This window comes from Lytechinus pictus, chromosome 2 (assembly GCF_037042905.1).
Source record: "Lytechinus pictus isolate F3 Inbred chromosome 2, Lp3.0, whole genome shotgun sequence".
Classification (NCBI taxonomy): Eukaryota; Metazoa; Echinodermata; class Echinoidea; order Temnopleuroida; family Toxopneustidae; genus Lytechinus; species Lytechinus pictus.
In genome coordinates this window covers 55,997,833-56,142,011 of record NC_087246.1, presented here as the reverse complement: position 1 = coordinate 56,142,011, position 144,179 = coordinate 55,997,833, and the positions used below count along the sequence as shown (strand labels likewise).

The 144,179-nt window shown below is 35.9% G+C and overlaps 3 protein-coding genes and 7 non-coding genes across 13 annotated transcripts; 1 reads left to right on the top strand and 9 right to left on the bottom strand.

Annotated features, from left to right (window-relative positions):
* Window positions 1-9,179: 9,179 nt before the first annotated feature.
* Window positions 9,180-20,117, bottom strand: LOC135153319 (C-type mannose receptor 2-like). The gene is made up of 6 exons (XM_064095864.1): window positions 19,558-20,117; window positions 18,507-18,573; window positions 16,753-17,148; window positions 16,413-16,577; window positions 14,424-14,654; window positions 9,180-10,024 (listed from the first exon to the last, which is right to left on the bottom strand). The coding sequence occupies exons 1-6, from the start codon at window positions 19,579-19,581 to the stop codon at window positions 9,771-9,773; spliced, it is 1,137 nt and encodes a 378-aa protein (XP_063951934.1). The 5' UTR covers window positions 19,582-20,117; the 3' UTR covers window positions 9,180-9,770.
* Window positions 20,118-22,603: 2,486 nt separating this feature from the next.
* TRNAM-CAU (transfer RNA methionine (anticodon CAU)) lies at window positions 22,604-22,676 on the bottom strand. The gene has a single exon. It is a non-coding gene; the product is annotated as a tRNA-Met (tRNA).
* An 18,421-nt stretch (window positions 22,677-41,097) lies between these two features.
* LOC135153245 (lithostathine-1-beta-like) lies at window positions 41,098-50,402 on the bottom strand. The gene is made up of 4 exons (XM_064095699.1): window positions 50,389-50,402; window positions 49,786-49,801; window positions 42,935-42,998; window positions 41,098-41,576 (listed from the first exon to the last, which is right to left on the bottom strand). Exons 1-4 carry the CDS (start codon window positions 50,400-50,402, stop codon window positions 41,098-41,100), a joined length of 573 nt encoding a protein of 190 aa, XP_063951769.1.
* TRNAM-CAU (transfer RNA methionine (anticodon CAU)) lies at window positions 48,018-48,090 on the bottom strand. The gene has a single exon. It is a non-coding gene; the product is annotated as a tRNA-Met (tRNA).
* TRNAM-CAU (transfer RNA methionine (anticodon CAU)) lies at window positions 49,727-49,799 on the bottom strand. The gene has a single exon. It is a non-coding gene; the product is annotated as a tRNA-Met (tRNA).
* A 7,788-nt stretch (window positions 50,403-58,190) lies between the features above and the next one.
* TRNAM-CAU (transfer RNA methionine (anticodon CAU)) lies at window positions 58,191-58,263 on the bottom strand. Its single transcript has one exon. It is a non-coding gene; the product is annotated as a tRNA-Met (tRNA).
* A 1,571-nt stretch (window positions 58,264-59,834) lies between these two features.
* TRNAM-CAU (transfer RNA methionine (anticodon CAU)) lies at window positions 59,835-59,907 on the bottom strand. The gene has a single exon. It is a non-coding gene; the product is annotated as a tRNA-Met (tRNA).
* A 2,235-nt stretch (window positions 59,908-62,142) lies between these two features.
* TRNAM-CAU (transfer RNA methionine (anticodon CAU)) lies at window positions 62,143-62,215 on the bottom strand. Its single transcript has one exon. It is a non-coding gene; the product is annotated as a tRNA-Met (tRNA).
* Window positions 62,216-62,625: 410 nt separating this feature from the next.
* On the bottom strand, window positions 62,626-62,698 carry TRNAM-CAU (transfer RNA methionine (anticodon CAU)). Its single transcript has one exon. It is a non-coding gene; the product is annotated as a tRNA-Met (tRNA).
* A 9,977-nt stretch (window positions 62,699-72,675) lies between these two features.
* On the top strand, window positions 72,676-114,206 carry LOC129277395 (carbonic anhydrase-related protein-like). Of its 4 annotated transcripts, XM_064095218.1 has the most exons (10): window positions 74,881-74,921; window positions 75,198-75,629; window positions 81,837-82,031; window positions 82,521-82,574; window positions 83,671-83,795; window positions 92,537-92,632; window positions 97,998-98,060; window positions 105,905-105,956; window positions 111,277-111,389; window positions 111,808-114,050. In XM_064095218.1, the coding sequence occupies exons 2-10, from the start codon at window positions 75,590-75,592 to the stop codon at window positions 111,940-111,942; spliced, it is 873 nt and encodes a 290-aa protein (XP_063951288.1). In that variant the 5' UTR covers window positions 74,881-74,921; window positions 75,198-75,589; the 3' UTR covers window positions 111,943-114,050. The 4 variants fall into 4 exon arrangements, with proteins under 4 accessions (XP_063951285.1, XP_063951288.1, XP_063951289.1 ...); XM_064095215.1 differs by lacking the exons at window positions 74,881-74,921; window positions 75,198-75,629 and adding an exon at window positions 72,676-73,039 and having other exon boundaries at window positions 111,808-114,206; XM_064095219.1 differs by lacking the exon at window positions 74,881-74,921 and having other exon boundaries at window positions 75,005-75,629.
* Window positions 114,207-144,179: the final 29,973 nt, after the last annotated feature.

Genomic DNA, 144,179 nt, shown 5'->3' with positions numbered 1-144,179 from the left:
CTTGAATGATGAATATGAAATACATGACGCATTAAGTTCTTATTCTTTTCATATTTCTCAAATTTCACTTTTTATTCTTCGTGATAACAACGTGCATGTATTCAAATGCTCTCTAAAAGCTAAAATGTTAAATCAGCAAATGAAAGATTAGAGTGTCAAATTTTGCTAAATGTTGCACGTACCTTTTTAAATGGTTCAACCAAACACTTGAATTGTTGGATTCAGTTTTTGTTGGATATAACATTTGAAAAAGGTTTTCATTAGCTCCTCCAACCTTTTTATTCCTGATTTAACCTTTCATTTGCTAGTGTGAGGGGGAAATGGTATAAACGTTCAAATGAAGAGCTACAAGAGAAAACATACCACTTCCTACTACAATAGATAGATGATACATATGTCTATGATAACCTTACTTTTATATGAGTATAATTACGTATATATGCTATTGTGCAGATAATGTATTCATTATACATGTATAGAATAGAATATTAAAATATTAATGGTTTATTGGCAATCCATGATTGGCAGCCAGTGCGGGCTGAAATCATAAGAACATACAAAGATATTATACAATGAGTAGATAAATAGATAAATGGTTTATTAATAAAAATCAAGACATTTGATCGCGACTAAGGCCGAATTGCGATGTATTTATGTAAGAACACACAAAGATATTATACTATGAGTTGATAGATAGATAGATAAGTAGATGGGTAGATGGACAGATAGGTAGAAAGATAGATAGATAGATTTGATCGCGGCTAAGGCAGAATTGCGATGTATTTAACAAGGTAATAATGACACGAAACTGTTCAAACAATAACACAGATAATTACAAAATGAATAAAACGGATAAAGTATGGTATTAAAACTACTTGTGTTGTGGAATTCTAGAAAGGAATATTAAATGATAGTAAATTGTTTGTCTGGGAAATAAGTAGATAAATATAAAAAATTGATAAGCTTTCAATACATACATTTCACAACATGATTTACACAAAGATGGTAGGGGTGGTGGAGTGATGTTTTACGTTCAGGACTCTCTATCCTTCAAAACTAGGAACGACCTCTCATTAACGAGAGGAGCTGGTGAAAGTTTATGCATAGAGGTTGATCTTCCTGATGGAAAGAAATGTGTAGTTTGTCTAATATATAGACCACCAACCACAGATGTGACTAACTTTCTTGCTGATCTTGAATGCCTCATGTCAACTGTTAACTCATCTGGTAAATCTGTCTGTGTGATGGGTGATTTCAATATTGATCTATTATCCAAATCCAATCACTCCCTTAGCTTCCAAAGTATCGTTGATTCAAATGCATTCAATATCATGATTGATAAGCCAACCAGGATTAGCAATCATTCATCCTCATTAATAGATAATATCCTTGTAAAGGCGTCTCAATGTCATTATGAGTCTGGATTGTTTTATTCTGAAATATCTGATCATCTTCCTGTGTTCTGTATAATGTATAGTATTAAAATTGGCAATTTACCGAAAATATGAGATGTACATACATGTAAAGGGAGGAGAAGGATCACTAATGAAGGGATCAATGATCTTAACACAGATTTTCTGTCAATAGATTGGGAGGACGTTCTCACCACTAGTGATGTTAATAGAGCTTATGACAATTTCTGGACCAGGTTCCACTTCTTTTTCAATAAACACTTTCCATATGAAAAATCAATCAATAAGAAAAGAGGATATCACCCATGGATAACCAGGGGCATTATGCAGTCAATAAAGAGGAGAAATGTTCTTTATAAGCGTAGTATTAAGGATAAAACGGATGAAAATATAAATAAATACAAGAAATATAGGAACAAATTGACAACAGTCATACGTTGCTCTCGTAAGTCACATTATTCCTCACAGTTTGAACGAGCAAGGGGTAGTATTTCCTCTACTTGGAAAACTGTGAAAGATATATTAGGTAAGCGAAATAATACAAATACCCCAAACAAGTTTATTCATGATGGAAAGGAATTTACCTCAGCAGATGCAATTGCGAATACCTTTAACAACTATTTTGCAAATGTTGGTCCAAATCAAGCTAAGACAATAGATACACATGATACCAATTTTAGGAAATACCTGCATAACTCGTCACAATCTTCCATCTTCTTTAAGCCAACTGATTATCTTGAAATTCTGAATATAGTACGTACTTTTAAGAATAGTTACTCTTGTGGTTATGATGAATTAAGCACGTCCTTGCTAAAGCAGATTATCGGTTCAATTATAACCCCAGTGGTACACATCTGTAACCTATCTTTGTCAACAGGAGTATTTCCCTCTAGTTTCAAACTTGCCAAAGTGGTTCCAATTCACAAAAAAGACAATACAGCGACTGTATCTAATTATAGACCAATCTCAATACTACCCAGTTTATCCAAAGCTTTAGAGAGATTTGTCTATAACAGGCTTTATAAATTTATGGATGATCATAAGTATTTGAATTCTGAACAATATGGATTTAGACGATCCAATTCCACTGACCTTGCACTATTGAAGTTTTATGATCGTGTTTCAACTGCCTTAGCAGCTCGCGAGCACGTTGTTGGTGTATTCATGTATCTCAGCAAAGCTTTTGATACACTTGATCATTCGATTCTACTTTGTAAATTGGACCACTATGGAATACGAGGTGTCGCACAACAATGGTTTTCAAGTTATTTATCTCTTAGAAGACAATATACTCATTACAAGGGTACTGACTCAGATGTTTCTTCTCTAACATGTGGTGTCCCACAGGGGTCTATTCTAGGCCCACTACTATTTCTCATATACATTAATGATATTTGTGATGTTTCAGCTGCTTTGCATTACACTTTATTTGCAGATGATACTAATGTTTTCATTTCACATCGTGATGTAAATGTTCTAGAGCGCAAACTGAATTCTGAACTTCCGAAGCTGACATTATGGTTCAGGAGTAACCTATTATCCCTGAATTTAGGGAAAACAAATTTTGTTCATTTTCAGGGGAGGAAATCTACTGGTAACAAACAAATAAGCATTAAAGTAGATGGAGTTGAAATAGAACAAAGGCAGTGTACACAGTTTCTAGGTGTGTATGTTAATCAGAATCTAGACAGGAGTGATCATGTCACTCATATTGTTACCAAAATGTCTAGAAATATTGGTGTATTATATAGGGTAAAAACATTTGTTAATGATAGGATATTATTTATGATATACAATACTCTTGTACTGCCACATATTTCATATTGCAATGTTCTTTGGGCTACATCAAAAGTGTCAACTACCAATATATTTCTCCTGCAAAAGAAAGCAGTTCGCATATGTACTGGGTCTGGTTACAGAGACCATACAAATCCCTTATTTGTAAAGCTGAAGTGTTTGAAGGTAGAAGATATAATTTTTTTGCAAACTGCCTTATTTATGTTCCGTTTTAATGCCAATATGCTGCCTGACTCATTTTCTTCAATGTTTCAGCCTAACAGCACTGTCCATTCATATAGCACAAGACAGTCATCGAACATACATTTGGTTAATCCCCGCACCGCATTAGCTCATAAATCGATCAGACACCGTGGTTCAGATGTTTGGAATTCTCTTTCACATAATATTCGAAATTTGAAAACCTCACATTCTTTTAAATTGGCTGTAAAGCACAATCTCCTTTCAAAATTACAGAATGTGTAAACTGCTAGTAACGTATACATGTAAGTAATTAAATCTTCTTTCTTTCTCTTATTCGTAACTGAAGATTAAGAATTTAACTTTGTTGAATTACTCTACCATATATTCATAACAATTTGAAACTTAATTGTTATATCTCGGCAGTCTATCACTTTTACATTCTTCTCTTTCTTTCCTCTCTTCCTTATTCTTACATTTTTATTTTGTTTTCTTGGATGCAAAACCAGTTTAAAGGTGCTTAAACCAATCAAGCTTTTAGCTTATGTTGCAACACCTTTGTATGTTCATTATTTACTTGTGTTTTCATATATTTATACATTATCTGTGTATTCTTTTACATTGTATATTGTGAACATGCATGAATAAATAAATAAATAAATAAAAGAACTTCATTGTAACGGATCAAATTACATGAAGGATTTCTGAGTGTAAGTGAATTATAAATCGCATTAAATCAAATATTGCATAAACAGAAAGGAATAATGCATAATGAAATCAACTGGCGAAACAAAGGAAAATCATATTCAGGAGGTCAAAATAATTTTAATTACAGATCAAGTAGTGGTGTTGCTCTGCTCACGTGTAACGAAGTTACGACTTACGAATTCATAACTCTAGTTTTGTGGATTTCGCCAAATAGGCCTACCCAAGAATCACCTCTCATTTTTCTGTCTTGATAAAAATCATTTTGACATTCGGAAGTACTCCTTTGGTCGCGCCGCTTTTTTAAGATGTAGATGTGTTCTTATTGACTGTTTATTGAGAGCCAATTATTGTGCGAATCACTTTAAGCCTTTTATACAAACAGTATCAAGTCTTTAAATGTATCGATTTGCAACAGATTGCAAATCAGGTTTCTTGCAACTCCTCCTTTTAGTTGTTATAGGTAAACCCAATCAACAACCGAGGTTGTCAACTTTATATATTATGTATTTAACGCTCATTTCACACAGACGAAACCGACTCGAGACCGACAAAATCTACTATTGACAGCTAGACTGTCGGTCGGACCGGCTCGGTTTGGAGAGGGTTTTGTCGGTATAACTGTGCAGCCAATTGCTAGATTTGCAACTGCCGAACTGAACAGCTCCATCAAACCCGGTCCAGAAATTATCCGATCGGTCAGTTTGTCCTCGCTCGGCATGGTCAGGTGATCTATTATAACTTGATCGATATCAACGCTCTGGTTCGCCACTCCGATACTTAAGACATTTCTCAGTATATTCGAAAAGATAACCTGCTAGACATCTCTTTTTACTACTGAAAAGCACATTTCCATGAACTTGGACTACAAATAAATGAACTTATGAACATTTTTCATCCGACAAGATGTCAGATCTGACAATTTTGCTTACTTAGTTCGATTGCCCGAGAAGCACATAGTCCTACATGTATGGTAACTCTAGGATGAACCCAGGGGGCGGATCCAGGATTTTCCAAAAAGGGGGGGGGCAAATTTTTCGTTGGAAAATTTTGACACGCAAAAAAACATTCAACCACAAATTAAGAATATTTCGTACCCGAAAAAATTTGACAAGCAAAAAATAAATCAAAAGAGGGTGCACACCTCAGTTTTACTGGCATTTTCACATTACACATTTTAATTTTTCTTTTCAAAGGGGGGGGGGGGGGGCACGTGCCCGATGTGCCCCCCTGGATCCGCCAGTGGATGAATCGTATAGGCCTACTTTCTATTTTTTTAAACTTTTTTTTCTTGTGTGTCCTTTAATGAAACACTCTCCTGAGCGATGTGGATCTAGCAAAGTGATCAAGGCAGACTAAAGTCTGCCTGTTTGCATGTCTTTACCAAAATTAGCAACAGCGACAATTTTATCTATTTTCAATTGTACGTGGCAAAAAATTATTGCCGCCTCTTTTCATGTTTTGTTTTCATGTCCACAATATGGATTTTGCTTATATCGATATGCTTGATCTTGTTATTTGCCCACCTGTATGGAGTATCGTTATTTTTCATCATTTGCATTTCTTATTATATTTATTTTTCTTTGGGCATCTCTTTCTCCAGTAATTATCTAAGATGTATTTTTACTGTCTTTGCTCTCTGACGCGTTCGTCCGCTCTGCCTACGAAGATTTCTGCTAAATGCTGCCCTCTCTCGAACCTTTTTGAATTCGTTATTTTTTTTATGTGTTTTTGTTTCTCTGTATCACTGTTACTTATTTGTTCCCACAAAGGACCTTTTATTTTAATTACTCTTTTGTTACTAACTCAATGCCGAAAGTAGTAGTGAATGTTGAGACGCTAACTGTACTTCCGTGAATACTTTAACTGATATGCCGTTTTATTCTTTGAGTAATGATGACCTCTCCATTAATTTAAATACACATAATTCAAATGGCAACCCTCAGGTTAATTTGGCGTACAACCACTTTGTAGCAAACAACATTAACGCATCATCAGAACTTCTTGATTTTCACTCTGATCATGACTTAATTCGCAATCCATCATCAGAATACATCACTGAACTTCAATTAAAAACACTAGTAAACAATTCTCCAAAGATATTTTTTCTTTATTACATTTAAACATAAGAAGCATAAATAAACATTTCGAAGAGTTTCAACTGCTATCAGACAATAATTCATCTATAGACATTCGTTTTCCATTATTGGACTTACAGAAACTTGGTTAACTGATGAATCCAATATTCTATTTGCATTAGATCAATAGGATTTCGTTTTCAATAATAGGAAAGATAGACATGGCGGTGGTGTTGCGTTATATGTTTCCCACAATTACGAATACAAAATTCATGACGAAATCACTAATATGAATGAATATATAGAGTCACTTTTTATCGAAATCAATGTCCCAAATTCCAAAAATATAATTGTAGGTGTTATATATAGACCACAACATTCTAACCATAATGATTTTTTACTTTAGGCCTACCTTTCTAACTTAGTTAGAAATCCATTGTTGATGAACAAAGATGTTTTTATATTAGGAGATTTTAATATTGATATATTGAAGCATGATAGCAACAATACTGCCCATGAATTTCTTGAAACATTTTTGACTTCTTCATATTTGCCATTAATATCAAAACCCACTCGCATTGCAGATCGCTCTGCAACCCTTATTGATAACATATTTTGTAACATCATGCCGTCTCCTGATTCTGAAATAATATTATCCGATCTGACAGATCATTTTCCCATTATGTCACATTTTCCCCTCAAACACTCGTGTATTAATCCTTCCAAGCCATCAAGGCGGAGACCTACTCCCGAGAATCTTGCAAGACTGGGTGTTTCGTTAGAGTCTGTTGACTGGTCGCCTATTTATAACAATAATGATGCAAACATATGCTTCAATAACTTTCTGAATATTTTAACAGTGAATTAGATAAACATATTCCAAAAGTAAAAGATAGACAAACTAACTACAAAAAATCACCAAGACTTCCTTGGATATCTAAAGCACTTTTGCGTTAAATTTACAGAAAAAATAATTCATATTATAATTCAAAACTTGGAGGTACTCTTCAGGCAAAAACTAAATACACCACATATAAGAATACTCTAACTAGGACAATACGTTTGGCAAAGAAAAGATATTTCACTGATCAAATAATTCTGTATAAGCACGACATTCAAAATACATGGAAAGTTCTTAAACAAGCAATGAATTTATCCAATAATAAGTCCGATATAACTGAAATTAGGTCTAACGGTGATATCATTGGAGATCCTGAAAATATAGCTGTTTTTAATGATTAGTTTTCATCTATAGGAATTAACCTAGCTAGAGACATCCCCCTTCGACAAAACATTTTTATGATTATCTAGGTACACCTAATTCTAGTTAATATTTTTCACTCCCGTAGTCAAAAAAGATATTACTGAAATTGTATCTAATTTGAAAAATAAAAAAAGTCCTGGTTATGATGATGTCAATAACTTTATTTCAAAAGGCATAATATCTGAAATTGTCGATCCTTTGACATATATTTTTAACCTTTCTCTAACCTCTGGTCAAGTCCCTGATCACATGAAAATTGCCAAGGTCATTCCATTGTACAAAAAGGGTGACAAGCTAAGTATCAGTAACTATTGCCCAATTTCTTTATTATCGTCCTTGTCCAAAATTTTAGAAAAAGTGGTTTATAGCAAAACAATTGATTTTTTAAAATATCACAACATTTTTTCTAACTTTCAATTTGGATTTAGAGAAAAAACATAACACAGAACATGCATTATTGAATTTCGTTGATAAAGTGGCCCACGCTTTTGATAATTGCTCACATCTAGTCGGCATTTTTCTGGACTTCTCCAAGGCCTTCGAAACCATTAACCGTGATATTTTATTACATAAACTTTCTCATTATGGGGTGCGCGGGAAGGCCTTGGAGTGGTTCAGAAACTACTTGTCTGATAAACGTCAATTTGTATCTTTGGATGGTCATGCATCCAACATGCAATCTATTAATTGTGGAGTCCCGCAAGGCAGTTTGTTAGGGCCGTTATTATTTATCATCTATATTAATTTTGTAAATCATCTGATGTCCTTTCGTTTATACTCTTTGCAGACGATTCCAATATATTTTATTCCCATAAAAATCCATATACCTTAGTAAATACTATTAATAATGAACTTTTAAAAGTCACAGAATGGATAAGATCCAACAAATTGTCTCTTAATCTACTTAAAACTAAATATATGCTATTTAGCAATTCCATCGATACACTTCCGATGGACATTGTTTTAGATAACACTAATTTAGAAAGTGTCACATTCATTAAATTTCTCGGTGTTACCGTGGATAATAAGCTTTCCTGGAAATACCACATAGATTGTACTTGTAAGATTATTTCGCGAAATATTGGCATTATCAATAAATTGAATTTTTCGTCGTCATCACTTTTAATGCTATTTTCTTCTTTGATCCTACCATGGACCTGTGTAGTAGGTCCATGCTTTAATTATGGGATACTTGCCTGGGGCAGCACCCATCAAACCACTTTAGATAGACTGTTATTGCTGCAAAAGAAGTCCCTTCGTATTATTCATAATTCAGCTTTTCGTTCACACACTGACCCACTATTTTTTGACAACAAATTGCTGAAGATAAACGACCTATACTTATTTCATTTCGGGCAATTTATGTTTAAATATAACGAAAATATTCTTCCACGTGTATTTGATTCTCTGTTTCCTCTTAATCGGTTTTTTCATAATTACCCTACAAGGCAATCTAACGAATTTCATTTACCCCGTTTTAGAACTTTATTGGCAAAGAGTACATTGATGTTCGATGGCCCTAGTTTTTGGAACTAACATAAAAACAGCCCTTCCATACATTCTTTTAAAAGAAAACTGAAAAACTTCTTACTTAAATCCTACCGAGGTCTTCATTACTAATTCCCGCTCGTTATCATCTCCTCTCAGACATCAAGTTATTTTTATTAGTCTTTATCATCTTGTTTTATTCTCTAATTTCGGTCGCAATTCGTCCTGTTTCTATTTATGTTTATTTCTCCTTTTGTCATGTTTGTCGTCCTGTTCTTGTTTTTTTTTTCTTCGTGGTATTTTACTCTTTATTAGTTTTGTCTTGTTCTGTGGGTTATCTTGTTCTTTTTAATCTATTCAGTAAGTCTCCGTAGGCAAATAGCAACCATTGCGTCTCTCCCCCCCCCCCTCTTTCTTTCTCTCTCTCTCTCTCATCTTTTCTCTTCCTTGAGGGAGTTTCACATTATACAAGCTTTGCTTTAGAGTGAATCTCCCATTTCCACAGATACCTTTTTTTTCTATTTAAATTATATATTATAATTTGTCTACGAAAGGCACCACATTTTGTATATATCTTTATATGTTAATTATCATGGATGTTTTTTTAATATGATTATAATGACAATGATTTGTATCGCAAATATTTGTTACAATGTATGAAAATGATTTGTATCAATATTTATGTTATTTCTGTTGGAAATAAATCTGAATCTGAATCTGAATCTAAAGTGCATTCCCGATATCCTTGCTGAGCGATCTGGCCGAAAATATATATTGATCGGGTTTGATCGGGTCTGGGTGGGATAAGTTCGGCAATGGGGACAAAGAGCATGGGAATATTAATGTTCAAACAGAGGTGTACTGGTAGAATTCTTGCCCTCCAGAACTAGTCCCAGTTGCTTTATTAGATACGATGCATCTCCTATTCATATGATTGTAGGCAAATGATACACACTCTTGATGATATGTACATAGAGATGCACATCCTATGGTACTTGCTGTTGTGACGTCAGCGATGATAGATTCCGAAATTGGTACGCTGTTTCCTCGTTTCATCGTGAACCGTTTTTCACGTTTTTGGTGCCGATGTCTCGAAAGCTCTGCAAATGTGTAAAATTGTGTTAGATTCATATTATTTATAGCATTACTATTATAACATTATCGTTATTTTTTCAATAGGCCTATCTGTAGGAGCAGAAGTAAAAGTAGTAGTAGAAGTAGTAGTAGAAGTAGTAGTAGTAGTAGTAGTAGTAGTAGTGGTGGTGGTAGTAGTAGTAGTAGTAGTAGTAGTAGGAGTAGTAGGAGTAATAATAGTAGTAGTTGTAGTAGTGGTGGTAGTAGTAGTAGTAATAGTAGTAGAAGTAGTAGTAGTGGTAGTAGTAGTAGTAGTAGTAGTAGTATTAGTAGTAGGAGTAATAGTAGTAGTAGTTGTTATTGTAGTTTCCCCATGATTGGAGCACACTGCTGATGAGTTTAGCTCACCACATCAGCTCTAGACATTTGTGCTTTGTATTATGGTTCGGTCTTGTTTGGTTGTTCAGGATGTTGATAAATTGATTTTTTGAGACATGAGGAACCCGCAGGACTAGTTTTGTGAGTTTTCTACATTTCTCCAGTAAGGTCACTTTTTTGGCCACGGAAGGACTATCTTGTACAGGAGAGAAGCCATGATACAGCAACCTCTACAAACCATTGCCTTTTGATGTCCACCAATCCGTGAACTTGAGTGCTGAATAGCTTTTGAGCTACCCGAAGGGAGTATTGAATACTTACAATGATGTTCTATAAAACACTTTCTCTACTGTGTCTGCTATAATTCTATGCAGTTTTTGGACTGTATATATAACGATTTAAACAATGATGGCACCTCTTTTCCCCAACTTGAATCTGGTAAATCTCACAAATATTCTGGGAAAGACTGAGTTTTTACCCGAACTTCATCACAACATTCCATGCAATATCTTTTACTGCAAGCTGCAGATGTCAGCTCAAATCCAATCCCAAATAACAGTACTGAAGAGCAAAGAAATGCTTTGGACGAGCTCCGAACCCAATCGACACCAGAGGGCGCACCTTATGTATACAATAGTGCATCCCTGTTGGCACTATAAACACGGTCCATTTACAACAACAGCGACTTGACCCCAGGTATCACAGGCCTAATTCAATCCTTATAGACTCGTGTGTTAAAGTGGTACCTAAAAAGAATTCCTTAAAAATAAGGAGGAAATTCGAGGGTTGAATGTTTACTATCAGTGGATAGGATAAATGTCTGACATTCCATATCTGACCAGAAAAGGGTACCTCGACCGGCTCATTTTGAAAATAAATCAGCATTTATGAAGACTACACCTGACGGGATCAAATTCATCACTTGAGAGAGTCAAATGGCCCTAATTCTTCCGCCCGTAAAAATTTAGTTCCATAGTGGTGATATATCATTCCAATTTGGAAAAAAGAAGTTCAGTAGGTGCCCTCCCTAGAATCAGTGTTAGATTGTCAATCATATTCATTCATTTTTGTCAATCAGCAATATCAAATTAAAAAATTTAGAATGGGTTGGGTCGAATGAATATTTTTTGACTGCCAGTTGTAATTAGGCCCGTGTGACCTTTATTGTATGACACATGGAGGCTTCTTTTTAATTTACCTTCCTGGCTTTTCTTCAACATCTGTACACTCACCTTATAGCAAAGAAATGCATGAAATATACATATGTGTTATGTAATGACAAGTTTAATGTTACTCCTATATGTCTAGTGCCCTATGGATATACACACATCCTATCTGCTTATATGTAGTTTAACAATGGATGCAATGTAGGGCCCAAAGTCCTATAATGATATGAATAGTGTGCATATCTGGATTCAAGAACTGCCCACAATATAAATACCAGATTCACATGAGTTAAATGAGATAACAATAAAAAGAAATGAGAATTAACATACAAGCATACTATACGTTCACATCTTCCTATGACAAGGGGTGTACTGTAAGAGAGAGAGAGGAGGGGCTAGATGGCTTGTATTCTAAATGGGATGGGGCTAGTCTGGCTAGAAGTAAGTAAAAGTTAGAACAATATAGCAGTAGCACTCATTCTCAGCCACCCCCCCCCCCCACATACTTACTATGCCTTTCTCTACCCCCCCCCCCCTCTTGAATCCACCACTCTTCAGCCAAATTCTAAAGTTCTCATGAACCAATTTCACAATTGCAATTGATCAAGGCCTATCTAATGTTTAGTGTTCCTTGGGTGCTATACACGAATACAGATTTATTACAGGATACTGATTTATTTTTAAAATGAGCCGGTCGAGGTACCCTTTTCTGGTCAGATATGGAATGTCAGATATTTATCCTATCCACTGATAGTAAACATTCAACCCTCGAATTTCCTCCTTATTTTTAAGGAATTCTTTTTAGGTACCACTTTAACACACGAGTCTATGGGGATTGAATTAGGCCTGTGATACCCCTTTATTATGGAGGAACCTATCTAAAGTCGGTATATCTCGGAGAAAGATAAGCAGACGAAGTAGATGACCTGTGTTAAGAAATACTTACCATCACATCTCACCATCTTTACTCAGTTCTTTTAAGTCTGCATCAATCCGAGGCTGAAGTCAATATTCCAGATAGTGACAGTGCATCACCGGACAGTACTTACCCAATCAATGTGACAACCAGAGGGCTTCGGGTCGCTCACCTGAACATCCACAGTCTTCTCGGAAAATACGATCACCTAAAGGGAAAACTGGGGAGGAAACCTCAGAAACATCGTTAGATCGCACAGTAACTGACGGAGAACTTGGACTGGATGGCTACTCACTTGAAAGGATGGATCGGCCCGTATAATTCTAAAAGTGGATTCCTCACCACCAATTGAAAATGCGCTCCACAGACCGAAATGGGTTTCGATTAAAGAAAGGTGGAAATACCTTAAATGCAAAACTATGCACACTATTCTTAGCGGGGAAGCACCAATGTATTTCTCTGAACTCGTTATAAGATCATGTAATCATGATAATGTTCACTCGTACAGAACCAGATACTCAGTGCAGAATGGTCGTAGCGTTACCGCATGTACGCACGCAGGCTGGAAAAGGAGGGCTTCTCTCATAGTGATGCCATTCTTTGAAATCAGCTGGATAGTGGTATCCGTATTGCAATTTCAAGACAATCCTTCGCTACATCCTACAGGAGATCGAGAAACCACTAAATTTAGACATCTAACCCTATTTGGCTGGATCCAGGGAGTAGCAAGTAAATATAAAATCATTTAATGAAGATATGGCAAAAGGAAATTTAGACTTGTATGTATTTGCATACGCACAATATATATATATATTAACTTTCGTTCTACATACATGTACATGTACACAGATAATACCCTGCATATTTTTTTCTTCTTTTGTTCTTTGTGCTCATTGTTTGTATGTATTTGTTACTTGTTTGCAGGACCCCCAAGAAAAACAGTGCTTAGCCCACTGACGGGGTAACCATGGGTAAACGAAACGAAATGAATAAAATAAATACATAACTACTAGTTGTAGTATTTTTATTTGAAACATTTTTTTAAATTTCAATTTTAATTTTTAAGCAGTGGTACTTTTAACAGTATTGGTGGTAGCGGTAGTAGTAATAGTAGATAGAAGTAGTAGTAGCAGTGGTGATGGTAGGAGTAGTAGTAGTAGATAGAAGTAGTAGTAGTAGTAGTAGTAGTAGTAGTAGTAGTAGTAGTAGTAGTAATAGTAGTAGTAGTAGTAGTAGTAGTAGTACTAGTAGTAGTAGTAGTAGTAGTAGTAGTAGTAGTAGTAGTATAGGTGGTGGTGGTAGTAGTAGTAGTATAGTAGTAATGGTAGTAGTAGTAGTAGTAGTAGCAGCAGCAGCAGCAGCAGTAGTGTAGTAGTAGTAGTAGCAACAGCGATAGTAGTACTAGTAGTAGTAGTAGTTACAGAAGGCCTAGTATTAGAAGTAGTAGTAGCAGCGATAGTAGTAGTAGTATTAGTAGTAGTAGTAGTAGTAGTAGTAGTAGTAGTAGTAGTAGTAGTAATAGTAGTAGTAGTAGTCGTAGTATTAGTATTAGTAGAAGTAGTAGTAGTAGTAGTAGTAGTAGTAGTAGTAGTAGTAGTAGTAGTAGTAGTAGTAGTAGTAGTAGTAGTCGTATTTGTATCCGGGAGTTGTATTTATTGTTTTTTTTTCAATTTGAAACATTTATTTAATGTTTCAATTTTAATTTTTGAACAGATTCTGTCGTTTCTTTTTAAAAACATCTAATAAGTGCTCTATTGATAATTAGCTATCTATTTAAATATGAATAGATTTTTTAAAGAGTTCTCCTTTCTTTGAAATTGAAAAGTCCACTTGGGTATGCCTATCAAAGCAAGTGAATTTGGAAAATTAAACAGAATGTCACAATTTGAAATTGTTTATGTTCGCAATATGTAAATACTTTGTGATCGCATTGATTAATAATATGTGGAGTTTTCTGCACTTTACCTTTCCTCTTGCATATATATCCATTGACAAGTTTGCACCTTGAAGCAATCCATGTGGTGTACTTAGTCTGCTTTATCTGAAGGCATCCACTACCGAAGCTTAGATCACCAAAATTAGAATATATCAGTGGCTCTCCACTCATCCAAGCGAGATTATCTTGGGCACTGCCGGCAAGACGCCTCGTCAAACCGATCCAGTAGAATTGGTTGAACCCGTAAATTGCTGTACGGTCTGCAGCGAAAATATTTCATATAATTGAAATCATTTTTGTTTAATTAAAGAAAAATGCATTCATTTGCACGTCATATGTGGTTTGTTCGTGATATGCGAGATAATTTGTCATTTCACTTTATACAGGTCTACTTTGATAAAGTTATTTATACATCTATGGAAAATACAATAGGCTTTTACAGTGGTGCTCAAAAGTTAGTGAATCCCACCAGAAAATGAACTTCTGTCAGGTTTTAGATATTGAATGGTGAAGTCTGGTGATAAAATATTTTATTTGTTTATCTGTAGTGTTGTAGTTTACATTCAGCACTCAGCATGAAGGAGCGCATTCTGATAAGGTGTTCACTAAATTTTGAGCACAAATGATAATTTTTGCCTTTCAAAATAAATTCCTTCTATGAAAAAAAAAGGAATCCGTATGTATCAGCAGAGGCACCTTTTTTTAGAACTGAAAGGAAGTCACCATATTTATTTTTAAATTAGAAAACTTGGTAGCTATTAAATTTTAACTCTTTTATGAAAATAATTTTCGATCCCTTTTTTCGCCTACACAACGCGTCTGAAAAATAACTTCAGATGGAATATAAACCCCTCAAAAAAAGTTTGGAAATCTGTGTTTGGCCTTTATTTCTCCCAATTCCCAGTTTTAAACAATGCATATTTTATATCATTCAAAAGATCATTTAATTCTCTTTAAAATGATACCATGCTTGTTATGATCATGCAATTGCGAAAAGGGGCAGGATTCAAAAGTGTTGGATGAGGTCTGAATTGAAAAGCTGAAAAAACGAGCAAAAAAAGTTTGGAAATCTGAGTTTGGCCATTAATTTCTCCCAACTCCAAATTTTACACAATACATATTTGATATCATTCAAAAGATCATTTAATTCTCTTTGAAACGATACCATGCTTGTTATGATCATGCTATCACGAAAAGAGCAAGATTCAAAAGTTTTGGATGAGGTCTGAATTGAAAAGCTGCAAAACGAGCAGAAATAGTCATGAAGGGTCAATACAGAACATGATTCTTTTGTCTGTGTCAATAGAGATGAAAATTTATTCAAGCCCCTGCTTCTGTCGCAATGGTCCTGTGAGATAACATGGTTTGAGTCGTGGTTTGAAATACCCATGCATGTTTGTTTGTTTGTTATGTGTTTGCTTGTGCAGAGGTGTGTTTGATTCCATGTAAATGTTGATGTTAAGGTGCATGAAAACAATTAAAACAAAACAGTGACTTTCTATATTATGTCATTTTGCAACTTTTGAATTTTGACCTTGCCCCACATTTCAAGGCACTGCACCTCCATGTGAACCATAATCATATCATGTAAAGTATAATATTAAAGAGAATTAAATGATCTATTCATTGATATTGATTACACATTGGTATTTACTAAAACTGAGGAGGAATCATCGATCAAAGCCAAAAGAAACCGATGAGAAACTCACTCATCACCACGGAAAAAAGAACAATATTGTGTCATTTTGCAACTTTTGAATTTTGACCCTGCCCCACATTTCAAGGCACTGCACCTCCATGTGAACCATAATCATATCATGTAGGGTATCATTTTAAATGAAATTAAATGATCTATTTAGTGATATTAATAACACATTGATATTCACTAAAACCGAGGAGGGATTATCGAACAAAGTCAGATTTCCAAACTTTTTTTGAGGAGTTTATATATATATATGTATTTTTATAAATCATTGTCGTTCGTGTCTCATGGAGCCATACAGCCATTATTAACTCACTCATGATAAAATCAAAAATATAATCATTCTCGTCTTCTGTCTCTATATAAGCCAGATGTGCTCCATCTCTTTGGCAATAAACCCGGGCTTGGTCTCGATGAAGATCGCTATCACTCACATAATAACAAGAAGAGTTAAACAAATCCAGATCGGAACAGACACTATCTGTAGATAAAGAGAAAACATGGTAATTTATACGAGATTAATTCATTTTACATTATAATCGGTACTTCTTATCCCTAAATTGCCAAATGAATCTTACTGTGATTGACTGTAAAAGAGGAGGAAAGGTTCAAAACAGAAATGGGAAGGGTGTGAGAAGGAACACGCCCATAGTTACCTGTTTCTCTCCCTTCACACAGAGCCAAATAATCACTATCGCATCTATTATCGTTCCAGCGATACCCTGATCCTGTAGGTTTCAATCGAATACAGTCTGCACCAACATTTTGGGGGCCATTTTCGACGAAATCCCAATTGGTAAAGGTCAAAGGTGATCCGTCCATCCAATGCCAGACCTTATTTTTATCTTCCAAGCCAATCCAATAAGGGATAGTTGTATTCTCAGCGAGCGCAAGTGATCGGATGAATTCACCTTCTTCGATTGATGTGATGTCGACCAATTGGGATTCGAGATTCGAGCACATGATCTGAGCATCATCACGTGTTTTCAGAGATGACGAATCTATGTAATAACATGATGAGTTCCAGTGATGGAAACCAGAAGGGCACAGTCCTGAAGATTAAGATAGAAATAAAAAGGATGTATGATGGGAACAACAATTAGGACAAGAGAAAGGAGAATAAAAAGGTGTTCATATTTGAATATCATCATTCATTTTAATCAATATTTTTTAAAGATCCATTTCCATTTAGTTTGATTTATGCTCTTTACACCTTAGGATTATATGGCATAGTTTCTGGTCATTGTGGTTGACGCAATATAGCACTCAATTATGCGCATTGGGCCTAACTGAGAGCTTGCAGGCAAACCTTAAATTCAATTGTTTACCGAGCAATGTTACCATGGCAATTACTCTTGATGGACCAAATAAGTAAATATGACAAATCATATACCAATCGAAAACTTATAAGCTACTAAACACATCATTGCAAGGCTTTGTGCATTTTCACCACTTACCGGCTGAGAATTTTGTTTAAGAGTAGCGCTAATCATCAACCTTCGAAAATAGGCCTTCTTGTGTATTTCACCGGGCTCAAGACAATGACGTCATGTTGTATTAGAACCATTGTGATTACATAGGTTTGTACATAGAAAAACCAAGTGATTTTTATGCTTTCCAGATTTACGTATTTTATTTTCTTCACTTCTATCACATAGAGAAATGTCTTTTCCCGCCAGCTTGTGATGAGGATATCTACAGCTTTGGACTAGTTTTTGCCATATTTTATTTCCCACTTGTTTTGGGCAGCTTTCCAAATCTATCTGCATTCAGATTATAATTATGTAACAACACTTCCTGACATAGCGATTTCGGACCAATAAGAGCCAAACAAAGAAATCACAAAAACCTAGTGAAGAGTTGAATGTTTCCATCAATATGAGTACCGGATAATTGTTAGCGACATTTTCCTCCGCAAATTGAAGAAAGAAACTCGAATTTATGGTATGGAATCGCAACCCTCTTGACAAAATGTGACGTCACATAATTCAGGCCCCGTTAACAAGCTGATAAAGCCTAGTGTCGAAACCTTACAATCCGTGGTTATCATCAAACTGCTCAGCGTTCAAGCTGAGAATATGCATAAAATTTACCTTGTAACTATGTAGCTTGTATATTTCCTATCCATTACTAGGACAGTACTTGAACTGAATGATGATCCTAAGCACTGTTTGAAGACATTGAAATTTGTGAGATATTTCCTATTTTTGAGCAAGCGCCATGAGCGCCCAGCTGAGGCGGATACCGGCGCTATACAAGAACCCATCATCATCATCATTTGTCAAATTCACTTCTAGCTCCATTCTGGGTCTTTAATGTTCTCCTTTTTATTTGTGTTAACATCAATAAATGAATTTATAGTAACGATAAACAAGCTGATACGATTCTGATAAATACCTACCATACTTACTCTTGCTTGGATTTTGATTGGTGTGGCCTGCAGCAGCAAATGCCGAAAACATAAGCAAGAGACCTACCTGAAGAAAAAAAAGCAAATAACATTTTTAACGGATATCGATAGTAATGCAGAGTTCGGTATACAATGTTCATGCTTGATGTTTTACAGAAATATTATAGTAATGATAATGTTAATTCTCGATTTCATTGGGTTTTTTTAAGGAAGGCAAATTAGATATTGCTCGCAGGAGATACAGACAAATTAAACTCCGGTATAGGGAAGGGGGGAGGGGGGCTGCAACCATACATAAATTTAATTTATCTTTAAGATTTATCAAAACACCTGTCTAGCTAAATTAGAATGAGATGACACCAGACGGTGGACTGCACTAACCAACAAGTAACGGAAACCCCAAGGTTCATTAAAATATGTGTAGGCCTATGTTTTGTTTGGTTGTTTTTCAAAAGGATTGCTTTCGTAAGTCAAATCTATGCAAAACTTAAGTGGCTTGTATTCAATAAGAATAAATGGAATATACGAGTAGTCGTTTAAATGTAAATTTGTCTTTTTTTACAATTTTATTTCATTTTGAAATATAATTTTCATCTAATAGCGCATTTAAAAAAAAATCAATAGTACATTTGGTCTATATAATTATCAAATAACCTAAATAATAAAAACCAGACATATCTCTCACAATCTAAGTAATAAAATATTAGATATCAAGAAAAACGAATATATACGAATTCATATTTAGAGAAAAAAATTGGTTGAGAAAAGTTTGTAAATATATTGAAAAACAATGTGAAGATGATTTGCATCATTTTTATAGGGCCATTAACAACAGGGTTAATTTTTTTTTTAATCGCAAACACTTCTTAAAAAAACTAAGAATTCGAATTCATGTATCTGGTAGAAATTATTACCAAATCGATGGTGATAAACAAGAAAGCTTATGATGTAGGCAAATCCTTATATTGAAAGACACGAGATATAAATAAGATAAAATGAATGCCAAATATGATATCACTGAAAAGGAAATAAGAAATATGAATATACTTACATATGTCATCCAAGTTACAGGCATCTTTCGGTTTAAATCCGATAGTTCCAAAGAAGAAAATCTTCCAGCGAAACACACAAAAGCATCCCGAGAGAATTAAATTGAGTATGAATATCACATCTCCAGGAAAATGATTTAAAGTGATGTAGGTTTATTGATCACCAATGATATTGATGCCGGCGCTAATGAAATACTCTCCCGGTCGCGGGATTTTAAACGCCTATTGGCGTAAGGCCTATAAAAATAGATATTTCAAGGGGACGTCATCACAAGTTGACAGTTCCTGAGAAAACACCAGCAAGACTCTAAGATTATCACTCTAGTCTTCTAACATGACAAAACGATATAATGTGTGATCTGTATATTCATTAAAGTGTCGTATTAATCCGGGTGACTCTGATATATAATGTCCTAGGGAGAAAAGCTTCAAGATTTGGGGGAAATGAGAAGTGAACCTCGAGTGCATTTTATGAATATTTGCTGTCTTTCCTTGATTGTGATTGGCTACAGAGCATAGTTCTTATAGAAACTTGTGGGTGGAAACGCTATCCAGGACTTCCTCCGACCCACCCCCTCCCCCATCTAATAAGTAGGCCTATAGACATGGATACGGTATATAAGCATAAATGATATGATTTTTCATCAAATTAATGTCTGACCCATTTTAATTATTGAATACGATAAACTTTTTCCCATTTTGATACAAGGCCGTGAATTTATTGTACTGACATTTTGCATTATTGGCAGATGATCAGATGATTCGGCAATTATAGGTTTTCAGGTGCGTGGTGCCGATTATTCTCCACAAAATCATCCATGCGTCCATTAAAATGGTAATATCATTTATCGCGAGAGAATGTATAATATATGGTGTCGAACATTGGTTTATTTGTAGGTACTCCAAGGTAAATTCTAATAAAGTTAATGGTTTGAGTACAATCCTCAATTTTAACTTCATTTGCCGCATCAATACTGTAGTTTAAATTTTAATGTAATTCTATAAATCAATTCCTTACTTGTATTATTAACTGAGTAATTCTGGTTTCAGTGCAATCCCATTTTTTAACTTCATTTGCCTCATGAATACTGTAGTTAAATTCTTAATGTACATGTATATCTATGAATTGAGACATAAATTGCAAATAATCTGATTAATAATGAGTTGCAATATTGTTCAAAGTGAAATTCGGAGCGATCATTATTCATGACAATGAAATGGGCATTTCTATAATCAGATGTGAGGAAAAAGTCCCGGGGACTTCTTAACCAATTTGTATGATTAGCATAAAGTAATTTTCATCAATGCAAAAGCATCAGTCATAATGCCATTTTATGTGAATATGTTCCAAAGGAGTCAAGCCCTATTGTAGGGTATATAATGCCTGTCATAGTCCCCTTACAAATAGTTCCATAAAATTAGAGTAATTGGAGTTTACTTGCATTTTTTTTTATATGAACAGCGTTTTATAATTCTATTCCTCTTTTTCCTTCTCCCCATTGCGTCTTCTCTCACATGAAGCAACTTTCAAGCCTTGCCGCGACTCTGATGGCCTCCACATATATTTTCTTTTTCAAATCAAAAGCATATTTCTATCTTTCAAAGTTTTTCAAGTTGACGATGATTTTGCTCCATTGCCATACTTGACAACACATGACCTGTATCATCAATGTTCGAAAGTAAATGAAATAATGTTGTTCAAAGTAATTATAAATTACAGCAAGAAAGACAGAAGGTAACGGGAAAGGGGGGGGGGGTAAGTACTAGGTCTAAAATGTAGACATATGTGATATATCAAAGTTATGTACAAAGCAATACATTTGCAGGAAATAGGTCAACTCCTAAAAATATATTGTTATGATTAATAATTATTTTTTTATTGGGGTAACAAAAATTATTAATTCAGCAGTCTAAAAATATTATTGGACCTACCAGCAGTGTACAGTTGGCTCAATTGGTAAAGCGTTCGTCTCACAACCGGGAGGTCGGGGGTTCAAACCCCGGCCGCGTCAGACCAAAAGACGTAAAAAGATGGGAGTTGCTGCTACCCTGTTTGGCGTTCAACGTTTGTTTAAGGGCTAGAGCCTTGTCGATCTGGCGCTGCACAGTGGCTGCCGGGCCAACGATCAACTGGGCGAAATGAAATTTCGGAATATTTCTATTCTCAGATTTCTATTTCGAACAATGAAATACGGATTTTCATTTTTTTTACATAACGAAATATACATGGAAAAAGAAACAATCAATACATTAACATCAAACAAAATAGAATGTGATACACATCAAATTGGATAGGGAATTGCAATTATCTCGTTAGTAATCAGAAAACAGTTTTCGATTCTCTATTTTAGGATTTGTATTGATAATTTCTTATTTGACGTGTTAAAGAAAGAGAATCGTTTGAGCAAATAATGAAATGGCCAATCAAACCGGCTCTGTTGGCGAGTGCAGTGAGGATCATTCGAATGTTTGTTACATATCATTAAGGGGCAAACACAGTTATTGGTTAGCGTTTAATAGCAGGCCCAATTCAAATTCAAACATTATTATTTGGGATAAAAACCGTTCGTGATCAGAACTCTGATATCAGCTAAGAATAAATATTCATTATTGATAAAGTTAATCGAATTTGTTGAATTTGGGGATTTGCTGAATTGCTGTTGAGGAAGATATGATATAGAATAAACAACATGACTTGACGAGGTCATAGAAAATGTGTATTGATTCCTCTCAACAATGACTTTTGCGTAAAATCGTCAATGTTCATCTTTCCAGATAATGGAGTGTACATGAATACCACTTAATAGCAACAATCATTAACATGTTGCAGTGTCCTGCTCCAAAGATGGTGCGGTACAATCTGGTATAAAGATGGTTAGTTTTGCATGTAATGAAAAAATAGTGACAATCTTTCAGAAAACCGAACAAAAAATCACATACATAATTCAAAGTTCATTCTGTGAATACACAATTCGATCATCTTTGCACCGAATCATGGCATTTTACAGAGTTGCTGACCAAAAATAATTTATAAAAATGTTGGCAGCCTGCCCCGTGTGAGGATCGAACTCACGACCTTCAGATTATGAGACTGACGCGCTGCCTACTGCGCTAACGAGGCCGCTGAATCTAGTAAAAACTTTCAGTCATTTGGAAATAAATAAGTTTATCTTCACTCGTCATATTTTACTATGAAATACATACACACTATAAGAAATATGGGTGGAGGAAAGGTGCAACTTTGCGGGGAAAAGGTGCAGAGCAACTAATCGAGCACTGTTGCAACTTTCACCCGCCACCGCGGCTGCCCAGGCCAGCGGATGGCGGCAGGGTGCAAGTTTGACTTCATCCTCATCAACATGATCGCAAAGTTCAACCTGCCTGGCAGTGAAAAAGACAAAAAAATTGTTTGCGTGTGCGTACCAATGTGCATCTTGTATACGTGTAATGACAGTAAAATTGTATTTTCAATTGCAAAATTGAGCCTAAATAATGTCGCAGAGACCTTATAGGGTCTGGGAACATAGAATACGTAGAAATCGTAAGTGTTCAGGGGCTAGTGAATTTAAAAAAAACACAATTCGCATGTTTTATGAACATGTTATGGTTGTCATGATTGTTTGGGGGAAATTAATTGCAAAAAAATGTTTAAATCGGGTTGCTGGCAAAGATTATAATTCGGTAACTGTTTTATAAAACTTTTTAGAAATCCTTAAATATGGAGAACCAGCCATTGAGCTTAGGTGTGCGTTTTAAGGCTTTAGTCTACCCCATTCACCAATGATCCACCATTTCCTATATCTGGGCCAATTGATCATTTTGGAATAAAAGGTTGACTTAGAAGTCATGAACTCGGATCATGTGCAGCACAGAAGAATTCTGTATAACCAACTTGGCCAAACGGACAATGCGGACGGCCAGCCACGGTGGCATCCTAAGCTGATAGGAAAACGTGTCAAAGTTGAATCCGTGGCAATCTTATAGGTTTAACTCTGCACCTTTAAAATTGCAGACTAGATGTCACAATGGGAGCACCTTTAATGTTTAATTGTGCACCTTTCTTGATGCAAATAAACACCTATGGGGTGACGTTCTGCACCTTATAGGTGCTCATTTGGGGACGAGTTTCAGATGTACCTCCCCCCACTAAAATTGAAAATAAATGTGGAGAAAGTTCAAATTATATATCTAGCCCTGAAATAGAACGTATACATGATGGGAGAATTGGAATAAATACCAAAATATGGCTTTATTCCGTCAAATTTCTCGAGCAGGATCGAGTGCGTGTAATTGTCCTTAGACATCGTTTTATTTAGTCAGTTAAGGGTCTGAAAGTCTAGACTAGTACATAATCGCAAAAAAAAATTTGGTACAGCGTTTCTTGCTATAGCATAGCGGGAAGAGGTCTTGACTGTCTTGACTACAGTTACAACGAGGTGAGTTTGAGTCCCAAGCAAGACAAGCAACACTTAAAAATCCATAGAAAATTTTGAAGTGAACAAACGGTAAGTCTCGACAATCTTTTGTTATTTTTGTGGGGTACATATGGAACTCTTTCCCTAATTTGCACCTTTCAGAGAGGTGCAAAGTTGCACCTTTCCAAAAAGGTACAAAGTTGCTCCTTAAAGGTGCGCCCAGTGTGACATCTGGTCTGCACCTATAAAGATACAAAGTTGAACCTATTTTCTTAGTGCGTACAGTATTTTACAAACAAATAATCTGAATTTGTTGGCTAATATTAACAGATTGTTGAATAAAATGAAAGAACATGCTCCTGAGCTTAAATGAGACCCTTTTTGTCGCCCTTATACCACGTATTTCTCAACCGAGTGGCGATTAATATGATTAAGGCAATGTTAACCAATCCCAATATTAAATTTTTTTTCAAATAGGGTTGATATGAAACTTTCGTTTCTCCCACTCTGTTGTGTAAGTAACTGGATATGGCTTTTCGAAAAGCTAATTTGTAGACTATTTTATACTCTGTATGACTGAATATATTTCTGTTTCCTGACTGATGACTTTTCACTACTACATAATGTTAAACAGAACTTTTATTGAATAGATAGTTGTCTTTCAGATTAATTTATTCATTTCAATCTGGTATCGGGGTACCAGTGATGACGTCATACTGGCGATGAGGAGGCAGATGGCGGGTTTGGGCACACACTGATATAAACTTGATAAAGCAGCAGTGCTGACTTTGAAAATGACTATAAATAATTATTCATACAAAACACTATTAATATAATTTTACGTTCATTGACCCTAATTGGCATTTAAGCCTTGATCAAGTGACCTAAGACTTGTGCAAGATGGGCAATGATACTGGATTACCCCTATGTCCACATTTCATTGACTATATCCATTGCATGACTACATCATTTTGCTTACTCACTCGCAAACTGGTCATGGTATGCATAGCACTGTTTCCTAAAGCAAGTAAAGTTTTAAAATGCCAAAACTTTTTAATTTACATCTGAATTTGATGAAATTTTCATATTAATTTTTTTAAAGTTTAATCTATTCAAATTACTTTGAGATCGGGATGGATGTCTTTCAACTATTTATTTTATTTATTTCATCCACCCAACACGATGATGCAATTGAGTAGGCCTATATGAATGTATTCTACCAAGAAGTATCCAAAAAGAATGAAAAAACTTCGGTGGATATTCACAATAATCATTTGTTTTTCTTAAAAACTGTGAATGAGCAAATCGAGCGTGCAAAATCTTGACCTTTTAAAAAAAATTGTATTTTGTGATCGTTTCTTCAACATAATATCCTGAAAAACAAAATCATATTTCCCCATTTTCCCTTCATATTATTATTTTTTCTTGGCTGTAAAACTTTGTGAGTGTATGTGAGGAACCCTCGTGTGAAAATTGCCCATGTAATTGTCAAAATACATTTCTCACTTGAAGGGGAGGGGCATTTCAGTTTAGCTATCAGCTCTGACAATTATCTATGAAATCCTTAATTTTGATCTATTAATGATAATAATAATGGTCTTTATTGATACTTTAGAACATTCCTTGTAGCTAAAGGTTGGAGAACATTATGCTTGTACAATGATTCACATAAGAATTAATTAAATTGCAAATGCACACAAAAAGATAGATTAAAATAAAATCAGTACGCGATAAAGGTTTAACTCCATTCGACCTTGCAAAGATAATCAGAACAAATGTAAATTCAGTGGCGGATCTACGGGGGGGGGGGTAAAAGAATGACCTACATTTTTTAGCCAATCCCTTTTTGTACTTTTCATTTTTTCGGGACCCAAATTAGCTTCAGTTGGTAGTAAAACCTTTTTTTTCTCTATTTTTTTGCTCGTCAGATTTCTTAGTCAAACCCCATCCTTGGAAAAAAAGGCTAAATCTGCCCCTGAAATTTGGACTTGAGTCATGGTAGTGCACATGGCAACAAAAAAGAAAGAACAGTAAATAAAAAATAAATAGGCAACTAAGGGCACCGGTATTGAGTGAAAAATTGTCGTGGGTGGTTGAATGTCACGTCTCAATGCTCTGCAGCTAACATAAAGGCTGATTTTTGTGAGAATTAGTTTTCCCCTATCATATTGTACATAATAAAGTGTACAGGAGCCTATATGGCGGCCATCAAGAAAATAAACATTTTGTCAAAAAATATTTTTTCAAAGAGTATTTCACTCCTGCCACACAATTTAATGCATTTTATAGCCAATTTGCGGGGAATTGTATGATTTTCATGGGTAATTTTCATATTTTGGCGGCCATATTGGATTTTGCCAATTTCCGGAAAATGCTGAAGGTTACACGAGTGTCATCATTCAGATTTGTAATCAGCACCTCGAATTGACAAGAAACCATCAAAAATATTGTATATATGAAAAAAAAACAAGATTTAGTCAATTTTCTATGGGGCCTATCCTGGACTAAGCTAACATTTTCATTCTAACGATATTTCTAGTGCCAACTATTATCCATCCCGTCTGAGATATCGATGCTTCCTTAATAACTAGACATGCATTACACCACCTCCAATGTTTACATTATATTGCCATGGATACGACTAAATCACTCCAGTAAAACAGCCCAGGATAAATGCACTCTCTTGACACTTTTCATGGCAGCGTGGAAATAATTGAACTCAGAGTCGACCGTAACTTGTTTGTCCTCATCAAACTAAAAGAAAGTTGATTGAATGTTCTTTGAAAGTTCGATGAAATTGAATCGAGGCTTGAAGAGCCACGTTTAGGCAGTACACCTAACATGTCATTGATAAACTTGAATGATGAATATGAAATACATGACGCATTAAGTTCTTATTCTTTTCATATTTCTCAAATTTCACTTTTTATTCTTCGTGATAACAACGTGCATGTATTCAAATGCTCTCTAAAAGCTAAAATGTTAAATCAGCAAATGAAAGATTAGAGGAGTGTCAAATTTTGCTAAATGTTGCACGTACCTTTTTAAATGGTTCAACCAAACACTTGAATTGTTGGATTCAGTTTTTGTTGGATATAACATTTGAAAAAGGTTTTCATTAGCTCCTCCAACCTTTTTATTCCTGATTTAACCTTTCATTTGCTAGTGTGAGGGGGAAATGGTATAAACGTTCAAATGAAGAGCTACAAGAGAAAACATACCACTTCCTACTACAATAGATAGATGATACATATGTCTATGATAACCTTACTTTTATATGAGTATAATTACGTATATATGCTATTGTGCAGATAATGTATTCATTATACATGTATAGAATAGAATATTAAAATATTAATGGTTTATTGGCAATCCATGATTGGCAGCCAGTGCGGGCTGAAATCATAAGAACATACAAAGATATTATACAATGAGTAGATAAATAGATAAATGGTTTATTAATAAAAATCAAGACATTTGATCGCGACTAAGGCCGAATTGCGATGTATTTATGTAAGAACACACAAAGATATTATACTATGAGTTGATAGATAGATAGATAAGTAGATGGGTAGATGGACAGATAGGTAGAAAGATAGATAGATTTGATCGCGGCTAAGGCAGAATTGCGATGTATTTAACAACGTAATAATGACACGAAACTGTTCAAACAATAACACAGATAATTACAAAATGAATAAAACGGATAAAGTATGGTATTAAAACTACTTGTGTTGTGGAATTCTAGAAAGGAATATTAAATGATAGTAAATTGTTTGTCTGGGAAATAAGTAGATAAATATAAAAAATTGATAAGCTTTCAATACATACATTTCACAACATGATTTACACAAAGATGGTAGGGGTGGTGGAGTGATGTTTTACGTTCAGGACTCTCTATCCTTCAAAACTAGGAACGACCTCTCATTAACGAGAGGAGCTGGTGAAAGTTTATGCATAGAGGTTGATCTTCCTGATGGAAAGAAATGTGTAGTTTGTCTAATATATAGACCACCAACCACAGATGTGACTAACTTTCTTGCTGATCTTGAATGCCTCATGTCAACTGTTAACTCATCTGGTAAATCTGTCTGTGTGATGGGTGATTTCAATATTGATCTATTATCCAAATCCAATCACTCCCTTAGCTTCCAAAGTATCGTTGATTCAAATGCATTCAATATCATGATTGATAAGCCAACCAGGATTAGCAATCATTCATCCTCATTAATAGATAATATCCTTGTAAAGGCGTCTCAATGTCATTATGAGTCTGGAATGTTTTATTCTGAAATATCTGATCATCTTCCTGTGTTCTGTATAATGTATAGTATTAAAATTGGCAATTTACCGAAAATACGAGATGTACATACATGTAAAGGGAGGAGAAGGATCACTAATGAAGGGATCAATGATCTTAACACAGATTTTCTGTCAATAGATTGGGAGGACGTTCTCACCACTAGTGATGTTAATAGAGCTTATGACAATTTCTGGACCAGGTTCCACTTCTTTTTCAATAAACACTTTCCATATGAAAAATCAATCAATAAGAAAAGAGGATATCACCCATGGATAACCAGGGGCATTATGCAGTCAATAAAGAGGAGAAATGTTCTTTATAAGCGTAGTATTAAGGATAAAACGGATGGAAATATAAATAAATACAAGAAATATAGGAACAAATTGACAACAGTCATACGTTGCTCTCGTAAGTCACATTATTCCTCACAGTTTGAACGAGCAAGGGGTAGTATTTCCTCTACTTGGAAAACTGTGAAAGATATATTAGGTAAGCGAAATAATACAAATACCCCAAACAAGTTTATTCATGATGGAAAGGAATTTACCTCAGCAGATGCAATTGCGAATACCTTTAACAACTATTTTGCAAATGTTGGTCCAAATCAAGCTAAGACAATAGATACACATGATACCAATTTTAGGAAATACCTGCATAACTCGTCACAATCTTCCATCTTCTTTAAGCCAACTGATTATCTTGAAATTCTGAATATAGTACGTACTTTTAAGAATAGTTACTCTTGTGGTTATGATGAATTAAGCACGTCCTTGCTAAAGCAGATTATCGGTTCAATTATAACCCCAGTGGTACACATCTGTAACCTATCTTTCAACAGGAGTATTTCCCTCTAGTTTCAAACTTGCCAAAGTGGTTCCAATTCACAAAAAAGACAATACAGCGACTGTATCTAATTATAGACCAATCTCAATACTACCCAGTTTATCCAAAGCTTTAGAGAGAATTGTCTATAACAGGCTTTATAAATTTATGGATGATCTTGATGATGTATTTGAATTCTGAACAATATGGATTTAGACGATCCAATTCCACTGACCTTGCACTATTGAAGTTTTATGATCGTGTTTCAACTGCCTTAGCAGCTCGCGAGCATGTTGTTGGTGTATTCATGGATCTCAGCAAAGCTTTTGATACACTTGATCATTCGATTCTACTTTGTAAATTGGACCACTATGGAATACGAGGTGTCGCACAACAATGGTTTTCAAGTTATTTATCTCTTAGAAGACAATATACTCATTACAAGGGTACTGACTCAGATGTTTCTTCTCTAACATGTGGTGTCCCACAGGGGTCTATTCTAGGCCCACTACTATTTCTCATATACATTAATGATATTTGTGATGTTTCAGCTGCTTTGCATTACACTTTATTTGCAGATGATACTAATGTTTTCATTTCACATCGTGATGTAAATGTTCTAGAGCGCAAACTGAATTCTGAACTTCCGAAGCTGACATTATGGTTCAGGAGTAACCTATTATCCCTGAATTTAGGGAAAACAAATTTTGTTCATTTTCAGGGGAGGAAATCTACTGGTAACAAACAAATAAGCATTAAAGTAGATGGAGTTGAAATAGAACAAAGGCAGTGTACACAGTTTCTAGGTGTGTATGTTAATCAGAATCTAGACTGGAGTGATCATGTCACTCATATTGTTACCAAAATTTCTAGAAATATTGGTGTATTATATAGGGTAAAAACATTTGTTAATGATAGGATATTATTTATGATATACAATACTCTTGTACTGCCACATATTTCATATTGCAATGTTCTTTGGGCTACATCAAAAGTGTCAACTACCAATATATTTCTCCTGCAAAAGAAAGCAGTTCGCATATGTACTGGGTCTGGTTACAGAGACCATACAAATCCCTTATTTGTAAAGCTGAAGTGTTTGAAGGTAGAAGATATAAATTTTTTGCAAACTGCCTTATTTATGTTCCGTTTTAATGCCAATATGCTGCCTGACTCATTTTCTTCAATGTTTCAGCCTAACAGCACTGTCCATTCATATAGCACAAGACAGTCATCGAACATACATTTGGTTAATCCCCGCACCGCATTAGCTCATAAATCGATCAGACACCGTGGTTCAGATGTTTGGAATTCTCTTCCACATAATATTCGAAATTTGAAAACCTCACATTCTTTTAAATTGGCTGTAAAGCACAATCTCCTTTCAAAATTACATAATGTGTAAACTGCTAGTAACGTATACATGTAAGTAATTAAATCTTCTTTCTTTCTCTTATTCGTAACTGAAGATTAAGAATTTAACTTTGTTGAATTACTCTACCATATATTCATAACAATTTGAAACTTAATTGTTATATCTCGGCAGTCTATCACTTTTACATTCTTCTCTTTCTTTCCTCTCTTCCTTATTCTTACATTTTTATTTTGTTTTCTTGGATGCAAAACCAGTTTAAAGGTGCTTAAACCAATCAAGCTTTTAGCTTATGTTGCAACACCTTTGTATGTTCATTATTTACTTGTGTTTTCATATATTTATACATTATCTGTGTATTCTTTTACATTGTATATTGTGAACATGCATGAATAAATAAATAAATAAATAAAAGAACTTCATTGTAACGGATCAAATTACATGAAGGATTTCTGAGTGTAAGTGAATTATAAATCGCATTAAATCAAATATTGCATAAACAGAAAGGAATAATGCATAATGAAATCAACTGGCGAAACAAAGGAAAATCATATTCAGGAGGTCAAAATAATTTTAATTACAGATCAAGTAGTGGTGTTGCTCTGCTCACGTGTAACGAAGTTACGACTTACGAATTCATAACTCTAGTTTTGTGGATTTCGCCAAATAGGCCTACCCAAGAATCACCTCTCATTTTTCTGTCTTGATAAAAATCATTTTGACATTCGGAAGTACTCCTTTGGTCGCGCCGCTTTTTAAAGATGTAGATGTGTTCTTATTGACTGTTTATTGAGAGCCAATTATTGTGCGAATCACTTTAAGCCTTTTATACAAACAGTATCAAGTCTTTAAATGTATCGATTTGCAACAGATTGCAAATCAGGTTTCTTGCAACTCCTCCTTTTAGTTGTTATAGGTAAACCCAATCAACAACCGAGGTTGTCAACTTTATATATTATGTATTTAACGCTCATTTCACACAGACGAAACCGACTCGAGACCGACAAAATCTACTATTGACAGCTAGACTGTCGGTCGGACCGGCTCGGTTTGGAGAGGGTTTTGTCGGTATAACTGTGCAGCCAATTGCTAGATTTGCAACTGCCGAACTGAACAGCTCCATCAAACCCGGTCCAGAAATTATCCGATCGGTCAGTTTGTCCTCGCTCGGCATGGTCAGGTGATCTATTATAACTTGATCGATATCAACGCTCTGGTTCGCCACTCCGATACTTAAGACATTTCTCAGTATATTCGAAAAGATAACCTGCTAGACATCTCTTTTTACTACTGAAAAGCACATTTCCATGAACTTGGACTACAAATAAATGAACTTATGAACATGGAAAATTTTGACACGCAAAAAAACATTCAACCACAAATTAAGAATATTTCGTACCCGAAAAAATTTGACAAGCAAAAAATAAATCAAAAGAGGGTGCACACCTCAGTTTTACTGGCATTTTCACATTACACATTTTAATTTTTCTTTTCAAAGGGGGGGGGGGGGGCACGTGCCCGATGTGCCCCCCTGGATCCGCCAGTGGATGAATCGTATAGGCCTACTTTCTATTTTTTTTAACTTTTTTTTCTTGTGTGTCCTTTAATGAAACACTCTCCTGAGCGATGTGGATCTAGCAAAGTGATCAAGGCAGACTAAAGTCTGCCTGTTTGCATGTCTTTACCAAAATTAGCAACAGCGACAATTTTATCTATTTTCAATTGTACGTGGCAAAAAATTATTGCCGCCTCTTTTCATGTTTTGTTTTCATGTCCACAATATGGATTTTGCTTATATCGATATGCTTGATCTTGTTATTTGCCCACCTGTATGGAGTATCGTTATTTTTCATCATTTGCATTTCTTATTATATTTATTTTTCTTTGGGCATCTCTTTCTCCAGTAATTATCTAAGATGTATTTTTACTGTCTTTGCTCTCTGACGCGTTCGTCCGCTCTGCCTACGAAGATTTCTGCTAAATGCTGCCCTCTCTCGAACCTTTTTGAATTCGTTATTTTTTTTATGTGTTTTTGTTTCTCTGTATCACTGTTACTTATTTGTTCCCACAAAGGACCTTTTATTTTAATTACTCTTTTGTTACTAACTCAATGCCGAAAGTAGTAGTGAATGTTGAGACGCTAACTGTACTTCCGTGAATACTTTAACTGATATGCCGTTTTATTCTTTGAGTAATGATGACCTCTCCATTAATTTAAATACACATAATTCAAATGGCAACCCTCAGGTTAATTTGGCGTACAACCACTTTGTAGCAAACAACATTAACGCATCATCAGAACTTCTTGATTTTCACTCTGATCATGACTTAATTCGCAATCCATCATCAGAATACATCACTGAACTTCAATTAAAAACACTAGTAAACAATTCTCCAAAGATATTTTTTCTTTATTACATTTAAACATAAGAAGCATAAATAAACATTTCGAAGAGTTTCAACTGCTATCAGACAATAATTCATCTATAGACATTCGTTTTCCATTATTGGACTTACAGAAACTTGGTTAACTGATGAATCCAATAATTTGCATTAGATCAATAGGATTTCGTTTTCAATAATAGGAAAGATAGACATGGCGGTGGTGTTGCGTTATATGTTTCCCACAATTACGAATACAAAATTCATGACGAAATCACTAATATGAATGAATATATAGAGTCACTTTTTATCGAAATGTCCCAAATTCCAAAAATATAATTGTAGGTGTTATATATAGACCACAACATTCTAACCATAATGATTTTTTACTTTAGGCCTACCTTTCTAACTTAGTTAGAAATCCATTGTTGATAAACAAAGATGTTTTTATATTAGGAGATTTTAATATTGATATATTGAAGCATGATAGCAACAATACTGCCCATGAATTTCTTGAAACATTTTTGACTTCTTCATATTTGCCATTAATATCAAAACCCACTCGCATTGCAGATCGCTCTGCAACCCTTATTGATAACATATTTTGTAACATCATGCCGTCTCCTGATTCTGAAATAATAGTATCCGATCTGACAGATCATTTTCCCATTATGTCACATTTTCCCCTCAAACACTCGTGTATTAATCCTTCCAAGCCATCAAGGCGGAGACCTACTCCCGAGAATCTTGCAAGACTGGGTGTTTCGTTAGAGTCTGTTGACTGGTCGCCTATTTATAACAATAATGATGCAAACATATGCTTCAATAACTTTCTGAATATTTTAACAGTGAATTAGATAAACATATTCCAAAAGTAAAAGATAGACAAACTAACTACAAAAAATCACCAAGACTTCCTTGGATATCTAAAGCACTTTTGCGTTCAATTTACAGAAAAAATAATTTATATTATAATTCAAAACTTGGAGGTACTCTTCAGGCAAAAACTAAATACACCACATATAAGAATACTCTAACTAGGACAATACGTTTGGCAAAGAAAAGATATTTCACTGATCAAATAATTCTGTATAAGCACGACATTCAAAATACATGGAAAGTTCTTAAACAAGCAATGAATTTATCCAATAATAAGTCCGATATAACTGAAATTAGGTCTAACGGTGATATCATTGGAGATCCTGAAAATATAGCTGTTTTTAATGATTAGTTTTCATCTATAGGAATTAACCTAGCTAGAGACATCCCCCTTCGACAAAACATTTTTATGATTATCTAGGTACACCTAATTCTAGTTAATATTTTTCACTCCCGTAGTCAAAAAAGATATTACTGAAATTGTATCTAATTTGAAAAATAAAAAAAGTCCTGGTTATGATGATGTCAATAACTTTATTTCAAAAGGCATAATATCTGAAATTGTCGATCCTTTGACATATATTTTTAACCTTTCTCTAACCTCTGGTCAAGTCCCTGATCACATGAAAATTGCCAAGGTCATTCCATTGTACAAAAAGGGTGACAAGCTAAGTATCAGTAACTATTGCCCAATTTCTTTATTATCGTCCTTGTCCAAAATTTTAGAAAAAGTGGTTTATAGCAAAACAATTGATTTTTTAAAATATCACAACATTTTTTTCTAACTTTCAATTTGGATTTAGAGAAAAAACATAACACAGAACATGCATTATTGAATTTCGTTGATAAAGTGGCCCACGCTTTTGATAATTGCTCACATCTAGTCGGCATTTTTCTGGACTTCTCCAAGGCCTTCGAAACCATTAACCGTGATATTTTATTACATAAACTTTCTCATTATGGGGTGCGCGGGAAGGCCTTGGAGTGGTTCAGAAACTACTTGTCTGATAAACGTCAATTTGTATCTTTGGATGGTCATGCATCCAACATGCAATCTATTAATTGTGGAGTCCCGCAAGGCAGTTTGTTAGGGCCGTTATTATTTATCATCTATATTAATGACTTTTGTAAATCATCTGATGTCCTTTCGTTTATACTCTTTGCAGACGATTCCAATATATTTTATTCCCATAAAAATCCATATACCTTAGTAAATACTATTAATAATGAACTTTTAAAAGTCACAGAATGGATAAGATCCAACAAATTGTCTCTTAATCTACTTAAAACTAAATATATGCTATTTAGCAATTCCATCGATACACTTCCGATGGACATTGTTTTAGATAACACTAATTTAGAAAGTGTCACATTCATTAAATTTCTCGGTGTTACCGTGGATAATAAGCTTTCCTGGAAATACCACATAGATTGTACTTGTAAGATTATTTCGCGAAATATTGGCATTATCAATAAATTGAATTTTTCGTCGTCATCACTTTTAATGCTATTTTCTTCTTTGATCCTACCATGGACCTGTGTAGTAGGTCCATGCTTTAATTATGGGATACTTGCCTGGGGCAGCACCCATCAAACCACTTTAGATAGACTGTTATTGCTGCAAAAGAAGTCCCTTCGTATTATTCATAATTCAGCTTTTCGTTCACACACTGACCCACTATTTTTTGACAACAAATTGCTGAAGATAAACGACCTATACTTATTTCATTTCGGGCAATTTATGTTTAAATATAACGAAAATATTCTTCCACGTGTATTTGATTCTCTGTTTCCTCTTAATCGGTTTTTTCATAATTACCCTACAAGGCAATCTAACGAATTTCATTTACCCCGTTTTAGAACTTTATTGGCAAAGAGTACATTGATGTTCGATGGCCCTAGTTTTTGGAACTAACATAAAAACAGCCCTTCCATACATTCTTTTAAAAGAAAACTGAAAAACTTCTTACTTAAATCCTACCGAGGTCTTCATTACTAATTCCCGCTCGTTATCATCTCCTCTCAGACATCAAGTTATTTTTATTAGTCTTTATCATCTTGTTTTATTCTCTAATTTCGGTCGCAATTCGTCCTGTTTCTATTTATGTTTATTTCTCCTTTTGTCATGTTTGTCGTCCTGTTCTTGTTTTTTTTTTCTTCGTGGTATTTTACTCTTTATTAGTTTTGTCTTGTTCTGTGGGTTATCTTGTTCTTTTTAATCTATTCAGTAAGTCTCCGTAGGCAAATAGCAACCATTGCGTCTCTCCCCCCCCCCCCTCTTTCTTTCTCTCTCTCTCATCTTTTCTCTTCCTTGAGGGAGTTTCACATTATACAAGCTTTGCTTTAGAGTGAATCTCCCATTTCCACAGATACCTTTTTTTTCTATTTAAATTATATATTATAATTTGTCTACGAAAGGCACCACATTTTGTATATATCTTTATATGTTAATTATCATGGATGTTTTTTTAATATGATTATAATGACAATGATTTGTATCGCAAATATTTGTTACAATGTATGAAAATGATTTGTATCAATATTTATGTTATTTCTGTTGGAAATAAATCTGAATCTGAATCTGAATCTAAAGTGCATTCCCGATCGGGTGTCATACAATAAAGGTCACACGGGCCTAATTACAACTGGCAGTCAAAAAATATTCATTCGACCCAACCCATTCTAAATTTTTTAATTTGATATTGCTGATTGACAAAAATGAATGAATATGATTGACAATCTAACACTGATTCTAGGGAGGGCACCTACTGAACTTCTTTTTTCCAAATTGGAAAGATATATCACCACTATGGAACTAAATTTTTACGGGCGGAAGAATTAGGGCCATTTGACTCTCTTAAGTGATGAATTTGATCCCGTCAGGTGTAGTCTTCATAAATGCTGATTTATTTTTAAAATGAGCCGGTCGAGGTACCCTTTTCTGGTCAGATATGGAATGTCAGACATTTATCCTATCCACTGATAGTAAACATTCAACCCTCGAATTTCCTCCTTATTTTTAAGGAATTCTTTTTAGGTACCACTTTAACACACGAGTCTATGGGGATTGAATTAGGCCTGTGATACCCCTATATTATGGAGGAATCTATCTAAAGTCGGTATATCTCGGAGAAAGATAAGCAGACGAAGTAGATGACCTGTGTTAAGAAATACTTACCATCACATCTCACCATCTTTACTCAGTTCTTTTAAGTCTGCATCAATCCGAGACTGAAGTCAATATTCCAGATAGTGACAGTGCATCACCGGACAGTACTTACCCAATCAATGTGACAACCAGAGGGCTTCGGGTCGCTCACCTGAACATCCACAGTCTTCTCGGAAAATACGATCACCTAAAGGGAAAACTGGGGAGGAAACCTCAGAAACATCGTTAGATCGCACAGTAACTGACGGAGAACTTGGACTGGATGGCTACTCACTTGAAAGGATGGATCGGCCCGTATAATTCTAAAAGTGGATTCCTCACCACCAATTGAAAATGCGCTCCACAGACCGAAATGGGTTTCGATTAAAGAAAGGTGGAAATACCTTAAATGCAAAACTATGCACACTATTCTTAGCGGGGAAGCACCAATGTATTTCTCTGAACTCGTTATAAGATCATGTAATCATGATAATGTTCACTCGTACAGAACCAGATACTCAGTGCAGAATGGTCGTAGCGTTACCGCATGTACGCACGCAGGCTGGAAAAGGAGGGCTTCTCTCATAGTGATGCCATTCTTTGAAATCAGCTGGATAGTGGTATCCGTATTGCAATTTCAAGACAATCCTTCGTTACATCCTACAGGAGATCGAGAAACCACTAAATTTAGACATCTAACCCTATTTGGCTGGATCCAGGGAGTAGCAAGTAAATATAAAATCATTTAATGAAGATATGGCAAAAGGAAATTTAGACTTGTATGTATTTGCATACGCACAATATATATATATATTAACTTTCGTTCTACATACATGTACATGTACACACATAATACCCTGCATATTTTTTTCTTCTTTTGTTCTTTGTGCTCATTGTTTGTATGTATTTGTTACTTGTTTGCAGGGCCCCCAAGAAAAACAGTGCTTAGCCCACTGACGGGGTAACCATGGGTAAACGAAACGAAATGAATAAAATAAATACATAACTACTAGTTGTAGTATTTTTATTTGAAACATTTTTTTAAATTTTAATTTTAATTTTTAAGCAGTGGTACTTTTAACAGTATTGGTGGTAGCGGTAGTAGTAATAGTAGATAGAAGTAGTAGTAGCAGTGGTGATGGTAGGAGTAGTAGTAGTAGTAGTAGTAGATAGAAGTAGTAGTAGTAGTAGTAGTAGTAGTAGTAGTAGTAGTAGTAGTAGTAGTAGTAATAGTAGTAGTAGTAGTAGTAGTAGTAGTACTAGTAGTAGTAGTAGTAGTAGTAGTAGTAGTATAGGTGGTGGTGGTAGTAGTAGTAGTATAGTAGTAATGGTAGTAGTAGTAGTAGTAGTAGCAGCAGCAGCAGCAGCAGCAGTAGTGTAGTAGTAGTAGTAGCAACAGCGATAGTAGTACTAGTAGTAGTAGTAGTAACAGAAGGCCTAGTATTAGAAGTAGTAGTAGCAGCGATAGTAGTAGTAGTATTAGTAGTAGTAGTAGTAGTAGTAGTAGTAGTAGTAGTAGTAATAGTAGTAGTAGTAGTCGTAGTATTAGTATTAGTAGTATTAGTAGAAGTAGTAGTAGTAGTAGTAGTAGTAGTAGTAGTAGTAGTAGTAGTAGTAGTAGTAGTAGTAGTAGTAGTAGTCGTATTTGTATCCGGGAGTTGTATTTATTGTTTTTTTCAATTTGAAACATTTATTTAATGTTTCAATTTTAATTTTTGAACAGATTCTGTCGTTTCTTTTTAAAAACATCTAATAAGTGCTCTATTGATAATTAGCTATCTATTTAAATATGAATAGATTTTTTTAAGAGTTCTCCTTTCTTTGAAATTGAAAAGTCCACTTGGGTATGCCTATCAAAGCAAGTGAATTTGGAAAATTAAACAGAATGTCACAATTTGAAATTGTTTATGTTCGCAATATGTAAATACTTTGTGATCGCATTGATTAATAATATGTGGAGTTTTCTGCACTTTACCTTTCCTCTTGCATATATATCCATTGACAAGTTTGCACCTTGAAGCAATCCATGTGGTGTACTTAGTCTGCTTTATCTGAAGGCATCCACTACCGAAGCTTAGATCACCAAAATTAGAATATATCAGTGGCTCTCCACTCATCCAAGCGAGATTATCTTGGGCACTGCCGGCAAGACGCCTCGTCAAACCGATCCAGTAGAATTGGTTGAACCCGTAAATTGCTGTACGGTCTGCAGCGAAAATATTTCATATAATTGAAATCATTTTTGTTTAATTAAAGAAAAAATGCATTCATTTGCACGTCATATGTGGTTTGTTCGTGATATGCGAGATAATTTGTCATTTCACTTTATACAGGTCTACTTTGATAAAGTTATTTATACATCTATGGAAAATACAATAGGCTTTTACAGTGGTGCTCAAAAGTTAGTGAATCCCACCAGAAAATGAACTTCTGTCAGGTTTTAGATATTGAATGGTGAAGTCTGGTGATAAAATATTTTATTTGTTTATCTGTAGTGTTGTAGTTTACATTCAGCACTCAGCATGAAGGAGCGCATTCTGAGAAGGTGTTCACTAAATTTTGAGCACAAATGATAATTTTTGCCTTTCAAAATAAATTCCTTCTATGAAAAAAAAAGGAATCCGTATGTATCAGCAGAGGCACCTTTTTTTAGAACTGAAAGGAAGTCACCATATTTATTTTTAAATTAGAAAACTTGGTAGCTATTAAATTTTAACTCTTATGAAAATAATTTTCGATCCCTTTTTTCGCCTACACAACGCGTCTGAAAAATAACTTCAGATGGAATATAAACCCCTCAAAAAAAGTTTGGAAATCTGTGTTTGGCCTTTATTTCTCCCAATTCCCAGTTTTAAACAATGCATATTTTATATCATTCAAAAGATCATTTAATTCTCTTTAAAATGATACCATGCTTGTTATGATCATGCAATTACGAAAAGGGGCAGGATTCAAAAGTGTTGGATGAGGTCTGAATTGAAAAGCTGAAAAAACGAGCAAAAAAAGTTTGGAAATCTGAGTTTGGCCATTAATTTCTCCCAACTCCAAATTTTACACAATACATATTTGATATCATTCAAAAGATCATTTAATTCTCTTTGAAACGATACCATGCTTGTTATGATCATGCTATCACGAAAAGAGCAAGATTCAAAAGTTTTGGATGAGGTCTGAATTGAAAAGCTGCAAAACGAGCAGAAATAGTCATGAAGGGTCAATACAGAACATGATTCTTTTGTCTGTGTCAATAGAGATGAAAATTTATTCAAGCCCCTGCTTCTGTCGCAATGGTCCTGTGAGATAACATGGTTTGAGTCGTGGTTTGAAATACCCATGCATGTTTGTTTGTTTGTTATGTGTTTGCTTGTGCAGAGGTGTGTTTGATTCCATGTAAATGTTGATGTTAAGGTGCATGAAAACAATTAAAACAAAACAGTGACTTTCTATATTATGTCATTTTGCAACTTTTGAATTTTGACCTTGCCCCACATTTCAAGGCACTGCACCTCCATGTGAACCATAATCATATCATGTAAAGTATAATATTAAAGAGAATTAAATGATCTATTCATTGATATTGATTACACATTGGTATTTACTAAAACTGAGGAGGAATCATCGATCAAAGCCAAAAGAAACCGCTGAGAAACTCACTCATCACCACGGAAAAAAGAACAATATTGTGTCATTTTGCAACTTTTGAATTTTGACCCTGCCCCACATTTCAAGGCACTGCACCTCCATGTGAACCATAATCATATCATGTAGGGTATCATTTTAAATGAAATTAAATGATCTATTTAGTGATATTAATAACACATTGATATTCACTAAAACCGAGGAGGGATTATCGAACAAAGTCAGATTTCCAAACTTTTTTTGAGGAGTTTATATATATATATGTATTTTTATAAATCATTGTCGTTCGTGTCTCATGGAGCCATACAGCCATTATTAACTCACTCATGATAAAATCAAAAATATAATCATTCTCGTCTTCTGTCTCTATATAAGCCAGATGTGCTCCATCTCTTTGGCAATAAACCCGGGCTTGGTCTCGATGAAGCTCGCTATCACTCACATAATAACAAGAAGAGTTAAACAAATCCAGATCGGAACAGACACTATCTGTAGATAAAGAGAAAACATGGTAATTTATACGAGATTAATTCATTTTACATTATAATCGGTACTTCTTATCCCTAAATTGCCAAATGAATCTTACTGTGATTGACTGTAAAAGAGGAGGAAAGGTTCAAAACAGAAAATGGGAAGGGTGTGAGAAGGAACACGCCCATAGTTACCTGTTTCTCTCCCTTCACACAGAGCCAAATAATCACTATCGCATCTATTATCGTTCCAGCGATACCCTGATCCTGTAGGTTTCAATCGAATACAGTCTGCACCAACATTTTGGGGACCATTTTCGACGAAATCCCAATTGGTAAAGGTCAAAGGTGATCCGTCCATCCAATGCCAGACCTTATTTTTATCTTCCAAGCCAATCCAATAAGGGATAGTTGTATTCTCAGCGAGCGCAAGTGATCGGATGAATTCACCTTCTTCGATTGATGTGATGTCGACCAATTGGGATTCGAGATTCGAGCACATGATCTGAGCATCATCACGTGTTTTCAGAGATGACGAATCTATGTAATAACATGATGAGTTCCAGTGATGGAAACCAGAAGGGCACAGTCCTGAAGATTAAGATAGAAATAAAAAGGATGTATGATGGGAACAACAATTAGGAAAAGAGTAAGGAGAATAAAAAGGTGTTCATATTTGAAAATCATCATTCATTTTAATCAATATTTTTTAAAGATCCATTTCCATTTAGTTTGATTTATGCTCTTTACACCTTAGGATTATATGGCATAGTTTCTGGTCATTGTGGTTGACGCAATATAGCACTCAATTATGCGCATTGGGCCTAACTGAGAGCTTGCAGGCAAACCTTAAATTCAATTGTTTACCGAGCAATGTTACCATGGCAATTACTCTTGATGGACCAAATAAGTAAATATGACAAATCATATACCAATCGAAAACTTATAAGCTACTAAACACATCATTGCAAGGCTTTGTGCATTTTCACCACTTACCGGCTGAGAATTTTGTTTAAGAGTAGCGCTAATCATCAACCTTCGAAAATAGGCCTTCTTGTGTATTTCACCGGGCTCAAGACAATGACGTCATGTTGTATTAGAACCATTGTGATTACATAGGTTTGTACATAGAAAAACCAAGTGATTTTTATGCTTTCCAGATTTACGTATTTTATTTTCTTCACTTCTATCACATAGAGAAATGTCTTTTCCCGCCAGCTTGTGATGAGGATATCTACAGCTTTGGACTAGTTTTTGCCATATTTTATTTCCCACTTGTTTTGGGCAGCTTTCCAAATCTATCTGCATTCAGATTATAATTATGTAACAACACTTCCTGACATAGCGATTTCGGACCAATAAGAGCCAAACAAAGAAATCACAAAAACCTAGTGAAGAGTTGAATGTTTCCATCAATATGAGTACCGGATAATTGTTAGCGACATTTTCCTCCGCAAATTGAAGAAAGAAACTCGAATTTATGGTATGGAATCGCAACCCTCTTGACAAAATGTGACGTCACATAATTCAGGCCCCGTTAACAAGCTGATAAAGCCTAGTGTCGAAACCTTACAATCCGTGGTTATCATCAAACTGCTCAGCGTTCAAGCTGAGAATATGCATAAAATTTACCTTGTAACTATGTAGCTTGTATATTTCCTATCCATTACTAGGACAGTACTTGAACTGAATGATGATCCTAAGCACTGTTTGAAGACATTGAAATTTGTGAGATATTTCCTATTTTTGAGCAAGCGCCATGAGCGCCCAGCTGAGGCGGATACCGGCGCTATACAAGAACCCATCATCATCATCATTTGTCAAATTCACTTCTAGCTCCATTCTGGGTCTTTAATGTTCTCCTTTTTATTTGTGTTAACATCAATAAATGAATTCATAGTAACGACAAACAAGCTGATACGATTCTGATAAATACCTACCATACTTACTCTTGCTTGGATTTTGATTGGTGTGGCCTGCAGCAAATGCCGAAAACATAAGCAAGAGACCTACCTGAAGAAAAAAAAGCAAATAACATTTTTAACGGATATCGATAGTAATGCAGAGTTCGGCATACAATGTTCATGCTTGATGTTTTACAGAAATATTATAGTAATGATAATGTTAATTCTCGATTTCAATTTTTTTCATTGGGTTTTTTAAGGAAGGCAAATTAGATATTGCTCGCAGGAGATACAGACAAATTAAACTCCGGTATAGGGAAGGGGGAGGGGGGCTGCAACCATACATAAATTTAATTTATCTTTAAGATTTATCAAAACACCTGTCTAGCTAAATTTGAATGAGATGACACCAGACGGTGGACTGCACTAACCAACAAGTAACGGAAACCCCAAGGTTCATTAAAATATGTGTAGGCCTATGTTTTGTTTGGTTGTTTTTCAAAAGGATTGCTTTCGTAAGTCAAATCTATGCAAAACTTAAGTGGCTTGTATTCTATAAGAATAAATGGAATATACGAGTAGTCGTTTAAATGTAAATTTGTCTTTTTTTACAATTTTATTTCATTTTGAAATATAATTTTCATCTAATAGCGTATTAAAAAAAAATCAATAGTACATTTGGTCTATATAATTATCAAATAACCTAAATAATAAAAAACAGACATATCTCCTACAATCTAAGTAATAAAATATTAGATATCAAGAAAAACGAATATATACGCATTCATATTTAGAGAAAAAAATTGATTGAGAAAAGTTTGTAAATATATTGAAAAACAATGTGAAGATGATTTGCATCATTTTTATAGGGCCATTAACAACAGGGTTATTTTTTTTTTAATCGCAAACACTTCTAAAAACAAGTGGAATGCCTCTGGCCGTCTCACCTGCATCACGCGATTCAATATAGCAGCAGTGCTGATTTTGAAAACTACTATAACTCGCACAAGATGTTCAGTGATACTCGGTTACTCTTATTTCCACGTTTTATGAACTAGACCAATACACTTATAGAGATATGATGGCAATTCAACAAATACCCCCAACGTGGCCAAAGTTCTTTGACCTTACATGACCTTTGACCTTGATCATGTGACCTGAAACTCGTACAGGATGTTCAGTGATACTTGATTACTATTATGTCCAAGTTTTATGAACTAGACCAACACACTTTCAAATTTATGGCTGTAATTCAACAAATACCCCAATTTGGCCAAAGTTCATTGACCCTAAATGACCTTTGACCTTGATCATGTGACCTGAAACTTGCACAGGATGTTCAGTAATACTTGATTACTATTATGTCCAAGTTTCATGAATCAGATCCATAAACTTTCAAAGTTATGATGGTAATTCAACAGATACCCCCAATTCGGCCAAAGTTCATTGACCCTAAATGACCTTTGACCTTGGTCATGTGACGTGAAACTCATGCAGGATGTTTAGTGATACTTGATTAACCTTATGTATAAGTTTCATGAACTAGGTCCATATATTTTCTAAGTTATGATGACATTTCAAAAACTTAACCTTAGGTTAAGATTTTGATGTTGATTCCCCCAACATGGTCTAAGTTCATTGACCCTAAATGACCTTTGACCTTGGTCATGTGACATGAAACTCAGGCAGGATGTTCAGTAATACTTGATTAACCTTATGGCCAAGTTTCATGAACTAGGTTCATACACTTTCTAAGTTATATGCTGTCATTTCAAAAACTTAACCTCAGGTTAAGATTTGGTGTTGACGCCGCCGCCGCCGCCGCCGTCGCCGCCGCCGTCGCCGTCGGAAAAGCGGCGCCTATAGTCTCACTCTGCTATGCAGGTGAGACAAAAACTAAGAATTCGAATTCATGTATCTGGTAGAAATTATTACCAAATCGATGGTGATAAACAAGAAAGCTTATGATGTAGGCAAATCCTTATATTGAAAGACACGAGATATAAATAAGATAAAATGAATGCCAAATATGATATCACTGAAAAGGAAATAAGAAATATGAATATACTTACATATGTCATCCAAGTTACAGGCATCTTTTGGTTTAAATCCGATAGTTCCAAAGAAGAAAATCTTCCAGCGAAACACACAAAAGCATCCCGAGAGAATTAAATTGAGTATGAATATCACATCTCCAGGAAAATGATTTAAAGTGATGTAGGTTTATTGATCACCAATGATATTGATGCCGGCGCTAATGAAATACTCTCCCGGTCGCGGGATTTTAAACGCCTATTGGCGTAAGGCCTATAAAAATAGATATTTCAAGGGGACGTCATCACAAGTTGACAGTTCCTGAGAAAACACCAGCAAGACTCTAAAATTATCACTCTAGTCTTCTAACATGACAAAACGATATAATGTGTGATCTGTATATTCATTAAAGTGTCGTATTAATCCGGGTGACTCTGATATATAATGTCCTAGGGAGAAAAGCTTCAGGATTTGGGGGAAATGAGAAGTGAACCTCGAGTGCATTTTATGAATAGTTGCTGTCTTTCCTTGATTGTGATTGGCTACAGAGCATAGTTCTTATAGAAACTTGTGGGTGGAAACGCTATCCAGGACTTCCTCCGACCCACCCCCTCCCCCATCTAATAAGTAGGCCTATAGACATGGATACGGTATATAAGCATAAATGATATGATTTTTCATCAAATTAATGTCTGACCCATTTTAATTATTGAATACGATAAACTTTTTCCCATTTTGATACAAGGCCGTGAATTTATTGTACTGACATTTTGCATTATTGGCAGATGAGATGATTCGGCAATTATAGGTTTTCAGGTGCGTGGTGCCGATTGTTCTCCACAAAATCATCCATGCGTCCATTAAAATGGTAATATCATTTATCGCGAGAGAATGTATAATATATGGTGTCGAACATTGGTTTATTTGTAGGTACTCCAAGGTAAATTCTAATAAAGTTAATGGTTTGAGTACAATCCTCAATTTTAACTTCATTTGCCGCATCAATACTGTAGTTTAAATTTTAATGTAATTCTATAAATCAATTCCTTACTTGTATTATTAACTGAGTAATTCTGGTTTCAGTACAATCCCATTTTTTAACTTCATTTGCCTCATGAATACTGTAGTTGAATTCCTAATGTATATCTATGAATTGAGACATAAATTGCAAATAAACTGATTAATAATGAGTTGCAATATTGTACCAGGTTTCAAAGTGAAATTCGGAGCGATCATTATTCATGACATTGAAATGGGCATTTCTATAATCATATGTGAGGAAAAAGTCCCGGGGACTTCTTAACCAATTTGTATGATTAGCATAAAGTAATTTTCATCAATGCAAAAGCATCAGTCATAATGCCATTTTATGTGAATATGTTCCAAAGGAGTCAAGCCCTATTGTAGGGTATATAATGCCTGTCATAGTCCCCTTACAAATAGTTCCATAAAATTAGAGTAATTGGAGTTTACTTGCATTTTTTTTTATATGAACAGCGTTTTATAATTCTATTCCTCTTTTTCCTTCTCCCCATTGCGTCTTCTCTCACATGAAGCAACTTTCAAGCCTTGCCGCTTACCCTGATGGCCTCCATAATCGTTTTCAAATCAAAAGCATATTTCCATCTTTTAAAGTTTTTTCAAGTTGACGATGATTTTGCTCCATTGCCATACTTTACAACACATTTGACCTGTATCATCAATGTTCGAAAGTGAATAAAATAATGTTGTTCAAAGTAATTATAAATTACAGCAAGAAAGACAGAAGGGAACGGGAAAGGGGGGGGGGGTAAGTACTAGGTCTATAATGTAGACACATGTGATATATCAAAGTTATGTACAAAGCAATACATTAGAAGGAAAAGGTCAAGTCCTAAAAATATATTGTTATGATTAATAATGATTTTTTTATTGGGGTAACAAAAATTATTAATTCAGCAGTCTAAAAATATTATTGGACCTACCAGCAGTGTACAGTTGGCTCAATTGGTAGAGCGTTCGTCTCACAACCGGGAGGTCGGGGGTTCAAACCCCGGCCGCGTCAGACCAAAAGACGTAAAAAGATGGGAGTTGCTGCTACCCTGTTTGGCGTTCAACGTTTGTTTAAGGGATAGAGCCTTGTCGATCTGGAGCTGCACAGTGGCTGCCAAACACACGATCAACTGGGCAAAATGAATGTCTATTCTCAGATTTCTATTTCGAACAATGAAATATGGATTTGCATTTTTTTTTTCATTTTTAAACACAACGAAATATACATGGAAAAAAGAAACAAGCAATACATTAACATCAAACAAAATGGTATGTGATACACATCAAATATGGATAGGGAATTGCAATTATCTCGTAAGTGATCAGGAAACAGTTTTCGATTCTGTCTTTTATGATTTGTATTGATAATTTCCAATTTGACCTGTTAAAGAAAGAGAATCGTTTGAGCAAATAATGAAATGGCCAATCAAACCGGCTCTGCTGGCGAGTGCAGTGAGGATCATTCGAATGTTTGTTACATAATTATCATTAAGGGGCAAACACAGTTATTGGTTAGCGTTTAATAGCAGGCCCAATTCAAATTCAAACATTATTATTCGGGATAAAAACCGTTCGTGATCAGAACTCTGATATCAGCTAAGAATAAATATTCATTATTGATAAAGTTAATCGAATTTGATGAATTTGGGGATTTGCTGAATTGCTGTTGAGGAAGATATGATATAGAATAAACAACATGACTTGACGAGGTCATAGAAAATGTGTAGTGATTCCTCTCAACAATGACTTTTGCGTAATATCGTCAATGTTCATCTTTTCAGATAATAGAGTATACATGAATACCACTTAATAGCAACAATCATTAACATGTTGCAGTGTCCTGCTCTAAAGATGGTGCGGTACAATCTGGTATAAAGATGGTTAGTTTTGCATGTAATGAAAAAATAGTGACAATCTTGCAGAAAACCGAACAAAAAATCACATACATTATTCAAAGTTCATTCTGTGAATACATATCATATAATTTTATCATCTCTGCAACGAATCGTGGCATTCTGCCAGAGTTGCTGACCAAAACAAATTTATAAAAATGTAAGCAGCCTGCCCCGTGTGAGGATCGAACTCACGACCTTCAGATTATGAGACTGACGCGCTACCTACTGCGCTAACGAGGCCGCTGAATGTAGTAAGAACTTTCAGTCATTTGGAAATAAATAAATTTATCTTCACTCGTCATATTTTACTATGAAATACATACACACTATAAGAAATATGGGTGGAGGAAAGGTGCAACTTTGCGGGGAAAAGTTGCAGAGCAACTAATCGAGCACTGTTGCAACTTTCACCCGCCACCGCGGCTGGCGGCAGGGTGCAAGTTTGACTTCATCCTCATCAACATGATCGCAAAGTTCAACCTGCCCGGCAGTGAAAAAGACCCCCAAAAAATTGCGTGTACGTACCAGTGTGCATCTTGTATACGTGTAATGGCATTAAAATTGCACTGCCAACGAAAAAAACAAAACAGCATTTTTACTAAAAAGCATTACCTTAATATATTCTTTATTAGCATTATTGTAAAAAACACTGCTCAAAACTTACCATGAAATTTCCTAAATAGTGAAAAATAAGGCTTAAATGCTCCATAAAATGTGTCTTGAAATGCATACAGCATTTTGGCCCATCTCCATAGGCTATACTGTGTGGACTAGTGGCTGAAAATGGGCATTGTTAAGTCTTCATGCTGACCTAGGCTGTTTGAGCCTCTGTGAGCTGCCATGGAAACATATCGCATTGATAGATACAAAACTTGGCTACCAGAAAATGTGAAGATGTAGCTACATTTCACTACATTGTGCACTCAAAATAGAGAATGAAAAATTGAGGCAAATTCACTTTTTTGACACATGTCTACAGCACAAATCTGGTGCCATTGCCCACCCTACCTTATAGGGTATGGGAACATATATAGAATACGTAGAAATCGTAAGTGTTGTCGTGAATTTAAAAAAAGACGCATAATTCGCATGTTTTATGAACATGTTATACGGTTATTATGATTGTTTTCGGAAAATTAATTTTAAGAACAAGTGGAACACCTCTGGCAGTCTCACCTGCATCATGCAATTCAATATAGCAGCAGTGCTGACTCTGAAAACTACTATAAAATGATTATTAAAAAAAACACAAATTAATGATACAATACTACGTTCATGTCTACGGCACAAATCTGGTGCCATTGCCCACCCTACCTTATAGAATACGTAGAAATCGTAAGTGTTCTTGTGAATTAAAAAAAAAGACGCATAATTCGCCTGCATCACGCAATTCAATATAGCAGCAGTGCTGACTTTGAAACCTACTATAAAATAATTATTAAAAAAAACAAATTAATGATACAATACTACGTTCATTGACAATGTAAGACATTTGACCTTGATCACGCGACCTAAGACTTGTCATTGATACTTGTTTAACCTTATATCCACATTTTAAAACTATATCTAAAATTGTTTACAGTTATGACAGCAATCTAATAATTACCTCCAAAATGGCCAAAGTTCAATGACCTTAAATGACCTTTGACTTTAGCCATGTGACCTGGAACTCGCACAAGATGTCCAGTGAAACTTGATTACTCCTATGTCCAAGTTTTACCAACAAGTTCCAAACACTTTCAGAGTTATGATGGTTATTCAACAAGTACTCTAAACATGGCCAAAGTCCATTGACCTTGGTCATGTGACCTGAAACTCTCACAGGACGCCTCTCGTTTTGCTTTGCTATGCAGGCGAGACAAAAATGTTAGTAGCCTGCCCCGTGTGAGGATCGAACTCACGACCTTCAGATTATGAGACTGACGCGCTACCTACTGCGCTAACGAGGCCGCTGAATGTAGTATGAACTTTCAGTCATTTGGAAATAAATAAGTTTATCTTCACTCGTCATTATTTATCATGAAATACATACACACTATAAGAAATATGGGTGGAGGAAAGGTGCGACTTTGCGGGAAAAGGTGCAGAGCAACTAATCGAGCACTGTTGCAACTTTAACTCGCCACTGCGGATGGCGGCAGGGTGCAAGTTTGAACTTATCCTCATCAACATGATCGCAAAGTTCAACCTGCCCGGCAGTGAAAAAGACCACAAAAAATTGTTTGCGTGTGCGTACCAGTGTGAATCTTGTATACGTGTAATGGCAGTAAAATTTATAGACTAGACACATTTTGGAAAAAGAGGCCTGTATAAACTTTAAGAAGCATTTTGAGGTAAAAGTTGGAAACCGGACTATTTCACACAATTCAATTATGCTGAATCTGATCAGATCGGTTCCCAAGCTAATTTCTCATGTTTTGACCACCTAATTTGCATAAACAAAATGGCTACCAAATTGACAATTTATAATCTTATTTCTACAATATTCTTTTATAATTTTCGCTTTTACCGATATGGATACTGCAAAATCCTGCATACTTAACATGTACCATTTGGGGAAATTTGTTATTTCTGTTTGCGGCTAATTAATTATGCAAATTTATGCATATTTTGCAATATTATGCTTTAATTTGATAATTTCAGCTCAAATGTTTATATTTTTGGTACAAATAGCATTTACATCATTATAAATAATTGTACGGCCCTTAGAATGTAATATCACAGTGAATAATAATGTATTTTATTATTTTTTTTTCTTATGTATTTCTTTGTATTTTGTACCTTTTGTTTTGTACATGTTTTGTTATGGGATCTGTCAAATTATTGATTATCAATGGCAGAAAATAATTAACTTCAATGATTTAATTATGTAATCACTTTTTTATTCGCATATATCCATGGGCATAAACAGATGCACCCACTCCCACATCTGCATACAAAGGTAAACTTCTGCACGGAGGGCCTTCCCATTTAAAAGCACACTGGTGGAGATCCAACGAATTTCATGAACCTATCTGTATTCAAGCGAATGTCACTATTAATTGCTTATATTTTTATTATAAAATGGTATCTTGAATTATGATATCAATCCATTCATATTTACAATTTTAGATGATGAATTATTAAATTTGAATCATAACAGTACTGTAATTCTCAACTCCTAATACTAGTCAATCAGTTGCATTTAATATCCATTGGAGTAGTTTTTTTTTTTTTTTTTTTTTTTTTTTTTTAAACCCTTCCAAAGGGGTCCTTTATTGAAATCACTATAATACATATTTTTTGACAATACATGATTAAATAATTAACACAGTATATGACACACAAGTTGAATATGTACAATACAATATTCCATGAAATTGTCGTAACATTTGTATACAAAAAGCAAAATCAAAGTGCAAAGGAAAGAAAAAATCCATACAAAATATATATATATATATATATATATATATATATATATATACATATATATATATATGTGTGTGTATTTTAGAATGATATCTGATATACTTAATGTAATAAAGTAAAAGATGACCACCTTTTTATGAATTTCTTCTCTTTCAGATTTGTTTTATATATATACTTTTCCATACCATAATAAGATTTTATTTCAGACAAAATATGGTCGAAAACTGGAAGACAGTGTTTGCATTTTGCTGCAAAAATTTCTTTTCTAACGATTATAAAAATATAATTAAGAGCACCATTGTTGTTTCCGTAAAAACCGAATAGTTTATTCTGGTTTGAAATTTTGATATTCAAATTGTTACGAGAAAACCAAATTTCGAGTTGAGACCATATTTCGTTTGTGTGGGCACAAGAACAAAAAATATGCATAATAGTTTCTTCATAATTATAACAAAAGGTACATAAGTTATCTGTAACAAATTTAAATCGTAACAAAGCATCTTTCATATAAATAATTCTATTCACTATTTTGAATTGAAACCATCTCATGTTGACATCTGCAGTTGAATAAAAAGGTATTTGATAGTAGAACCTCCATATCGTGTTGTCAAAGTCAAACGTCTGTTTCCATTTGATGAGACTTTTACAATCTTTCAACTTATACTTCAAAAAAATATTGTAAATGTGAGCACAACCTTTTTTTACTTTAATTATCAAAAATAATGCTTCTGGAATAATAGGTTCCATAGCTTTTGGTATTACATGTTTATTGAAACCATATCGAATGGCGCTGCACAGGCCATGATATTGAAGAAAATTGACGTGTACATTGTATTTGCGTTGAAAATCAAAATATGAAAGAAATTTTCCATCTGTTCCCAAAATATCATTAACAAAACGCACCCCATTAGCACACCAAGACCTGAAAAATATTACATTATTATTCATTTTAATTTTTGGATTATTCCAAAGGGCTTGACATGCAACGTCATCAACAATAAGGCGGGAAAGATCTGAAAAGGCCAACAATACCTGTGCCCAAAATGGGTTATTCATTGATATAGCAAGTGATTTATAATGCTCAGCCCCCATGAATAATTGAAAAGATGTATATGCTGCAGGCAAAAATGATTGAAACATGTGAAAAGTAAAATTTTCAGAACAAGAAAGGAACCTTCTTATCCATGAAATTTTTAATGATTTGGAATGGATAAAAATATCAGTCATCCTAACACCACCCTCACTATACGGTTGACACATTTGTTTCCTACTTATTTTATCAGGTTTGCCTTCCCATATAAAGTCGTAAAAACATCGGTGAATATCATTCATAATTTCTAATTTTGGTTCTGGAAAAGATAAAAACAAGTAATTCAATTTCGGTATAAATATAGATTTAACAATGGTTACCCTCCCTAAGGGAGTCAAAGATCTTTTTCGCCATACCGCCATCTGACGTTTTATTTCTTTAAACTTTTCTTGATAATTGTAATCGACCATTTTTGATAGTTCAACTGAAAAGTCTATACCTAGGTACCTAAAATATCCTTCCGAAATCCAGTTCAGTTTGTACTCGTGTAAAATCTCTTTTTTGAAAGTTCTATTCTTCCCAATCCATATCACCTGGGTTTTAGTTATGTTAATTTTGAGGTTGGATATTTTTTCAAATTCATCAAGTGTATCAAGAGCACATTTTAAATCTTGTTCTGAACCATTGAGTGTCAAAAGGGTATCATCTGCATATTGTAACACTTTAAGTGTTTTCCCATTAATATGCATTCCCTCTAGTTTGTCTGAGTGTCGAATTAAAATACCAAGAATCTCACTGACTAACAAAAAAAGATAGGGAGATAAAGGATCTCCTTGACGACACCCTCTTCCTATATTAAACCTATTTGTACAATGTCCGTTAACTAACACACAAGAGGTTGCGTCTGCATATAACAATTTTATCCAGCTTTTAATGGATGGACCGAAGCGAAAAAATTCCAGGACATTGAAAAGAAAATTATGTGATACAGAATCAAAAGCTTTTTCAAAATCAACAACCAAAAGCATGCCAGCTATATCATGTAATTCACTGTAAAGTAATGTGTCATACAATAAACGAATGTTTTCACCTATGAAGCGACCATTCAAAAAACCAGTTTGGTTTTGATGAATTAAAAAAGACAGAACACCTTTGAGTCTGTTTGCTATACAACTGGACGCTATTTTATAGACAACATTTAATAGGGAGATAGGTCGCCAATTTCTTAACAAGTGTCTGGGTTTGTTTCCTTTCGGAATTAAAGTAATTATTCCCATTTTTTGTGAATTAGACATATGTCCTGAAAAATACGCATAATTTAATGATCTAACCAAAAAATGTTTAATATCTTCCCAAAAATAACGATAAAATTCTACGGTAAAACCATCCTGTCCGGGCGATTTACTATTTTTCATGAGCTTTAAAACGGAAAGGACCTCATCAACATTTAAAGGACCCTCCAATAAGGAAGACATTTTAGGGGACAACTTAGGAATACCAGGAAAATTTAATAATAATTCCAAATTGCTTACGTTGGTTTATTTTTCCGCATAAAGATTAGAGTAAAAATTAAATATTTCATTGATTATGTCACTTTGCATTTCTAAATTATCACCATTTTCAGTGGATAACTGACGTATTTCTTTATTAATGCAATTTTGTTTTTCTAAATTTAAAAAGAATTTAGAAGGCTTTTCACCAAACTCCATCCACTTAATCCGAGATCGAATCGCAATTCCTTCATTTGTTTTTAAACGGAATGTTTCCAGTTCTGATTTTGCTTTATCAATTTGATCCAAAATAGATATTTTATCGTCGGTGATCACCAGTTTTCTTTCCAGCTCTTCAATTTTCTTTTCTAAGTCTTTTTCTCTGTTTATATTTTGTTTTTTTACAAAGGAGGCATGTGATATTGCTTCTCCTCGTATTATCATCATTAAAGTTTCGAAAAATAACTGATCGTTTATAGTGAATTCACAATCACCTACTATTCGATCATTTTCATCAAATTTTACTTCGTCTCTCGCATAAAATATAGTCGTATCTTTTATTACTTTTTTAATATTATGGAGTAGTTATGTTCCCGACCAACAGAATCTGATCACACATACATGTATATAAATTTAGTGTGTTTTTCTTCAGCAAAATGAAGTGAAAACCGTCTGCTGAAAATGAGATGTCCTGTGTTTTTCTCCATTACGCTCGTCAAATTGTTTGTCCCAATATTGAACAAAAATTCTCAGAACTGAACCCACATATAATCCATCAATTAGACAGTTTCCGTGTTTTAAAAGCCAGACTGTGATGTTCTAAAGTTCCACAACGAATAAGTCACTGCATATCCTTTTAATAACAATTTTTTATCATTGGACTTCATTGACGGATTACATGTGCATCTCCATAATATGTCTTTTCCAATGCAGTACTGCACCTGTCCTATCAAGGATTGCCGCTTCATCCAACTTAGAGGCGTCCAGCTTCCCCCAGCTTGATATACACTTTTACCTTCGGGGTGTGGAATGATCAATGTCAGTTATATCATCGAGCTGGTGTTCCATTGGATGGCTTGATTGATAGGGCAGCCTCATATTATAAAAGTGATCTCTAATTGTTGAAATCAAATCAATTTAGTACAAGTATTCTGCGGAGGCAGTTCGTATCGAAGTCATCGTGTTTGTGTTCTTGAGATATGTCCGATTCTCATGTCACAGTAGAGAAAACCTAAACTTTTGTCTTGATAGAGAATCTGCTGTCTAACCAACCAGATCTTGTTTCAGGTGTTAAAATGCTCGGAGTGCACCTTTTCAATACCGCAGTGAATTGTGTAATGTCTTCTAGGTCATTTATCGAACTTCTAATATTCACACATCTTCATATCTTCATAAGATAGACTATTTCAAATTGATAACGAAGATATCTTTCAGAGGAAGGTGGGTTCCTGGCATGTTTGGCGTTCCTGTAGGTGATTATTAATCCACTTATTTTGATCGGTATTAAACCCAACAGCATCCAATAGCTTATACCCAGCTCTGATAGGCTGCATGCGAGTCTGAGATATCACCATCAAAGTCTAGATCGAGAATTTCTTCGATTGTAGATCCAGGATGTCTCTTTCTATGAGGAAAGCAGTTGCCTAAGTTATGTTTGACTTGTCAACCGGTTTTGATACCAGTGAACATGTCATTCCTCTTGGGAGACTGACAGTCTGTTTTGGAATTGATGATTCTGCACTCCAATGGCAGGTTTCCTCTTACCTTGCCAACAGAGCTGTAAGAAGCTGTATTCATCACTGGCATGCAGTCTCCTGTGACTACCCTTTGATATGGAGTTCCTTGGGAGTCTGTCCTTGTCCCTTGTTCTTCAAACTGTACATCATTCCTCTTGGCTCTGTAAAGTGGCAACATGGTCTTGGTATACACTTATATGCTGATGACATTCAGCTGTATACCTCACTTTTGATCCAAAAGGTAAATATACAGAGGTTCGTGCAGCTGCTGTTGTTGGTGCTCCCATTGAGGATTCGATGTTGGATGAAGGTCAACTTCCTGGAGCTTAACAATAAAAAGCGAAGTATCTTGTTCTGTCATCTCCATATATGCGTAATTATTATGACTACAACTCCAGTCTTAATAGGTGAGGAAGCTATATATCTCCAGTATGCAAGGCTATATCTCTTGGCGTAGTCTTTGATAGAACAATGAGCATGAAGAAACACACATCACATGTCTGCCAATCTGCACATTACCTGCTCCACAGAATTGCTGAGATCAGACATTGTCTTACATGAGGTGGTGCAGAAAATATCATCCATGACCGGATAACCTCTAGACTGGACTTCTGCAATTGTCTCCATGCTGGTTTACCTTCAACAGGCATCTCTAGCACTTTTTAACCATAGGACACACTGTGAAAATTTGTTCTGCATTGGGCAGTGACTGGGCTGGAAACCTTGTTTTGCCCATGTTTTAACAATGGAGCTAATCTGTGTTTAGCACCATGTTTTTATCATTTCCTCTTCTGTATTCAGTATCGTTCGTCAAAGAATCTTCCAAGGCAAGGATTGGATAAAAGCTGTGGTTTTCAGTTATCACTTTGATGGTTGACTTGGGGAAAATATACCGTTGCCAAATAAATAAATAAATCGGTAATGACCAAAAAAACTAGTAAGTGATCCAGTAATACAGACCCTTTGTATTTATTACAAATTGTTCTTTGGTTAACTGCCATGATTGCAGTTCTGATGGAGCTGAATCAAAGATATAATTTTGCTACAAGGATAAAAACAATGTACTGATACTTATATCCGATTGATAAACTACACTGCGTAAATCATACGTTTAATTGATTATTTGATCTGTTTTAAAACATTTTAATATATCTATTTCAAGAAATTTAAGTTCAGCATGATTACAGGTTTTCCAACTTCTAAACTCTTCTTTTCTTACGGGTTCATTGTATTTGGTAATTGTCATGATTATAGGATCAGCATCAATGTTTTTATATTGGGCATGTCTACTACATATACCTTGAAAGTATATTACTTTCTATATACAGGTGTGGGTGTGGGAGCATGTGTGTGTATTTGTTCCTGAGTACAATTAACAGTTGTGGCAAAAGAAGTTTATCAAATGATTCAAATCATTGAAGCTTAGTATTTGTCAGCCATTGATATTAGTTTTTTAAAGATCTCATATCAAACATATACAAAGCAAATGGCAGAAAATACAAGAACACAAAAGAAATATCAAAGAACAATAAAATAAATATAAAAATTGACTTGAGTATTATATTTAAGGGCCAAACAATTATCATAATGATACAAATGCTGTTTGTACCCAAAATAATAAAAAATTTAGGTGTAATTATCAAATTATAGCATAATATTGCAAAATATGCATAAATTTGCATAATTAATTAGCCGCAAACAAAAATAACAAATTTTCCAAAATGGTACATGTTAAGTATGCAGGATTTTGCAGTATCCATATCGGTGAAAGCGAATATTATAAAAGAATATTGTAGAAATAAGATTATGAATTGTCAATTTGGCAGCCATTTTGTTTATGCAAATTAGGTGGTCAAAACATGAAAAATTGGCTTGGGAACCGGTCTTATCAGATTCGGCACATTCAAATTAGGTGAAATAGACCGGTTACCAACTTTTACCCCAAAATGCTCCTTGAACTCAAGTTCTCCCCATATTGGTCTTGTCTATTAGCCTAAATAATGTCGCATGCCATGCATGCAGAGACCTCATATAGGGTATGGGAACATATATAGAATACGTAGAAATCGTAAGTGTTGTTAGTGAATTTAAAAAAAGACGCATAATTCGCATGTTTTATGAACATGTTACGGTTATTATGATTGTTTTCGGAAATTTAATTTTAAGAACATGTGGAGCGCCTCTGGCAGCATCACCTGTATCACGCAATTCAATATAGCAGCAGTGCTGACTTTGAAAACTACTATAAAATAATAATAATTAAAAAAAACAATTCATATAATGATACAATTTTGACCTTGATCATGCGACCTAAGACTTGTCATTGATACTTGATTAACCTTATATCCACATTTTATAAACTGTATCTAAAATTGTTTACAATTATGACAGCAATCTAATAATTACCTCCAAAATGGCCAAAGTTCAATGACCTTAAATGACCTTTGACTTTAGCCATGTGACCTGGAACTCGCACAAGATGTCCAGTGAGACTTGATTACTCCTATGTCCAAGTTTTACCAACAAGTTCCAAACACTTTCAGAGTTATGATGGTTATTCAACAAGTACTCTCAACATGGCCAAAGTCCATTGACCTTGGTCATGTGACCTGAAACTCTCACAGGACGCCTCTCGTTTTGCTTTGCTATGCAGGCGAGACAAAAATGTTAGTAGCCTGCCCCGTGTGAGGATCGAACTCACGACCTTCAGATTATGAGACTGACGCGCTGCCTACTGCGCTAACGAGGCCGCTGAATGTAGTATGAACTTTCAGTCATTTGGAAATAAATAAATTTATCTTCACTCGTCATTATTTATCATGAAATACATACACACTATAAGAAATATGGGTGGAGGAAAGGTGCAACTTTGCGGGAAAAGGTGCAGAGCAACTAATCGAGCACTGTTGCAACTTTAACTCGCCACTGCGGATGGCGGCAGGGTGCAAGTTTGAACTTATCCTCATCAACATGATCGCAAAGTTCAACCTGCCCGGCAGTGAAAAAGACCACAAAAAATTGTTTGCGTGTGCGTACCAGTGTGAATCTTGTATACGTGTAATGGCAGTAAAATTTAGCTTAAATAATGTCGCATGCAGAGACCTCATAGGGTATGGGAACATATATAGAATACGTAGAAATCGTAAGTGTTGTTAGTGAATTTAAAAAAAGACGCATAATTCGCATGTTTTATGAACATGTTACGGTTATTATGATTGTTTTCGGAAAATTAATTTTAAGAACATGTGGAGCGCCTCTGGCAGCATCACCTGTATCACGCAATTCAATATAGCAGCAGTGCTGACTTTGAAAACTACTATAAAATAATGATAATAAAGAAAAAACAATTCATATAATGATACAATTTTGACCTTGATCATGCGACCTAAGACTTGTCATTGATACTTGATTAACCTTATATCCACATTTTATAAACTGTATCTAAAATTGTTTACAATTATGACAGCAATCTAATAATTACCTCCAAAATGGCCAAAGTTCAATGACCTTAAATGACCTTTGACTTTAGTCATGTGACCTGAACCTCGATTAACCTTATATCCACATTTTATAAACTATATCTAAAATTGTTTTCAGTTATGACAGCAATCTTTCATTTCATCTAATAATTACCATCAAAATGGCCAAGTTCAATTACCTTAAATGACCTCTGACTTTAGTCGTGTGACCTGGAACTCGCATGAGATGTTCAGTGATACTTGATTACTCTTATGTCCAAGTTCTACGAACAAGTTCTATACACTTTCAGAGTTATGATGGCTATTCAACAAGTACTCCCAACATGGCCAAAGTCCATTGACATTTGACCTTGGTCATGTGACCTGAAACTCTCACAGGATGTGCAATGATACTTGATTACTCTCATGTCTAAGTTTTATTAACTAGACTAATACGCTTACATAATTATGATGGTAATTCAACAAATACCCCCAACATTGCCAAAGTTCATTGACCCTAAATGACCTTTGACCTTAGTCATGTGACTAGAAATATATCTATATTCTTTATGGAAATTGATTTCATATGAATTCTTGTTAACAAAAATGAAGAAATTTTGTAAAATGGAGGAAAATAAATATTTATTTGAAATGAAAATGAAATGAAAATTCAGGCAGGATGTTCAGTAATACTAATGTCCAAGTTTCATGAACTAGGTTCATATATTTTATAAGTTATGATGACATTTCAAAAACTTCACCTTAGGTTAAGATTTGATGTTGACGCTACCACCGCCGTCGGAAAAGCGGCGCCTCTCGTTTTGCTTTGCTATATGCAGACGAGACAAAAATGTTAGCAGCCTGCCCCGTGTGAGGATCGAACTCACGACCTTCAGATTATGAGACTGACGCGCTGCCTACTGCGCTAACGAGGCCGCTGAATGTAGTAAAAACTTTCAATCATTTGGAAATAAATAAGTTTATATTCACTCGCCATTATTTATCATGAAATACATTCACACTAAGAAGTAGGGGTGCAAGAAAGGCAAATTACAACTTTCACTCGCCACGGCGGATGGCGGCAGGGTGCAAGTTTGAACTTATCCTCATCAACATGATTGCAAAGTTCAACCTGCCCGGCAGTAAAAAAGACCCCAAAAAATTGTTTGCGTGTGCGTACCAGTGTGAATCTTGTATACGTGTAATGGCAGTAAAATTGTACTTTTAATTGCAAAATTGAGCCTAAATAATGTCGCATGTAGAGACCTTATAGGGTCTGTGAACATAATATAGAATACGTAGAAATCGTAAGTTTTTGTTAGTGAATAAAAAAAAGAAGCATAATTCGCATGTTTTATGAACATGTTACGGTTATCATGATTGTTTTCGGAAAATTAAGTTTAAGAAAAAGTGGAGCACCTTTGGCAGTCTCACCTGCATCACGCAATTCAATATAGCAGCAGTGCTGACTTTGAAAACTACTATAAAATAATTATTTACACACAAAAAAACAATTCATATAATGATACAATACTATACGTTCATTGACAATGTAAGACATTTGACCTTGATGATGCGACCTAAGACTTGTCACTGATACTTGATCACTCTTATGTCCAAGTGTTATTAACTAGACTAATAAACTTACATAATTATGATGGTAATTCAACAAATACCCCCAACATGGCCAAAGTTCATTGACCTTAAACGACCTTTGACCTTGTTCATGTGACCTGAAATTCACACAGGATGTTCAGTGATACTTGATTACTCTTATGTCTAAGTTTCATGAACCAGGTCCATAAACTATCAAAATTATGATGGTAATTCGACATATACCCCCAACTTGGCCAAAGTTCATTGACCCTAAATGACCTTAGTCATGTGACTAGAAACTCAGGCAGGCTGTTCAGTAATACTTATGTCCAAGTTTCATGAACTAGGTTCATATACAGTGCGTTTCAGAAAAAGGTAATCCAAATCTAGAGGGCCGATAATCGGATCTTATTTAATTTTCTGAAATTATTCTGCATGGATATGAAGGAGAAACTCATCCGCTTTCCATTGATACCCTATTTGTACCATTTGCACCAGGTATGACCGAGTTAATTGATGTTGAAGACAACAGGTACAGGTACCGCTTTTTCCAAGTTTTGGTCAAGTGGGTAAAATGGTTGCTTGATAGAATAAAATGTAAAAAGTTATTTTTTGGAAAGAAGAGTCAAGTCATTCCTCTAAAAATGATGATTGAAATGTTGATATCTTATTCACCCACACCTTCAACATGTCCTCTTCTCCTTTGCACACAAAACCGGTAGCGTGGAGGAATTAAGGATATGTGTTAAAAGCTCCTTGCTTGGACAGCTCGTCTTACCATTGCCGGATCATTGCACAAGAAGCATCCACCTCATGTCGAATTCGGCCCTGCAAATCATCAAGACCTTGAGGAGGAATTACAAATACCTTATTATTTCTAAGTTTCCCCAAAGGAAATAATCTCAGGGCGCGATCGAGGTCAGGGGATCTTGATGGCCATTCTACGTCATGGTTGAGGGCAAGTCCAAAGAGTTCTTTGAGTCTATCTCGAACGATGTTGGATCGAAGGACAAGAGTGCTAGTCCTGAATCCACCAAAGATGCAGGTATACTCCTCGAACCTGCCTCTCAAAAGTTGGTCCAACGACTGTGGTACGATCTCCTGGTTAATCATTTGCAAGTACATTTACCCACTTACACTCCTTTGGAAGAAAAAGGTCCAATCAAGATTTTTTTGCCAGCTCAGGCATCGATGAAAGTATTCATATCGTCATCTGCCCTTTCATCAAGTTTTCGAAAACTTGGAAAAAGTGGTACCTGCACCTGTTGTCTTCAACATCACTTAATTCGGTCATGTGTGGCACAAATGGTACAAATAAGGTATCAATGGAAAGCGGATGAGTTTCTTTTTTACATCCATGAAGAATAATTTCACAGAATTAAATACAATTCGAATACCAACCCTCTAAATTTGGATTACCTTTTTTCTGAAACGCACTGTATTTTCTAAGTTATGATGACATTTCAAAAACTTCACCTTAGTTTAAGATTTGATGTTGACGCCACCGCCGCCGCGGAAAAGCGGCGCCTCTCGTTTTGCTTTGCTATGCAGGCGAGACAAAAATGTTAGCAGCCTGCCCCGTGTGAGGATCGAACTCACGACCTTCAGATTATGAGACTGACGCGCTGCATACTGCGCTAACGAGGCCGCTGAATCTAGTAAAAACTTTGTCATTTGGAAATAAATAAGTTTATCTTCACTCGTCATTATTTACCATACATTCACACTAAGAAGTAGGGCTGCAAGAAAGGTGCAACTTTGCGGGAAAAGGTTAAGATTTCGATATTGATTCCCCCAACATGGTCTAAGTTCATTGACCCTAAATGATCTTTGACCTTGGTCATGTGACCTGAAACCAAGGCAGCGTGTTACGTAATACTTGATTACCCTTATGTTCAAGTTTCATGAACTAGGTTCATATACTTTTTAAGTTATGATGACATTTCAAAAACATCACCTTTATGTTAAGATTTGATGTTGACGCCACCGCCGCCGTCGGAAAGCGGCGCCTCTCGTTTTGCTCTGCTATATGCAGGCGAGAAAAAATGTTAGCAGCCTGCCCCGTGTGAGGATCGAACTCACGACCTTCAGATTATGAGACTGACGCGCTGCCTACTGCGCTAACGAGGCCGCTGAATGTAGTAAAAACTTTCAGTCATTTGGAAATAAATAAGTTTATTTTCACTCGTCATTATTTACTATGAAATACATACACACTATAAGAAATATGGGTGGAGGAAAGGTGCAACTTTGCGAGAAAAGGTGCAGAGCAATTAATCGAGCACTGTTGCAACTTTAACTCGCCACCGCGCCTGCCCATACCCACGGCTGGCTGCAGGGTGCAAGTTTGAACCACATGTATAGTCATACTTCAGTTGCTGTCATGCTTCATCCTCATCCACATGTTTATCTTCACTCGTCATTATTTACCATGAAATACATACAGTATCTTTTATAAATCAATATGGGTTTTGCTGGCTACTATTAATAGATTAGTGAATACTGGTATAATGGAAGAGTATGCTCCTGAGCTTAATTGAGACTTTTCTTGTACATCTTAACACGCATTATTCAACCCATTGATTAACAAATCACAAATTTACTTTTTTTTCAAATAAGGCTGATATAAAACTTCGTTTCTCACCTGAATGAATTACTGGATAAATTATCGCTTCTCAAAAGTCATTTTGTAGACTATTTATTTATTTATGACTGAGTATATTGAAATAAGAGAGAGGGTATAAAAAAAAGACGAAGCTATAATAATACTTCGATTCAGTTGAGAAGGGCGTCACCTGGATTTTTCTTGCCCTCACCCCCATCAAAATACCCCATTACCCCTGGATACACGTAAAATATTAATAAAAAGATGACGAGTTTATCTTTCATGCATAATCCGGACATCTTCTCATTTCTATCTCGATATTCAGTAATCCTTGCAAACTTCCCCTCTAATTATTGGTTATCTGTATTTTCATGAGTGTCATTTATAACCACAAACCACAAGAGAAAAGAAGCAATACAAAACCCCAAAAAGACACGAAACAAGTAAACTAACCCAAACTAAACTAAACTGTATTACTTGTAGCACAAAGCAAAACAGTGGCGTACCTTGGGTCACCAGCAAAAATTTTGAGTCATTTAGTTGGCGCGCGCTAAATTGCCAGGTATACTGACCTAATAGAGACATTTTAAGGACTGTGCCATTATACGGATATGTATCTCACTGAACAAATACTGCGAGCGCGAAGCGCGAGTTGAAAATTGTTGATATTCAGATCAGAAAAGGGGACATGTTAATTGCTTTGCTGATTTTAGGAATTCATGAAAAGCAGAAGTATCTCACCCACTGGCGGATCCAAGGGGGGGGGGGGACGCAGCCGGCCCGTGCCACCCCCCCCCCTTTGAGAGGCACAATTAAAATTTGTAATGTATTAATGCCGTTAAAACAGAAGTGTGCCCCCCCCCCTTTTGAAGACCCCTTTTTTTTTGCTTGCCAAATTTTTTCGTGGACAAAATCCCCTTAATTTTGGGTTAAAACTTTTTTTTTTGCTTGTCAATTTTTTCCTCGGGAAAATGTGCCCCCCCCCCTTCGAGAATTCCTGGATCTGCCCCTGATCTCATCAACCCACTAATGCAAACGTAAGCACGGACTGGAAATGTTTTATATTCATACCTCAAAAGGGGGCAATTACTTTAAGTAATCATGAAAAAGAAGCATATGTCACTACATAAAACAATAACTCGAAGTGCGAGGAAATATATCTGGTGTACATTGACTTGAAAACGGGATGTTTTAGTACAACATGATTATATATCTCGTTTAACAGACGTTGCGAGCACCAGGAACGATAAACACTGTCTGTTCAAAAGTAAATAATTTCGTTAGGATTAGATATTGCAATTGTCATCTGCACTCGTATAAACATGTCTAACGCATTGGCAAACTGTTCGTGAACTCATCGGGACGATCAGGGAGGATGCGTGCCAGTACGTGGCAGTGCGCGCCATGCCACGACTTTCACGAAGTGCCACGAATGGTTCACGAAAAGCTTAGTTTTAATACGTCGAGTTCACGAGTAGGTCACGATATGTTCACGAATTGGTGCGCGTCGCAGCGTGACCGTGCCTTCCCACTGACACGGGCACGTGTACTTCACGCATTGATGCTCGAGCAATTCACGACTAGTTTACGCACTTCACGAATAGTTTGCGCATGGCACAAGCTGCAGTTCAGGACTACTGCTTGACAGTGGCGCTCGTGTCCGTCCAGAGGTACATATTCCCGACCTTTCGTTGGAGAATGCGAACGCTTATTTGCGACGGTAGTTGATTTTGGAAGAGACTTTTGGGCCCGTCGTCATCGTCGTAAAACTTTGTCCTGCAATGCAAATTGTGTGACATGAGATTTTTTTTCGTTTCGCATCTGGAACGGAAACATTCAATCTGCGTTTCGTGTGCAAAATTCTGGTTGCTACTATGGTAACAGCGATATATCCTATTTAGGACGACTTTCCAATGCCACATTTGGTTCCTCCCAGAGCTCGAGAGGCCGCCCGAGGGGCTCACTTCCATTGACGAGTGGATACCAGGCGCGACCACGCATAAAAAGGGAAAGAGTGGGCAAGTACGTTACGTATAGGCCTATGTAACGTTATAAGGGTGTCAAAAACGATGTTTAAAATACTGAAAGGAGGATATGTTTTCAATACTTGTAGGGTTTCACAAGCTAAAACTTGTTAAGAGATGCATTTTCATAATCTGGAAAAGCCTTGCTTCCCTTTAATAGGGTGCTTTTCGAAACCGCATGGTCGTGCCAGGTATCCACTCATCAATGGAAGTGGTCCCCCCGGGAATTCGAATCTAATCCCCCATTTCTGGGGAAAGTAAAACATAATGCCCATTACATTGTGTGCTAGAGGCATATCGTTTGTGTAGGAGTAAACAAAAGAAATTTCGGCTGGTACGTGTTCAGACCAAGGTAACTCCTTGTTCAGACGTATACATGCTGTGTACGTAATCAACGCATGCGAAATGGTTTCTGCTGGAGAGGTTGACCCATGGAATCAATTGCCAGAGATCCACCAATAATCCACATTAAATGCAATATCGATTCGATGGACTGTAATGATCTATATCTAAGCCTTAATCCAGTAACTTTTTCCTCACTCAATATGTACTCGATTTGTTTGAAAAACCACTTTCTTATCCATGTCATAATCTATTGTAGGTCATGCATTTCGAATATCTCCAGCCATCAGTCGTAATGTACATGCATGTATGGTGTGGGTGTCGCGGGAAAGAATTTTGCACAGGAAAAGCAGATCTGTAGGGCCTGTAACCCCCTGTAACACAAAGCTTAGCATTGATTGTAGAGCAGTTTTCTACGTTTGATTCTATTGACTATATTGTACAATCAATCTTAAAAATCAAGTGTATGATTAGGCGTTACCTTTTGTGTTAGGGGACCCTAATATTAGCGTCCGTGAAGTTAGCGAAAGGTCCCATATAGCTAGGGCTTCCTGGACACTGGTCGAAATTCCTGAAACGGAAAAATAAAGGACAACGAAAAACAAAATCCCTTCCCCCACCCCCCCCCCCCTCAAAAAAAAGAGAAAGAAAAAGGAAACAAAAAATAAACCGAAAATATTCGAGGTGATCGGTGAAAAAAAAACTGTTCAGAAAATGGTACAAGCATGAAAATTGGCACAAATGTAGAGTAAGTTATTCTAATCATTTTTAGAAGGGAGTGCCAACGTGAGTTTCCCAAATATAGCAACGGTTACTAGGTAACATATCTATTTTAGTAACTGAGCTTTATTGGGCTTTCAAAAGCAATATGTCACATAAATTTTAGTCTAAAGCATATTTCTTTGTATCACAACAGTTTTGATCAATTTATTCATAGCAACGGTTGTTAAGGGACCTTTTTCGATAGCAACAATTCTCTATCATAGTTCAGATCATTATAATTTACTCAGAAGAGCTCAGAAATTAATTTTGGCCCATAAATTCCTTATGTGATGAATGTTTCCATAGGTAGACCCAATGAGCACCAAAGCAACGGTTGCTAGGTAACATTTTTCATCAGTAACCAATACTTCTAGGGTGTTTTTATGATTATAATTTATATGAGCCACCACACCACAAGCACTAATACACTAATCACAACAACCCAGGAACATGACTGTATACCATGTATACCCGCCCATGATAAGTACCATTTGTTAAGTTACGTGTTTTCTGCAACTGATTGTTAAATGCCGTATGGTGTTTAAGAGGTACTAATACTAGCAGATGCTTAAAAAACGTAAAGCCTTGCCTTGCACAAATTAAACTACCGCATGATATGTTTTCTATTTCCCAAAACGATGTCTATGGATCCCATATCATTGACATAATCATACTTGTTGCATGTTAGAAAACTCACCTTAAAACCAACCTTTCTCCATTTGGAAACCATAATTATTAGGGATTAACCTAAACATAATTATGTAAAAGATCAATCATTGATTAAATTATTTGGTGTCTTTCATAGTAAACGGTACATACTTATCATTGAATGATAACAGACCTCATGATTACTTATCTGACAATAAAGGTAGAATTGATCGACACTTGTATCATCGAGAATTAAAAGTCTAGAAACTGTTGACATACTGGAAATTTGTGGCGAACTATTTTGCAAGGGGGCCCTATTAATCTCATTTAAGACCCTGTATACCTACAAATGCCCTTGGAAAGAATTCCACAAAATAATCATTTAACGAGAGGTCACTCTTGTAGAAGAACGGTGACAAGAGCTCACCAGGAGGTCATGGGTTCTTACAACCTAAACATCTCTGATCTTGGAGAGGTGAACGAATGACCGCCAAGAATTGATTTAGTCAACTAAGTTTAAAATCATTTCAAACACCAAAATCTCGCTAGAATGTAATTTCCAAATGAGTGCTTGCATGGATACCATTTTATCCCTTGCTAACAGTAAAGTCGGTCGCTTGAAAGGCCTTGGTTTTACCCCTCCCTTCCGTAGCCTGCAATGAAGATCATATTAGTTCTCCATGCTGTTCCCGGACCTAATGCCACGTGCAGGAGTTGATTTGGACTTGTCAGTTCCGTCTCTTGGATCAATCCTGCGCAGCTCCGGGATCTATCATGAAGCGAAAGATCTTGCCAGAGTTGATTTAGACCTGTCAGTTCCATTTCGAGGCATGTTGGCCTGGATCCTACAGCTATATGATTGATCAATGACGACTCAATCCTGCAGAAGTTGATGTGGACCTGTCTGTTCTGTTTCCAGTTGTTTTGACCTGGATCAATCCTGCAGCTCCAGGATTTATCATCACGTCAAAGATATCGCAAGAGTTGATTTGGACAGGTCAGGTCTGTTAGTTGATTTGGATCATTGGGTTCCGTTTCCAGACGTGTTGGCCTGGATCCTGCAGCTACATAATCTATCTTGACTTCTGCAGAAGTTAATTTAGACCATTCAGTTCCGTTTCGAGGCATGTTGGCCTGGATCCTGCAGCTATATAATTGATCTATCACAACTAAATCCTGCAGAAGTTGATGTGGACCTGTCTGTTCTGTTTCCAGATGTTTTAACCTGGATCGATCCTGCAGCTCCATGATTCATCATCACGTCAAAGATCTCGCAAGAGTTGATTTAGACCTGTCAGTTCTGTTTCAGGCGTGTTGGCCTGGATCCTGCAGCTCCGTGATATATCATGACTTGAAAGCTCTTGCAGAAGTTGATTTTGACCTGTCAGTTCCGATTGCAGGTGTTTTGAATGGGATCCCTGCAGCTTCAAAATCTATCATGACTTAAAAGATCTTGCAGGACTATGCGCAGCTGACTTTGTCACATACATGTGAAGCACTTGTAATATCAGGTTGGCTGGACGTGACCCATACTCGGCCTCCGAACAGTAGCATTAAGTTCTGATATGCTTCTTCCTTCCATATGCCTCCAATACTTCTTGGCATGTCCAAATCAGATAGAAATGATTCTGCTGATGGCGCTATCATTATCTCGCAATATAATGTCCTTATGGTGAGAAATGTTTCTTACACTTTCGATAGATGAAAAATTCATCTTCCCATCGAGTAGGATGATGACTGTAACCTTCTTGATGTATTCCTCTGTTGCTTCTAATATTCTTTGTCGAGCATAATGCATGATCCACAGTGGCTCTGCTTTCCCCTACTTATGATTAACCAAGACAGTCTTAACTTAATTTTTTGACAATATATTTGTTCGAGTTTTAGAAGGCGTGTGCGACACATTAAATGTACGTTCGATTCATTCGCTCCAATCGTACCCGAAGTCCCAAGCTATTGGAAAATGTACAGTTTTCCATTATTTATCTTTATATCATCTATAAATTATTGTAAAAATATCTGTAAATTATGCAAATGATTCTACTACCCAGCATTATATTCAAATAAAAAAAGATACATGCAGTGGCAATTCCTTCTAAAACTTAAGTAAACTAAGATGCTGAAACTATGGGTAATGAAAGAAGTAATCTCAAGCGGGTCTGAAGCTTAACCAACACCTTTACACTGCTTTCTATTTTCCAACCATACTTTTTGATGATCTGGTACAATATGCAATATATTGCAGTCTACTGCTTCATCTTCATGATTGTAGGATGCAGCGTTAGTAATTAGTGTCAATAAGGCCTACAGAGATATTAATGTCTATCAAAAGATTGTGTTATATAATCACCAAATGTACTGCTTCGTTACATATTCAAAAGTAGTACACGTACAGTCAACGATGCTGGGGCTGTTTCATGTCTGCTGTCCATGCTGAAATGCTATACAGGGAACGTGCAGTCAATGATGATTGGGGCTGTTTCAGGTCTACTGTGCATGCTATATACAGTGCACATACAGTCAATGATGCTTCAGGCTGTTTCAGGTCTACTGTGCATGCTATATACAGTGCACATACAGTCAATGATGCTTCAGGCTGTTTCAGGTCTACTGTGCATGCTATATACAGTGCACATACAGTCAATGATGCTTCAGGCTGTTTCAGGTCTACTGTGCATGCTTTATACAGTGCACATACAGTCAATGATGCTTCAGGCTGTTTCAGGTCTACTGTGCATGCTTTATACAGTGCACATACCGTCAATGATGATTCAGGCTGTTTCAGGTCTACTGTGCGTGCTATATACAGTGCACATACAGTCAATGATGCTTCAGGCTGTTTCAGGTCTACTGTGTATGCTATATGCAGTGCACATACAGTCAATGATGCTTCAGGCTGTTTCAGGCCTACTGTACATGCTATTCAAGTCAGTCAATACACACTAAGAAATAAAGGTTCAAAATTGAACCCCGAAAGGTTGATGCAAAATCAGCACCCTATGGGTTCAAAAATTGAACCCCTGGTTGGGGTTCTTTTTTGCACCCTGCGAGTTCAAAACTGCACCCCTAGGGGTTCAATTTAAAATTTAGGGATGCAGTTTTGAACCCGCAGGGTGCAAAAATGAACCCCAACCAGGGGTTCAATTTTTGAACCCATAGGGTGCTGATTTTGCATCACCCTTTCGGGGTTCAATTTTGAACCTTTATTTCTTAGTGTGTAATATCAAAACCATACTGACAAGTAAGTGTGTGGGCATTACTCGACATTACATCACAATGAAGCTTTGTCATTTGGGAGCGATTAGTTCATATCAATCAAATTTCAGCTTCCCTTCAGTTTGCCCTCAAAGTTCAGTGTCTTTCCCAGTGTCAGATGCTACATCCACTACAATACCCTGTCTCATTTTCATAACAGGAGAGATCCTATGTAATTGTTTAATAGTAAGCACATTTAATGACCAAGTAATGATTTTTTTTATGTGTGTTAGCTGTGTCACGTATGAGTAAAAAGTATGAAGAAAAATTATGAAATTACTTACACCGAAATTAGGTTTGTTACCTATATACGATTATTATGCAGATATTTTTTTAGAATGCATCTGAACTCTTATATATATATATATATATATATATATATATACATATATGAGATATTTTCTAAATTCCATGTTTCATACTTTGACCGATGTTCTAACCATATTCTCATTAAAATATTATATCCAGATGTTGTATTCAGGAATATTATCTATAGTTTCTTTAGTTTGCTTAGCAACTGTTGCTATACATAGTTGGAATGTTGCTTGATATGCTATTGTGAAATTGGCGCTTAGAACTCAAAATATAGTTTTAAAATTGAGATTACACCCCAAATTGGTGGTTGCTAAGGTAAATACGTTACCTAGCAACGGTTGCTATACTAGGAGAGATCAGGTTGGCACCCCCAGCTAAAAATGTTCAGCACCTTTTACTCTACCTGTCAGCCAAATTTCATGCTTGTACCATAATCTGAACAATTCTTGCTAGTTTTTGCACCGATCATCTAGACTAAAAGAAACGAAAAGAAGAAAAAGAAACAAAAAAAGGAAAAAAATGAAGAAACGCAAGAAAGTCCCCTCATCCACCCCCCCCCCCAAACAAAGCGATATCCATCTGTTCTTTCTTGTTTCCCTTTCTCTTTCTCTTTCTTTTTATTTCTCTTCTCGATTACTTCTATTTTTTTTAGGGTGAAGGGGATTTCTTTTATTATTTTTTGTATATACCTCAAAAACCAGTGGTGCCCGGACGGCCGCCACTTGCTGCCCGTGCGAAATTGGCTTTAAAAAATATCGCCGCCCGTTCGCCGAGCAGGCTAAGTCGGGGGCTGTGACCGTAGCCATAATCTGTTGTTATGTCTAATGACCTCTGTAAATGCTGGGTTAAAGAGGCTTGTTTAAAGTATTCTTCTTTATTTATTTAACCCCTTCTCAGTATTATTATAGACAGTGGTTAACAATCGTTTTTAGAAAAAAAATGAAAGTCTCTCTCACTATATTATTTTTATTTAATAGTTCAATAGATGTCTCGTATTGGAACGATTCAATGTCGCAGCCTTGTTTTTTTTGACGGCTTATCCATACGAGTAATACTTTCTACGAAATCGCCCACGTTGCGCAGTTTTGCCACTAATGAGTTCATCTAGAAAACAAAACGAATGGAAGTGTGATGGAGAAAGTGATGGAGAAACTCACACTTTCGAGGCAAGCTTGATGTAGCATAAAATCGACCTCCATGAATTGCCGTTCGTTAGTCGTAAACTAGTCGTGAAATGCGTGCCACTCGTGCCATGGCACGACTGGGCCCGACGATGTTGCGCACAATTTACGAATAGTTCACGCCAATAATCCCCGAAATTTGTCGTGCCGGGATTTCATAAATTTTAAAATTTTGGCACGACACTTCAAACATCGTTCAGCACTGGCCCGTACACTTCACGAAATGGAACGACGTGAGTGGCAGGATCCGAAGCGTGAACTAGTTCTCAACTATTCGGACCCCAAAATCGTGCCAGTGTCATAACAGCATATAATGCTGGAATTTATATTTTGACTAGGAACCCAAAATCACCCTGTCACCTAAGCCTGATGGAATAAGATGGAACAAATAAATCGAAAAAAAATATTGTATGGAGATATTCTTGAGGATCTTATCTTTGCTTAGAACATTAAGAAAAATTATATCATGGCCTAAAACCAGTTTTTGCGCACTTTTGCTCACTCCTGGCCCACTGTGCGTCGCAGAGACGTCTCTTAAACGTCGCAGAGACGTCTTCTTCAATGGATTCACAAGTCTTTTGAGACTCGTGATTCAGGTCACTAATGTGAGTTCAACCATGAAGTGAATCCACTCTTCTTTGGTCGAGACAGCAACGAGTATTGTCCATTACATTCTTAGAACGACAACAAAGACCCTGATTTCACTCGTCCATTGTCGATAAGGCTGTGTATGATAATCATTTATTGTCCTTTACATTCCTAGAGTGGAATGTTTTGAATTTGCATGTCAATAAAAAATGTCTCTAACTGCATGATACCTCAATCACATTTCAAGCGCCCGTACGGCTAGTCGATAACAGACGTTTTATTTTGTTCGTACCAGCTACACATAGGTTTGATTAAAAATGAATAAAACGGCTGTTTTCGACTCGCCGTACGGCCGCCATAGGGAAAATGTGACTGAGGTGGTCAAATGTGACTGGAAATTGTCGAGTGACTGGCCTGTAAAAGGCAAGATGGTCTGGAGATAAATTCCGTGGATTGATCTGATGTTTTGTGTTGTATAATTGATCCTTAATTGCTGAATCTATGGATTCGGTTATCGCATGTCTGTCCTCCATGATCAATGACCTCGGCTTCGATGATCGCGTATTTTAAGGTGAAAATCAGGAGCGTGTGATGTCGATCCTTAAGTTCACCAAGTTTCGAAAGCGGTACCTTCGAGGCAAGCTGTTGACCCGGCGGAGTTCATCCCGAGAGAAGCTTATCCCATGGGTACACGATGATACCTTCGATGATCCCCTCTTGTCAATCCCTATTGGTGCTTTCTCGTATAAAGGTATAGGATCTTGTTAGTTATCTTTCAAACTTTTGTGTGTCCGTCGTGGTTTTATATCTGCGGGGAATGTTGATCTTCATTTTGATTGTATCGTGCGTGACTTTGATTGCATGTATGATAGCATTATTTGGTTTACAAGAAGTAATTATTTTGATTGCGTGAATTGCAATTGTGTGAGTTTGATTGCATCAAGCAATCGAACATTAATACCTCGGTCACATTTACCCTACGGCGGCCGTACGGCGAGTCAAAAACAGCCGTTTTAACATTTTTTGTACCAGCTATACATGGGTGGTTTGAATAAAAATGAATAAAACGGCTGTTTTCGACTCGCCGTACGGCCGCCGTAGAGCAAATGTGACCGAGATATTAGAAAGTGCAGGGGGCGCTTGGAATGGAGAGAAGTGAACGAAACAAAATAAATTGGGGAAACAGATAAGTGGGAATGGGAGAACCAGTTTCAAAAGCCTTTTTGATATTCTGGCAGAAAGGATAGAGAGGGATAATACATTTGTGAATCGAGGAAACGAGAAGAAGGGTAAAGAAGGCGGTAAAAATGAGAGAGACAGATTCTTCTGTTGTAAACCTATATTATATTCAAATAAGAATGAAATAGTCATAATTATAATTTAGGAAGCCAATATCAGAATAGCCACAAATAAAAATGTGTTTTGTTATATTACCTGTTAATTTCTGTATAGAAAATGAAACGGCACCCAGACAATCCTGAGCGTTCATTGAGCTATTTAGAAAAAATAACAAGCTATACTGGCATTTAATTGACCAGGAGTCGAATTCTCCGTATAAGTGTAACTTTATCCGATAAGAAGCATAATGGAAAAATCCACATTGTAATTGGTCAGTAGGGAATACAAGAGTACATGACAGTTTAACATTAATCCATTAAAAAAAAAATTATGTCTTGATATTAAATGACACATATCTTTTTTTGTGTGTTGATTCCCGTCTGAGTTGTCGGTTTATATTCGATAACCTTGTCTTGATCAAAATATTGACTGATTTTTTGCATTTTAACTATAACATTAATAATGCATTTTTGCACTGCACTATTGAATTTAGATCGGAGTAGTGTGATGATTAATCGAACGGAAATGTTCATCGTCATCAAAATAATACATTTAAATGATAACCCCAATGACTGGCAGTTTCCAAACATTATCAATATCGAATGACAAAAGCATTTGTTGTGATCAAAATCTGTTCATCACAATTATTGTTAATTCACTACTATTATTTCTACTGTATAATATCTTTTCAAAGTCCTTCTTACGATCAGTTTTTGCGTATATGTCATGTCTATTAATGACACTGGATATAAATTGTATTTACATTTTTTAAATGCCTTTTGATGATTTCATCATTTCGGAATCGTACAGTGGTGTTCAAAACGAATGCAATCAAAATCAATCTCTCATCATAAAAACATGTGATTGAATACTTGGGGACTGTAGATATATGGATAATAATTTCAACAAATAAATGCTCCCCCCATCTCCCCCCTCTCCCCACCCCCTTCTCTCTCTCTCTCTTAACCATCTTTATCCCTTTATATCTCTCTCCCCCTCCATCTCCCAACCGTCTCTACTCTTTCCACACCCTCTCCCTCCTCTCTCTCTCTCACACACACACAAACCCACCCACACACCCTCACACACACATACACACAAACTCTATACCTTATTTCCTATCTCCCCCTCTCTCTCGTATTCGAAACATGCCCATCTCCAACAGTATTATGCTTTGCGGTATCAGGTTTCCATGACAACGTCGAGACGTCGTTAGTTTCCATCGTGGTGGAATAATGCATTGTAATGCATTTTGTTACAATTCCCTGGATGGAGGTGCAGGCGACGAAAATTTGGTATAATGCATTCATGTTTTTGTGTGTGTTTATTTTTATTTATTTTTATCGCTTAAATATGCATGCGCAAGCAATGTCATTTCAGAAAACGCCCAGTTGAATTGAATCTAGAACGTCTGTTGCATATTGCCTCTCTTTGTTTTATTTTCCCTCTTTCCTCTCTCTCTCACTCTCTCTCTTTCTATCCGTTTGTGTATTGATATTTTCTCCCCTACGTTTATGTGAAAAATCAAATATGTGTGAGAGTTATTTTCAGTGAACTCTGATCTCCTTCAGGCTCATTTGTGACCATTTGGCTCTGAAGACTGCTTTACATTGGGACATACATTTTTGTATTCTTACATCTGAAGAAGACAGGAATAACCCGATGTTAATTCTCGTTAACACCTGTCCTTGCATCTCCATCTCCAGTCTGGCCCTTCACTTTCTCTCTCCACCCGTTATTATCTTCTATGGTAATTTTCTTGGCCTTGTTGCCTACTAACCACAAGGCAGCGACATAGGGCGACTTGCGACTTGATGAAAATCAAATTACAATCTTCAAAGTATTACGTGTGCTCCTTGTTTGGTGCACGTTTGGCTGGAGAAGGAGTAGAGAGAGAGGGATCATCTTCTGAGTGTCTTATAACATCAAACGGAATCAAGAGTGACTGCTGCCTATCATCGCGATGACCAGTCAGAAAATGAGAAGTATGGCTTCATCCTACGGTAGGTTATGCGTGCATCTTACTCAATTAATGCCTTTTGTCGCTACTTAATAATGTATCACACGTTGTCATAGTTTCGAATGAAAACGGAGTAGGGATGTTCGTGTTTTATGGCTTCACGCGTGGTTGTTGATTGAAAGCTGACCTGACTCCCTCTAAATGAGTGCAGTGATATCCACTCACAATGGCAGGGCTGATGATGGCCCATGTGTTTATGATCCCGCCGGATATTAATTCGTAGGTAGGTGGGAGGTGGTAGTATATACATGCACACGTCTGCAGGCAGGAGAATCCGTCTCCGTCATTATAGTCCACCGCTAATAAATATATACCCCCACCAGCTTGCTTTTACGCCATATCCCGTCATTAGGCCTGGAGCATGCGCAGGGCAAACCGCGTAAATACAACTCAATGTAGGGACCAACACTGACTCTCTTAAATCAATCAGCCAGGCGACAATGCTGTCAGGTTGAGCGCATCAATATCAATGTTATATCATCAGCATCTCGAAAACAGAGAACGCCGTTCTTCTACATGTACGAATTTCGACCACAGAGATTTGAAAGTGGTTCACATCTACCAAAGATAAGATAATAGAAATGTCAGCGGAGTACGAAGATACAAGCGTCGTATGGAGTTATCATGATGATGGTAAATATATACTCTCAACAAAATGTTTCTATTGCTTGCTCTACCCTGCTCATGCCGTCTAAAGTTACCATGGTAACGCACGCCGTGTTGTCAACAACCTGGCAGGTCGGTAATCCGTAGAAACTTAAGAGGCTTATAGACTTGTATATTCGGCTTATAAATTTAAATGAGGAGGAAAAAAGATGCTCAAAATCATTAAGGTATTTATGAGTACATAGCATAATACAACATGTAGTTCAATATCATTTTGATGAATTAGAAGTGGATTTTGCTTGTAGAATTCAATCGCTTTTCTGTTTTCTTGATTATGTGGTTTTGGATGGATGTAAATTCTTGTTGTGTCTTGGGGTTCGCTGTCCTGATGCAATCTTATATTTGGTAATGATTCACATTTGGCTTGCTGATGACTCTTTAACAATTTAAGATGGCCAAATTGTTAACACTTTACCTATGTGGATTTAAAATCGGCTGCATATGTCATGTTCAGGCGAATTTAGGTATAAGGACAAATTAGGTATTCATATGATATCTAATCGTCCTTATAAGAACAAGGCCAAAGTAAGTGTTGATGTCCATTTTTTTAAGTTCTATTTTTGTATATGACAAGAATATAATAATTATTTTATAACAATGTTTCTAATTTTGCAGTAGCAGTTTATAGTCTTCGGCATAAATAGGTTTTTGTGTGTGGGATGTGTGCGTATGTGTGTGAGAGAGTGGGTGGGTGATGCATCAGTTCGTGTAGTATATCATTTTCATATCATAGATCAGGGCACGTTGCACAATTTGCAAAACCAAGCTCTTCATGGCAGGCTGAAAGTATAATTAAATCTATCTTATAACGATTATTTTTACCGTAATACATTTTGATACTTTTGATTATGGTCAAATGATGGAAAACAAAATAGGGAATCCACCTTATATCTGACTTCGAGAACGCAGTACTTGCTGGTAATTACTGTTGCCATGGTAGCAGCAACAATCATCAATACTCAATCACTGGGATGGTATGAAGAAAACGTGTTTCTGTCGGTTATCGCCCTCCATTATTTCCCTTTCCTCACTTAATTCATGGAGCTTTATTATAGCCCCATGCTTAATTTCTTTCCCCTCCCTCCCTGTCTGTCTCTCTCTCTCTCATACTCCCACACTCTTTCTCTCTCTCTCCACTCCCTTCCAGGGCATCCTGTCTGCTCCCCCACCCCTTGTATTCTGTTCTTCCTTTAATAACATTCCCCAAAACCCACACATGTGATTTCATACGTATTTCCAAACACACACGGATCCTCACACCCCCACATACACATTTACATACAGTCATAATGGATTCGTTATTTATTTAGCATCGCTATAAATGTTCTCCACGGGCTATGATTTCAATTATTAAGAATATGACGAATTAAAAATCAGAAAAGGCTTTCACATTGCCAAGTAATGTAGATTAATTAATTAATTAAAAAGACACCTTTTTTCCCCCTTGATAAAAACCCCATAAATTTTGGCGCCATTTTAAGAAGGAATATACGGCAATGGGAAGTAGCCTGCTAGCTCATTGAGGACAGAAAGTCATTCAAATCGCCACTTTGGTTGAACGGGTTCGTGAGTAAATAATACAAAATAATACTCAAGGGCAAACCCAGAACCAAGTTTCATCCTTGATGAGCATAAAACGTTATTTTTTAAAATATCCAAAGGATTCATGAAACAGCACTACTGTCAGCTTGTTTGAGCTGCCATCGAGTAAAATATTTTCTAAATAGTGATATTGGGGTTTATCTTTCATGCTTTTGGATTATGGTAAAAAAAAGACGTTGATAGTCGCTTGATGTGCACGATTATTGAGATACATTGTGCCTAAGGATATACCTGTCCATGATACTTCTCGAAGAGACTTGATAATTTGTCACAAGATATTGAGATTTATTTTGCATTTTCCCAAAGTGATGACAAGGAGAAAATTATTCCAATGATGGACAAATCTCTCGATCTTGGTCATTTCGAGGTCAATCTGAAGTTAGTAAACCGTCTTTAATCTCAACAATGTATTTTATAAGTACCATGTTGATATGTTTGATGAAATTTCGAATATGTGAGATCAACCCTTTGGGATATTTTACCAAATGTCCTTAAGTCTTGCCTTACACTCAACATCTTAAAGTGCTTACATAAAGATATTTTTATATGAACGTTTATAGATGTCGTGTCGTTTTCCCATTTTTGTCTAGGATAAATCTATGTTGATAATTTCTCTTCTGTACTTAGCTGTCTATGATTAGTTAGGCTTTGATGGGCATATGGCATTTGGAGATTCCACATTATTTGTATTTATATCCTTTATCTCATGCCTATATCGTCTTTGTTATGTTATGCTTTTCACCCTTTTAAATATTAAATAAATGAATTAATAACATATAAGCAGTCACGATATTGAGGGTTGTGAAAGACCAATTTGATTATGGTCGAAGCGATTGATTATTATGATCAGTGGCGTATCTAGGGAGGTGCGAATGCTTTACGCTCGTATTTCGCCGATGAGAGCACCCTTTTCATGAATTCCTGCAAATAGTACTTAAAATTTCCCCCTTTCTGGTAAGCATATCCAAAATTTCAACTTACCCCTCGTGCTTGCATTTATTGCTTAGGTGGATACGCATCGTGGAATTTGTTATCCCTAAAATGTCCCGATTTCAGGTCTAAATAACAATAATTTTCAGCTCGCGCTTCGCGCTTGCGTAGATATTATGTTTTATTTGTGACTGGATGTGTGTTTAATAAGTATTATAATATATATTTAAGATCAAGGCACATGCCCTTCATCAGGATCTAATCCAATATACAAATATAATAATGTGTAAATAAATCATATAGTAAATATTATATAAAAATATACCATTAACATTCATAAATACAATACAATGCAATTTATAACCAAATAGATATATAGGTAAATTAATAAGGTAATGACTCACCATTACCTTATAACGAATTGGTTATTATTAATAAATTAATTATTAAAAGGTTTATCCAATATTGGGTAAAATGGGAACATGCATGTTAGTTGGGTAAAAAGATACCAAATATTTTGTAAATTTTACGCAATGTTGGGTTGAAATTTACCCTTAAAACTTGCATTAGGTCAATTCAGGGTGAAAAAAAAATACCCAGCAAACATGCATGTTCCCTTTCAACCGAACATTGGTTAAATTTTACTCAGTGTTTTTAGAGTGTATACGACACTGATCATGATTATTGTGGCCGAGGTGCGATATTAGTACCGTTTACATAATGAATTAGTCTCGAGACTCTGACTTGATATCATCCATTAACATCAACGCTTTCGACGCTCCTTATTCGTCTTCTCTCGCTTTTCACGAGGAAGCGACTCGTTCGTTTGCGTAGCTTTAATCTTATACGCGCCTGACTTCATTAGGATTCGAATATACCTTCTTTCAATGTTTGATTTTCCCCAGGTACGTCTAATGGCGTGCAAAACCTATACCAGGGTCTGAATCACGTGATTATCTCAGGCCTTGGCCGCTATCAGTAGATTGAACTCAGGACCATTGACATGCAAAATAAATGTCGGGGAATAACCCACAGTCCGCAAACATTCAAGACCGAAATATGGAAATTCGTTGTATCTTTAAATCTGTTAAATTTTACAAGACCATTACCAATATTCTGAGCATCTTACCATCGCGCAATCGAAATCGAGAAGGTATAGTTACGTTGCTCAATATTTTTTTTATATCCCGCTCCCTCATCCTTGCACGACAAAAACGTTTAATGATATAGAATGATGGTTTAGTTTAAGGTGGTATTGCCATTAAATTATGGTTTGGTTTTATGATATCTTAGTTCATTTTATCTTTCTGATTTGTGTCAAATCTAAAATTTGAATATTGTCATGAATAACATGTATAATATCTTAATATTTGCATATTCTAACCGTGATATGGGTTGAAATATAGAAAACTTTAAAGTTTGAGATTCGTTCTGTCTTAGTCATATCATCAAAAGGTCAGCTCTGAGCGGGATCAACGTAACATCTTTGATGAATGAGACGTGATTGGCTTCGAGCTACCATCTATGTTTCATATTCGCCTAAATGTCGTTGTGGGCCTCCATTTAGCAGCAATCAATAGCGATAATGGCGCACAGGAAATGACCACAATGTACCGTCTTCTTTTCAACGCTGATCAACCAAAAAACGTTGATAAAACTCAGATCGTGACATGTCTGGTAATGAAGGCCAGGCTTTCCTTCTTAAGTGAAGGTGAAGGGTGGAAGTTTGTCGGGGACGCATACGTCCGACCTTGTCTCCGACCATTTGCCTCCGTTAATCTAAGGTTCAAGTTCGTTAGACATGGAGTCCTTTTACTTGTACTTTCTTGCAAATTAAAGATAATGATTCCATTGGGCTGAGTCTATCAGTCCGTAATGAATGACATAAAACGGATACAGCGGCCGTTTCCCCTGTACATTAGAGATTCCAGGCCGTTACAAGAGTTCGACAAGTTTGATATCGAGGAAGAGGAATTTCCTTAATCTAACTCAAGAACGTAATTCTTCCACGAAAGCTTCTTAGTTCATCTTAAATATCAACGAAGTATTAAAACTACAGAATACTCTTTACTCTTTTTGAATTTCCAAAATCCTCAAAATCCTCAAAGGACACAAGTTATTGAATGAATAGATTACTAGATGAGTTGTGGATGAATGAAGAAGTCTCCGGACGTTGGACCACGAGGTCCAGGGTTCGAATCCCACCGCCACACTTGCGTCTTTTGACAAGACGTTTCATCTACACTATGCATAGGAAAGTGAAGTAAAATGAGTATAGAAGAAACGTCTTGAATGACTGTGTGCATGATCACATATTAAAGCTCCGTAGTAAATATTCGTATTTATAATTAATGTTATAATTATTCCTATCATCATACCCCCAGTCTTGAAGTCCTTATTAAGCGCGGCTGAGGGGAGTGTTTCACGAAGCATGCTGTCCTTAATTTTCCCTGATAGATGTTTTTATGAGCCAATCAAATACAAGGATGTCAGGAGTTACAGAAGTTGACGGTACAACAAATCATTGAGTATTTTTACATGAAATGCTCCCTAGTTCATATCTACTTCAGATCGGGAAAATGTCACTCGTTGCATTAAAACTCATCCCTTGGCAGAGTATGTCATTTTAAAACTAAGTCGACATTTTAATCACATAGCATACATAATAAAATACATGTTAAAGTGCTGAGTTATGAATACGGTCAATTATTTCTGAAAGTTGACCCTGCAAGCAACAACAAAAGAGAAATCGATGAAATCAATTCAATAAAATTTTGTCATAGTTTATAGTTTTGCATCGTGAAAACTCAAATAGGTCAGATATTGAAAATGCAATACAATGATTCATGGCAACATTTCTTTTTTTCAGAAGCTAAGGGGTGTAACTAGTTTTTTGTGTGATTTTTGTATACGTAAGTATAATCGAATAGATTCCATGTCTTTTTAGCTATTAGTTGTTTTCACGATGATTTCTTCCTCATTCCCTGTCCAGGAACGGCCGAGTGGGGGCTCCATTTCCAAGAGGCGAATGGGGATTGTCAATCTCCGATCAATATAAACTCTCGAGAGACTGTCTACAAGGAGAGTCTTAACCAACCCCCGTTAGAAGTCAATTATGCACTGTGTCGGGATTGCGATCTTATCAATACAGGCACTGGTATACAAATCATCTTCAAATATAAATCAGGTAATAAGGGTGATTGGTATCTTTAAAACTAATGTATATCTAGACACATATAGAAAATTCACTTGAGGTTGAAGAATGTAATCAGCCGATTTTTACTTATATTGATTATCAATGTGAATGAGTTACTGAAGATAAATTTATTCATTATATGTATGTTGGTTGAAACTCTTATTTCTGCAAAGAGAGTATGAAACGGACGAGAACCCTTTCAATGTGTAATGAGATTTGTAAATTATGAAAATAATAAGCTTACAAATTTAGTCATAATTCTTGTAATGTTGTTATACTAAAAATAATAACCATGCAATTTAATTTGTAAACATCGTCATCATCGTCACCGTAGAATAATAATCTGCATCGTCACTGTAGAGTTATATGGAAAACTTTTGAAAATATATTGATCGATGCATGTATATTCACCTTTAACAAAATAATAGAGGATTAATATTTATTACTATTCCATGATTATATATTTCTTTCTCATATCAGATGTCGGGATGACAGGTTTACGTGATACGAGTCTAGATCCTGTACCAAAGTCGGGTAAATAGATTTTTCCCCCTGTATACTTAAAATCTCGAGTGTCCGATCACGTGGTAAAGTTGAAATAACAATAGTCGTGTACAGCATACAGAAATAATTTTGCATGAAGTGTTATATACTGTAATCAATATTCCTTTGTCATAAGGAAAATTTGCGTGAAAGGTTTTACGTTGATTTTACCCCCCCCCCCTAAAATCAGATATTGCTTGGAATTACTTTTTAATGTACATTTCATTCATAGATCGATATATGTTAAATTTGATGAGACATGATAATCATTTGTGATGTAAATCGAGTGAAAATATTGTAGAAAATGTTTACAGATAATGCGAGTCACATCTTGTTGATTGTATAACAACATTTTAGCAACCTTTTTTTTAAGAACGTAAGGCCAATATATATGATGGTCGCCATGGTCGGATTTAGTAATGCAATGTTTATTCAATGGGCAGTCGAGGGGGAATGGCGTGATTTAAATGAATGGAGTAGAATTAGTTTAGCTGAAAATCACAAAAAACCGGTTGAAAAATAACGTTTTATATTGGTAAAATATGTCCTCATCATTATCAAGAACGTGCAATTCGCAGTGTACTAAGGTAATCCTTCGACTATTTCTTACAGGGAAATTACAATAACAATTTAATTTTTCATTGAACAAAAACGTAAAAATGCGACTGACTTTGAATTCAAATGTTAGTAACATTGTTGTTGTTCATCCTATATATCGAATAAATATTTTTTGTAATAAAATGCTTGCTTAGATTTTTTTTATTCGATTCGTACAATTATCAAAACATTACAATGAAAAAAAAAACACTTCATGTACTCCTTCGTCAAGAAAGAATGAGAAGGAAGTGCCCAGATGTCCACCCGTAATACATCATTTTCTCCTTATAACTTCATTATGCATTTTGGGGGTATTTTACTATAAACTTCACTAACATTCGTAATAAGCTTGCACTGGGGAAATAAAAGGAATGCATGGCACATATCAAATTTCCAATCCAAACCTCTAGATGGCGCTATTTATAAAGTGATATTTGTGACACGTTGATGGCAACGAAAATTAGTATTGATTTTTTTTTCAATTTCCTAGTTCTAAGCGGTGGACCACTACCTCGTAATTCAAAGTTTGAGTTAGCTGCCTGTGCTTTTCACTGGGGTCAGAAAGATGATAGAGGCTCCGAGCATACTGTCAACTTCAAAGCTTATCCTATGGAGGTATGTTACCATTCTAAGATGTTTTCATGTCCATTCAATGTGATTTGATGTGACTTGATAAACTGAGCGCAGATAAAATGTAAAATTTGCACACGACATACGTGATGGGATGAGGCGGGGAAAGATCTCGAATGGAATTGGTAAGGCAAGCAAGTAGTCCAGCGCCCTCTTCGGTTGATGTACTCTTGGATTAGTGGGGAGGTTTCTCTCTTCTTTTCTCTTTTCTTTTCCCCCTTTTTACTATGTGCTGTTTTGTCATCTCCTCCTCCTTTTTTCTCTCTTTCTTCATGAATTTAATCATCCTTGAAAATAATTTTCATTCGTTAAGGTCTACACATTCACTATTTACTGCATCTTTTTTCTACCTCTACCCGTTCCTTTCTTTCTTTCTTTCTTTCTTTCTCTCTCTATTCATGTATGAACTCATTTTTAATTGGTCTTCAGACTGAGATTGCCACAACACCATGTTCATCTCGGTTAATTCAAAGTTGTGTTTTCAATCATTTAGATTATGCAAAAAAGGATATATATTTACCGTAATATATATCGTGTATTTACTAATTACCTGTCCCTTTTTCATCAAAGCCAGTACGATCAGGATTACTCTGCCTTTGTACTTGTCAAAGCAAAAGAGCGCCACCTCTCACCTAATATACAGTAACTCGATTTCTTGCTTGAACCCCCCCCCCCCCTTCCGCAACAAAATATCATTTTAACTATTTCAGAAAATTAAAATCATAAATTATAATTTACAGCAGAGACGCGATTTTTGATTAAATCTTACTAAATACGATTATTTCTCGACCAATCCGTAACATAACATTGAAAGATGTTACTTTATGCCAAGGTCTGTACAAAATCAGCCCCATCAGAGAGAGAGGAGAGGGTAAGAAACACTAAAAAAACAGTCTTGATTTGAGTTATGAGAGATTTCTTCGAACTATTTAATTAAGATTTTCTTCATTCAGATTTCATGTAATTCATTAATTTATATGGTAATTCAAATATTACTTTCTGTTTTACTTAAGTAATAATTATTTAGTATACCCGGGAAACATTTACCTCAGATATGCTTTGCCATCCATGTTATACCATTATATTTGGTACTCTTACTTGCCGAACCCATCGGCAAGGCCAAAGTAGATATAATTTGGAAGAGTTGGCCTGGGATCGGAATTATGACCTCCAGTTAGTAAGAATACAGGAACGTAATTGTGCACTTAGCCAGAAATATCATATTATGGGAACATGATTATGACTTAAAAAGCCAAAATAATACCAAATTATTGTTAGTTGATAGTTCCAACTAGATACGATCGTCAAAGAGGCTTGAGAATGTTGCGTGTCCCATAACATGTAACAGATGGCGAGGTTTAATAACACTTCAGGTGATAAACGTCTTTGGAACCCTTCAACTGTATTGACTTCAATCATGTTGGTCCATGCTTCAACCAGGGACGTTATACCAAAGCAATATTTGGCGGTAACCAGAGGCTTCTTTTTCACCTTGCTCATGCTTAATTTAGAAGAAGGATACATAGAGCAGCATTACGCAGTGGCGTACAGAAGGGGGGGGGGGCGCTTGCCCACCTCCAAGATTGAGTAAAAATTTACCCAATATTGGGGAGAAAGGGAACAAGCATGTTTGCTGCGTAATTTTTCCCCTCATATTGGGTAAAATGCAGGTTGAAAGGGTAAATTTCAACGCAACATTGCGTAAAATTTACAAAGTTTTTGGTATCATTTTACCCAGCAAGCATATACATGTTCCCATTTTAACCAATATTGGGTAAACTGTTTTTAGAGTGAAAGAGAGAACGATGAAATATAGCATTATGTTCTAAATATTTTATAGAAAATCTATCACAAACTTTGATTTTTTAATAAAATTGTCGAATGTTTTTGTTCGCTCACTTCGCACGCTCGTAATCTTTTTTTTTTGCCCGATACGCCATATCTGGCCCCCTCAAATATGTTGGCTCATTACGCCACTGGCATGATATTTGTTTCATATTAGCAACGGGTGTCCGTTTTATTATAAAGAACTAAAGAATATAATTATGTTCACTATATATTGAGCATCATCCATCATTCAATCAAATTCAAGATTTAAGTGGTAGTTAAAATAATGAACAAGTTCCTACAATAAAAAAAACTCTTTATCAAGCAACCACGAGAAGTTTTTTTTTCGCTTTGTACAAAAGCTTATCTAATTTAGGTTGGGGAAAAATAATCAAATAACCAAAGAATTTAACAAAGAAATGCAAACTGTACAACTAATGCGAGAGGAGGAGCAGTGCCCACTTAAAAATTACCAAATATTTCGAAATTTCGTTCGATCCTGACCCCCCCCCCCTCCCCCGCTCTCTCTCTCTCTCTCTCTTTCTCTCTTAAAAAGAATGAGAATTCTGTCTTCAAGAAGAAAATAAGGAACTGTTTGCAGATGATTTGAGAGAAAGCAAACTTGAGGACCAGCTCTCGAGAGTGTTTATAGTGGTAACACAATTACCCAGAGTAGCATGATGACAAGGTAGTACAGTGATTGGATATTCCTATAAATTAGGTGGAAATTAATCGAGGGGAGAGGGGGTCTAATGTTTGTACTTGTCGATGTTGGCGCTCTTTAAAGTGCTATGTCAATTTAATCAGACTTGTGGCGCTATTAATTACGTATTAATAAATAGTTTGAATGACAAATGCGAATTGATGTAGAATAATTCGAAGATAGGGAACTTTTGTGTGATTTATAAGACTCTTGATTTATTTCTTTATTTTTTCAATTTTCTAATTAGAAACCTGCTTTGGTCCGGAAGAGTGGGTTCGACGATGTACTTCATTAAAGATTGTGTTGATTTTGATAGAGACATGAACGGTTGTTTTATATATTTCTTATTATGAACGGTTGGTTCAACTGCTTTCTACACCAACATAACCAATAAGGCATATCATGAGAATATTTCGGCAAATGATTTTGATAGCATGATTAAGATTATTTTTCCCCCAACATTGCTTTTCACTTTTATTCAGACTCCATGTTGATTTTCTGTTAAGAGTTGGTCTTTTAGCATAACGGATGACGACGAGTGGATGCACCTTAGGAAATAATTAATGCATTTGCATGTACAAAACTACACCAGCTTATACATTAATTCGTCAATAATTATACCAAAAGAGCGCTAACAACTTACTAGAATTAAAACGCTACCAAATATAACAGCATTTTCATTTTTTAAATAAAGAATTGCATGACCTTCACTTTTGTTTCTAAAGGTTGTCAAAATTTTGTTTAGGATGAGATGAACAAAAGCCTCATTTAGTGGCTCACCACCGTGACTCTCGTGACATCATCAACATCAATACTGACTCATTATAGAGACCAATATCATTGTTTGATGATATTCGTTTCTTTCTCTTCCCTCTTGGGGTGGTGCACTCTGATCTTCCTTGCCACCCGATCCAATCTGTGATGGGTCATGCTCAAACACACATCTGACACTCTGTTTCTCTTTCGTCTTCCGATCTCTGTCCGGTGTTATTTCCACCTTGCAAAACATTCATTCTTCTTAATATCACTGTGTTGATGTGTGTGTGAGTAAGACATTCGTTGGTTTAGAGTTGTGGTAAGGGCCGTTGTTTGATAATCATTTGTTTCCCCCATGCGAGGCGCCAGTCTGAGGAGCCATCGATTCATCAGGGGGCTTGTCCGGCCGTACCTTCAGGCGACCCATTCACCCCCGACTCGCTCTATGTGGGATACGCGCTTTTTTAATCTATTGTAACAATTCTTATTTGGAGGGACAAATTGATTAAGTACACAAATCGGCAAAACTAATGGGAGAAGTATGGCTAGTTATCAAACTTTCGCTCCATCATTATACGGTAAAGACATTCATGTAATGTAATAGATGTGGAAATGTGGGAGGGAGACTGCCGCGGGGTAAGAGAAAGAAGATGGGCACATATACCTTACTGACTTTATATCGACTGCATATACTATTCCTCAAAATAAAAAACATAATAAAAAAAGCTTCTTTAGAGGTGTTATGTCGAAGAAAAATGTTCTAGGACAAAAATACAAATCCTTTATTTTATTTTTAGGGTAAAAGGTAAAAAAAAAATCACACTCCCTTTCTCCTTCGATCTTTTCATTCATTCTATTTTCTTCTAAAACCATTCTCCTTCGATATAACTGTCTTTCTGTCGTTTTTTTCCCCTTCTATTTCTATCATGCTTTTTCAAATTAAAAGCATACTTCATTGTATCCTTTTTATGAATTTTTCCATCTGATATTACTTATGTACAAAAATATGTTCCATTTTTATAGGCCCGACTTAACGTGCAACTTAAAGGACAAGTCCACCCCAACAAAAAGTTTATTTGAATAAAAAGAGAAAAATCCAACAAGCATAACACTGAAAATTTCATCAAAATCGAATTTAAAAGAAGAAAGTTATGACATTTTAAAGTTTTGCTTAATTTCACAAAACAGTTATATGCACATCCTGGCTTGTATGCAAATGAGGAGACTATGATGTCATCCACTCACTATTTCTTTTGTATTTTATTATATGAAATATGAAATATTCTAATTTTCTCCTCATTGTCAAGTGATACAACGATTAATTCCTCCCTGAACATGTGGAATGAGCATTGTTTAATACTATATGGTTCAGTCAAGTTGGTCCTTATTGTCAAATCTATAAAAAATTAAATATTGTATGATTCAAACAATAAAAAACAAAAGAAATAGTGAGTGATGGACATCTTCAACTGACTCACCTAGTTGTGCATATCACTGTTTTGTGAAAAATAAGTGAAAATTTAAAATGTCATAACTTTCTTATTTTACATCCAATTTTGATGAAATTTTCAGCATTATGCTAGTTTGATTTTTCTCTATCTATTCAAGTCAGCATTTTCCTGGGGTGGACTTGACCTTTAACTCAAGAATCAACCATGTCAACAGTGTCCAAATAAAACCTTAATAGATATATACATGTAGGGGAAGGCGGGGGTAAGTTGTCACACTTTTTGCATTTTGCATGTTAGAATTGATGTGATTAATAATATTGTAGAAATAAGTACCTTGCCTTTTAATTAGATTCTTGGGAAATATTTTTCACCTATATATAACTTTCTATCCCCACACTGAAGGTCACTGTGACCTTTGAAAAAAAACAATGTCAAATGGCTCAACTTGCCCCATCTGTGGGGTAAGTTGTGCCACATTCTGGGGTAAGTTGAGCCACAAAAACTATGTACAAAATGTATGTGGGAAGAACCCACATGTTAAATTTTCATTTAAAGTCTTTTCACTTGCTAATTCTCTGTAAATAATAACATCCTCTATAAAAAGTAAAAGAACTGTCATATGAATTTGCTCCTTTCTGGCTGCATATCAATGGCTTTTAAAGGTTTTTTTAAAACATTATACATTACCATAAGGATTACCATGGCTCAACTTGCCCCATGTTGGCTGGCTCAAAACATCCCAGTCCGAACTTAATGCGATATTTTCACATCCACACATTTCTTATGCATCCATCATGTAAAAGACTATGACAAGAATGAGAATCCATACCTGGACTAACAATAATGTTCTTATTTCTTTATTATATTTATAGACGTGTGTGGGTAAAGAGCACTGATCTATTTCACACCCTTTTTTACTTTTTTGGCTGAAATTTGTATTTTTCCCTCTAAAAAAGTACTTTTTGTTTCAAAGTTGAAAACAATATGGTGGGGTTAAGGGTTATGTAATGGGTTATCAATACATGACACCACCACAATGTCTGACTCATTTATTATTAGCCTGGGGGTGGTGGCTCAACTTGCCCCTATGCTCAACTTACCCCGCCTTCCCCTATATTGAAGACTTAGATAAATATTATTAGGAAATAGGGTAAAGGCAATTAATTGTTTCTTTTCTTTATCTCTCTCTGTTTTTTCCTTCATTACTTCTTTTGCTATTTCCTCAAGTCTCGTCGATTTCATGTCATATTAAAAAAAATCAGTGCCAAAAAACATTGGTTTTAAAAGGATACAGTGAAATTGATTAGCAGTTTATCAAACAAAATTATCTAGTAATTAGAATAAATTAAAAAAAATAATATAAAACACAAAAGATTATTTTGTGACCGATTTACATGATCAAGATTAGAGATTTCAGTAGGTATAATGATTTCTTTAGTCTGGTCACTACACAGCAAAAACTGCGGTGTAAACCGGTGTACATAGAGGACCACACCAGTGATTTTACACCGGTGTTAAATTGACAGTGTTAGTTTAGCACCTATAGGTGTTATTGCAACACCTTTGGTTGTTACATGTACACTCTTTGGTGTTATATTCAATCTCTAGGGTGTAATTTTAACACCAGAGGGTGTGGTCCTCTATTAACACCCACTGGTGTCAGTTTTAACACCACAGTTTTTACAGTGTAGAATTGGAGACTGAACATAATTTGATAATATAGATTCATTATTTGAATTCAGCCATTATAACTCTTTTAGTCACTCATACAATGTAAGCCTCTTTCATGATGATGTCATTTCTTTATCTCAAACTTTAGGACTCAAATTTTACAGCAATATCTACAAACTAAGACATCAATCAAGAATGCATCATACTTCATTCATACATCTTGATTACGTGTTTATGAATTGCTTCACAATATCATATATGTAGATTACCTCTTTATATTTGATTTTATTGAATTTATATCCTTTGTTCAATTAACAAGCCTGAATGAAAGCCTTCGATAGCCAAGAATGAATGCCTCTTATTTAGAATCTCAAATCTCATTTCAACTGCACTTTTATGATATATTGTAATGGTATTATATCCCGCAACCGCACTCTGTACTAATATCGCGAGAAACAAAATGCATTTAAGGATGCGATTGCTTCTTGAAGTAAAGAACTGATGACCTAAAATCATCTCAACTAACTTTCATCGTCTATTCTTTATTAATTTTGATTTGATATAGGCAATAAATGACCATTTTCATGGCGTCTGGCTCTATCTTGAGTTTCTATCTGCTATTTTCTGAGATGGGTAGAATGGTTAGCTGCCATCTATCCGTATCAACAGGATCTATGCCTAATGCTTCGACGAATCCACTAATAATTACAGCTATTACGCTGTAGATCCGGCCTTGAGTTTCTTCTTGCTTACCTAAACATTAAGTCTGACACGCTAAATCCTCTTCCTTTATTGACTGAAAATCATCAATATCATTGTTGATAGGACGGCACAATTGAGAAAGATCGGAAAAAGGGATGAAAATAAAAAGAAATGGTTTGTATCTGCGTTGATTTGTCATTTCACGTTCAGCTATTTCGACTATTCTCAATACTTGATTGACAGAATAAAGCATTCATCGTTTAATTTCACTTGATGTGGAGAATAAAAGAAAAATGAAATCTCCCCAACTAAAGCTTAATAATCTGTAATTTCCTCCCGATTAGATTGGTTGCTCAATAGGCTGGGTGTTCTTATGGATGGCCCATTCATCATACAGACCTCATCCTTTCTCTCGGTTTTTTTTTAAAGCGAGGAAAATTATGACAGGACACCGGAAGTAAATCGATAACCATGTAGAAGAGATGAGAGATAGGTTCAGATATTGACAATCGTCTCGGTATTGGGTCTCAGTCGAACCATACAGCAAACCGGAATATCCAACTATTCAGGGCTAATTCTGCATCAATTATTATCATATTCTAGGACGATTTGCATCGGGTTATCCCCATTGTCCTCGCGACAATATCCCTTACATAGTTAGAATTTGGAGAAGAATAGAACCAATTATGATTCTACCCGACAACGCATACTGCAAAATAAAACACGGTTCAAAAACCGATTTGTCTATTGTTACAATGGAGTATTGACAGTGATAGTAAGATCTAGTAGATCAAGTGGAGCGATTTAAATTCATTATGTTTACAAGGTTACCAATTGACAGTGAAAAGAATACATTTATCGCATCTACAGAAAGTTAGCTCTATATGTTTAGACGACCACATTTGAACAAATCCATAAATAAAAGTTTAATGCATATAAACGCCCACAATGGATATCATTGTCCACGGATGACGTGTTTTGTCATACAATATAGATCAATAATTGCCCAAAAGATAACATTGCAAAAAAAAGGCTAAAATTATTACTTAGTTGTTAAAATATTCCAGTTAATATGCTTCGATTTTTTTTCCAGAATCTTTGTTTTTCTTTGGAGTGAACGTTGATTGTTAAAAAACAGACATTCTGGCGGGGTACCTTAAATTAGTTTCTCGTGCTCGATATAAGTTATATTCGTTTTATAAAATGACAATAGGCCTAGACGAACCAAGCTTCTCTCTGGCCTATTATAAATACACTGTTGATCGATCAAAAATGCGTAAATGGTCTTGGAAGTTACTTTTGTTTCAAGCTGTAAAACTTCTTCTTTTTTTAGTGGTGGCTCAAACTGTTCAACGTGTAGGTTCAAGTATTGTCCTTTTGTTATTACGATATGTGACCATTCCAACCTCCTCTTTCGTTGATATATACAGTATGTCCAATTATCACAAAATAAAATCTATGTTTTTATGACATCAAAATTAAATTTTCCATACCAAATCTAAAAACCCTATTATGGAGAATGGAATATCAATACATCATTTTTTCTGTTTAAAAGATTTTGTATCAATATGTGTCTCGAAGGGGTTTTGAGTTTCCTATTTTCTTATATTTTGAAGCTTCACCTAATTCACTGGAATAGTTCAACCTATAATACGCTGGAGGAGGCGATGGGGAAACCACATGGTATAGCCATCATAGCTCTCTTTATACAGGTAAGTTTGAGTGTTCTACAATTCTAATGATTTCAATGTTTGTTTTTATTTATTTCTACCATGAAAAAACTTTCAGATCACTTGCATTTGCAAAGGAAAATTAGTAGAAAAAGAGGACAGAGGGATTGCAGACTCAACAAACCTTGTTGTTTTTGCATGCTCCCTCATATATCACAATTTTTCTATTGTTTTTAATTTCAAATCGCTTTATTCTTTAATTTAGACGAATGATTATGTCATGTGTAAGATAAAGTCGAATTGAATGTGAAACACTGAGCTTTTTATTTCAAAATAAAATTTCCATTAAAAAAAATTCGGATAAATGATTGTCATTAATATGTCGCATATAAATTATTTCATATAATTTACAGCGTGCAATTTGAGTTGGATAAGATGATTCATAAATAAAGGGGTAAACCCTCAAAACGTATACTCAGTTCATTATTTCATCGCTTTACCTTTGACAAAAGTTCATCTCTAACTGAAGGTGCTATTTATGGTCATTGTTGGATGCTGAAAGATAATGACGTAAACCTGAAATGCAGTTAGATTGAGGATAAGATGATAGAACTGAAAAAAGGAGACTACAGACTCATGAAATCTAATAAAGTATCATCATTTCATCGTTGCTTTTCTTCCAATTTTTATTCGTCGGGATGCAAATATTACCGTTCTACTTTCCAACACGTGGCTGGCTTGAAAATCTTCTTTAGTTTCTTAATGAATCACCAAATGAACAAATCATTCCATTGATATCTTAACAACATTCACAGAAGCCGAAGGAACGCCTAATTTTCTAGCCATTCTCCCCGCCCCTGGCTATGGGTACATAAGCGTGTCGCATTAATCCATGCCCTTCGACCGTCCGTAATAATAGCTCATCGCGGAGCTAAATTCTCTCTAATATCGACATAAAAATGAGAAATGTCTGCGGTTTGGAGTTGATCGGATTAGTGGGTAAGATCGACCATTGTCACATGTTCATAGCCACACGCATCTGAACTACTGAAAATATTATTGGTATCAAAATTAATAATGTTATGAAGTTAAACAAGTCATGAATATTCTTAAACGTTTCTTGTTTGTTCATAAGCATGATAAGCGTGCTAAGGAAGAGAAAATCATCCATTCCTCTATTCCATGTACTTTTCTTTTAATAATCAAACGAATCCATCGTGTATATATGAACCCCTGAATGTTAAATTGGGACGCCGACGGTTGTTCATTCTGTGGTTGTTCGGTGTTTTCTGAGGAAAATTTACAACATAAACCTTTTATCTATTCGTCAAATTCTGTTCTTTGTCATCGTGATTTTTTATATGCAACCTCGCCTACATTAATGAATCTCGTTTAGATATCTTGCCTTTTCCCTAAATGAAATACAAAAGAGATATAGGTTTGTTGGAAGTTGGATATGCAGGGTCAAATTATGAAGACCATGAAGACTGTCTTCAATAACCAATCACTTCACTGATAAACCAATATTGTCAACATCATTGACATGTCATCATGACGTCATCAATGTAATGCCATCCAATAAGTGAACACTTTTCAACAAAGAAGATCAAAGATTCCTCCCCGCAAACCATATTGACAATTTATCAAAAACCTCTGTTGTTTCTTTTCTCCACGTGAACACAGGGGTCGCAATTAACATATCAACGAAATCTCCTCGAATCTCATCTAAATTTGTTCATTTGATCATAATGGTTTGAATCAATGATCGACGCATTATTCGATTCATCAGCTCATATGGTGTTATCAAATTGATTTGAGGGTGATCCCACCTCCCATTTCAAATCTCTATATTGAAATAAGGTATAAATATTGTTCTGTCGTGATTGACGATACCTTTTCAGCGATTTTAATACGATCGATGGAATTGTTTGCACTATTTGTTCTAATTTTGGTTCAATGCCCCCTTTTCAAATACTCCACTCATGAACCTATACACCGCACCATAACCTATTCTAAGCCCCCTCCCCCCTCCCATCATTTTGACTCGCCTTCACTATATCTGCTCAATTTACAGTTTGTTTCCCCCTGTTCCCATTTTGCTCTTTTCGGCGTCTTTCATCTATGGATGGAGCAAAGCGACGCCGCTGACCCGTCATGTTTCCGCCCTTTCCTATCTGTAACGACCTCCGGCATCTCTTCGCCTCATTACAATGATCCGCATCCATCGACATCGCCTCCGTCACCTTCAAACCATCCCGAGGATGACGAAGTCTTTGTCTTCCGTCTTATCCCCGAACGAGAGACAATAGCGATTATTGGTCCAATCTAAAGATGAAATACATTGATCACCTTATTTAGTCACAAGGTGATTGAGGTATCCAACTTCCAGTAGAGACACGTGTAGGTGTCATCAGTTTGTTATCCTTCATAACGTGTCCAATCACAGGCAGTCTTGCCTGCTCTAAATAAAACGGTCACGCTTAAACAATGAATCATGGCACCTATTTCTTTATATGATCCCAAAATATACACCGCATTTTGAATTGGGTTTTTTTTGTCACATCACATTATACCCATATCAAAATATTCATCATTTCACTTACATAAGGGTAAGCAATTGTCTTTCGGCACACAAAATTAGGCAGTTGAAGGGGAAAAAAGAACATTTAAATAGTATATCTAGAATCACTTCTAAAACATGCAAAATCGTCGATTTTATGGTAGAATAAGATGAAATAATGTGAAACCTGATATGCTCATAATGTCTGAGAAATCTGACAGATCAAAGTTCTACGATCAGCCAGACTCTTTATATACCTGCTTCTTTGAGTTGGTTGACCAATACATCTCTAGATTTAAATGCTGGTTCTTTTCGATGTCTCGAGCCATCTTAATTTAAGTCACGATGCACTGATCTCTGCGGCCCGTATTCTGAACTTGGGTTTAATTTAAACCCTGGTTTAAAGTTGTGGTTCAACTATGGAGAGCCAATTGGAGCACCCATAACAGTAGACATTCAACATATTACCTCATATGACACCCAGATTGTTCATAATTGTCAGGGAATGATAACTGAAGTATTTTTCTTCATTATATGAAAGCAAAAGGAAACAAAATAGTAAACATAAGAAATATATAATATAACCATAATTTTTGAACTTTTGGCTCCCCATAATTTCAGCACAGAGCTAGATCGATGTCTAAGTTAAACCTGACCATGGTCTAATACGGGCCTACATGTTTAGTAAAAAAAAATATGAAATATAATCTTTCAAGACATGAAAGAAACTCCGCCTTTGTTGAAACTGAAATATACCACTGATGTCTTTATAGTATTGTTTTCATTGCTTTCTTGAAAGATAACGCAGCAAATCTCGTTGAAGCTATCATCTGCGATATTTGAGAACAAATAATTCCAAAATAACAATGTTTATTATCAATTATCTAGGGAAAACCCTAAACTTATACATCTATACTGATTCAACTCATTTAACCATACATGACTGCATTGGCTAAAGGACATGGGGGGTAGTCCTTTTCATTATTGATATGAATTTATGGTGTCAAATGATGACTCATACACTAATTACTACACTCTAAAACACTACGTTAAATTTTTACTCGATACTGGCTAGAAAGGGAACATGCCTGCTTGCTGGGTATTTGTTGTCCCTCATATTGGGCTATTTCAACCAACATTGCGTAAAATTTACAAAATATCTGGTATCTTTTTACCCAACCACCAACCCATCATGCATGTCCCCATTTAACCCAATATTGGGTAAACCTTTTTTTTTGTTAGAGTGTGTTTTCTGATGGTGCTTACTTATTAAATGGCTTACATTATCATGAAAACTTTTTCAATGTGTATTTTTGTTAATTATTTGACTTTCAGGAAAAACAGAGTCATTATATCAACGGCTCTGAATAAACCTGTCCATTCGTATATATCTTTACGTTTTTATATCATTTGACAATATTTACGATTATTTTTCACATTATTTTGTTCAATCCTTTGAAAAAATCCTGTAAAATTATACATTTGTAATATCCTGAAGATTGTTCCACATTTTCACATTGGTACAGATCCATTTAAGCAAATGATCATATAACTGTCGAAAAAAAATTCCGCTTGAGTGAGCACCACTTACTTTTGAAAATTTTGTGAAAAATGATTTGCGCAGAACTTTGAAATAGTTATGCAAATAAAAGAAGACCTTAATCAATGAAGAAAACCTGGAATTTAGCTAGTAAAATTGATTTGAAGATATCTTTTACCTTTTTAAACTTGTTTCCTTGCCCAAAACACTTCAAAGAGTGCATTGTGCCCCACCCCACTCCCCTACACACAGAGGCCATCGAGACGATATTTGCTTTACACTGAGCTGTGATTTACATGAAATGGCTTAGGCTTGATTTTAATTTTGTTAATCATTGTCAAGCTTGGGAAAAGTGTGGAGAAATAAGTATAAAATGAAAAATGAAATGTTAACCCACTTTAAATGATAAAACTCAGTGAAAAAATGCTGGAAATGTCTGATATAAACTTTTGTTCAGATTCAGTTATTTCCTTAGATCCAGCTCGCACAAAAATGGGTAAAGGTTGTGCTTACTAAATGTTGAAATTTCAATTTCAATTCAAAATGCTTGAATGTATCCGTTTTATTACAAATGACTAAAAGTGCAAGGGAAACGTAACTATGAGAAATGTTTCGCAGGGTAAGTTTGATTTCGCCCTTTCCCCTTGACACAGCGTGAAAACGAGCATTTCTGCGCAAACAGATTTCTGCGAGCTTTACAAAAATGGACAGTGCTCACTCAAGTGTAACATTCTGTCAAAACTTTTACTTTCATTGGATAGATGAGACTCAAACCCAAGATTAAATGTGAAAAATTTATCCACATGTTGTATATTTTTGAATTCCCAGGGCTTTTTCAAAGTGTAAACTTTTTTTTGATACGCACTGTATATTTGCTTTGATTTTTATACGTTAAATATAACCAAACAAATCCAAGGCAATTGCTTATCTACCAACCGTCCAATCAATCAATCAATCAATCAATCAACCAATCAATGTATTAATAAAATAATCCATACTGTAAAATTGTGGTGTTAAATTTGAGATCAGTTGGTGTCATTAGGGGACCACACCATGATAAGGTGTTAAAATTATATCAGTGACATTGGACATAACACCGAAGAGTGTAAAAGTAATAACCCAATGGGTTGTAATAACTATAGGTGTTGAACCAATGCCATCTTTTGACACCGGCATGACCGGAGTAAACTGTGTCTGGTTCTCTATGTACACCGATCACCACCAAAAATTTGGATGCGCATAATTTACAAAAACATAATCAAATAATTAATCATTCAATCATTCTCTAATTAATTTTTCCTATATAGGTCGGTCGAGAGCATACCGGCCTTCGAACATTTACCGATTACCTTGAAGCCGTCCAGTATAAGGTAAGATTTACTTTAAAGGTCAAGTCCACCCGAGAAAAGTGTTGATTTCAATCAATAGATCAAAATCCAACAAGCATAACGGTAAAATGTTCATCAACATCGGATATAAAAGAGAAAGCTATGACATTTTGAAAGTTTCGCTTATTTTAGTGACAACTCAGTGACATGCAAAAGGAGAGAGTCGGTGATGTCCCTCACGCACTTTTTCTTCTGTTTTTCATTGTTTCAATTATACAATATTTCAATAAATTCGTTTCTTTATTCTTTGCTGTTATAGCCTCAACACATCAATGTCAATGACTTTAAGCATTTTTAAACATTTCGACATGTTCAATATCCACAAACAGTTCCTGTAGTAAATGAATAGATTTTCAATCACTCTTTTTAATATTCTTTATTCTTTGTATAGCGTTTTGCTTTCTTAATTTTGACGCATCATTCAATGAAATGTGCAGACCTATCACTTTCAATATGAATTCGATACGATTTTTTGATCAGCTTTTCCGCTCTTTCTCCTTATCATGATATTGTCGGGAATGATCGCCAATTCTGCAGTTGGATTTCTTTGATAAGGCTTGCACATTCTAACAATAGAGGGATCTTGTATTACCAGTGCTCTAACCGTCTTTAATTAAATCTTCGATGAGTGTTAACAGGAGCGGCTACAACGGGGGCAATTGTAGCTATTTCAGTCTAGGCGGGAAGGGCACATTTCGAACCCGGAGGGGGAGGGGGAAGCGGTGGTAGCTTGGACTCATAATGCTTCATCTTTTTCTATCATCCTGCAACAAAGATATTTCCTGGCAAATAAAAGTGATGAAAAGTTATCCCTGGCTCACATCACCCGCGGTATATCATTTTGAGTACGTGTGCGTTGAACTAGCTCCCAGCCATGCTGTCACAAACATGAAATATACCTAATTAAGAAAGGCTGCTTTCACAACTTGAATTATTACTTTTAAACACAAATATTTCTTGCAAGCTACTGTATTCGTCGTATCATAGGTGAATCATTTTTAAAAGATCAGGAATTCAGCTTGCTATGAACTTGAAAATGTAAAAAAAAAAGAGAGAGAGAAACGAACATTTTTGGCGTAATTGTGCAGTATTGATCCCAACCGCAAAACTCAAGTTTTAGTATAGGATTGAATGTATGCTATGGTCAAACAAGCAATTGCATTTTCTATATTCCATGCATGGTGGTCGGAAAGAAGAGCGATCGAAATCCAGTTTTACCCCCGGAACGCACTCGTGGCCCGCGGGCACAAGTATTCCTGTTCAAATATCAATATTCCACAGCACGCCATAGCGAGAATTTAATGAAGACATCTCCAGCGATATTTGCGCGCCATATCATGCCTTCGAAGTTTGAAACAAAATATCGGATCCATCGCCCGCTGGCTACGGTTATTTGCACTTCGCTTCCAACAGGAAAACTACTTGCTCTCTTTCTCTGCCTCCCAGCACCAAGGAACAACAAAAATAAAGACTCAACAGTGCAGGAAAATTAATAATGATGCCTTCGACTTCAGAAAGAAGATAGCGAAAAGGCATCCATGCCTTCTCGATGTTTTTCTTCTTGGGTTTTGAAGAGTCGATAAAGTGAATTCTACGGGGCGTTTGCACGCTCTGTTTATTGAATAAATAACAAGATATTAAGATGTTACAAAGAAGGTGAACAGGGAGTTGATTTCCCTATTATTTGCCTAGACACCAGAAGCGCAAATCGTGTGCGTGCAGAGCGAGCTAAGATCGCCACGAGACAATTATCAATCTACTAACAAACTCACTCTACCTCTTCATCCCTGACCATAGGAAAGTCAAACAGTGTGTTGTGCAATGCTCGATCGGGTTTCAGGGTTGCAAAAAGAAATATACCTGCAAGTTGAAAGAAATATAATTTGTCTTTCTGCTTGCTGATGCAATGTCTACAAAACGATCTTCAAGATTTCCGGTCGTGAACTCTCAAAGACAAGGTTGACTTAAGGGAGTTTCATTTTTGCTCTCACGTACAGAAATTAATTATCTCCCCTCCACGCTCCCAATTTAATTAAACATGGATTAGCATAATATGTGTACTTGACCCCATATTAAATTTTTCTGTCTTTGCGTGAAGTGACACGAATCTAAATTGGCAACCGGAAATCAGCTAAACCTGAAACCAGACTGATTAAACAGAATATTTGATTATTGAAATATCTTTTTCAAAGGTTCTTTTACTCAGAAACGTTTTTCATGTTAAATTAAAGAAAAAATCATATATATAAATATATATATATATAATATATATATATATATATATATATATATATATATATATATATATATATATATATATATATATATATATATATATATATATATATATATATACATATAATCACAAATATATATATATAATCACAAATGCCGTATAAATAAGATCATAGATTTTAAAAAGAGCATAGCTCTAAAAAATGAAAGGTAAAGTCACACTCTTCGTCAGTGCCCATGATGTGACAAAAAAAGAGAATTCAAAATCCGTTTCTGAAACAGTCGTGAAAAACACGTCTGTTCATGGGCATACGGATTGTGAAACTCACCTTTCAAAGAAATCAATGCGCTGAAGATGGAGGAAGCGCACTGTAAAAGACGCATCTAAAGACGCGTTACCATGACTGCAAGATATATAATAGAAATGGTCTGTTTTGGCATATGGAATGAAATAATCACAAATAGTTTAGAAAATGCCGTATAAATTAATTCGTAGATTTTAAAAGGAGCATATCTCTCCTAAATGAAAGGTAAAGTCACACCCTTCGTCAGTGCCAATATGTGTATATATATATTTACTTTCAGTGCCCATATGTGTGTATATATATATATATATTTACTTTCAGTGAATAATTACAAACTAAACATTGGCTTTTACGGAAATTAGTAATGACAACCATTAAAAAATGATATTTATATAAAACAAAGAAAAAAAAATAGCTGAAAAACTAACTATGTTATGATAAATTATTAAGGGATTCCCTTCAATCTAAAGATTTACATTATTTTATTCCGATTTGGTTTTAAAAAATAGTTTATTTACCGAAACACTTTAATTCTTGAACTGATATACTGTTCTTCACTTCATCTGAAATGCTTTTGTTGTTTTTAAGGAATATTTGTATTTGAACCATTGCAATCCTGATTGTGTAATTTGGTTTATGGTGGTTCTTTGGATTATAACAATGGATGTGGTCTTTTTCTGGATTACTTGTCACGAACGTGAATAACAGAAGGCTGACCATCATTATTGATATACCCCTGTAAACCCCCTTGCTTGACTGGCCACCCCTGCCCTCCGACTATATCCGTAGCCCAATGACAATCCTATAGCATCTTAACCGGCTCGACCCACATACTCCGGCCGCATTACCGAACCTCGCAGATATTGTGTTCCGTCGTCAAGTGGAAATTAATTTAATCGTGATTTTTCATTAGTCGTTTTCCATCGCCTCTTGCATCGTACGTCCTGAAAGACGAGTCCATCAAGAGTTGCCAATAACCCACCTAATTGTATTATCTTGATTAGGACCCCCGAAACTTCTTCCCTTTTATTGGGCTACTTGGGACTCCCATGAGCCGAACCTTTTCCCTCTTTCCTTCCTTCTTTTTTTTTAGATTTGAAAGGAGAGGAGGTGAAGCAACCGTTCTTGTAAAACAATATCACTAATAGGATGTTTATTTGATTTGGGAAAGTGGTAACATTACGAAGCATCGAGCGCGAGATGCCAGGTCTTCAGAGTTTCTCGGAGAGTGCAGCTAGGGGGCCAACTCAGAGCGCTGATGTGGTGAATTGGAAACATTAATTTTATTGCCTCTCCTTTCAATCAATGAGTTACATGTCACTCTTTCCTCATCAATGATCTGTAGAATGGCTCCCAGAGCCCTCCGTCCTAAGGTCGGGTGAAACCCCATTTTCAGCGCCATTTTGGATCTGATATTTTGGTAGGCTGGAGGGCGCGGCATGGCTATTTTATCCTCCATCTTTTTCTCATCATGTCGAAATGAAAGTACGACCAAACCAAGAGGTTCCTGATTCAATTATACCCCATCTTTTCTAGTGTTTTGTTAAATTTCTTCTTTTTTTCACCTCCTAGGTGAAAAGTCCTTATTGCGACAGTTGCCCCGTCCCCACTCTCTCTCTCTCTTACCCATCCCCATCTATCGTTGAGTGAATTTGTTTACGCATGCTTGCTACCTTCTATTCGATACAGTGAACACTAGATTGGGAAGCAGCCCCCTTGGGCCAGGTGGGAAGACGAAGTTGACTAGTCGCATCCCTCCATATTACACCCACCATATATGATTTTTAACAATCCAAACAAGACTGCCTCCCCGCCTCGCAGTTATTACTATTGACCCGCCACCAAGTTGGTTTAAGGGCATGACTGTAGATCGATGAAACTAGAGTTCATTGTAATCTATGAATCGATTGCTTGCATGGAGACTGATTACATGCTAGACTTACACCGTTGTCCCACTCGTTTGCTTCTCTCTTCGTTCGATCAATTCGCCCTTCACCAACCTGCTATAACGAAAAACCATGGCAAGAACTATTATCAATGCATTTTAGATAGATACTCGCAACCGTAGTCCATTATTACCTGGTGAATGCGATCCATTATTGGCTGTTTTTTCTAGCCTCTATAGCCTCTTAATAGCCTCTTAATAGCCTCTATTTTTTCGTATTATTCTTCAATTTTAAGATGAAGCAATCGCTCAGTTTTTGAAGAGCAGTGATTTTGCAATGCCCTTACTCGTATTCCAACCAAGTTGATAATTATGCTAGTGTCATTTGGAAAAGTATGAACCTCATTAAAAAAAAAACGACTCAAATGCGTTATTGCTTGTCGGTTCTCTAAAGTGCCTCTATAATTTATGCTTTCTTAGCACTAATGTAACAAACAAGCATCACCATTATCATGATATCCGTATAAGACTCTTATCTAAGGAAGATGTTAATGTATTATCTATAACATCAAATGGACGTAAACAAGCAATCAGGGTTTACATGTAGATCACACAAAAATGCCTATAGGGCACTGATTATTGTCTTTCTCAGTACCGCGAAATGCACAGTAACCAATGTCGGCATAAATAAACAATTACGTATTTAAAACAACTCCGTTATCTACATAAGATGGTAAACTAGTATCCAAAGAATTATCTAAATTGTGTTTTTTTTTTAATATTTGCTGATAACAACAAAAAAATAGGTCCTGGTCTACATTCTTGACATAAACTTATCATCAAAAACTATAAGCATATTACTAGTAGTTGAAACGATTGCTAGATACAAACTAGATACAAACGCTGGAAAATTGCCCTCATCATGATGTGATACAAACATACGAACTAGATAAACATACCATTCGTACAGACAACTTGTAGTTTTCACGTATTCTGATTGGCTATAATGCGAGCCAATGAGTGGTGATCATAATGGTCAATGTCAACCAAGGTATGCCGTGATGTCACTCCTTTCCATCGCGAGGCGGCAAATAGTTTTTGACCGCAGTGCATTTAGCTCCCTGCGTTTGTTTACGCCATTAATTCCACTGTGTACTCTATTCATTTTCACAAGCGTCCATGCGTTCTCCAATCCTGTCTTTCTTCATTTGCCTCTTCTTCTTAGCGATGTGGGTAAAGAGAAAGCGATGGATGATTCAATTATCCTAGGAAATTAGGTACTTGGTGGTTCCGCAGTCCTTTAGAATTGTAAACAGAATAAAATACGAATGTACTTAACTGTTTAGAGGTATGACAGTTCATTCGAGATAATAGAATCAGCGAATATGAAATTTAAAATTAATGAATTAAGATAGCAGTCACAAGCCAGGCTTGACTGAGGTTTTCATACTGTTACGAAAGTTTATACGGTATGATTTTGAAGTGACGTCAAACCTATCAATAAATTTTATTAAGTTTTTGTTAAATAATTGCAGATCATGTTGCTCACTCTGGCAAAAAGAAGACGTCACATACAGATTTTTCAAACTTATTAGTTTGACGTTCTCGAATGCACTGGTTCATACCTGTTTATATCATTACCCCCCCCCCCTTGGAATATATTTTGAATAATAACTAGTAAACGAAATATGTTGACCATAGGGTTCGGAATACCGTCAATTGGGCTTTTACTCATAATATTTGACAATCTTCGGTCGCACCGTTCTACCACACTCACTTAACATACCAACTGAAATAAATCTCCATTCTCTCTTTCTTGCATTGAAAATCGAGTATTGGATGTTGATAATGAATACCAGCATAAATACTGCCAAAGTCAACCTCAACATCAGCACTCCTTATACCACTTATAACACAAACTAAACTTCGTTCTTTCTACTTCTCTCCTCTTTCCTACATACTACTACTACTACTACTACTACTACTACTACTGCTGCTGCTGCTACTACTACTACTACTACTACTACTACTACTACTACTACTACTACTACTACTACTACTACTTCTTCTATTACTACTACTACTACTACTACTACTACTACTACTTCTACTACTACTACTACTACTACTACTTCTTCTACTACTACTACTACTACTACTACTACTACTACTACTACTACTACTACTACTACTACTACTACTACTACTACTACTACCACCACCACCACTTCTACTGCTGCTACTACTACTACTACTACTACTACTACTACTACTACTACTATTACTACTACTACTACTACAACTACTACTACTACTACTACTACTACTACTACTTCTACTACTACTACTACTACTACTACTACTACTACTACTACTACTACTACTACTACTACTACTACTTCTACTACTACTACTACCACCACCACCACTACTACTGCTGCTACTACTACTACTACTACTACTACTACTACTACTACAACTTCTACTACTACTACAACTTCTACTACTTCTACTACTACTACTACTACTACTACTACTGCTGCTGTTAATACTACTACTAATACTACTACTACTACTACTACTACTACTACCACAACCAATACCACTACCAGCACCACTACCACCACCACTACCTCCGCCACATCCACCATGAGCACCACCTCAACCACTATCACTAAGTCCTCCTCCACCATTTATCAATCGTCACCATTCTACCCACCCCTCCCTCCCTCCCCTCATCCCATCCATGAAGATGCGTTACATTCCGACAGCTGGTCACCACTCCACCCATCATCGTCAATTCACTTTCTCAAGCACCCAATCGATGACTAGCCATTCTCTTCTCAAGTACTTTCTTCCTTTCCATCCTTTTTCAAAATCTTTCTCATCTAAATCAAATTGGCAATCTTTGAAGAACCTCACACTTTCCATGATAAATGAGCTCAGATCTAATGCTAACTATGTACCCGTCACTCTGGTAATTGAGATGAAGATAATGATAATAACAATCAATGCAATCAACTTCTTTCAACTTTCAACTTCCAATGCAATTATAATTTTTGAAAATGTTAGCAAAAGAAAGGAAGACATTTTATCATGGTATAAGCCTTTTTGAGCACACACGCTTTCACAGAATGTGATGACTTCTTTATCTTCGAGTCACAATGTCCGAATGATTGTCATTACTATTTGAGAGGTTATAACGCACACAGGATGGAAAATCTAAATTGCTCATTTTGGAAGAGGATGTGATTGATTTTGTGAGAGTATTTTTCAGCAGTTTAAAAAACAATTATAAACTGCAGGATGAAAAAAAAAATTAAAAAATTAAAAGTATCAAGAAATCAGTGACTATTATGATAATGAACATTTATTTTCGTTTTCTTTTCTCCAAATTTCAGGGAAGAACTTTAGGGGTAACAACGCCATTTCATCCAAGTTGTTTACTTCCGGGTAAGTCGTACATTCACGTACAGTATGTAAGTAAGTAACCAGGGAAATCCCTGCTATAACCAAATGTCATTTATTTCTTGCGAGACAAAAAAACATATTTGCTGCGATTTTCATAGGATGCATGGGGAGAGGGCATTGGTTTAATAAACTTTCGTTTGGAATCTATTGAAAATAGTGCAAAGTATCTTTGGTATTTCTGTCTGCGCTCACGCAATGGATATAGTTTAAGCATGGAGGTAGGGGCTTAAGTGATTAAAGATTCTCCTGTCCTTGTCGAAATAATGATGTTAAAATTATTTACGAAATATCAGTGGATTAAAAATTATAAAGAGACGAGGTTACTCGAGTTCAATAAAGTGGCAATGAGGTAATCATAAATTGGTGTCGTTGCAAAGTAGAAGTGAGCGTTCCTTATTGGCAAGTTGCGATAGATCCTAGTTGAAGATAACGCTGCGTCAGTTATGATTACATTTTAACAGTACTACACTTTGGATAATTTGTCGTGGTATGATTTTCGGCAAGATTATCGAATCAGGAGTGATCGGAACCGAATTCTGATATGACCTAGATATGATAGATTTCAGTTTAAATCGATGCATTGGTGAGCACCGGTTGAAAACCAAGTCGGTCATGTCGGAAGATGGGTGTGATGTTGAAGACCTGACGGAAGAAGTCTGATCTCTGCTAAACAACATCTGCTTCCACGCCTGCTTCAAGAAAACGTAACCCAAGAAAGATATTAGAAGGTACACCGAGGTTTTCCTCTCATGAAACCGGTCAGCGATCCGCCTAACCCTGTCTTATCGCAAAGCTACATTTACATTGAATCAAATCGTGAAGACTTTCGAAAAACTAGGATCAGTATAGCCAATAACGAGAACCACTAAATTACTCAAACATAATTCAGAAAAGTTTTAAGTAAAAATAATGTACAATAAGGACAGTATAGTGTTAAATCTACCTTAGAACTGGAAATGCTAGGACAGTTACCTTCATACAACTAACCTTCCGCTAAATGCAGATGATCTCATTGATCATCTGCTTGTATATCCTTGATCGACTTTTCGTTTTTCATAATGTAAGATGGACTGTGGAAGCAGAATGCCTTAAACCATAAACCTACTTCTGTCTAACTTAGAAATATATGTGTAAGCGTGCTTATTATGGTGGGGAATTTATGTTTGACTTTGAGGAAAGGGACCTATCTATATAAGACCGTAATGATTGGTAAGCTACGCTGGCATGATGAGTGGAGAAGGTGCATGATTATGATTGTGTTCAATAGCTCTCGAATTTCATCAGATATCTCGCGTGCGTGTCGAGATTTCGAAAGATTATTAAACGTTATTCACTGTGCGTGCGGAACGGAGAAAGAAAATGAGGCAGTGAGGACGTAGTTTGTACCAAGACGCTTGAGGTGTACATCAAAGAGATCCAAATATATTTTGGTGACTGGGAATACATGAGTTTTAGTTGATACACTAGCCGTTTCTTGTGTGAAACTGATAGAAGGTAAAAAGTGCCGCCACCCGCAAAGTGAGATAGGTTAGGTGCCTTGCTGACATCGATTCGGTGCATCGGGGCAACCTGATCAAGGGTTGGCAAAAGAACCTCTGCTTTGCCCCCCAAGTAAGCAGATAGGATAGGGGTGGAGAGAGGTAGAATAGGGGCATGGTGTACTTGTTGGAGGTCACATTTTGTCTCTTTATTCCTCTCCTTTGGTGTCTTTTTAATCCCTCGTCTTCGTCTCGTCTTTCCTCTTTTGTCCCTCTAAATATATCTTTCTCTTCGTATCTTTATTTTCCTATGTGATTTTCTCTTTTATGTTTCCTCCTCAAGCATATACCCACACTCACACGAAAGAAAAAGAAAAATAAAATGAAAAGATAAGTCCCTTTAACTCGCTTTTTCAAGGCGTTATTAATAACCTATGTGTTATTGTCCGTCTATTATATTGAATTATTCGTCATTTCCTATTTTGTTTTCCATTCATTTTTGTCAATACATTAAACATGCTATGATGTGGTTTCAATACTCTTAACGGGTCATCTCTTTCAAATCATGCAGCTTTCCATTTAATCTATCATCTTTATACCTGGTTCACTTTCTCTCTCTCTCTCCCTTCCTCCCCCTCTTTATTTCTCTCTAGCATCTTTCTCTCCCTCCCCTCATAACCACTCCCTATCTCTCTATCTTTCTTCCTCTTCGTCTCCTTCCAAATATCTGACACCCTCCCACCCACCCCTTCATTCCATTTCACACCTTCTTTTTTTTTCCAATTCGCTCCAAATTCAATCCAATTTGTCGCAACTTCATTAAAGTTTTCCAGGGGACAGGCGCCCGCGATCAATCTGATTCGACTTCCTTAAAGCTATCGAGTAACCATCTCGACTTGTTACAAGTTTAGACAGATGTCTTGCGTCCGTCTTCCCAACCCCGCCGTCAGTGAAGGCGAGTAGTCTCCCGATAAACACCCTCGGTCTCCCGTTGAACGCGCCCTCCTTCGCTATCCTTCGTTTGGTTGCAGAGCTAATGGAGGGTCGAGGTGTTATTATATACCCTCGGCGTTGTACATGCCAATCTATTAGTTATGATCGTCATGAAATTACAGTTAACATGAATTCAAATATAAGTTTGTCATGAATTTATTAGCACCATAAGGGTTTTATTGTATTCGCGATGAAAGAAATATAGCCTTCAGCATTAATATTGCAGTGCACATTTTCGGCTTAATTCATGAATTCCATATTTTATTGGTGCAGAAGACACGTCATTCAACAATTAAGCAATGGAGGTTGAAATCAAAGAAAATAATGTTCCCAGAATTAATCAAAGAAATAGAATGTCTCATTAAGAAAACTATAAGATTTTCAATACAATTTTATAATATATCAGTACATTTAAAACAAAATTGTCAAAACAGTTTTCAGTGAGGATATCATGTAATTATGATATTTCTACTCTTTGAATTTAGGCATAATTGTTGTTTACCCCTTTTGTTTTTTAATGTTTCTACATCAGAGATACAGAGATCAAAAGTTCAAAACTCTCATGCTCATAAATGTATTACAGAAATTTGATTTTAAGATATTATTTTGATTTTTATGGTTAGGCCTACAAATAAAAGTAATCAAAAATGAATTTTCATTTATTCAACTTTCTCGTTATAGTGTTCTGTTTTGCAATAAATGGATTTGACATGCCACTTCCAAGCATTTTCTATTGGCTTCCTATCCAACCAAAATAAATCATGAGCTTTCTCTCCATCCACTTTGTCATACTCCATCTACGTCAGAAAACGGAACAGGCAACAAATGATGTTGCTCTGATAATTTGATAAACAATTCATCAACATATTTTCATCACATTGCTATTACAATATTTAGTTTGATAATAACAAAACATGGATTAATTATTACTGATGATTTGACTTTAAACGTCGCATATGCCTATTCATTGCATAACAAAATTCTTTCTTCTCCTTAATTCTTTCTGTCTGTTGTCCCGTGTAACCTTTATAATTTTATGTTCTATTATAGCGCAGTTACTATAATTGCATGTGCTCTACTGCGCTTGATACTTGGTATAGCTGAGCCGCCGTTTCGGCGCTAATTATTTAAGGAGTAAATCCTACTGGGTACCCATTCACCTCACCTGGGTCGAGTGCAGCACATTGTGGGTAAATTTCCTGCTGAAAGAAAACACGCCATGGCTGGGATTCGAACCCACGTCCCTCTGATTGAAAGACGAGAGTCGATAACCACTAGACCACGACGCCCCCACAGACTTTTATATGGACTTTACTTACGGTTTTATAGTAGAGTAATCCAGAATAAAATGTTTTTTAATGAATAAATGAATCATTTGGGGTTATTTATTTTAATAATTATAGATTCTACCTCAAAAAAAATTGTAAGTGGCGTATGGTCAATCATCTGTATGGGTTTGCTCGGTCAAATAAATGAATTTTATTTCTTCTGTCAGTTTTGATGTACATCCGTAGACGACAACATGCCACATGTTATATAGCTAAGAGCAAATAGCTACCGGATAAATTACTTTATTTCAAAAATATTAACGACTCAGGCATACAGATGGCGTATGTATATCGTATATGAAGGGAGAAAAGGAGATGATTTCACTAATAGCCGCGAGCAAGATTAGATTTCGGCATTAGGTTATTAGTCATAAAGTGCCAATGGTAAAGAAACCATCCAATGATTTCAAAATTGGTGCGTAAAGAGAATGCTAAGAGAGTTGGCCATCCCTTCTCAAATAGAGACACCCAATAAAATACAATCTAATCATTATAAATGTCGGTTGCGATTGAAACAGCAAGCATTCGGAGACTGATGAACGGCCAGATTTTGTGTACTTAAGGGCTGTAAAATGGATTGAGTTAACTACAGTTTAAATAGATTCTAACGCGCGTGTGGCGCGAGTTCCCGCGAGAGTGCCTTCAGTCCCACATGTATGGTAAAGTTGCTGGGTTTGTTTGCTCTGTCCCTATGGTATTGATTTTGAATGAGGGGTCCTGGGCTGGTATATTGTGGCAAGCCTTTCGCCAGCTTCGGGTCTACGCTTATTGTTTCTGCACTCTTTGCCTAACTGGTAAAGCGGGCATGATTTGGCAAAATGAGGAATTCTTTCGACAGTTGATAAAGCGAAATATGTCACCACCAACGCCGGTCTCGATTGAATTAATTCAAAACAAAGCTGTCAGGGGGCGCACAAGAAACTGTTGAACAAAAGACTTTGATTTTTTTTTAAATTCAATATTGACACACTTCAATAACGTGTTTTCAGAATCTTGATGATAAACACTTAATTTATTATTCAAGAAGTTATCTTAACCCAAGCAGTTATACGTAATGTTAATGGCATATTGGGATTAATTCTATATACCACTGATGGTTATAATAAAAAAGAGTCTGCCAATAATGTCTCCCAGACTCCTTATCTTATTGGATGCCTTGGGACCATGAATGCAGTGGAACAATAATCAAAACATCCAACGAAATATTCATTTAGATTTTTCAATACATGGAATATGCTACGGGAAATACACATTATGCTTCGGTCCACGACATGCAAAGTTTTAGACACCTGTCTTCTCCTAATGGGCATTGGGTTTAATATTCTTGTAACGGTGTTTATATGTGTTGATCTGCACGATTATTTTTCACATTTATTTGTCACTATTAGATCTCATTGGCATGATTCATTAATTTAAGATAATCTTCAATTAGAAGATTAGGGAGTATTCTGCCATATATCAATTTTCATCTCCGACTGTCTTTCGTTCGTTCTTCCCTCGTAGATCCTCAACTTCGTGATTTTTGGACGTACCAAGGTTCCTTGACCACGCCCCCTTGTTACGAAAGGGTCACTTGGATTCTCTTCCGGTATCCCCTCACGATATCCATCTCACAGGTTGGTAAATATAAACTTTAGACTAATAGACATCTGAAATCTCTCAATAATCTTTTTAAAGATAGGGATGAAGATTATACAAGTTTTGTTCAGTTCACTTGATGGAATTGATGAAATATTTTGTGGAAAATAATAATTATATTGTCACTCTTTTAATGTATGGGTGCGTATGAAAGTATATCGCTTAATACCAGACAAATCTTTAAGTTATACAATATTAATTCCCTAAATTTAAACCCATTTTAATATTATTTCAATGGAAATATGTTCAATAATCATTATGATATGTACATAAGCACCCATGCTTAAAGACCATATTGTCAAAGTTCTGAATTCTCTTAAATATGCATGTGATCATGACATCTATTGAATTTGCATTTTGAACTTAAATGTTTGTTAACTGTTTATTTTTTTTCAGATGGAAGAGTTCCGACGATTGAAGAATCACGTGAAAGGTGATTTCTCCTTCCGGGGCGAAGAGGGATTGTTGGTGGATAACTTCCGGCCAACACAGCCACTCAATGATAGAACAATAGAAGCCTCGTTCCAGTAATCTAATCATTCGTATATATTTGATAATTTTGTCATTGTGCAGTGTAAATATATTCAATATATAAAAATATGTGTTTGAAGAATTATGTATGGTATTATTATTTGAATTGAATATCATAATGATAAAGAGAAGAAAACAATTATATCTTATTCTACAAACCCAATTAAAAACATCATGTGTCTGTTAAAACAGACATTGGCAGAGGATATGTATGCCTTTATTATTCATATAAGAATTTCAACATATTTAATATCATTCATACTTTATCGATTTGATCAGTAGGTCTATATAATAGGGCGGAGCTCTATTAAAATTAGTTACATTATTGCCAACTGAATAGTATAGATTTGTCCAGATTGGCAAACTATAATCGGGTCATTGTAATGCACATTCCATGTCTTATAGTCATAGGGAATCAGTTTGGTATTGTCTAGTAATAAACTTATAGGTGTGTTTTATAATTGAATTCATATAAATACCTCACTTGAAAAGACGTGCATAATTCATTAATTTTCCAAATCTGAATTCTCTGAAAAAAAATTGCTATTATGATGAATAGATAGATTGGAATGAATATGTTCCAATAAGTTTTATGATAACAACCAACCCACTTAAAGAAAGTGCTGTTTACCTCATATCATGTTCATCTATCTCATTATTATACTCGACTTTTTGCTTTATTTTTCACATGTTTATTACTCAAAATGATATTAGCTATATTTTCACTATGCACCAAGATACAGTCGCAGGCACAGGCATACCTGTAAAACTTTTATTTGTCTACAGTTTTTGCTTCTGAATGAATTTATATGGTAATTACATGCCTGCAAAATAATACATTATGAATATCATGAACAAACTATCAACAATAATTCACACAAAGCTAATATGCACAATGTGCGTAATAATGTCTTCCGGCGATACGATACTAACGAACAAAATTTTGTAGCTCTGTTTCAATGTATTTGTTATTACAACATAACAAGCTATATCGTCAAACTGTGAATCAAAATTACAAATAATAGCAAAATTGAGTTGACGCATGATATCGTGTTACCATGACACATATAAAGCCCCGCCCCATCATGATTACTGAACAAAGGAGAGGTACATTATTTTGAAAGAAAGGAGTTAAATGAGAAGTTTTTTGGTATTATCATGATTATCACAGAAAATGAATCGACAAACTTAACGTATATATCATGAGAATAGAGTATACAGATAAACGTATGAATTCGAAGTACATTTGTAGAGTTGTGGATTCAATCCGCTTTAGAAGATATTTTGAAAAGGAGCTTGAATTCAAATTTTATTTCCACAGTTAAAAACATACATATATATACAAATCAATGACACTGAGATATATGGAGGGGTCAAAGAAAGCACAACTTATTGTATAAATTGGTCCCATACTGGATTTCTGAAAACTTTTGTCGTATGAATAAATACAAAAAATAATGCTACAATTAATGATGGAAATGCGTTTATTAAAGTTTAAATCTACACGTTTTGGAGAACTATGCATGTATATCAAATATATGTGTACATTATATTTTATCTAACCAGAAAATGATATGCCTGTTGAAATATAAAAAAAGTTTTCAAAAATATTGTAAATCCGCTTTAATTGAATAATCATTCATCCCGGAAAGTGCTGTTTTTTTCTGTTCTGACTGTGATTTTTATGTATAAATCAACACAATGATTGCTTGTCTGTTGAAGGTCGTGATATCTTTTTTTTTCATTTTTATACGACATTCCTTTTTCACTATGTTAAACTGAAGATAGCGTCGTCACGTGGATATGACACCTGGTAAATTTTACCACAGTATCAATAAATTAGTTTGAGTAATAAAATACAAAATTAATTAGAGTATATTACCATGATATATAGTATTTGATAGTAATTATCAAGCAATTTGGTGGGCATATTCTTATTTATTTTGTTGAATTAATTTGTGAATTATTGTTGAAGATCTAGTAGAGTATTTTTCTCATCCACTTCTCCCTAAAACCCAGATTTAGATACTGAAATAGCCCGTTTAAACTATTAATAATTATTACTTCTTTGCTCGAGAAGAATTGAAAATAAAGAGTATGGTTATTCCAAATATAGTTAAAGTGGCGTTTTTTGTGAAGTTTTCCAATTCTCCTGATGCGGTGTTGAATGATTTATATGACTGCTGAAGATTAAATAAATTTATAAAATTGTAATAGAGAAATGGTGGTTGGAGATTTGAGAAGAGATACGAGAAATAAAACATAAATAACATGAAAGATCGTCCCACGTGACAATGTATATGATAAAGAAATGAACGAAACGAACAATGAAGCGTATGCGAGAGAGAGAAAGGGAGAGCAGAAGAAAATAAGGAAGAACGAACCAAGCGAACATTGAAGAAAGAGAAAGGGGAGGAGCTAGTTTGATAAAGAGATAGGAAAGAGAGGGACCGAGCATGAGGTTAAGAAAAAGAAGAGGGTGTCGATCGGCTGGAAAAAAATATACGCAAGTATTTTGATTGGAGGTAAAGTAAAATCATTTCACCATTACAACACCAACAAAAGAGAGAAAAGGGCGATCAAACTGAATGAGCACGAACGTCCGTTTCTCAACGTTTTTTTCCAAAAAAATAACGCCATCTACTGGCGAGTATCGTGCATTTTCTTGCGGAAAAACGCTCTGCTTCCTTAAAAGGGGTTAACAAGATATGATTCAGAAAGATTGCAGTAGCGAGATCAAGATGAATTATAATTTTAGTTCCTCTGTTATATTCATTACTAACTTGATCCCAAGACAGTGGTGGCGTCATAGGGGGACGGGTGAACCCATTCCTTTTTCAAGAAGTGAAAAAAAAAAACAAGGGGAAAGGGAGGATAAAAAGGGGGCCAGAAAAGGGATGAAACAAGAAAATATAGCAAACAAATATTATTTTGAGGAGTCATTTGACGGGAATATGAAGTACGCTTGCAATGTTATGGTGCTGTCCCTCTCCCAAGCGTTTTCAAGTAGCGAAAAGGGTTAAGGAAGGAGAAACAACGGGAAAAAATGGAAAATAGAACATTACACACGTCTTTTAACTCCATAATACTTTATTATTCAATTGCATAGAAAGGATGTCACTTTGAAGGCGTCTTGAACCGCCCTTCCATAATCGAAATATCCTGGAACCGGCCGCCCCTATCCCAAGCCTTCTCCAGCATTTTTTTCTTCATTTATCTAAATCTAATATTATTAGATAGAGCTATATTATATTTTTTTTCTAAACGAACATTTAATGATAAATTAGATGAGCTTATTCGTTAAATGAGAATAGAAGGCTTGAACAACTAATAACAAAAGGCTAAAATTCTTTAGAAGTAATACGACATATAAGACATTATAATATTATTATTGTTTAAAACAAAAATGAAGAATTTGCATCAATTCAATATCGATTAAATGTTTGTTCAACCCCTGCTTTCAAATATGTTTTCTTTCATTAGAGTATATTGTTTTATTTCACGTTACTTGGTAATGTTGCTATTATAATGATTTTGAAGAAAAAAATCTATCAAAAAAAATATATCAATCAACCAAGCAAATAACTTCCGTTAGTGAAATTGAAAGAAGGCAAACTATTATTTCAGATTCAAATCAGATGTAGCTACTTTTCCGAAGTAAGTTGCAAAATTAGTGTACACAATCATATCACTAGGAAATGAACAGGAATTCAACAGGGGTGTTGGGGTGCTTGAGCAACCCCAAAATTTATATGGGAGTGCTGCGTGTGTTATTCTCTATAGGCAACACCCCCTGGAAATCTGGTAGGTATGCTAAATAGCAGAAATGTTACCAAAATGACATTCATTTTGTAGTGAAAAGAGTATTGATGCTTGGCGGGGAGGGGCAGTTGATCATAGGGTGAAGACCTGTGTATTGTGTTTCAGATTGGTGCTAGTGCGGGGGGGGGGGTTAAGGAATATTCAATCTTGTTGCTTTTTTCCCCATTCATTTCGTGAGAAGAAGAGTTATATTCATTTTGATTTAAGCCTTATGAAACATTTTTCGCAAAAAATCCGGCGCACGAATTTGTCTTCACCACGCCGCTCGCTGACTTTTTACTTTCATGTCTCGCGAAACTTTTGAGACCAATTTTGAGACTAACGGGGACGCGGTTCCGAAATTACGTAACATTTCATAAATGCATGCAGACCCAAAATTGGTCAAAAACGAGAATTCGTGTACAAATCCAAATTGTGTATTTAGCAAACATTCATAAATGTATCATTATTTCTCCTTTTACTGATTAAACTCACTTAATTTCATCTTGTTTATGGTCAGAATTAGGTATCCGATGATTTCCATCGAAAAATTGATAAAAACAAAAATAAAATTTTAAAAAACATCGGAAATACAACAGAAATTTAGAAAACAATAAAATATTTAAAAAAATAATTGTGATATTGACATTTTTCAAAGTTTATTTGATAAGAATCATATAAAGAGTTTGTCAATACAAAATTGGCATTATAGGGGCATTATTCAGTTAATTACAGTAATCTTTTGATTTTACGCATAAATTAGCATAATTAATATCAGCAATGAGATTTTTCGCAGAATTTGATCTTACTATTTTGTTTATTTATGCCATGAGTAACGCGTATGCCAATTTCGTCGACGTCCAAGGTCAAAATAGCCCATTCTATTTAGGCTTGAGACCACGTTATGCAATTTAATATTTACCATGGTTTTCTTTGTTGAAATATTCATTATGGATCCTACACATTGCAAATTATTATTTTACTTTATGTTAAACAAATTCTTTTAGTAGATGCAATGATTCATTTGTCAATTTTTTTTCATATCTTAATAAGTTTGACTAGCAGATATTGCAATTGACTTTGTTTATTTTACTCTTAGTATCTTCTGTTTATTTTGTATATATAAACGTTTGTAATTCTATGTGTTTTATGTTATGCAGGGTCCCCATTTAAAACAACAGGGTCGGCGGAAGGTATTTTCATGGGGGCAAAGCGAAAAGGGGCACTTATCTGTCAAAATGGGCATTTTGGTGCAAACGGATATTTTCACCATGAGATTATCATCTGCGTGAAGTAGTTTTGTGTTTTGTAGTAATTAAGTTGAGAAAAGGCTTTTTGAAGTGAATTTTGAACATATGTTTAGGCTTTATTCTTTCCGTGAAAGAGCGTAGCGAGCGAGTAGTTTTGGGGAAAAAATCAAACCTGTAGTTGTAAAACTCACTTTTTTGTCAATTATGACACTAATTACCGTTAAAAGGAGATGTTACGAGCGCAAATCGCGAGCTCAAATTTTTGGACGATTCATGTAAAAAGACATGAAATAAATCATGAAAAAGATGTGTATTTATCTCAAGAATTGACCCAAACCGCGAAGCGCGAGCTGAAATTTTTAATATGACGACCAGAAAAGGAACCTGCTGTTAAGGACTGCATTTAGTGACTCATGAATAGGATACATATTTCACCATCATCGAATAATAGCGAAGCTCAAGATGAAAAATTGTGATATTCCAACCTAAAAACTGGACATTCTAAGCATTTTTTAACCAGGAGTAGAATGAGTATCTTACTAATCAATAACTGATGCGAGCGCGAAACGCGAGCTAAAAATTGTTGATATTCCAACCTGAAAAGTGGACATTCTAAACATTTTCGTGACAATGAACAGAATGAGTACCTTACTAAACAATAATTGATGCGACCGCGAAGCACAAGCCAAAAGTTTTGTGATTTTCTTACCTAAAATGTATTACGTTTTACTTTAAAAATGCCACTGCCCCCCTCCCGGTTACGCCGTCCCTGTAAAACAGTATTTCAATTACGGATGGGGTCACCCTGCTGAAATAAAACCAAACAAATGAATAAATAGATAAATGATGTATGAATTTCTGGAATATGCATGATTCGTTTAAAAGACTGACTATGATAGGGTAATAATCCATGAATGAATATATTTATTAAAAAAAGAAGAGGAAAACTTTGTACATTTCCTGCCCATTTTAGTTCTTTACTCTTTAACCATTCCACCATAATCTATCAACAGGTGCTTTTGTCTCGAAACTAATTGCAATAATTTTGTCGCCCCCTTTTTTGTCTCCATTAATGATTGTAAACATCATCCAATGCGACAGAGTACTATCAACCCGCTGCCTACCCTCCCGTTCGATAATGAATAATTGCGCGTGTGCCGAACCAAGTCATCAATATTTGACAGTTTCCAATGTTTGTGAATGTCTCCACTTCTCTCACACCTCGTGTCAGTGTTTTCACTCGTGTACCGGGCTGGTACAATGGTAAACGTACAATTTGTTTTCAATTAATCAGTAGTATCGACGGGTAAATACATTTACCGAGTGGCAAATGGCTTCCAGCTATTATGTAGGGCACGCATCGGGCACATAATGTCTTGTTTGTAAGGGAACCGATGACCTGACTAAGTCATATTGCTGCTAAAAATTGTATTTTTTTTTTCATTTTTAATAATTGGCTTTTAACAGTTATGAATACAACTTTTCATGATTTTAGGTTGGTGATGTGGGAGCAAAAGGCTCATTCCTACAGAGAACTACATTCAGGAAGCTCAAGAACGCAAAGCTACACCCCCGGGAAGTGGCGTCGCCTTATATGTTATGCCTTACTGACTTGCCAAGAGATTTATTTGTAAGGGGTTCTATTTCTTCCCTTACCCCCTCACATTAATTTGTTCCTTGGTATGCCGTTGGTTAATATCCAAGTTCCATGAAGGGCAATTTGATTTGTCAAGATGTGGTCTGATGGGACACAAATATGCTCTGCAGTAGGAGCATGGACCTTCTCTTAGCTGAGCTAAGATTTAGAATTCACTTAATTCCATATACATTGTCAACTTTCGTAGATAAAAATAAAAATTCAAATGGTCAATTAGCCTTTTGATACTGCCTGACATAAGTTTAAAAAACGTTGGTGATAATGATGGCACAATAGTTGCTAGAGGTGGTGGTGAGGGTCATGGTGATGGCGTCGGTAGTCGTGGTGATAATGAGGATAATGATGACTGGTAATCACTATGATGATGAAAAATCGACAACTATCATTGACGATGGTAACGATTGTTGTATTGATGATGATGATGATTGTGGTAATGATATTGATGATTATGATGATGATGGTAATGATGGTGCTGATAATGATTATATGATGACGATGATGATGATGATGATGATGGTGCTGATGATGATTATAATGACGATGATGATGATGATAATGATGATAGTTGGCAGTAGTGGTCATGGTGATGATTGGAGTGTTTTATATTACTGAACTTACCCCCTTCAAGGAAAGATGGGTCACCTCACAGAGATGTACTTTGGTACCGCGGTAAACAAAGCCTATACTAACCAAATCGATGCCGCCTCAATTTGACACTATTCAATCGATTGGGGGCACTTTCCACATCATTCCTCGATTAAACCGCCAATTTAAGGACGAAGAAAAATATTGACCAACTTCAAAAGTGACAATTCTCCACCACTTTACGATGTTTGAGAACAGCTGTCGGAGCATGGCGTACACAATGAATTGATGCTCATACAATTTTGGGACCTGTATCCGACAGGACCCTGTCAATTCTTGCTCGGGCCATCCGCCAAGACGTGACGGGGGCGTGAAGAGTTGAACATGAACAATCGATGATCAACCACTGATTGGTTCATGATCTTCTTTGCAGCCACTGGGGAGAGGCATTTTATCTGAGCAAAACGCTACTTTCGGTAACTTTCTCCCCCCCCCCCAAAAAAAAAAAGAAGAAGAAAAACTCAAGTTTTTGCAAGGCCCAAAGTATAGCAGCCGTATAGCATGCTATATCATTACATAATGATAAGTTTTATCAATGTATTAAAGGGTAGATATTATAAAAAGAAAACACAAAATAAATCTTGAGTGTTGGTGTGATTCAGATAATTAATAAAAATTTAAATCCTTATCTACGTGACATTATGCATTCCGTCCGGGTGACATATTCATGAAAATTACTCGGCTTAATCACTAAGAGTCAAGTTTAGATGTTTATCAGAAACTTCCAAGTATACCGTTCAATGTTTCAGATATTGTGTTTGGTAGACTGCTCTCCATCTCCTATCGGCTTAATTTCGACAATGGGGAATAACAAAAATATTGTCGATTACGATCCTGACATTGAAGCATCATTTACAACAATAGATGAGAAACCCGATTAGTTGTTCTTGAGGGAGATTGTAAATGAACTATTTTCACAAAATAAAATTTTATTAAATCTGACCAAAACATTTTTTTTAAAGATCAACAGGCGAGTGTAATTTGGGCATAAAGTTCAGAGGGAAAACATGCTGTTCTTGGCGTTCCTCAAGTGAATTAAGAGATCCGAACATATGGCATAATCGTCTTTTGTGTTTATGTAAAGAACCTTACTGATTTTTGTCGATTTTTTTTCAAACTTTTCAACTTTTATGCTTATACAATTAGATCATCAACGCTCAAAAGGTAGAATAGTAAAATAATGTTGAGACTTCTGTCAACCTTAACAATAATGGCGAGCGTTCATCCATTCCTGTGAGCTATCTCAAGCCAATTGATCTGCCACAGTCCGAGTTCCGAAAGAAGGAAGGTCAGGTATTATCTACAAGATCACCTGCACAGATTGTGACAATTGTTGTGTTGAAGAAATAGGCAGAACTCTGACTGAACGACTGAAGGAACACGCAAGAGCCCTCAGATTGAACAATCAATCTCATACAGCTGTAGCAGTACACACCCTCAATACAGGTTACAACATTGGATGGGATGATGCCCAAATAATCTACTTTGAAAGTAACTTTTTGAAAATAAAGAGGAATGAATCACGGTGGATTAAAATAATTAATCCAGTACTGAAGAGAGAGTCTGGATACCTAGTGTCCCCCATCTTTGGTCCAGTGATCAAGAAAGACAGAGTTCCAGACCTCAGGAAGCATCGTGTGGGACTGATCAAACCTGGCTTGATAAAGTCCACATGGAGCCAATGAAAGCTTGCCATAAATATTGTTAAGGTTGGTAGAAGTTTAAACGTTATTTTATTTGATCATCTTCATCAACCGATGAAAGTTTTATGTGGCAGTCTAGTAAGTAACCATTTTGTCGAGGTTTCACAGGTTATCTTATTCCTTTTGGGAAAACGGTCATTATAAGCTAATTTGTCGGCTAAAAGTTAAAGGATCCTATTGATCCAAGTTGTTGATGGTGGACTTGCCATGAAAACCAAGTAATTACCAAACATGTACGCCATACTATGGTTTGAAGCCCTGGAGGGGGGTAAAGATGCATGGTTGAATTTGATCGCTTAAATGCACACCTCGCGCTCGAACCTTAATTCGAATTTGTGTTCGATTAGGTGGAGTGTCAAATGCCATTGAACTGGAAGATAAAGTGAAGAGAAGATAACCCCGTTTCTTCGCTCGCACCACTTACCCGTTCATTTAGGAGCTAATAAATTGAAAATGGATCGCTTTGATAAAACAATTGCTTTCACGCGCGCTGGGACCGATTTACACGGTTCTCCTTGTAAACACAAGAGAAGTGTCCGCAAGGGGTTCCTTCCTCTTGCAACGATCTCCCAGGAACTGGAAATTTGTCGCCTCGAGAGAGCGAGAGGAAGGCAGGAATTTCAATAGCGTTGTTATACACATTGGAATCGATTCGTGGGTAAAGGCACAGAGGGTACACGGTGTCTGCAGTGTTTTTCAATTAGACGGGGTTTTTGTAAGGTTGTTGGGAGATGCATTAGGGGTGAAGAAGCTGACAAGTAATGCAATGGTTTCTTGATGGCTACTGACATCTTGACTGAACTACAGAGTCAGGAGTGCAAACAGAGCGTACGCAACCTTTATTACCCACATAATGACTGTCTGCTCTGCACCTAAATAGCAATTTAGAAAGCAATAAAGCAACCGAACACGCACGCGCGCATGCATCACGTGCGTGCGCGTTCGGCCGTTAATGGATGCCTTCAGCCTCAACGCTCTAAGACAGACCAAATAAAATGAGAATAAAGCAATAATCACCCATGAGGTTAAAACATTTTGACATCTTTAGTTAGAGGAATACATTTTGAAAGTTTTCGCCGGCAAATCATGTTTGACAGAGTCAAATCTATTAATGGCTGAGTGGTTTTCTGACTAGGAGCAGTATATTGTGCACTTAACGCGCGGAAGTGAGATTGCACAGGAAACGAAGTGCCTGCAGTTCTGCGCGTCTCAATCAATTATATATAATTGCCTTGAAATGAAAAATCATTGCAGTCAGACATTTAAATTTTTTGCAAGATTTGCGAAGCAGTTATCATGGAAGCCTCTATAAATCAGAGACTAATTTGAAGCTATCGAGATCTATTAAGCAATATCATTCGAAGCCTCATGAATAATTTTGCTAGCTTCAACAATCTAATAAGCTTGAGCCTTCATCTTGAATACCCACAACATCGGCTGAAAAGGCTCAAACCAAGACTTTAATTAATTTGAAGGCGTAGAAAAGAAGATTGGGAATGATGACCATGATGTTTACGAGCCGTCTCAACGTTTCATTTCATAGGAGAGTCTGATAATGCCGGTGGTGGTAGTGGTTGTGGTGGTTATGTTGAAGAGTATGGCGGTGATTTTGATGGGGGCATAATGATGAAGAAGATGTTACTTAAACACGACGATGTTGGTGATGGAAAACACAATGGATTGTCTCTCCTGTCTTTTGCCCACCAAAATTTTCCAGGCACCACAGCTAGCGGTGCAAGTGATGTTGGCAGTGCAACGGCTGTGGTGTTGGTGGTACTGGTGGTGGTGAAGGTGGTGTGGAGATTGTGGTGAAATTGTTTGTAAATTTGACAGAAGGTTGATATAAACCATTCATCTCCGAACTTTCAATCAATAGGTTTAATATAAAAAAAACCCTTCGGTGGCCCGTTCATCAAAATTGTAATATTATGGATGCTTTGCTTCCAATTGTGACTACCATGCAAAAGATGTAAAACAGCCAATTAACCTCAACGATTCCTGGCACGTTACCCTCGAATGGCAAGGTTACTATAATGGTAAATTTTATGCCGCGGGGCCCTGGTTCATAAAACAAGCAATGCTATTAACACGTAACATGCTTAATGTGCCCCACCCCTTCTCTTACACTCTTTCTCTCCATGTCATTGTCACACACAAACATTATATTCCCCTTTCCCCGCCTCACACACATACGCATTACAAACGCACACTCAATCTCTCTCTTTCTATCAACACTCCTCTCTCCGTCTCTCACACAATCGCACAATTTTTCGCCACCCCCTCTCTGTCTATCACATGCACACACACTTCCCTGTGTTCATCTCTCGCAAACACACACTCACACACACACACCCTCACACACACCCTATTACCTCTCGCTCTCTCTCTGTCTCTAACCCTAATACTTCCTCCTTCTGTCTGTCTCTCACACAAACAAACAAACACACAACATACCTTTGGGCCCCCTTTCTCTGTCTTTATCACACACCGACTAAACCCTCTCCGTCACGCATACACTTCTATCTCTCCGTCTCTATAGCACAAACACACACACACACCCACATATCCTTCCCCATCTACTCTCATACGCATACATCCCCATTCCACTCTATTCATCACATACACCCACACACACACCATCACACACCCTATCTCTCTGTCTCTCTTAACCATTTCATATAATATTTTTCACCATAACATTGTTTGGGAATTCTTAAATTTAATACACAATGTACGGATTTAAAGTTAATTTAAAAATATTGTAAGGAATGGATTTACTTTTTTTTAATGGTTCGTAATTGAAATCCATGTACATATGATATCTTAGACTCATCCCTAATCGTTTTTTGGTTACTTTTCAATCAAGAATATTTTCAAAGTGTTATCTTCATAAGATATGAATATTATATATAACATACTATATAAATGTATATATACATAATATAAATAAAGAGTTAAAAAGCAATTTCATTTGGCTTAAAGGCAATTGAATCATATCCCGCTACATGACAGTTTACAAAAGAGAGTATTTTAAAGATGATAATGTCACTCGGCTTGTCATTTTATGGACTACTATGTGATAATTATGGCGATGATTTTATTAGATTCTGTTTTAATCTTTACCAAAAGCCAAAGTTTGGTTGAAAACGATCTGCGAATGCTTGTTGGTTTTGTTTCCATTGAGTTTGTAAGCACGTACGACAACAATACGAATATTCAATTTAATATCTGCGGTTAATGAAAGAAGTCATTGGACGAAAATAACCAGTGTTTGTGTACATAAAGAAAGTAGGTGGAAGAATCCTCATCTTGATTGTAATTGAGACGGTACGGACGATAGAGGGTTGTTTGGAGTTTGACTGTTTCTAGAATTGGTCTTTCGGGTTTTAAGGAATCCCCAGTTTCGGTTACAATCCTGTGTTTTCGTAGCATGGCAATCAAGCTGGTTGCCATGGAAACAGTATGAATGGTATAGTTGGGATAGTCTGGTCAGTCACCAGGGGGGGGGGCGGCTCTAGATTTCTCGGTCATAGACCTTCCAGACGAGGGTCTTCAACATCTCATCTGTTTATAGGCCAAGGAACCCGAGTATCTAGGGTACACGATTCAAGCTGAATAAATGCCTAGCCGCGGGACCACGGTAGTGCTCCACTTCCAATAGGGTCACATTAGGTACAATTATCGTGCGATTTTCCCTGCATGGGTCCGACCCTTGCTCGCAGCGCTCGTAAAGCGACCCAAAACCAGTGTTGTTCGCACCTCTTTTTGCTCTCTGCCCCTCTCTCTAAATAACAGAGAAATCTCCTCGGTTTCGTCACAGATGTATTTAAATGAAAGAAATGACGAAGTAAGGGAGGTATTTATAGCCCGAAGCCAAAGGCAACAGTGTATGGTTGTGTGAGAGGAGGTCTATTGTAAGTAAAGCATGAAATCCCACGGAGAACTGTGAATAAATACGACTGCTTGGTGCCCGTGGGAGCCCACATGTCAAAATTTAACACTCCACCATCCCGAATAGGCGCTCGAGTGTTTAAGCACTCCTTTTCGCTGGCCCGTGTATTATGGTGTCTTTTCATAAAAGGAGTAATGGTGCGTTCACGTTACAAGCAACTCCTTTTCTCTCTTCAAGTGTTCGACCTAGGGATATTTTTGTGGTAAACACGGTTTTCAACTCACACCTAACATGACTTCGACCAGATCGGAGCAAATTGGTTACATGTAAATAATAGTCTATCGATGGACGCTTTTAGGGGAGCCAAATCATAACAAACTTCATGCCAGGCAGAATGAGCAAGAGTAACTGAAGCTAGGTGTTTTGTGTGTTTTCTGTGTCCCTCATTGTTCCTTGTGTTTAGTGTATTTTATGTGTTGGTCTATTGTTCCTGCCTTACACCTCTGTTGACATTTTCTTTCAGTGATTACTGTCACACGTCAGTTTGAATTAGACCTTTCTCTTGTGCTCCTCATCGGGTCCCTCTTGCTTACCTATCCAGTCCGATCGATCGCACTTCCACTGCAGATGGACCCTAATTTTAACGAAACTAGATCGCATCCAGACGAGAAATGAATCAAATTCAATTTCAAACCTCCCTTTCGATACATCCCCCATTTCTTTTCTTCCATTTCCCCCCTTCAAACCTCAACGCGGTGTTAACCAGTTTGATGGCGCACTTTATATGCAAATGAAAATGTTCGATTATCATTTGAGCGGTTAATCACGCGTGTCACTGTTTCAAAGCTAGCAGTTTATTAGATTTCCATTCTGTTCACACCCGCCTCTTTCCTTTTGTGGTTTGTGCAGATGTAGCCCCTAGGGACTTGTGTAATCGCTTACCTGCATCTCCAGCACACTTTACTCCCCCAATAATGCTAATTGCAAGTAACAACCAAACTTGACTAGCTTTCGCTACAAGCGGGGGTTTTCTTTGGCCGGCCTTCTCCTGACTCAGCCCAGTCCAATTACGCTTTCAATTTTCGCGGATCGATATTTTCCGATGTGGTAAATTTGAGAGCTCGCAATATTTTCCCACCCCAAGTTTAAGGGGAGAGGTAAAAGAGAGAACACGAGAGGGTTTTGTAAGGTGGGTTTGTAACGTGCTCTAGGCCTAGAGGGTTGGTAACTCAACGCAGTGCGGGGGCCCGTCCCCTGCGGCAGCTATGTCTGAGGGAGAGAGGGAGAGGGGGTAAGGTGATGGGGAGATGTACTGCTTGCCATGAGTGCATCAAAAAGAGAGAGAAGGAGAATGAAAGCATATCGGATATCTGTGGCGTGCCTGCATCTCTGCAGGTGTTCACCCTTTTCTTACACATCACCATATAGGTCCTAACAAAGGATGCATCGTTCAGCATAAACAGAAACTCAAGACCTGCTACCAACTTGTCCTACAACCTTTGCTACATTGCCAGCGGATCTATTTCCCAATTTTTATTAGCTTTCTCCTTAAAAAAAAATCAAACGAAAAGGCTTTTATTGTAGCGATTCTTGGAGTTTTGACACGCAGCAGCCCCAAACTCGTTCACTGACCTCCATGTAAATCCCAGATCGAGAGATGAGTTCTGTGCGGCCTGCCTTCGTGTAGTGCTCCCGGCATAACACAGGGAGGCTGGTAAACGAATGGGCTCGGACGGAACAATTGAAGGCGTTTTTGAAGCTGTCTAAACAGCACTAAGGGCTACGAGTTTAACTCTGTGGGTAAGGTGCGTTTTCTTTCCTCCCAGGGTCAGGGGGGGGGGGGCTCGTTCTCCTCGTCCATTACCCCGCCTTTCGTCTTAGTCAAGCTTTGAATCAGAAATTGATAAAAGATAAACGGACAGGCAGATTCTTAAGCGGGGGAAAAAGTATCTGCATTTACAAATTTTCATCTTTTAGTGAAACTCATCGATTTTTTTCTTTTTTTTAAAGTGACTTTATTGCTACGTAAATGTACAAAATTAAGCACTTATTTAAGTTGTTTAAAAAATAATCACAGCGCGCAGAGCCCTCTTAGCAAATATCAATTTCATCGATGAAGAATCCCTGAAGTCATGAAAATAAATTAAATGAAAAACGTCAACTCATTATCCCACCAGGGACCTGGGAACGATTTTTACAGTGGGGGTGCTGAAATCTCTCCTCGAAGGTGGGGGGACACAATTGAGTTTTCCATAATTACACACACACACACACACATCTAAGGGCACCACACCACACACACCCTCACCCACACACACACATATATATATATATATACAAATATTTGCCAGTCACTTCTTAGCTATCTTCTTATAAAAGAACATAGATACATAATTAGATAACTCGAGCGCGAAGCGCGAGCTATTTTTTTTTTGTGGGGGGGGAATTTCATGTATTTTGTCCTGAAAATTGAACATTTTGAGCAATGTTTTGTGGTCCTGAACAAGATGCGTATGTAACAAATAATAACTGCGAACGTGATCAGCGCGAGCAGATATTTTTTATATACGCTCTGGCCTGATCGAAAGGGACGTGTTATAAGGACTGTTTGCAGTTACCCATTAAGACGATACATATATCAATAATCAAATAATGCGAGCGCGAAGCGCGAGTGGAAACAAAATTGAGATTTCAGACCAAAAAACGAGACATTCTAAGCACTTTTCTAATCATTAAGAGGATAGGTATATAACTATATACAATTGATGCGAGCGCAAAGCGCGAGCGGAAACAAAATTGAGATTTCAGATAAAAAAACGAGACATTCTAAGCACTTTTCTAATCATGAAGAGGATAGGTATATAACTATACAATTGATGCGATCGCGAAGCGCGAGCGGAAACAAAATTGAGATTTCAGACCAAAAAACGAGACATTCTAAGCACTTTTCTAATCATTAAGAGGATAGGTATATAACTATATACAATTGATGCGAGCGCAAAGCGCGAGCGGAAACAAAATTGAGATTTCAGACAAAGAAACGAGACATTCTAAGCACTTTTCTAATCATGAAGAGGATAGGTATATAACTATACAATTGATGCGAGCGCGAAGCGCGAGCGGAAATAAAAATGAGATTTCAGACCTGTAAACAGGACATCTTAAGCACTTTTCTAATCATGAACAGGATAGGTATATAACTATACAATTGATGCGAGCGCAAAGCGCGAGCGGAAACAAAATTGAGATTTCATACCTATTCATGTTTTGTAAATCAAGAAAATGATGGGTAATGGGATATATTCTGACATTAATAATGTGAGCGCGAAGCGTGAGCAGAATTTTTTTGATATTCTGATCTGAAACTCCACACTGAATGTAATATGGTTTGAACAGATAAAGAAAAATCAGACGAACATAAGAATAAAGATTTGATCAAAATCCGACAAAGAATATCAAAGTTATTGCATTTTAAAGATGAGCATTATTCCGGTGAAACAGTTTTAAGCATGTCTTCTTTAATATTCAATGAGCAAACTGATGATGTCATATCCCCACTTGTTCTTTTGTATTTTATTATATATAATTAGGTTTATTCAATATTTTCCCTTCAAGAACCAAAAACAGTTGAATTGACAACTGATTTAGTCCATTAGAAATTTTTTGCTGCATCTTATTTCATTATAAGGGAGACATCATTCACACCGGTATGAAAAAATGAAACAATTTTGATTCCATGTAATAACACAAGAAACAGGATATGGTGGGATGTGACATCTTCAACCCACATAGGCGGAAATCCCAGAGGGGACAGGGGGACGTGTCCCCCCTAACAAAAATAGTAGGGGGACACAATATCAAATGTCCCCCTATTATTTTTGGTCTTTCGTGACGGACAAAAATACATCAGTTCACAATCGAAATAATATACATGTATTTTGGACTAAATGACCTTACATTTTGGGTGAAAACCTTTTTTTTTTTTTTTGGGGGGGGGGGAGACTTGTCAAATTTTGTTAGGGTTAAAATGTGACTGTACATTTAGGGTGATTACCTTTTTTTTTTGCTTGTCAAATTTTACAGGCCCTGGTCCCCCTACCTTTGGGGAAAGATTTCCGCCCATGTCAACCCACCTGTTAAATATTCATGACGACATGCATATCACTATTTTCATAAAACATTGCTAAACTTTAGAATTAAATAACTTAACTATTTGTTATCAGATTTTCATAAAATTTATTCATTTTGATAAAATGTATTTGATATAAATATTTTCAGCCCGGAGTACCCCCAAAACCAGCTGCGTATCTGAATAAACATGCGTGCGCTTGTTTAGAGTTAGACCTAGTATCTGCATGGGCATTCTAAATACATTTTTTTATTATAAAAGTAAAAAAATGCGAGCGCAAAGCGCGAGCAGAAAATATTTGATATTCCGATCTGAAAAAGGGTGAATTTAAACCGGAAAATTCTGAAGGGGGGTTCTACAAAACGTCGTTCATTTTTATTACATTTCTGTCATTTATCATACCTACCACTATATGGAAAATAACACATGCAGCACCCCCAAATTTTGGGGGTGCTTCACCCCCAGCACCCCCGCTTCCCAGGGCCATGGGGCAGGGCTAAAAAGACTGTGATATTTGATTTATATTGTCTGACTTGTAATTGCTTATACAAAACATGGGCGGTCGGGCACGCGCACACTTGATTCGACATAAAACCTGGAAGTGTCATTGTGTCAAGTCCAACCACACCCTTATTATGTCCCTCCCTGCTATCGAGTAGTGTGTAAACTATGGTTATAATTAACGTATCGCGTGCGACCACGTCTGTATCGGAATGCCGGAGCTTGATTGAGTCGCGTTATAGGAGGGATGTTATTGGAATATGTGAAAGACTATTATGTAAATGATTGGCGATTGTGTCGGATGTGCTAATTATGTACATTATAACATATTTTAAAAAATACAGGGGGGAACCTGATTTCGTGGGGGTGCTGCCTATGGAAAATAATACACGCAGCACCCCCAGGAAAATTTCTGGGGGTGCTTCAGCACCCCCAGCACCCCCGCTTCCCAGGTCCCTGTATCCCACTTGGCATGAATAATAGAAATATCTTACTGAGTAAATTGAGAACATGTTACAACTTTGAGAAGAACTGTCCATGCAGTTAAACCCACGGTTTTGCACTCATATAAGCTGCATTGATTATCAAAGACAATATATTCTTGATAAGATTTTGTAAATATACGTGTCGTATCTATAGATTATGTCATTTAAAGCATTCCTAGACATTGAAATTATTTTCATTTGAAAATTCCGATAGTATGTGACCGTTAGACAAATAAAAATCACTGTGAAGACAGGGACTTTCTATTTCATGGAGGTTGATATCATGTTTAACTAGAATTCGAATTACGAATAGTGTATTTATTTCATAAGGCCAATAATTCATAAAGAACCAAATAAGACAGACGATATCGATATGACTCAATAACATAAAAATGCAAAATTCTTAACCCGAAATATTACGCTTTTACTCCTTTTAATGGGTTAGGTTGGGTCTTCATTCGTATACGTATTGATATTACTCACCTACCTATTACCTACCCTATATTAAGAGAGAGAACAATAGCGTTCAAGATTATGGATTAATTCGTGCCCTCAATGACGCTAGACCCCCCTCCCTCCCCACTATTCATAAACGAACTAATTACTGAAAGTTAGAGACGTGTAAAGAATGAAACATCAAAAGGTGATAATTGAAACTCATTTGTGTCTCCCTTTATCAATAAACAATCTATTCAGCGATACCCTTGATTAGCCGATGTACTTTTCTTTCTGCCCAGCATGTCTAACATTGCATCAATTAACCAGGGAAATATCAACGAACGAGGCGCCGGTGTACGGCCGAATGGGTGCTCACAATATCATTGAATTTACAGCTATGATGACAGCTATAGCAGTCGAGTCTTTACTCTTTTATCATGTCTCCTGTGTATTGAAGTGGCATGTTTACATGTCATTTAGCACTTAACGGCGATGATTTTCTATTTTGATCAAACATTGTTAATTATCACTCAAGGCCGGTCGTTGGAATGAATTTTCACCTCATCAAATCTATTTTGCTCTTACAAAATTTTCACCTTTTTATGAATAACTCTCACAGACCTTTTTAGTCGATATGAACGTATCAGTATAAGTTTCAAAAGGTAGTATGTGTTTTTTGTAATAAATATGCAATGTAGTATCCTTTTTTTTACTTGCTTATACCAAGTAGGGTCCATGCTTATACACATTAAAATATACGCATTGATAGCAGTCATATAGGGGTGTTTATTTGAAAATTTGAATTTCGAGAGGAGATATAGAGGACAGGAATTATAGCCAATCAAATGGAGAACAGAGAGCCAGGATCGAAATTCCTAATATATAAAAAAGAAACCAGTCAAAGTTTTATTTCTCTTTTCAAAAAGAGTGTACTCGTAACTATATAGATCAACACAATATCAGTAAAAAGAATTGCAATAATAAAAATGAAATGCATAACGATATTGGGGGAATTAAAGTAAATTGGATATTTTTTTCTAAAAGGGGTGAAATGGATGAATAAGGAAGATCTGCAAGTCGACATATAGAAACTGAAAGAAAGATTCTTCAGAATCAATATGGTTTCATTTCCGAGATAAAAGTCTGCAACCATTACCGCAATAATCACCAATTTCTCATTTTAAAGCGAAACGGACTTACTGTCCTGGTGAGTTAGGATATTACTGTAACCAAGAGGTATAGTGAGGGAGAAAGGTTTCAAGCTCTAATTGGTATTATCGGCTTCATTTCATTTGTTGTTACCAATTTTATGCAGTTCATTTTTTTCCTGCAAAAATTGATAAATGGATAAAAGTACAGTAGTCACAAAAGTCATTTGCACTATTAAAATCTGTTAATAAAGATGCTAGGTAATCAGAAGTGATCCCAATTCGTGGCTCGAAGGAAAGGACTTGAACATGGCAACGTGAGGATTTAAAGGTCAAGTTCACCCCAGGAAAATGCTGACTTGAATAAATAGAGAAAAATCAAACTAGCATAGTGTTGCAAAATTTTATCAAAATCGGATGTAAAATAAGAAAATTATGACATTTTAAGGTTTCGCTTATTTTTCACAAAACAGTGATATGCACAACTAGGTGAGTCAGTCGATGATGTCCATCACTCACTATTTCTTTTGTTTCTTATTGTTTGAATTATACAATATTTCATTTTTTATAGATTTGACAATAAGGACCAACTTGACTGAACCATATAGTATTAAACAATGCTAATTCCACATATTCAGGGAGGAATTATTCGATGTATCACTTGACAAGTGAGGAGAAAATTAGAATATTTCATATTTCATATAATAAAATACAAAAGAAATAGTGAGTGGATGACGTCATAGTCTCCTCATTTGCATACTAGCCAAGATGTGCATATAACCGTTTTGTGAGATTAAGCGAAACTTTAAAATGTCATAACTTTCTTATTTTACATCCGATTTTGATGAAATTTTCAGTGTTATGCTTGTTGGATTTTTCTCTTTTTATTCAAATCATCTTTATCTTTGGGTGGACTTGTCCTTTTAAGAATTATAGTTTCTTTCAAACTTTTGAAATTAGAAGCTATAAATGTACCAAAGTTTAATTCTGGAAAAATAATAATGTTTATCATTAGGTTGAGATTATTAGCCTGATTTTTTTTTGAGGTGGGAAATTCGTATCGAATTGAAATTAAAATGATTTTTAAAAGGAATGATTATCCAAATTTTTGTGTGCGTATATTGATAATTACTGATTAATAAATCAAAGTGAATACATTTCCTTTGCAAACGCTTATTAGTACATACACAATATCAAGACATTTCTTATTCGGATTAGAAACGACAAACTTTAATCAATGCATATAGGAAACGCTAAGACCATAGCTTCAGATACTTGTCTGTGATTGACACATTGCCATCTGAATTCTTTCCTTTAAAAAAAAAGAGCAAGGAGGGTAAAACAAAGAGGAAAGAAAAAAGTAAGGCAAACTATATTAATGCTGACACCGTGAATCACTCGAGTCAATTTAGCACAGATATAAGCCACCTTTATAGGTTGCTACACTTTATGAAATCATATCATCTCCATACCCCTTACAGAGGGTACGTCTCTCCTTTCGATAATTTTATCAAGCACAACGGATCGAGTAACTAATCGATGTGGTTTTATTGATTTGGGCTTAAATCTCCTGGTTACAATATCTCGGCTAAAAGATGAGTTGGCGCTGACTAATCATCTCTCTTCATAGCAACACCAATGTGTTTCTTGTCACCTCTTGTTCATCCGCGGTTAAAGATTAAATCCGCTGAATCTATTTTTTTTTATCTAATACGGATAATTTTTTCAGGTAAATAGACGAACCGTGATATGTAACAGGATAATTGATTCATATATTATGCAAGTTGAGTTGTTATTTTTCCATTCCTCTGAACAAATTTCTATAAACACACACATGAAAAGGAAAAGAAAATGTGCTTACATTAATCTTATCTCAGTAAGATGTTAATTCGATAATTTTTTTGGTCTAAACTGAAATACCTAATAGTTTCCCCATTTTGTTAAAATAATTATCACATAAAATCGAGTGGTCTCGGTTATTATTACGACACTTGTGATATTGAGATTAAACTTAATTGATAATAAAATTTTCCCCATTTAAAGAAAATAAAAATGTCAATTATTGTGAGAAAAATAAAGGTTAAAGAGAGAGAAGCAATTGCCATCTACAATAGACGATTATTTCTCATTAAACTTTTGATGACTATAATTAGAAAATTTGCATTATTCAAAAGAGAATGCCTCAGGTAATCACATGACCAATTCTTATTCCCCTTTAGAAAAATAATAGGCGCGCGTGTCACAGAATTACCGAAATTGCTCAAATATGTGATTTACAAATCTAGAATTTAGTTTCAATATTAATCAAAAGGAAATGGCAATGTATTGCAGAGATCTAGAGCGTGAAATTACAGCAACGGCACAGGACAATACGCAATGTCGGATTCCATCTTTAATAATAGGTCTACATCTTCGGTAGAAAGTAGGCTAAACGAGGCTAGTCGTGCCTCTCCTCGTGTTGGGTTGGAGGGGCGAATGGAGAGGGCGAATAAGAGAAGGCGGGGAACGGAGGCGGGGAGAGGGGTCGAGGTGTCATACGCACTGCCCATGAGCCTAGGGCTAACTCCTCTCGTCTTACCCCGGCTGTCCATTAAAGCTTTCGCTAGATATGAGTGTTCATCGACCTGGTGTAAACGGCCCAGTGCACACGCATACACACCCAGCGCCAAAGTCTGTATAGTCGACATAGCTCAGCCTCGTTCGCTATCATTCGGCCTCGGGTTATCACTATAATCATTGTCAGTCCTACTCACTGCAAAAGCCATCCCCATTCACGCATGCGCCAACTTTCATATAGGATGATGTCATTATAACCCCGAGAAAACGAATGGAACACTCATTTATTTTATTAACTCGTTTGAGAAAAGTAAAATGGTTGATGATATATAGTTCTATCAGTTCTCCCTTATCATACCCTTAATTAAGTAGATTTCCTTTTAATTTACTGTGTAGCATTTCGTCATATTATACAACTAAACCTTCAATAATCTATATTGATAATTTATTTATGAGTACATGCCTACTGTTTTTTTCCCAAAATATATCAAGACAAAGCGTGTTCTATTTTTGCACAAACTATAAAATAAGCTGTCCATCAATATCTGTAAGAAGAACATAAATGTTTGGTAAGGGTTCGATAGTATGAATTATAGGCTTATACACTGATAACCATTGGTTGTTTCAGAGTGTGGTCACAATGTAACATTTGGAAATCAACATACTGCGCTACAAAGTAAATTCCTAGTATCCAAAGTGAACCACTGTGCATTACTCAGTGTGGTTGAATGCTTTCTCCGACTACCCACACAGTGATCCACTGTGCGTTACACAGTGTGGTCTTGAATGCTTTCTCCAACTACCCACACAGTGATCCACTGTGCGTTATACAGTGTGGTCTTGAATACTTTCTCCGACTACCCACACAGTGATCCACTGTGCGTTACCCAGTGTGGTCTTGAATGCTTTCTCTGACTGCCCACACAGTGATCCACTGTGCATTACACAGTGTGGTCTTGAATGCTTTCTCCAACTACCCACACAGTGATCCACTGTGCATTACACAGTGTGGTCTTGAATGCTTTCTCCAACTACCCACTCAGTGATCCACTGTGCATTACACAGTGTGGTCTTGAATTCATTTTCCGACTACCCACAGTGATCCACTGTGCATTACACAGTATGGACAAGAATTCATTCTCCGACTACCCACAGTGTGATCCACTGTGCATTACACAGTATGGTCAAGAATTCATTATATCCAACAAGGCTATAGCTAGACTAAAGTATTAAAAGTTAATGTAAATGACCAGGTTTCAAAAATTGATATGCAAAATGACTCTATGTAAAATTGCTCACTATTTTGGAACTTGATTATCAGTTGTGAATCCTACATTTTAGATGCAAAAGAGCTAATTTAGTCCCTTATTACACTCCTCTATGAATGATACTCGGGACTAATCACTTTGGAGTGAATTGTAAATTCTTGTAGACATGACCCTGAGAAGAGTTCGGGGTGTTGAATCACCCAAAAAAAATCCTTGGGGTGCTGCGTGTATTATTATCCATAGGCAGCACCTCCAGATATTCTGGAAAATGTGTGAAAATTGAAAAATGTAATGAAACTTTTTTTTTTTTTGCTTTCAAATTTACATCAGCACCCCCATTAAAGTTCGTTCCCAGGGCCATGCTTGTAGAGTGCATTATAGCTCCTTCTAGAGTGATCTGTCGATCTTTTAGACATTTTCATTCCAAATAGAGGTAAAAATCTTCTCTCAAAAAATGCAAATCTCCTCCGTATTGCATTTAGAGAGTATATTTTTAAAAATTACAATCCGATTAAACAGAAATGCAGGCCATGTGTATGAACGTTAGTTCCAGCCATTTGTTTAACGAAATTTTGTCATATTCAACCATGTATTTTTCTTTTTTATTCATTCATGTTACATCCATGCGTGCGATTCATTCATGTCTCCCACCCCTCCCCCTTAACCTAATTCGCAATCGTTTATTTTTTTCATATTTTTGTCAACACAGTTTTCAACTAATTTTTAGGCTTAATGAAATATTACGCAATTGACTGTAAAATAGGAATGTAGATGTATTTATAACGATTATAACGATGGATGATACCTGCAAATGAATGCGAAAAATCTACTTCAGGGTTTATTCATTAATTTATGCCTTGTAAAACAAGGTGGGATTACACTAGGGCTTATAAATGATGTTAGTCGGGTCAATGTTACATTATCGTGACTATATCTGTATGTATTGGGAGCTTGATATATTAATGCAATAAAAGACAGAAGATGGTTAGAGTAGAAAGTGTGCAGGAGTTGGAGGGGAGGGAGAGCGTTACCGAGGGGCTCATCTGCAGCTTGGTTTCAGGGAGGGGGTTACGTACTTATTTAAATCCGTGGTGAGCGCGTAAACTTGTCAGAAACACACTTCGTACAAGCGACTGGAAATCGTTAATGGGTGTAATTGAATAATTGAACACGTTTTTGTTTTCACAGAAGATCGGTGAGGTGCAGAGAGAGCTGGCTGAAAGCCTTGGGTGATCCCCAACCATGAGACATGGGAGAGATGTCCGAGTTCCTCCTGGCGTAACGTGTGAATCATGCAGTTCAAGATTTCCTCAGAGATGGAGCTAGGTTCTTAGATGTTCTTAGGAGTTAAAACAGAGAATAAAAGAACAAGGGGATGTTTATTGGCCTACATAGGAAAATATAAAGAAATTCGAAGGCGACCTTTCAGGAATTTTAACAAATTTAATATCTATTATGATCTTATTACGCTGCATGTGTTTTGCACATTTTACAAGAAAATATCAATGATGAACATTAATAGATTTTTAAAAGATCTTAGAACTACTATCATATATTATGTAAATGAAGCCAAATTCAGATAAAAGATGCATAAAATTACAAATACAAATCTAAATGAAATGGAGTTAAATCTGGTGCAATACAGATGTTTGTATATACACACAAATTTTTTAAACTTCCAAAACAGAAATGACTTAATTTCATGTCAAGAGAGATCCATAGAGAATGTTGTCGGATGTTGAATGATCTTGAAGTGTGGCTGATTAAATACCTCATCATTCTAGTGATGTATGTGATTGAAAGCTGATATTTTGTCCTACTTGATATTCCTCCCCTTCTGCCCCTCTTTCCAAGTTTTACAATAATTTTTTAGGCATCCCTCCAGTCATATCAGCTATAGGTAGCGATCATGTAGCACGCGCGTTCTTCAATGACAGCGCACAATCAATAGCAGCCATTAAGTTTCATAGGCGGACGCGCGCGTGCACTGCTCAGCTTAAGGCCATACAGGACAGCTGGGAACCGAACATACACCGATCAAATTTTTATAGGCAGCGAGAAGTTGTCAGCGAATTGATCAATAACTCGTGATATTTACGATATTGCCCTGCAAAAAGAAGTTTATTGGGATGTCAAAAATTTTCCGATCCTGTCAAGTAACTCGTAGCAAGTGTCAATTGAAAGACCACTGCAATAAGAAACAGGAAATGTGTTTCTCGTGCTGCGACAAAATCAATTTCGTCTGCACTGGGCTAGAGTCAGTATTATTTCAAGCGAATGATGTTGATTTAGAGGACTGTGTCGAAAATAGGCATTTATTGGCTGAAAAACCTGAGTATCAAACTCATAATGATAATTGCACTAGGGGGCATCTGCACTTGTCTCATCAACTCCACTGTTATACTATATTCTGTTCACCCTTGGCAAAGTCAGTGCTCTTAGGTCATCATTCTTAATCCATAGGATACACTTGTGACATTAGCAGAATGATGATTTACACTTTAAAACTAGTCAAACATGCAGAATATAAGTTTTTTTCAAATACAAGTGATAGTACAGACAGGTAACACTTGTCAGCATGCACTATCTGAAATATCATTTTTCTTGGTTTCCATTAGCATTATCTTGATGGTATTTGATTGTTTCAAAGTATGTTTCTTTATACGATGAACGAGGACTTGATTGAATTCATGGACGAACATTTTGAATAACATAAAGACAGTCTGCACAGTTATAGTATAATGCGATACACTTTTGGGCACTTCACTATAAACAACAATTTTTGCTACCATTTCTTGACATTACAGATCTATGAAATTGATCTACATTTGCTACACTCGACGAGGTCAAAGAGTATATCACAATAACCCCTTTTTTAAAAAGCGTCACTTGTGATTACATCGTATAAAATAGTGGCAATTTGTTCAGGAGTATCATGAAATCGAACTTTCTATCTCTCACAGAAATGATCATCCCTAAGACCCTCATTGTCAGTTGATGACTGTGAATCCAATCCAATACTGCTAGCTACGTCATATTTGCACCTTCCATTGCGATGACCTACATTCATAAAAAACAAGAAAAGAGTATTTCACTTTTAAAACTATATTCATTGAATCCAACATTCATTTGTGAATCGACATTTTCTAAACAGTACGTTTGATCTTCTTTCCCCTTTATTTGCTTTACGATTTACCAATTGTCTACTCTTTATCATTTTTGTTATGTTTCTTTCCTTTTAAACTTCTTTTAATCCAAGAGAACAATGTTTAATAATTATTGTTTAGGAACGATTATCATAAATCATAAGATTGATTGGTAGAAATATAAATTGATACAAATTGGGTAAAGAATAGGCACATCATAGATTAAATGATGTCAAAATACATAGTGTTCGACTTTGATTCGAATCTATAGGACTTTTATAAGACAATTCGATCGTATATTTAAATGTTAACCATTCGACCAAGTAACTTTGCTGTATTCATATCTTCAGTAGAAAGTAAAATAGTAGTAAATAAAAATTTGTTTCAATTCATATCTTTCATTAATTTCAGATAAATTCAGAAAAATTCACCTTTGAGAGTAATGTTAACCATTCGTCCAAGTCACTTCGCTATTTTCATATCTTTAGTAGAAAGTAAAAATAGTAGAAAATAAACATCTGTTTCAATTCATATCTTATATTAATTTCAGATAAATTCAGAAAAATTTACCTTTGAGGGTAATGTTAACCATTCGACCAATTCATTTCGCTATCTTCATATCTTTAGTAGAAAGTAACAATAGTAGAAAATAAAAATCTGTTTCAATTAATATCTTACATTAATTTCAGATAAATTCAGATTAATTCACCTTTGAGAGTAATGTTAACCATTCGTCCAAGTCGCTTCGCTATCTTCATATCTTCAGTAAAAAGTAAAAATAGTAGAAAATAAACATCTGTTTCAATTTATATCTTAGATTAAACAAAATTCAGAAATATTTACCTTTGAGAGTAATGTTAACCATTCGAACAGATCACTTTGCTCTCTTCATATCTTTAGTAGAAAGTAACAATAGTAGAAAATAAAAATCTGTTTCAATTTATATCTTTCATTAATTTCAGATAAATTCAGAGAAATTTACCTTTGAGAGTAATGTTAACAATTCGTCCAAGTCGCTTCGCTATGTTCATATCTTTAGTAGAAAGTAACAATAGTAGAAAATAAACATCTGTTTCAATTTATATCTTATATTAATTTCAGATAAATTCAGAAAAATTTACCTTTGAGGGTAATGTTAACCATTCGACCAATTCATTTCGCTATCTTCATATCTTTAGTAGAAAGTAACAATAGTAGAAAATAAAAATCTGTTTCAATTTATATCTTTCATTAATTTCAGATAAATTCAGAGAAATTTACCTTTGAGAGTAATGTTAACAATTCGTCCAAGTCGCTTCGCTATGTTCATATCTTTAGTAGAAAGTAACAATAGTAGAAAATAAACATTTGTTTCAATTTATATCTTACATTAATTTCAGATAAATTCAGAAAGATTTACCTTTGAGAGTAATGTTAACCCTTCGACCAATTCACTTCGCTATCTTCATATCTTCAGTAGAAAGTAAAAATAGTAGAAAATAAACATCTGTTTCAATTTATATCTTACATTAATTTCAGATAAATTCAGAAAGATTTACATTTGAGAGTAATGTTAACCCTTCGACCAATTCACTTCGCTATCTTCAGTAGAAAGTAAAATATTAGAAAATAAAAATCTGTTTCAATTTATATCTTAGATTAATTTCAGATAAATTCTGAAAAATTAATCTTTTAGAGTAGTGTTAACCATTCGAAGTCACTTCGCTATCTTCAGTAGAAAGTAAAATAGTAGAAAATAAAAATCTGTTTCAATCTATATCTTAGATTAATTTCAGATAAATTTCTCTGAATTTATCTGAAATTAATCTAAGATATAGATTGAAACAGATTTTTATTTTCTAGAGGAATCTGCTCCCCAAAATATTAGGTGAGTCTTCATTGACCATTGAGCTTTCAAATTATTGGTCATTGTTAAATGCCTCGTCACACCTAACGCTGTCAGGGACAAGGTGTCTCTAACCATATCAAATCGCTTGTAGATCGTTTGCATAATAACTGTTCGTATAGGAAATTATTGATGTGAAAAGTCTCTGTAATAGTTTTGATTTCGATTTGGTATTAATCGTTCTATTGGATCAGGACCCGCGTCATATCTGATGTGTAAAAGGGATTTTAAGCCGTGTTGGATATTTATTGAACTATCCGTACAGACGCTCGCGGAGCGTTCGCGTGGTTACTTCTGAACACACTTGTAATATGTTTGGTTGGTAGTTTGTCCTTACGCTTTAGCCAACTTTGAGAATCTACAAGGGATGTCCTCAGATTGATTTAATATAGTACCATGTACATGTATCATGGTATCTTATATTCAATTTTAATAATTTTTGAAGAACTGAAGAAATATGTTACGATGATTAAAATGGAAGAAGAATCGAAGCTTTATCATGTTCATGTGTTCTCTCTTGCAGTTTTGGAGCCGGAGGTACGTCAAACTAAACCCTCTCTCGCACCCCCAGTGCCCCTCCCTCTATTCCCCCTCCCTCCCTCCTCACCCCTCTCTCCCCTCCCTCTCTTTCTCTCTCTGTCTCTCTCTGGTCTAAAGCACAGCATACATCACCACCAAAAGTAGATGAGAAGACAGATGCGACCTACGCGTAATGCTTATCACCCTATAATTGAAGATGTACCAATTACTATGTCAGCAATCTCCCCAATAACTGTCATCCGTCTTGAACCGAGAATAACACCCAATATTGTTCCACCTGTTGAGAGCGAACAAGAAATAGAATTCCCGACAAATTACTCCCGTTTTATGTCTTTCTTCTTTTCCGTGTCCCCCAACTCTTCCTTTCTTTTTGTGTTAGATTTCATTGTGTTGATTAAGACGTGTGTGTTTGTTTTAGGAGAGCTAGAGGTATGTGTTTATAGGGATATAATTGAAATGGCATCTGAAATGTACAGAGGTGATCTTCTAATTCAATTCAAATGCTATGGAGAAAATAAATACCACTCGAGGTAATTTAAGAGGTTATCCATGAATGGATGATTTTATTCCTCATTTCTTGTGTATTTATATGCTTTCGTGTCCATCCTCGCAAAGTCGCTTGCAGAAAACCCTAACCTCTTGTCCTAAATCTGACAGAATTATTAGAAACAGCGAAAATAAGAGTTATCAAAACGTTAAATCATTTAACCTAAACCCGATTTAAAAGACTTTTATAACCATAGATATAATTTATGGTTTTAAATCGGATTAAATGAATTTTAAATCATATTCACATTTATTTCCATATAAATTGAAATAAATTATTAGATATGTGGAGTTTTAGAAGACACGAACAGCTTATAATTGTGTGTATAAAATGAGTTAGAAACTTTAATGATAATAATAAATGATGTCAAAGTATTAATAACGACGATGACCTATCTATTGTTAAACTCGTTTCTTTAACTGAACGTCAGCAAATTGCCATGGTGTCAAACGAAAGAAATGTGAAATCGCAGACTTATTTATACTAAGAGTTATTTGTTAAAAAAAGGACTAAATAAAAAAAATGAAAATGACGAAACAGTAGGCATGGCGTACACTGCATTGAACCACTCTCTATTAAACATACTAAACTGTTAGTAAAACAAATTCACCAACAAGTCTTAGGCAAAACTGTGACCAATAATTGGTCCAAATTTAGTGGCTTTATCCACAATTGATGAAAAATGAGTATAAAAGCTATATAGCTATCATTGCCCTGTCCTTATAGAATCAGATGCAAAAGGAGCGAAGCGAGCGAACAAATTTTCAGTAGTTGATAGACTGCATGTCTGTCGAAAACGTTTTTCAAGGAATGTGTAAGTAAGTTATGGGGAGACTTCAAGCTTGCGGCAAGTGAGCGTTGATAAATTTGCTTCATTGTCGTACGATTGAGGCCGGAAGCAGAGCAACCGCAAAGGAAATTTTAACTTTTATGGAAATTTTTGCCAAATAATGCACTTTTATCGCATTCATTTAAATATAAATTCACGCATTAAAAGTAGTATTAAACATTTGGTGATGAAAAAATACATTTTCTGTCTTTAAAAGTGGGAGATGTCTGTACTGCCCCCCCCCCTCCGAAAAGTGGGAGGATATATCCCCGATCCCCCGGATTTTAATACGCCCGTGATCTGGAACTCATCCCATACTTATTAAGACGACACTGAAAGCTAAACTATTAAGTTAATTTGTAAATAGACAGCTGATATGCACAGAGGTGTTCCTCTGATTCAGTCGGTTTATTCAATTGGTAAATGCATTTATATCCTGACTTCAGGTCATGGCAAAGTAAATCTTACAAATTCTTTGTTAAAGTTAAAAAACGATTACGACAGCCTTCAAATCCCCTAAAGGATGAAAACTTTAAACTAATCAAGTATCATTCTTCTCCGACCTTAGTCCGACATTTAAACAAAATAGGATTAACACGTAACCATGATGACAGGATTGGAAAAAAACACGAGATAATCGAAAAGCTTTAAAGACATTGAAATGACACGAGGGGTTTGCTTTTAAAATAATAAACGAAATGGGTTCCCATTCGTCTATATTTATAAATACTCAGTTTGAGAGTAAAATCAAAGTTAATTGATTAACAAAATCATTAACATGTCCTCTGAAAGTATCAGTGACGCACATGCAGGACATTGTCCTGATTTTTAAAACATCATGGTGGTGAGCATAATAATCATCCTACAAACCTGTTATGATTCCATCAATTTTAAGATAACCCTATTCCAAGTCATTTTTACCTTAAACCGCATGGTTGTGTGCAGAATAAAGGGTGGTGAGGGGAAAGATGGTATTAAATGCCAAAACACTTTGGAGATTGAGTGCACACGAAACAAAAGTGTTGTACTATCATGCCGCGGGTGAAATTAAAAAGTCATTCAGAATAGAAATATATGTCATACACACTCCTGCATTTCGTCCAAACAAATATTATTCCAAGCCTTTTGGTGCTACAAGAAAGATACCCATCTTTTATGTTTAACTTTTTCCGGTCTTCTAATTCTGCGAATATGACACAGTTTTCAACATCAGTTTGGTTGACATGGACTCGCTGGCAATGCATTTAGGCGTATTGCACCACCTGTTTACAAACTTGCTGATGGCTTAAATATAAATGAACAAACGACACGCAATGGAAAACTGCATGTCAAATTTAAATCATTCAAAATAATTGTGGCTGTCGGAAATAAAAGTTGACCGTGTTAAATCAATTAAAGATCGAGAATTAGCGTCAATAAACCTACTTCTACAACTCGATAGAAATTCGATGTTTGTGTTGCCGTAAAACGGTTTATATAATGACTAATTGACTTTAGCTTTTTGGCGATGTAGGTCTCTAATTAGGTTTGTAAAACAAATCGGAATTCTTATATATTGTCATTTTGCTCAGAGTTGCAAGAGAATCGGGTCAATATTAAACACCTTATTTTCAGCAATTTATTTTCCCGCATGATTGTTCTCATTTTGAGCGTTTGCTATATATGTTTTGCTTCTTTTGTCATGATTTTGCTTCCTTCGGGGAAGCATGATGTTATGCAGATATTTAATTACAAGTGATTGTAATGTAAAATTGTGTTTGGTTTAAGTAGCAGTCTAATTTCTTATCTTATTTAGTATTTTTCTGTTATTCTTCTTT

Excerpts from the sequence above, each read along its gene's own strand:
- LOC129277395 (XM_064095215.1), top strand. The coding sequence starts at position 72,880 with ATGTCGATCCTTAAGTTCACCAAGTTTCGAAAGCGGTACCTTCGAGGC. Across the intron at positions 73,040-81,836 it reads TGGTGCTTTCTCGTATAAAG|GAACGGCCGAGTGGGGGCTC; the intron begins GTATAGGATCTT and ends TTCCCTGTCCAG. Across the intron at positions 111,390-111,807 it reads TCACGATATCCATCTCACAG|ATGGAAGAGTTCCGACGATT; the intron begins GTTGGTAAATAT and ends ATTTTTTTTCAG.
- LOC135153319 (XM_064095864.1), bottom strand. The coding sequence starts at position 19,581 with ATGCCTGTAACTTGGATGACATAT. Across the intron at positions 16,578-16,752 it reads GTGTGAAGGGAGAGAAACAG|ATAGTGTCTGTTCCGATCTG; the intron begins GTAACTATGGGC and ends CTTTATCTACAG. Across the intron at positions 10,025-14,423 it reads ATATATATGCAAGAGGAAAG|AGCTTTCGAGACATCGGCAC; the intron begins GTAAAGTGCAGA and ends ACACATTTGCAG.
- LOC135153245 (XM_064095699.1), bottom strand. Across the intron at positions 41,577-42,934 it reads CAATCAAAATCCAAGCAAGA|GACTGTGCCCTTCTGGTTTC; the intron begins GTAAGTATGGTA and ends CTTAATCTTCAG.